Consider the following 144,179-nt stretch of genomic DNA (forward strand, 5'->3'; position numbering starts at 1 on the left):
AGTTCGTTTATTTTGTCAATCCCTTCCAATCCGGTCTTTATGAATTCATTTATTAAAAATCATTTCCCCGATTGTGCAATCGCTGCCCCTAAGAATCAACTAGATTCCAGACCCGACCGAATCTGACAGTGTTTCCTGTGGAATCACACCCTGCAGATGAATTAAGCATAATTCTATTATTCAGTAAAGCTGGAGCGGTTGCGCCACCACATCCTACAATAGGCGCTGATTATTATGACCATGCCTTAAAACCCTTGCTCCAAATAGATTTCACAAAATACCACATTGCAAATCACAGTAGCTGTTGCTATGTCAGACATATTCTAGCAAATGATTTTCACAGCATTATAACAATTGGGTGTTAACTCTGTGTTTAATTATATTAGTTATTGCTCTTTTTGTTATAAACATAATGATAAATGTATAACGTCATTCTATTATTACAATTACAATTTTTTTTTTCTAGCGTCAGTATTTCGAGATTTGTGATTGAGGACATTTTGAATGACATTTTGACTGACTTATTTCTGGTGAGATTGTCAAACCTGATATGTTGCGAATGTCACCGCAGTGAACTTCAGCCCTTTTTGTTCTAAATATAATGATATGTTAGAGTGAAATTGTATCCATTCATGCGTTTATTAAAATCATAACCCTATTCTATTATTACATTTTAAATATGCATATTTCTTTTCTAGCGTCAGTACTTCGCAAGTTGTGATGGCAGACATTTTGACTGACAAAATTGTGCAGAAATTGTCAAAACTGATTGATCCTGCGATTGTCCGCCCAGAAAACTTTAGCGTAGACCTGGGATTTACCAAAGCTGAGGGCAATGCCGCAGCGATAGGGGCCAATCTCACCATGTATCAACATGGCGCATTCGACAAACTCCTCTCCAAGTATGTTATGAAGCATGGACGGAAGAGCGAAAGTGCTCTGCAACTGAGACAGATCTTTCTAGAGAGTGGAGAGATGAAGCCCTGCGCTGATTTCGTCAAAGCAGGTTTGTAGATTATTCTTTTTAGTATGTTAGTTTATAACGGAAACAACCACATAGTGATGATAGCAAATTACTGAGCTAAAAACAAAGCCAATTTTACATTTCATTTAATCAATTGTCATCACACTGGTCAAGATGTGACAGAACTCTTGAAAAAATAACAAATCAACATCCGGCCTCCAACATTATATTAATTAACTGGTAATAAGATCTTCACTCTTTATTTTTTTCCTAAATTATTATTTTCATGCATACTGCTTATTCAGAGGCTATGACATAAAATCACTGTAAAGTATTATGTAAAAGGTATACAGAGGCCAGACCCATTTTGCAGAAATATTTTCCTACACAAAACTCGAAAAAGAGTCTAGGGAGTCATTCTCCTGTATACATTTCCCGACGAGAATCAACAAAGTACATGATTTGAAAATGTGTGCAATTTAGAGATGAAAACTAATTCTCAAGTGAGGACGTCTTGCCCGAAGTCACACATTCCGGATCACAGATATTGCTTGCGAGCGTAACAATGACACTTTTATTATTGCAAAAATTATATTTCTTACACCAGATAAAATGTAAATTTTATATTCAGTCCTATCTTTCCAGGAACCATCCTGATTTATACATTTTGGGAGTAGTAAAGCAAACGGGGGGCGGGGGGGGGGGGGGGGGGAGAAGAAACTTTGACGTGGTATAAACTACATTTAGATTGAGAAGAAATAAACAATGTATAAGTTTATTTTCAGGCACCATACTGCTCGAATCATGACGATTAAATTGCATTTTAAAGTGAAACGGACACATATAGTTTTACTCTGTCTCTATTCCCTTATTTATTTATCTCTTCTGCTGTACGATACATCAAAAACGCAGATCAGATCAATTCAACGCATTTTTCAATTATCATATAATGCACCTCTTACAATAAATTTCAATTAAGACTTATCTATATCCTTAAATTATCGTACTATTTCACGTGTTTCCACTTTTCCATCATATCTTCCCTCCCTCTCATTATTTTTGCTATTAGATTGAGGGACACTTGCCCGCGTCCCCCTTGTAGCTACGCAACTGATTATCATACAGTTTTCTTAAAAGAATTATTATCTTTTTATTTTTTTTATAATTAATATTTTTAAACCTGTATTGTTATCGTAACACAATGTTACAAAAGAATATGTACCCTAAAAGAAAATGGAGGAAAGAGAAAGAGAGAGAGAGAGAGGGAGAGACAGAGAAATAATGAGAGGGGCGAAAGCGGAGAGCGAAAGGAAAGAAATTATATTTCGAGAGAGAGAGACGGGAGAGAAAGAAAATCAGTATTTTGTTCTTAACCCATTACAAATATTTTTGCTTTCTGTCTCCAGAATTAGAGAAGTTTAAAATTCCTGTCCCGTCAGACGCAGAAACACTCGTGGACACATCTGTACCCCTCCCGTCCCCTCCTTGCGGCATACCTGGTAATCATATTCAAAATGTTCTATTTTTCTCACAAGCTTTATGAAACAACCACAACTTTCCACTATCACAAAAAGGGGATCTGTCGCTATCAGCAGCAGTGATTACATAGGCTACGCACAGTCCATTGCACAACGTGGTTGGCAATATGTGCAATGAGGGAACAAAATGCCTTATCAGGGAATGTAATAGCTAATTTATCTTATCATCAATAGTTTAGCAAAACGGAGTTCTTGAGGAAAAATGTTTTGTGTTTGTTAGTACAGATCAAATGGGAAGGGCCCTCACAAGATATGTCACAGAGTTGCCAATTAGGGTTGATCGCAACTTCAAAAGTACATAACTTTCTTATTTTTGATCGGAATTTGCTTTAAAAAATTTGCTTCTAAAAAACAACCTTATTGCCTTTAGTAATACCTTTTAATAATTTTCTAAATATTCTATACATTATTTATGAACTGTAGGTGAGGTAGCAGAGGCCGCTGGTGGGACTAAAACCGGTGCAAAGACGAAGGAAGTATGTAAGGATCCAGCTTACAAGCCTGACGAGGAAATGGAAACATGAACGTCCATACCTTTGTTATTTTTTAATTACTTTTTTTTAACATAGTGCAGATAACTTCATTAGTTTTGCTTTCCAAATCTAATGATTGAAAAAAGAAAAAAGATAACACGATGTCTTGAAATCCAATACCACTTAGCTAATCGCAATGCTTGTTTACTCATTAGTCACACGGTATTACAGGGTGAAAATTGTCTACATAAATTTGAAACTGTTTGAAGCAATAACTATTAATGCTTGTCATCTAGTATTTTTATGTATGAATATGAATGTATTTGTGGTATGAAAACGAAATTAAAATTTGTATTTGTATGGAATTATTTACATTGATGTGTATGTAATTATCTATTTTGAATGAAATCTCTAATGAAATAATATGGTTAACAAAAAATGTGTGCGTATGTGTGTTTGAGAGTGTGTGTGTGTGTGTGTGGGGGGGGGGGGTGGTGTTATATATAACAAATATACGGGTGAAGAAGTTAGCGAACTTTTTGTAAGAGCTAAAATGAGACGAATTAGAAGTGAATATGAATGTGAGCAGGTATTACCTTGCTGTGTATGGTGTGTGTGTGTGTGGGTGGGTGGGGGTGGGGGTTGTTGGGGGTGTGAGAGGGTGTTCTTTGCCTGTGACTTTATGTTATTGTGGTGCGTACACGTATATGTGAGTGTGCATGTGTGAGGATGAGTGAGTTGCAAATGGTAGTGGTTTTGTTTGAGATTAGGTAGTAAGGGAGGGGGTTTGATTCGTTTTTATATTATAACTGATTTCAATCAATTTTTTCGATCGTTTTTTATAAATCGTACATGTATTGAGTTATTTAAGTAATGTTATTATAATAATAATAATAATTAACAACATTTGTATAGCGCTTATCACAAAATATGATGAAAAAGAAAAATTATTTGTATTGTTTATATATTGAATATAATACAAATAAAAAATTACGGGAACAAATATTACCCTTGTTTCTTCTTTGTAGTTAATCTTTAGGATGGGCGTTGTTGAGGTCCATTTAGGGCTAGATACACTCCTGCCTAATAATTGTGTTAAAGGACCATGTGCATATCTACCCCTAGCAGTCTTTAATTACTTAAGATGTAATTCGAATGGTCATTGCTTAAGGGGTGGGATGCAATTCCATTATTATAAATTTCTTCAGGTACCCACCATTTGTCAAGCTTGTCGGCAGATCACAAAAGTAGTTAACTTTAATTTTAAATTGTATTTATTTATTCATTTTAAATACATATACACTGTTGGTCATGAAGGTGGAATAAGTATTTTTACCCCAATTTATAGAATGATTTTGACAATGATTTGTTCCTAATAAATCTAAATAATTATAGTATACATTCTCAGATACACAAATACAAAAAAACAATGAAAATGCAATAAATTATCAATAATTCATTCCTTCCCCCCCCCCCCGGTCCCCAACAGGAAAAACTCCTCTGTAGGGCCAAGCATTATGGTTCAAGGCATGCCCACATAGAGGATGGTTCAATGTTGGGGATCGGGGCAAAATGCAATGAAGTATGCAATGAATTATTGATAATTTATAGGATTTTTTTTTTTTTTGGGGGGGGGGGGGAAGGTGATCAAAAAAGAAATTGAAACTCTGACGATCAGTTTCACCCTTCTCAACAGGACGAAAATCAGACGATATTTGTTAATTTTTTATAATAAATTGGGGCACTTGACATGCCTGATGTCTCTTCTTTGGAATAGGAGGGAAAAAAGGGCAATGTAAGCTTTTTCAAATATTGTGCGTGTGTAAATATTGTGTGTAAGTAAGGATTATCATAATAATACCTATATATGATGAATGTGACCATGGTAACCTCATCGTGACATGAAACAGTTCTCCTATCTACGCCTTCTTCTGTGTGGATTCTAAATAAGCACTGTAACGAGGCGTGCTCCTGTCTACATCATCAGTCTCATGCAGTCTGCAGAATCTAGGCTTTTAGTATTGGTGGCGCAGTGTCTGTGTTTCCGTTCATTCATCGCTTCTGCAATTATATTTGACCTATAATAGCGTCCAATTTTTTTGGATAAAGATCATTGTTTCAATGTGACATTAAAATATGAAATATGTGTGACTGTATCCCCAAAAAATGTATTCCGCGCCATTGCTCGTAAACACATCACAACAAATGACATACCCCCTGCAACGCAGTGGAACATTCTAAGAGATGGAGAATTTACTATCTGCAAAATGCATCTCGTGAATAATATAAGATGTAACTTATCCTATCCTTAGGACTTCAATACATTTCTAGATCATAATTTGTTGCATTCTCATTTAAAAAGAAAACTAGTTTGCGAGTAGAAATAGTACTTTTTTCTCGATAATTCAACAAAATATATTTGCCGCCGCATACAATATGACGTCATTGCCAGCTGATTGGCTAGTTTAGAAGTAACGCCCACTGAGCTACCAATGCGCTGTAGCAGATCTAGCGAGCGAAAATGCGACTACCGGAGCTATATGCACTATACGTTGGCGCCATTTTCTTTACACAGTGAACGATCTGGTAACAAGACTTCAGAACATTTCTCGTATTCTGCTATCATAAGGTGTCTTTCTCGCTTATTTCCGCAGTTTACATCATTCTGCATCTGGGTAAGTCTTAAATTTGCTCAGCGTTCAAGAAATTAAAAACTAAATAATTAAGTAATCGAGGGAAATTAAAATTTTCTAATGGGCGTTTTCCCCATTGCGAACTGTTTTATGCATTTAGCCTTTTATCATAATTCATATTCAAGTAGAAAGCTTGTCATTGTTATAACATACAAAAATCAAAATCGATAATATACAAGTTATCAGTATGCGCCCTGTGTTAAATGTTATTCGCATAAATAGCATGATGTCTGTTGAATGCCAGAAGGGTGATAACTCTTTATAAAAAATATAGGACCTACATCCGCCTGGTTCTAAGCCTATTCTATTAGGTTGCTGTAATACGAGTAATCAATGAATTAAGCACATACTACCATATTTCAATTCGAGAACCAAGAAAGACGCCGGATTTGATATATGGTATGTTAAAAAGCTATTACATTTCTCTTAAAATGTGATTTAATCCACGATAATTTGAGCCATAGACTGTTCTGTGCCATGCAGGACTGTATCAAATCAGCCATTGATTTGTGTAGACCCCCCAAGTTCGATTCACAAGCAACAGTGAGTGTTATATTCAAAATTTCAAATTTGAAAAAAAACTTTGGACCCATTTCGAAAATCCCCCGATACTTTTACAATGACTTTTTGTTTGTATTATCTCTCATATTTCCATAGCAGACGTTCACACCAACATAACAATGAGCGTCACACAATTTTTTAAAAGTAGGGTTCATATAAAAACGCCGCTCAAACTTTAACGGTTGAAAATACGTTATAATTGTTTTGCAACTTCTCTACTTGCCAAGGACGATGTTCTGATCAACAGTAATGCATTCAAATAATGTTTGAAATTGATAATTTCTGCTAATGTGAATAGAGATACAAAATTTAAGGGAGAAAGAGAATGAAAGAAAGAAAGGGGAAATGGGGAGACAAAAGGAAGAGAGAGAGAGATAGGTATAAAGAACGAAAGGCAAAGAGAGGGAAAGAAAAACAAGAGAGAGAGAGAGAGATAGAGAAATTAGAGAAAGAGGGAAAGAAACAGAGGGAAAAGTGGGGTAAGAAAGAGAAAGAGAGAGAGAGAGAAATAACTTGAAAGATGCGTTATCATGGTTTCTATAATTAATGTGACAAAATGATAAAATATCTTGGTTTATCTTCAAAGAAATCAACAAGCCATTCATATCTTAGCCTTAAATATATTGTTCAGACCGATTAAGAAATTGCCAGGGGCCTATATCCCCTGAACATAGGTTTTTCAACACCAAGTAATAATTGCCCATTAGAAGTTCTTTGCCACTGGTAATGTCACGTCGGAAAAAAGGGGCACATGTTGTAAAAATCTACATTGGTTGCCTTCAAATTCCTCATTGAAATTTCACATTGATCTTTCCAAATAATTTGATTTCTATCTTTTTAACTATAATGTACATATACATAGCACAGTTCAAGGTACAGGATTCCATCATAAATGCGTAGATAAATGCTGTCCAGATTTAAAGTCTAAACAGCATTTATCTCCTTACTGTACCCTGAACTCTATTCAGACATGTCTCTGGAAAATGGCAGCTGGGCAGACGGAGAGAAACAAAGTGATTAGAGTAGCGTAAAATGGCGCCAAAAGACCTTGTTATCTACGGCATGGGGAATCCCCGGAATTATTGTGAATTGCAATGCCTATACAATGCCTATATTATAGATCACCTCAAAGCAATCGTTCCAAAGCAGATATTCCTCCTGTGAATATAAAATACCGTGAACAACGACAGCGATGAAATAAGTTCCCGTGCTCATGAAATTTAGCTCAAACTTAACTGTTCTCATGTCGATGGCAATGTTATCATACTGATGGAGGTAATACAGTCTTATGATTCAATGATTATGTGTGAGTAGAGGAAGAATTGCTAAACACTTAGAGCCGTCATCCCCCTTTAAAAAAATGGTCATTGATGTCAAATCAGGGCGATGAAAATTATGAAAATGCGCGGATTGATTATGACTACAGACCGAAGTGCATCACATCGTAATAGTTTATTAATTAAAGCAAATGAATTCGCTGATTATGATAGCCTATTCGAACTAATAGCCTTAAGTTAAGACAGAGCAATTTCGCGTCATCCAGAATGTGGAATTCCCCATGACCCACGCACATCTGCTCCGATGAGCAAACACCACACAAAAGGGCATTGATCAATTGCTTTTTAACAATAAAAAGATTCTACTCCATGCTTTGCTGTGTTCCATTGCACTGTTATCTGGAGTATTTATCAAGAACAAACAATATCCCCATTAGAAATAGAAACTGACGTCATTTTATACATAGTTTTGTTTTTATTGGTCATGTTACATTATCAAGTGGCATGTTATATTGCCTGCATAAATACATATTTTATATCAACTTTGCTGACAATTTTCAACACTTTTTCATAATTTTTATACCATCCTTAATATCATATATTAAATAGCGCTTGATTTTTTTAAAACAGAGGATATTCTTTTCCTTAAATGTAAGTGTACTACGGTTAATGATATCACCGTTGTGTATGACGATGTTATCTTTCCCTTCGTCATTCAACGAACATATCAGATTTGAGTTTTTCCTCAACGATTGCACAGTACAGTGTTGTTCTATAATTTTAAAAACGTATTCAGATGGAAAAATTCTGGCTAGAATGTGTTTTTTTTTATTTCTTTTTTTACCCCATCCACTGAAATAGGAAGCAATGGCGGGTTTCATGGATGAAAACATTCTAAATGACGGGCTATTGATACAGATATCCTCAGAAATTAACGGCATCACCCCAGCACAGCTAAGCGTTTATCTGGGGTTCAATGCTACGCAGGGTAACAACGCTCAAATTGCGAGTTTTCTTCAACTCAATCCTCAGTCGGCGTACGAGAGCTTACTTCATCAATTTGTTAACAAGCATGGCACAGATAGAACGAGCGCGCTGAAACTGCGGCTTATATTCCGGGAGAATGACATGGGTCTTTGTGCTGAAATCATTGAAGAAGGTATATGAAATCCTATCATTTCTAATTAAAAAAAATATTTTAGGTTTTCTACAACCTTACGGTATTCCGTGATTGCTTTACAATTACTCTCCAAAGAATTTATTGATAGATTTATTACATTGTTCAGTGATATAATTAGACTTTTATCTTTCGATTTTAGTTTTTCGATAATACACAGGCCCTAAAAAGCGTGGATGTATGTAAAATATTTGAACTGGAAGGCAAAGCGGGCAATAATCCTGCCATTTAGGACTATACTTTAAAATGATATTGACACTTTAGTAATGTGATTTTAATCCAGGGAAAACAACTTTCCTGAAATGTTAAAGTTGAGATAGTGTGATAAAAGAATGCATGTTGAGAGGATAGTCTCGGGAGAGACTAATTGAATAATTTCTTTTGATTTTTATTTCCTCTAGAGTTAAGGAAGAGGAATATTGATTTCCCTGACCATGTTGATGCAGCCAGTTAACCTTCTGCTCACCGGAATTTCGTAGTTCACGGATTTACGTCTATTGGAATCAGAGAGTGTTGTAGTCACCGGGTTTAAGAACCTTGACATGACATGAAACTAACAAATCACCCTATGATGATTACTGTTCTTCGTACTTCCCTGTTTAGTGTCTCCTTAAAAATATCATTATCATGATAATGTAGCAGTATGTGTCAATTCAAAAGACTTTAATCCTATATGTCCTTAGTTTGTTCTATATGATTAGCAAATATTCATTTCTGCGCAGTTATTTCACATCTTCTGTATTTAAAAGGAAAACTGAGATATCTTGAGGTGATAATTTAAGGTTGCTAGAAAATATCTGGAGAGCATGAAAGTGATTTAGTGCGAACTTATCACATAGTTTATTTTTAATGTTATTAGTAGTTTCAGTTCAGCTTAGTTCAGTTCAATTCATCAATTTCATACAATACAAAGATATAATAATACATAATAACATTTGCCTGGGAAATTTCTTTAAAAAGCCAGTGGCTTACAATAAAACACAGCGATTCCCCTTACAATCATCGTAATGAAAACGGCAAATCCAGAATACAAACAATACACAAATTTACGAAGCACAGAAAGAAAAGATTCATATATATTGTCAAATACGGATTTTTAAAATAAAAAAGTCGAAATGTGAAGCTAGTACATAGTTATCGGGGTTTGTTCAAACTTAGACTCAAAGGCATTTCTGGAGTGTCTGATTATGAAATAAGATATTATTTACATTTTAAATACATTTATAAACTACATATTTACATTATGTTAAATTTTAACGACAGTGTGGCAAGAAAATAGTATGTTTACATTGTGTATAAAATAAATGATTTAACATGCTATTGCAAGATAAGTTTCCTAAATTGCAGGTAGTATTAAATGCGTTGACGTGTTTGACCATAACAGTGTCAATTCTAATTTAACATTATGAACAAATGTTAAGGTATTTAATTCCTTAAATGGCGACGTGGTGTGGCCGGGGCAAGATATTGGGAATTAGTGAAAAGTCAAACAGCCTTCTTTTGTAATAGATATAAACATTTTCAATTATTCAAACTGGTTCCTGCTCAAACAAGACTACAATAATTGAGTTATTGCAAGATATAAGGAGGTTATATCATATAAATACGTTTTGCAAGGTATAAATGAACGTACACTGTAAAAAAATAATAGTCGAAATAACTCAATAAAATTGAGGAAAAGAATTGCCTTATTTTTATTGAGTAAATATTACCTACGGCATCTTAAGTAGAATTTACTTATTTTGCTGAATAAATTTTTACTCAGTTAAATCGAGTTACATTAACGTAAATAATTTAAGTATTGTAATCATTTTAGATAATTAAAAAAAAGCTATGATAGGATTACATATTGCACGATTTGGTACCCATCTTATCTAACAAGTAACATCCACTAATCATTCACTACTTCTATTTAAGATTTAACCGTATATATATATATTATCTACCACCATCACAAACTATTACATACGCTTCAATTCGACACATATTGAAAGGCTCCAAATTTTATATATACTTGATCGTAGCATCTTAAAAGGAAAATTGGTTGACAATTTCCTGAAATATCAAGTTTTGATTTGTTTTGAACTGGGTAACAATTAAAAATTGTCTTGTCTTTGCTTAGCCATGTTAAATGAATTAGTAAATATTTTAAAGTCCTTAAATTTTCATTCAACCACAAAAAAAAATTGTTTTATTTAAAAAAGAGTTTAATTTGGTCTAAATGAATATTCATAAATTATGTAAATATTTCTATTACGCACTGCATCGGTCCTTACTTTAAAAAGATAAGAATAATCAACATAAATTGTTTGAGTAATACGTATAATTTCTGATTTTGAGTTAAAATTACTAAATTAATACAAGCTGAAATTACTTAAAGTTCTTATGTATTTGATTTTACTTAAATATTCCACGTATGTTCTACTAAATTGAAAGTTTGAGTTAGCAAGCCTTAAATTTAGTGCGTAAGTGGCAAAACTAATGTTTACAAGTAAATTCTACATGGAAAAAATACGTAAAAATTACCAATGAACAAATTATTTTTTACAGTGTAGCTTTAAGACATTATGCCGATAAACATACTTATTTGTCCGTTGAATATTGTTAACATGTCCTGTCCAATTTGGACTTTCGTCGATTATGACCCCAAGGAAGTTTATGCTATAAAACTTTTCAATTTCAAATATTGTTCCTTTTGATTGATGTTTTGATAATGTCAAGTGTTTTGGCTGAACGAAATATCATATATTTTGTTTAATTCATATTAAATTTTAACCTATTGGCCTTCAGCCAATCGGAAACATGTAACAAAATACATGTAAAAAAAAAATCATCTCGTTTAAACCTGGGAAATGATTGTTAAATACATTGTGCACGCACATATTTTCGAATTTCAGATTCGTTAATAATACCATTGTTTGTATAATACTAAAATTGGATAATCAAACCCTTTGTAATTCAGTCTGTATTTTTTGGTTTCATCCGTTAGATATTTATACAGGGTAGACAATGTGTATGTGCATTGCGACCCATATATATTTTTCGTGATATTCATAAAGGGTTAAGTTTATATTGAGTCAAATTAACCCATGAACAAATGCATGAATAGTTGATATTGAAGGGAAATTCAATCAATGAATTCTAAGTAGTCGATTCTTTCAAATCATTCACAAATTAATAGTCAAATATAACTGTTTCTAAGACTAACCAGATTGCTTCAATATTGGTCATGTTTTTATGGGCAGTGTAGTTTAGCATTGAGACAACCATTGAGTTGATTCTTGAAAGTCATTCGCAATCGTGTTATACATTGTTGGCAGATTACTATATTATGAGAGGTCACAGAGATCACGTATACAACTTGAAAAAAGGAACAGATAAATCTATTACTAATACTTCATTATGAACTGTATGACATTATCTGTGCTAAAAATGAATCGGAACCATTTTATCCTCACTATCAAGTTGGCGTCATAAAGAACTCGGGGTTTCCCACATGATTGTTCTGTATTCAGCTATTGATGATAGAAAACACATCAAAGCAGTCACTCGTAAATGGTTTACAAAAAGTGTATTATATGCTCTTTTAGAATCATTAACTATTATACTTTATTAGACAAATAAAAATGTTCCTATAGACTCACCAGTTTCCTCTACCAATATTGAAATTTTTGTATCTAAGGCGTTGGCCTTTCTCTGTTATCCTGTAAGAAATTCATAAAATAGAATAGCGCATTTTCATTCCAATAATATAAATGTCTATTTGTAATTTTGTTTGTATTTTCTTACCCGTTCATTGTGTATATAATGTGCTTTCATTGTCATCTGTTGTTTATTGAAATCACGTTTATGTCAGTAATATTTTGCGATTGATCCATGTATACTTAACCACTGTCTCGGAAATTATTCTTTTTTATTTAATTATAAATCACACTTTCTGCGATGGTAGATTATTAACAATGACTGTAAATATTTACGTCTATTCAAGTAAATGTTATGTATTACAGTTTATAAGTGATGCCTATTTGTTACGTCAGGAAAGGTAACATTTTGTTGAGATTAAAAACCAGATGAAATATTAAATCAAACAATTTTGTTTCAAAGCTTTATATTTTCTACAATTTGAAGTTTTTTTTTTATTGAAGAGAACCCTCATCACTCATATTTTGCTTCATTCTTGTTTATCACAAAAAAAAATTGAAAAAAAAAAAGTAGGGCAACTTATATAGCCCTGTCCTTTATCTTTTCATATATGCGAACATTACAATTAGAAATTACGTCTTCCGATCATGGTTTAAGGGGCAGTGCTGTATAGCATTGGGACTCGTTCACTTCAGTTGATTTCTTTAAAGTATTTTGCAATCGTGATATACCTGGTTAGCAAATTAGTGTTTCAACATTTTTTCGACTAAAACTTGAGAGTTCACAGAAATCACATATACAAAACCTAAGAAAAAGAGAAAAGTTCATTCTATTATCAATGCTTCGGTATGAACTGTATGACATGATCTGTGTTAACGGTGAATAGGGACCACTTTATCTTCACTATATATTTGGTGCCATAAAGAACTCGGTGTTTCCCATATGATTGTTCTGTATTGAGCTATCGATGATAGCAAACACTTCAAAGCAACCACTCATGCATGGTTTACAACAAAGTTTATTATATGCTCTTGTAGATTTGTTTGCTATTATACTATATTGAAGAAAAAAAATCCCGTTTTCGCAAATATTTGAATAAACAACATTTATAATGGCACACTGATATCAAGGTTAGTTATTATTGGGTCAAAGTACATTGCATATTAGTATATTAATACAAGTCAATAAGCAATAAATACAGATGTCATGCAGAGTCCAAATAGCAAATCGTCTACATTCTAAACAGCTTTGCTGACATTTTCAGCACTCTTGTTAAACTTATTGTGAGTATTTGATGTGTTGTTTATAGATTATTACTCTGTAATTAAATGTAAGCAGGAGTCATGTAAAATACATGTAGCCAGGATTGTTTAAAATCAATTTACATTGAGATTAGCCTGAACAAAATAAATCGTAGTTAGCGAGCAAGTTAACGTTTCATATGCACGTTTTTATAATGCTCGGGACGTATTGAGAAGTGTGTGTGTTTGCTGGAAGTGTTGCACTGCAAAGCGTATACTATATATTATTGTTTATTTCATCAACAACATATTTGGAAGTATTACGCCAGTTTTGCTCAGATAGTCTTTTCTATGCAACCAGGAGGCTTACAAAACACGAGAACGACAGCTATAAAGATCGGTGGTCCCGCAAAACCATGGCACCATGTATGGTTCTAACGTAATAAACAAAGTAAAATACGTTTCATAGAAATGATAACATGGTAAAGGTTTTTTGTTGTATATGAACTGATGATTTTTGATAACGCCTTATACTGGAACCTGGAAGAAATTTCTGCCCCAGGCATTGAAGGGTGCGATGGAGTGAGCATACGGATTCTAAAGGTGATAGACAAGGCTACTTAATTCACCTAGAGGGTTGATTTCTAGAAATCCTTCGTGATTATCTTACCAGCTAACCATATTTTGAACTATAAATTCTTTGCATAATTGTTTTAATTTTTTTTTCTAAAATGATTACTTACTAAAATTCAACATAAAACAGTTGGTTAGCTTATACATCTATGATGGGGACGTCAATTCGGAAAAATATTGAAAACATACATTTTCAACAAGATATAACACGCTTGCAAATTACTCTTAAGAAATCAACTCAAGGCAAGGCCCAATGCTATACAGCACTGCCCATAAAAACCATGATCAGATACCGGAATGTCCCATAGTAATATTCGGATATATGAAAAGGTGAAGTACACAACTATTGAAGTTGACTTACTTTGATTTTTTTCTTTCAAAAGAAACTGGGGTTTTATTATGATATAGATGAAAGTAAACATATCAAAGCAGCCGCTCGTGAATGGTCTACAACAAAGTATATTATGCTGTTGTAGAACCTTTAGCTATTATACTTTTAGAAAAAAGTTCCCCTATTCACAAATGTTGAAATGAACAAGATCTATAATGGAACACTCATATCACGGTTGTCGGGGCAAAGTACATAAAATATTAGTTTATCAATACATTGTCAAGTCAATATTTACAATAGCTTTAGGTATGAAAATCTGAAGAGGTAAAATCTTTTCCAAAGTCATGTTGATAGCAGGATCGAAATTGAGAAGAAGCAATCATAATGACCACAGACTAGTGCACTGCAGTGGCAAGACTCACACTGATGTGTAGCTAATTGTTTCCCCTCTGACTTGAAGACCACACTTTAAAGCCCCACTGTCCTACTTGTATCTACTTGCTTCCTCTATATAGAAAACTTCCCCAATCGGTGCCTGTTGGTCCCCCATGATCCTCTTTTTCTTATGTTAGTTGAGAGCTGAGTTAATGAGATAGCCACCTGTCAGTGACCTGGCTGAGTGGTCTAATCCCTTCTGGCCCAGTAGTATTGACGGTCTTTAAGGCACGTGATTATTGGAACCTCAATCAAGAAGATTATAAAGGCTTGGATTCAAATAAAAAAATGTGGCGAAATTCTTACAAGATCGGATCGTAGACGGATGGCATAGTTAGCAGTGGGCTGTACTTTCTACACTTACCAAAATTCTCCCCAAAAGCATTATGGCGAAAAAGAGAGAGAGAGAGAGAGAGAGAGAGAGAGAGAGAGAGAGAGAAAGAGGAAAGAGATATAGAGAGATAGAGAGAGAGAGAGAGAGAGAGAGAGAGATATATATATAATGAGGGGAGGGGAAGGGGGTGGGTGAGGTCACATCGCCCTTAAGCTACGCTGGTAGCGATCTGGAGCAAGAGTAAACACTCTAGAAAGGATAGATTTTGTCAATCCCTTCCAATCCGGACTTTATTGATTGCTTGGTCTATATGAATTCGTTTATTTAAAAGCACCCCCCCCCGATTGTGCAACCGCCGCCCCTAAGAATCAACTAGATTCCAGACCCTACCGAATCTGACAGTCCTTCCTGTGATATCACACTATGAAGATGAATTAAGCATATTTCTAGGATTCGGCAAAGCTGAGGGCGGTTGCACAACTTCATCCTACAATAAACGATGATTATTATGACCATGCCTTAAGCGCTAGCATTGCTCCAAATTGATTTCACAAAATACCACATTTCAAATGACAGTAGCTGTTGTTATGTCAGACATATTCTAGCAAATGATTCTCACAGCATTATAACAATTGTCTGTTCGGGACGAGAAGGGTGTTAACTTTGTTAGTTACTGCTTTTTTGTAGTTCTGAACATAAGAATAAAATTATATTAGAGTAAAAATGTATTCATTCATGCGTTTATTTAAATCATAACGTTATTCTATTATTACATTTTAAATATGCATTTTTTTTTTCTAGCGTCAGTACTTCGCAACTTGTGATGGATGACATTAATGACATTTTGACTGACTTATTTCTGGTGAAATTGTCAAAAAAGATTTTGATTGTGAATGTCGCCGCAGTCGACTTCAGCGCATACCTGGGATTCACCGCAGCCGATGGCCAAGCTGCAGCGATGGGGGCCATTAACAATATGAATCCAAGTAGCGCATACAATACTCTCTTGTCCAAGTTTGTTATGAGACATGGACGGAAGAGTGAAAGTGCTCAGAATCTGAGAAAGAGATTTCTACAGAATGGAATGGAGGACCATGCTAATGACATCAAAGCAGGTTTGTAGATTATTCTTTAGTATGTTAATTTATAACGGAAACAACCACATAGTAATGATACAAAATTACTGAGCTAAAAACAAAGCCCATCATACATTTCATTCTTTTACGTGCCCCTTTACAACTTGTATAATTACACCCTATTCAAATCTGACAGGTGCCCCTTTTTATTCAATATATGCCCCTTTTCCGTTATAATAGTGCCAATTTTCCATTGTTATAAGTGTCACATCTGATAATTGCCCTTTTTTAACACTTTGACACGCGTCCCCTTTTCCTTTCTAATAAGTACCCTTTCATCTTTTGATATGTGCCCCTTTTCCTTTTTGATAAGAGCCACTTTCCTTTCTCATAAATGCCCCCTTTTTTAACTCTTATAAGCGTATCTTGGCACATGCACCCTTTTCCTTCTAATGAGTGCCCCTTTCCTTTCCTTTTCTTTTTTTATAACAGGCCCTTCCCCTTTTCAAAAATGCCGCTTTTCACCTTTGATAAATGCCCCTATCAATGTCATATAGGTTCCCCTTTTCCTTCGACAAATGCACATTTTCCATTATGATTAGTGTCTTTGTTAATCTCTGGTGTGTGCCCCAGTCAGGTGTGAAAAGTGCCCAGTTTTTCACCATTGATAACTGTCATTTTTACCTTGACGCATGCTCCTTTTCTTTTTTAATAAATGTCTTTCTAATAAGTGCCTTTCTGATAAGTGCTTCTTATGCCTTTTTCCATAACTTGTGCCCCTAATTTAAAGCGACTAAGAGCAACTCTTTCTTTAATCCCCTCCCTCAAAGCTTTATAAGATGTAATTTTCGCACTCTGACCTCACAAATCTTGAAAATTAATCATTATTATTATTTTGTAATAATTAACATTTTTAAAACTGTATTGTCATCATATTCAAAGAGGGTGAACACAATTTAAAAAAAATACCCTAAGAAAACATGGAGGAAAGAGAAAGAGAGAGAGAGAGGATGAAAGCGGAGTGCGAAAGAAAACAAATTATAGTACGATATATTTTTCTTAAACCATAACAAATATTCTTGTTTTATTTTCTCCAGAATTAGAGAAGTTTATAACTCCTGTCCCGTCAGACGCAGAAACCCTCAAGGACTCACCTGTATCCCTCCCGAACCCTCCTAGCGGCACACCAGGTAATCATAATTATTCATAACTTTCTATTCCTTTCACAAGCTTTATGAGACCACAACTTTCCACTATCACAACAAGGCGATTTGTCGCTTTCAGCCGAGCAATGCAGCAGAGAGTACATAGGCGGGGGCCCAGGCCCTTGTAAAAAAAAGAAAAAGAAGTAAATGTATATTATTGTTTGTTTGCTCCGCTTATTCGGCAGGTCGGCTGAGTGGCCGCTAAATATTTTCTCACGGATTTGGCCCCCTCCCCCGCCGCCGGCTGGATCCGCCCCTTGGGCTATGCACCATCCATTGCACAATGTGGTGGCAATATGGGCAATGAGGAAACATAATACGTTTTCAGGGAATGTAACAGCTTATTTATCTTATCATCAATAATATTTTTTTTGTATAGATCAAACAGGAAGGGATCTCACAAAATATGTCACAGCGTTTCCAATTAGGGTTTGATTGATCGCAACTTTAAAAATACATAATTTTCTTATTTTTACTCGTAATTTGCTCAAACTTTCACTGTCCTGTTCCTGTCATTTTCTGCTTCTATTAAAACCAACTTTATATCATAGTGGACTTTCCCTTTATTTGAACTATCTTCTTAATATTCTATATATTATTATTTTGTGGATGGTAGGTAAGGGAGCAGAGGCCGCTGGTGGGTGCAAAGACGAATAAAGCACGTGTGGATCCAGCTTACCTGAGGGTACTGAAGAGAAAATGATAATATGAACGTCCATCCTGTCGTTATTTTTCATTTACTTTTTGTTGTACATAGTGTTGATAACTTCATTAGTAGGAGGTTTAAGAACACAAACACTTTTTCACTTTTACTTTTCCCAAACTAATGATTTAAAAGAATAAAAAGTAACATGATGTCGTGAAACTTATAGCAAATTGCAATGCTTTTTTAAGACTTAGTTACACGGTATTACAGGGAGAATTTTTCTACGTAATTTGTAATTGTTTGAAGCAAAAACTTTTCATGCTAGTCATCTAGAAAGTAGTAAATTTATTGTTGGCATTTTTTTCTGTGCATATTTCGTTTTTCTCTTCCCAAAACTGTTCACCAAATGTTTTCGGATACTCCACCCCCTCCTCGCGAAGCCTGGTGTATATTAGGCATATGAATGTTTTTTTACTTCAGCACTTTCTTTCTTTAAATTTCCTTACATTTTGTTGTTTTCAATCTGATAATGAAGTAGCCCTGAGCAAAAAACACAACAAAAAAACAATGGGGGAAATTGTTTTCAATTAAGTTTTCATGACTCTAGAACAGCACTGTATATATTTGTAGTGCTGTGGCTTTTTAACCATAATAATGCACTGAAGTGGTTAAAAGATCTGTTGATATTTGTGGATCATTAAAGTGCCAACTCCAAAGTGTCTTATTATGACCTTGGTCCACACTATGGTTTTGTGAGGGCAACCAACATTGATGGCTCCTTTTCTCCATTACATGATTTCATGGATCACATCTGTATTTATTCTGTCAGGATCTGTACGGCTTTATATACCAATATCAATTCATGATCAACTATTAATATTTTCAGGTGATTTGAAATCATCACAGTTATAAACCTGCATATTCATGTCTTTTCAGTATCCATGATTCTATCCCCCACCCCCTTCCCTACATTGGCTCCATATCCTTTTTGGCGTTTTTGTGTTTTTACAAAAACCAATGCGAGTATCGACGATTGGACGGGTAAACCTGCTAGCCCAACATCCGCACTGGATACGCCACTTGGGTGGGGGGGGGGGGGGGGGGGGGCTCGGAGGCGAAGTTCACCAATGAAACGGCCTACTGCGGCAAGCCCCCAGATTCGAAACATTGTTTAACTCGCATGTTTGTTACACGGCATTTCCTGACAATTTTCGACATACTCAGTTTTCAATTAATAAATAATAAAATTATTTACTAACTTGAAGGTATATATTAATGGACAAGCTAATCAAAATGTATTTTTTAAAATGAAATAGATTAAAGTAAAGAAGTGTAACAAGCAAAATAGTACAGGCAAAGATTTTCAAACATCCAACAATTTTTTCAGCAGGCTGTATTAAAAACACGGAATGCTACAAGGGAATGGGGCTAATGCAGACCCTTGTTGTAATGTTGTGTTGTTGTTGCTATGATCGTAGGCTCCAAATTCCGTACATTTTATCGGTTTAAAAGTTTAAAAGTTTGGAGCCGGAGTACATTCTTTTTGTCATTGCTAAACCAGTCTTTACTCATGTCATTCAGACGTAGTTCACTTATTATGTGCTTTACAGTGTACAAAAACACAAAAACTTAGTCATCTGTAGAAATTAAATTTGAGGATTTACATAATTTGCATGGTGTTGTTGCATATTTATTGTTTAACCTTGTTAAATACACATTGAAATTTACATTCTTCATCTTCTCCACCTTCTCCTTCTTTCTCCATCATCATCTTCTTCTTCTTTTTCTATTTCTTCTTCTTCTTCTTCTTCTTCTTCTTCTTCTTCTTCTCCTTCTTCTTCATCTTCTTCTTCTTCTTCTTCTTCTTCTTCTTCTGTGTGTGTGTGCGTGTGTGTGTGTGGGGGGAGTTATTGGGGATATTACAAATGTAAAGATAAACAAATAAGCATAAACTTTTGTCAGAGCAAGGATCTCAACACTTATCAGGAAACACAAAGACTTTCAAAATAATTTCATCTGTCCCAAACTCAGACAACAATAGCATACGAATGCCGTCTGTTTCTTGTCCGGCTAACCCAAACGCAAAAGATCGTTCGTTTAATTTTCAAAGCTCACTGTTTACAACGAGCTGCCTAACAGATTTACTATCTTTCCGGATTCGACAATATTTGTCATCGTCCCTGTTATAAGGGGATCATAGGCCTATATGCAAGTTTTTATTGTGTTGCATTCCAAATTCATTGTGGTCTCTCCATCTCTCTCTTTTTCCCTCTTTCTCTCTCTCATCTTCCTTCCTTTCTCTATATGTTTCCCAAGTTCTCTGCTTCGTCTTCCTCATACATGTATCATGTATAAGTCTGTATGTGTGTGCGTGTTTTTTTTTAGGGGGATGGTAGTGCGTTTTGTTTGGGTTTGGTAGTAAGACAGTGGCGTAATGAGCAAAAACTTTTTTGTTTGTTTTTGTTTTTGTTTTTGTTTGGGGGGAGACAAAAATTCCTCATCACCCCCACTTTTACATGCAGGCCCTGCTGAACGTTTTTCAAAGTGGGGTCTAGGCGGGGATCAAGGGGCGGAGCCCCCGCAGTTTAAGGGGTATGGGCATCAGTGGCGGATCCAGAAATTTCTTCCCGGGGGGGGGGGGGGTGGCACAAAATGGCAGGGGTGAAATATATGTACAACGATGAAGCGACAGAGCGAGGCTTTTAGCGGCGAGGGATCGGAGCGACCAAGCGGGGGGTGGGTCTTTGAGGGGGTTCTGACCGTCTCCCCGAGTAGGAAGCATTTGCAATTTTAGAACCACATTAGACGCATTTTCAGGCACATCCTGGAGTAATAATTATGACGTAAAATTGCTTTCTCCTACCCCCTCCAAGAGAAGGGATCTGTTGCAATTTGAGAACCACATTTGGCGCATTAATGTCCACCGGCACTTTCTGGGGGAAAAGGAGGCCTTCTGATTGGTTAGAAGTTAGAGAAAGTGATCTGTAACATCGTGCTTCGTTACTGCATAATGCACAAAGACGGTGGTCCGGTACTTCACCAATAGTACTTGCAAAAAATATATCGTGTGTATAAACTGTGTTGTTATCAGGGGCGTCGCTAGACCTTTTTCAGTGGGGAAGGGGGGGGGGTGTAGACTGTTGAGGCCACCAATTACCGAAAAATATATTAATGCCAATGTCCCAATGTACATAAATTTAACCCTAAACCCCGGAGCCAGGAACTAAGTTTTGTTTCAGTTTCCCCCCTCCCGCGCGAAGCGCGGAAGCTTTGACACTTCATTAAATTATTAGAGAAAGAAGACGATCCGTTGTTTTCGAATCTTAATTCTTGTTTCGCCCCTCCCGCGCGAAACGCAGAAGCTATGACGTTTCATTCAATTATTACTCTTTATCCTTGTCTTGATTCATTTTCGCCCATCCCGCGCGAAGCGCGGAAGCTTTCACGTTTCATTTAATTATTCATATTGCTCCGGTTGTCTCATTTTCTCCAGCACAAACGTAGCTAGTTCGCCGTCTATAGAACGTATATAGCAGACGGCAATCGGCGGATCAGACGACACTTGATAGTGATTTTGTATGTGAGATTGCTTTGCTAAATATAATATACAAGAACCTTTTCCATATCTTTAAATTATCATTGATATCTGATAATTAAAAAGTTAGTAAAATAAACCTCCCAAACTACATAATACAATGAAATACTTGACTGAAAGTAGGGGAGTTTGATGTGGTGCACAATTGCACCTCTCTGTTAATAATCGAATAGTCATGGTGTGTCATGAATATTCATGTTTTTGCTTACCTTGGCAAAATGTTTGCCTATACTAAATGGAAAAATTACGGTGGGGGGTTGGCTGAAGTGGACATAATGAACCAAGCAGAACTGATCTATGATAATTCATGCTCCTTATCCTTCGTGTGCTTGACCTATAATCTTACAATTGCGTGGTAAATTGCGTCCAAAGTTCGACTTGTTACATATGCGTTATATATGCAATGGCGGGGTTAAAAAAACGCTCAAAATCGGCACGGCGACTGCACGGTCACCGTACGATTTCCGTGCGGAGTCTGCGGAGACTGTACGGCTACTGCACTGAAATTGCACGATTTCCGTACAATCTCCGAGCAGCCTTTGTACGGATTGCCCCAGCCTGCCATACAGAATACATGAAATGTAAACATAATGTACATAATATAATCACAAACATCGTAGCCCGTAGCCTCTTACGATTCCCCCCAAAATCGCACGAAAAATCGTAGACTAATTTAACGTAGGGCACCCGGGTCAAATGTAATCCAGGCATAATGCCTAAGTCACATTTGCTCTAGGGCTAGGATACGGCGGTCGTAGGCCCCCGAAACCGAGAGATACCTGCGGCGACCGCAGAGGATCTTCGTTGGCCTCAGTGTCACTCTAGGGCGTTTCCCTATCTTTACAGGCCGTACGGGTCGTCGTGGGATTATAACCGGGAGTTATAACCTTTTTCAGTTCTAGGTTTACCGTAGCAATTAGATAATAAGACACACCATAGCCATGCCGTAGAGCGGTTCCATGGCGACCATACGTCGGGCGTACGGTGGCATTGCGGCTACCTTTCGTCTGCCTTGGTATTTGTCAAAAACTGTACGGCCGCCGCAGGGACGCTCTAAGGCGACCATGCGTCATCACGTCAAAGGCCATACGGCAGCCGCAGGTTTTCTGTCTCTACAAATTCAAAATACGCCGTGCGTCTACCCTAACATATGCGACTGCAGCATGTGACCGTGGGAATGTTGCGGTTGCCCTATAAATGCTATTGGTCGTAGATATTTTGACCCCACGGCCGCCGCGGCTAGGCATTATAGGGATATCGTTTGGGTTATAATAATGATGCAAACCCATCTTTTATCAACCCATCGTTGGCTCATGGACCTACTACAAATGGACACTGATCCATTCTATAATACATACATGCACCTGACTCTGTCAAAAGTATCATAATGACATTCCAAACATGCTTCAAAGCTTTGATCTCATCACGACCGCCGCCAGTCAGCTATACAAAAAATACGAACTGTACCTTGAAGAATCTACAAAATGCCTGCGCAAAAGAAACTGAATCGCTTAAAATCACGGAAATGCATGTGCAGTTGTGGCGTACATATGAATATTGACGTATATGATTTTTTTAATAGGAAATTAGAAGTAGTTTACAAGAGAAACATGTAAATTTTGCTGTAACAAAATGATTTTAACTTCATATTAAAACTTATTCTATCCATTTCAAAACAAAAACCGAGAATTATCGATGTTTTATCATAACTTAGTCACATTTATAATTAATAAATGACACATATTTGGAAAGCTTACATCCTCCTCTTTCATTTAGTGCACCTTATATGATGCATATTTCTCGCATAAGTGATTAAAATGAATTTGAAGAGAGGAAACCAAAAGTCATTTGGCGGACGGTATCTGTATTTCAAAGAGAAAATCACATTTATAAAAAGGTGAGTTTCTGAAAATATGACACCTCAATCAGAACAAATGAGCAAGGAATAACAAAGTTCTGTTTGTTTAAAGTAGTGCTTGCATTTCCATAATCTTATCAAACGAATTTGTTTTCACTGGCTGCCTGCCGGAAGCAACAAGCAGAATTGACAAACGACTTAACTCCGTTTCGTTGACAATCAGCCATGCATGAAGTCTTTCGTCTACGGCTGATTGTCAACGAATTGGAGTTAAGTCTTTTGTTAATTCCGTTTGTTGCTACGGAATATTTACAAATATGTGTCATTTATTAATTATAAATGTGACTAAGTAATGATAAAACATCGATAATTCTCGGGGTTTTTTTTTCTGGGACGCACTGTATAAGCAAATATAATTATTATTATTATAAAATAAAGGGAATATAGAAAAAATAGCCAACAAAATATGTTCGCATGTTAAAAACGACTAGGGAAAGGACGCACGGATAACGCATTCCATACAGATGAGAACATACTTAATGTGTGCCGAACAAATTTATACCATTCATCGTCCGAATCGTTTAGCAATGACTCACCCCCTCCTCCTCCTCCTCCTCCTCCTACCTCTTCAACTGCTGCTACTGTTATACTACTTATAGTACTACTATCACTACAACCACTACTATCAGTATTACTAATTCTACTACTACTACTACTACTACTACTACTACTACTACTACTACTACTGCTACAACCACTACTACTTCTACTATTACTACTACTAATACTACCACTACTACTACTACTACTTCTACTACTACTGCTGCTGCTGCTGCTGTTGCTGCTGTTCACTGCTGCAGTTACTACAACTACTACTACTACTACTACTACTATACTACTAGTATTACTACTACTACTACTAGTATTACTACTACTACTACTACTACTACTACTACTACTACTACTACTACTATTACTACTACTACTACTACTACTACTACTACTACTAATTCAGATTCTGCTTCCTGTACTTTTTTTCTTTTATAAAAAATATTCTTGAGCCAATAAATTTACAACACGCTTATGACCACCAACAACAAAAATTAAATGATGAAATATCAGCTGAAATTCAGAGCAACTGGGGCATGTCCGAGTGAAGGTTGAAGCCTTTGTGTTTCGCCATGTTCCCTATAATACAGTCAATATTCAACAGGATGCATTGCTGTTTATAAGGCAATGAATAGTATGATATCGGTTTATTGTATTCGTACGCAGCTCGCTGTATAGTTGTCGAGCTCTCCAATATACTTTGTTCTTCTCGTGCAGGGTGTAGAGAAGGTAAATATATCTAGGCAATGTGATTTGAATTTAATTTTGATCTTATCTCTGATATTGTAAATGGATTGTATTGACATCTTAAGCGGTCATATTTACATGGACTTATTTTCCTCTCAATATATAATAATAATGATAATAATAATAATAATCTTTTAGTCCACTCCAAATTGTATTAAACCGAAAATGGAAATTCTTTTTGCCCAATTGATCGTGAGCCGGGCAGCCAAACGCCAAACAAGGTAGCAGCAACTCCCGTCTTTTAACGTCTTTTGGTATGACGCGGCCGGGGTTCGAACCCCTCCCGGTTGTGAGGCGGATGCTCTACTGACTGAACCAATATATATATGTATTTTATGTATGTGTTTGATTGGAAATGTCAATATTTTGTATATAATTTTGTATATGATTCGCATTTGTTAAATATAGTTGAATTGAATTGTTCAACTGCATTCTACAGTAATGTTAATTAATGCATGCATTCCAAGATTGATATGTACGAAGAACCATCGTTGAAACCAGGGGATGCAATTTGGGACAATGCCCCCGGTCATTTTCTTCAGCAGCATCGCCACTGATTATTTTTTCTCTCAAAAGAAACTGCACACAATATAAACAGACACAATATCTGGATACAGAGGTAGAGAGACAGGGAGACAGAGATAGAGTAACAGAGATATTCGAAATGGGTGGTATACTTTGATGCTGCATCAAATAATTGTTTTTGATAGCGATTTTTTTTTTCTTTTCGGGCACGAATGGTGAACCATGGCTTTTCAAAAGGAAACAAAACTTAAACAGTACAACCTGAATAACTAATAAACGGTGGAAGAAATAGACCAACATATGAATTATCCTATCAACCCCTGTAAACAAAAATGTTTTTTAATCACGACCTTATTACTACACCTAGCACAATTAATCTAACAATGACAAAAACTGGCAACCGCCCCCCCCCCGCCAACAATGTTTGTTATGAAAATTTACATTAGTGACTATGATATCTATACACTGACCCGGCAGCGGAAACAATTGAAAATAGACTATGTGCACAACCTGTGGTTGGTTTATATATACATATTCATTTCAATGACGTCAGGTTGAAAAGTAACTGCGAGGCTTAGGAATTATCCTCTACCTACATGCATCATGCCCCAAGCTTTTGTTGGAAAGATTCTCTCATACACTTTAGTGGGGAATCTTGTAGATTTATGGGCAAGAATTGAATAAATCTCTCAGGATCAATAATTTATTAGGGTATGTGTGTCTATAAATTGAGCAGTTTATAATGAAATTGATAATAATGGATTTAAAATAAAAGAAAACACAGATCACAAATATAAAATAGATTCAAAATATTCTAAAAAAGATTGTTGAAAATGTCAGCAAAGCTGTTTAGCATGTAGACGATATGCTTATTGAACTCTGCATGACATCTGAAATTATTGCTCATTGACTTGTATTGATATACTAATATTCAATGTACTTTGCCCCAACAAACGTGATATCAGTGTGTCATTATAGATCTGTTTTATTTCAACATTGTGAATATTGGATTTTCCCCACTAAAGTATAAAAGCTAAAGATTCTACAAGATCATATAATACACTTTGTTGTAAACCATTCATGAGTGGCTGCTTTGATGTGTTTGCCTGAATACAGGACAATCATGTGGGAAACCCAAGTTCTTTTGAGAACAAAAATCAAAGGAAGGCAACTTCAATAGACGTGTCGGTCACCTTTTCAGATCTGCCAATACAGTGTATTACAATTATGGGGAAAATTCCGTTATCCGATCGTGGTTTTTATTGGCGGTGCAGTATGGCATTGGGACTTCCCTTGAGTTATTTTTGTTGGAAAATTTATGTTTCCAATGTTTCTCGAATTGACGTCTCAATGATATATATATAGGCTAAACTACCGTTTTATGTTAGATTCCAGTAATTATCACGTAAAACAAAATATTCAAATTATGTATGCAGAGAACTTAAATTTCAAAGCTTGGTAAGCTGGGAAAATGATCGCAAAGGCTTTTGAGAAATCAACCTTAGAACTTCAGTAGCCTTGCCCATCACATTTGGAACCCGTACGCGCACTACGTCGCATCCCTAACATGCCTGGTGCAGAAATCGCATCCATGTTCCTAGCAGTGGCGTAATGACCAAAACTTGTGGGGGGGGGGGGGGGGGGTCAGAACAAAATCCTTATCACCACCAAGTAGAATAATGCAGGGGCGGCGGAGCATCTTCCAAAATAGGGAGGGGGGCAACAAAAAAGGGCACTTTCTGGAAAAAGGGGCACCTACAAAGGGAAACATCAACAAAACCTACATAATTTTTAGACATTGGTATATACCCTTACATTGTCATGATTGTGATTACACTTCCAGGGATGATATCAATATTTGTTTCTTTCTTTACGTGGTACAAGATACTGTCTAATTAGGGAGCATACTTTGCAGTTAGGTGTAAATATCTAAATATTAATTTTCGAGCGAGTGAAGCGAGCTAGCAAACAAATTAAGAATTGTGAGGTCCCAGTGCAAACAAATTACATCTTATAAAGAACACCAGAAAAAAACCCTGATGAGTATTAAACACGATCTAATGAAGACAGACTGAAAAGTTCTTTTATAAGTAACATAATTATAACATCTATAAATGCGATTAAGCTGTAGGGGAAATTAAAGAAAAAGGGGCTCTAAAGCCGCTTGAATTAGGGGTGTATGTTATGGAGAAAAGAAAAGTAGGCAATTATCGAAAGGGAAAAGGGCAATATTAGAAAAGAAAAGGTGCTCGTGTCAAAGTAAAAAGGGCAATTGTCAGAGCCTTCAGAGGTGAAAATGGCACTCCTTGCACCTGAAAAGGGACTCAACAGAAATGAAAAGAGGCATTTGAGGGAAAGTAAATGGGGAATCTTTTGGAGGATAAAGGCACCTATCCAATTTTAATAGGGGCATTTATGAGATGTTAAAAGAGGCATTTTGAAAAAGGGAAGGGGCTCAAAAAAGGGGAGGGGGGGATGGCACGTGTCGAAGTAAAAAAAAAAGGGGGGGGGGCAAACATATGAAAGGTGAAAAGAGGAATTACTCGCACCTGAAAAGACGTACTTACCAGAGATGAAAAGAGAGGAAAAGGGTACCTGCAAAAAGTAGGTGGCACAGTGCCCCCCCCCCCCACGGTGGCCGAGCGACGTCCAAAGTGGGGGGGGGGGGGGGGCACCAAGATCACTTTCTGGAAAAAAGGGCACCTACAAAGGGAAATCTCAACCGAAAATAGCTTTGGGGGAAATTGCTGTTAGTCGCTTGAAACTAGGGCGCGTTTAATGATGAGAGGAAAAGGGGACACTGATCAGAAAAGAAAAGGAGCATGTGCCAAAGTACAAAGAGTAATTATCAGAGGTGAAAATAGGGCACTTCTTACACCCTCAAAAAGAGGCACTCACCAGGGATGAAAAAAAGTCAGTAAGGAGAATAGGAAATGGGCATTTCATTATCGACGGGAAAAGGGGCCCCCATCAGTTTTTGATAGGGGTATTTATAAGATATTATTATATATTGTTAAAAGGGATATGTTCAGAAGTGAAAAGAGGCATTTATCGCAACTGAAAGGGGGCAATGACCAGATAAGAAAAGGGACACTTATGTGAATGAAAAAGGGGTACTTGTAAAAAAGGAAAATATGCATCAGTTTAAAGAAATGGGCACCGATCAAAATTTATCGGAGGTGAAGGAGGCACTTATAGGAAGTAAAAAGAGTAACTTCTCGTGCCTGAAAAGGGTAATTTACCAGAGAAGGGGTACTTTTGGGAAGTGGAAGTGGCTCTTTTTTTAATGGAGCACTTATCATTAGGAAAAGGAGCACTTATTAGAAAGGAGAAAGAGCACATTTGATAATATAAGGTGCGCTTATCCGAGTTAAAATGGGGGTAGTTATTAAAAGGGGAAGGGGCAATTCTTACAAAGGAAAAGGGGCACTTGTCAAAGTAAAAGAGGCACATACCTCTCAGATAAAATAGGACAATTATCAAAGGTGAAGGGGCACTTATCAAATGTGAAAAGAGGCACTTCTCGTACCTAACTTGTAGCACCTACTATAGATTAAAAGGGCACTTATGAGAAAGGAAAATGGACACTTATTGCAAAGGAAAATGGGAACATGTCTAAGGAAAAGGGGCACGTGTCCATGTAAAAGGGGCACTATTCCTATGTGAAAAGGGGCACTTTTCGGGTGCTTTAAAAATTGGGGGGTACTGTGCCCCCTTGCTTCCTGCGGGAGGGCCGCCTTTCACCCCAGCCCCACTGGGAGTGCCGCCTCTGGCATAATGGACAAAATGAGAGAAAAAAACCCGGAAATTCATTTCATTTTAGCAACATTTGTAAATCACTTGTTTTCGAATTAGAAATAAACCACATTGGAATTTTATTGGGGGGGGGGGCGGGGTCAACTGTCCCCAAGTCCCCCCTCCATCAGTACGCCAGTGGCTCCTAGTATAATGTGTTATCAGTACATCAGTACAAAATATATCAATATTGCAGTTTGCCCCAAACATCAACAGGTTATAAACAAAACGAACCGTTTAGCATTTTATCATTTCTATGAAAGTCTTTATTGATTGCTTGATCTACATGAAATCATTTATTCAAAAGCATTCCCTCGATTGCGCAATCGCCACCCTTGGGTTCCAAACCCTACCTTTTGTTCTAAACATAATGTTATGTTAGAGTGAAAATGTATCCATTCATTCGTTTATTTAAATCATAATGTTATTACATTATGTATATTTCTTGTCTAGCGTTAGAACTTCGCAACTTGTGATGTCAGACGTTTTGACAGACAGAGTTGTGCAGAGATTGTCAAAACTGATTAATCTTGGGAATATCCGTGCAGATGACTTTAGCGTGTACCTGGGATTCACCAAAGCCGAGGGCAATGCCGCAGCGATAGGGGTCAATCTCACCATGAATCAACATGGCGCATTCGACAAACTCCTCTCCAAGTATGTTATGAAACATGGACGGAAGAGCGAAAGTGCTCTGCAACTGAGACAGATCTTTCTAGAGAGTGAAGAATTGAAGCCCTGCGCTGATTTCGTCAAAGCAGGTTTGTAGATTTTTTTTTTTTAGTATGTTAATTTATAACGGAGACAGCCACATAGTGATGATGACAATTTAATGGGCTCACAAACAAAGACAACCATGCATTTCATATAATCAAATGTCATCACACTGGTCAAGATGTGACAGGACTCTTGAAAAATAACGAATCATCACCCAGCCTCCAATATGATATTATGTAACTGGTAAGAAGGTCTTCCCTCTTCAATTTTTCTTCAATTTTTTTATTTAAAAATGTGTGCAATTTAGCGATGAATACTAATTATCAAGTGAGGACGTCTTGCCCGAAGTCATACAACCCGGATCCCAAATACTGCTTGTGAGCGAGTAAACAATGACACCTTGATTATTGCAAAAATTATATTTCTTACACCAGATGAAATGTATATTTTATATTCAGTCGTATCGTTGCCATGAATTATCCTGATTTATACATTTTGAGAGTAGTAAAGCAAACAAGGGGGGGGGGGGGAGAAGACACTTTGACGTGGTATAAACTTCATTTAGATTGAAGGAAAAAAAATGTATAATGTTATATTCAGGCACCATACTGCCCGAATCATGACGATCAAATTACATGTTAAAGTGAAACGAGCACATAGTTTTACTCTGTCTCTATTCCCTTATTTATTTATCTCTCCTGCTGTACGATACATCAAGAACGCAGATCAGATCAACTCAACGCATTTTTCAAAAATCATATAATGCACTTCTTACAATAAATTTCAATTAAGCCTTATCTTGTGGTCTCCTACGATACACGTTTACCAAATACATGCGGTAATATTTGGAAGAGCAAGTTTGAGAATTCTATATCCTTAAATTATCGTACTATTTTACGTGTAACCACTTTTCCATCATATCTTCCCTCGCTCTTATTCTTTTTGCTATTATATTGAGGGAGGCACATGCCTCGTTCCCCCTTGTAGCTACGCCACTAAAAATGAATTATTAATGTGTTTCTTTTTTAATTTTTTAATTTTTTAATTTTTATAATTAACATTTCTAAAACTATATTGTTATTGTACTCAAAGTGGGTAAACACAATTTTACAAAAAAATATGTACCCTAAATGAAAATGGAGGAAAAAGAGAGAGAAAGAGAGAGAGAGAGAGAGAGAGAAATAATGAGAGGGGCGAAAGCGGAGAGCGAAAGTAATGAAATTGTAATTCGAGAGAGAGAGAGAGAGACGGGGAAAAAAGAAAATCAGTATTTTGTTCCTAACCCATTACAAATATTTATGTTTTCTGTCTCCAGAATTAGAGAAGTTTAAAATTCCTGTCCCGTCAGACGCATAAACACTCGTGGACACATCTGTACCCCTCCCGTCCCCTCATTGTGGCACACCGGGTAAACATATTCACAACTTTCTATTCTACCCACAAGCTTTATGAGACAACCACAACTTTCCACTATTACAAAAAAAGGCGATTTGTCGCTATCAGCCGAGCACTGCAACAAGGAGTACCTAGGCTACGCACCATCCATTACACAATGTGGTGGCAATATGGGCAATGAGGAAACAAAATGCTTTTTTTATGGGATGTAACAGCTAATAAGCAAATAATTGCCGTTGGTGAAGGTGATGGGACAAACTATCAATTCTGAGGCGATCTGGATGTAGCTATCTTTCCGAAGCGAAGCTGAGGATAGATAGCGTATACATTCAGATCGCCGAGGAAGTGATAGTTTGCCATCGCCTGAAACCTAAAGGTGAATATTTGCTTTTATATTCCACATCGGAAACATTTCACCTCTTCCGTCATTGTAGAGCTAAGCAACAAGTCATCAATTAACATCTAGCAAACGGTGTACGAAACGTACAGTGTATGCAATATGGTGGTGTGACCCTAGTTCGCGCGTGACCAAAGTTCGCGTACTAACACTAAAAGCGCTTAAAGAGGATAGCAATACGCAGCGTTTACAATTAGAGTGCGTTGCACTGTGTAGATAGTACTACTATCTACACAGTGCAACGAACTTTTCTTCTTCCATCAATGGTGGGCGAATTATCTTTCATCACTTGACTTACTTCTGACCAATCGTAGAGCAAGATTCTTATTATGTGGAATATAATTTATCTTATCATCAATAGTTAGGCGAAACGGACTTCATGAGGAAAATTGTTTCGTGTTTGTTAGTACAGATCAAATGGGATGGGACCTTGCAAGATATGTTACAGAGTTGCCAATTTAGGGTTGATCGCAACTTCAAAAGTACACTCTCTTATTTTGTTCGGAATTTGCTCAAACTTTTTCAGTTTCTACAAAATTCTACAAAACAAAATTATTACCTTTAGTTTACCTTTTAATTTTCTAAATAGTTTATACATTATTTATGAATTGTAGGTGAGGTAGCAGAGGCCGCTGGTGGGACTAAAACTGGTGCAAAAACGAAGAAAGTATGTCAGGATCCAGCTTACAAGCCTGACGAGGAAATGGAAACATGAACGTCCATCCTTTTGTTATTTTTGAATTACTTTTTGTTTACATAGTGTAGATAACTTGTCGTGAAATCAAATACCACTTAATTGCAATGCTTGTTTACTTAGTCACACGGTATTACAGGAGGAAGATTGTCTACATAAATTTGTAATTGTTTGGAGCCATAACTATTCATGCTATTCATCTAGTATTTATATGTATGAATATGAATGTATTTGTCGTATGAAAACGAAATTAAGATTTGTATTTGTATGGAATTATTTACATTGATGTGTTTGTAACTATCTATTTTTAATAAAAATCTGTAATGAAAAAATATGGTTAACAAAAAATTTCTGCGTTTGTGTGTGTAAGAGTGTGTGTGTGTGGGTGGTGGGTGTTATATATTACAATATACGAATAGAAATTAGCGGGCTTTTTGTAAGAGCTAAAATGAGACGAATTAGAAGTGAATATGACTGTGAGCAGGTATTACCTTGCTGTGTATGGTGTGTGTGTGTGTGTGTGTGTGTGTGGGTGGGGGCGGGGGGCTGTTGGGGGTGTGCGAGGGTGTTCTTTGCCTGTGACTTTATGTTATTGTGGTGTGTACACGTATATGTGAGTTCGTTCGTTCGTTCGTGCAAAGAATATCAGGGAGTACATCATCTAGATAGGAAGATCCTTATTAAGCCAACATATTGTCTCATCATCGAGCTCGCGAAGTCCGGAAGCGCCGTGGGGGGATTTGTAGATCGGACAAACATCGATGACATGGTCCATAGTTTGTGCATGTGAGAAGATGTGTGAGTTGCAGATGGTAGTGGTTTGATTTGTTTTTATATTATAACTGATTTCATTCAAATTTTTCGATCGTTTTTTAGGAATTGTACATGTATTGAGTTATTTAATTAATGTTATTATAATTACAAAGAAAATTATTTGTATTGTTTATATATTGAATATAATGCAAACAAAAATTACGGGAACAAATATTACCCTTGTATCTTCTTTGTAGTTAATCTTGGGGATGGGCGTTGTTGAGATTGGAATAACGCCATTCAGGGATAGACACACTCTTGCCTAATAATTGAGTTATGAAACAATGTGACTATTTACCCCTGAGCAGTTCTCAAGTAGCCTAATTATGATTTAATTGGAATGTCTATTGCTTATAAGGGGTGGGATGCAATTCTCTCATAGTAAATTTTCTTCAGGTATACCCTACAATTTTTAAGCTTGTCGGCAGATCGCAGAATGAGTGAACTTTTATTTTATATTTATTTATTTAAACTTTTTGTGGGGGGGGGGGGGAGTAATAAAAAAAAGAAATTGAAACTCTGACGATCAGTTTCACCCTTCTCAGCTGGACGAGAATCAGACGATCTTTGTTAATTCTTTTTTAGAAGGGGGTTGGAGGCTGTGAGGGTGTTGAAATGTTTTAGCTAACCGACAAAAAATTGAGGCACTTGACATGCTTTATGTCTCTTCTGTGGGATGGGGAGAAAAAAAGTCAATGTTATCTTTTTCAAATATTGTGTGTGTAAGTAAGGATAATGATAATAATAATACCTATACATGATGAATGTGATCATGGTAACCTCATTGTGACATGAAACAGTTCTCCTATCTACGCCTTCTTCTGTGTGGATTCTGAATAAAAATTGCAACGAGGCGTGCTACTGCCTACATCATCAGTCTCATGCAGTCTGCAGAATCCAGATTCATTGTATTGGTCGTGCACTGTCTGTGTTCCATTCATTCATGCTTCTGCAAATATATTTGACATACAATAGCGTCCAAAAGAAAACTAGCAAAATATACTTGCTGCCGCATACAATATGACGTCATTGCAAGCTGATTGGCTAGTTTGAAAGTGACGTCGACCGAGCTACTTTTGCGCTGTAGCAGATCCAGCGAGCGAAAATGAGACTACCGGAGCTACATGCACTATTAGTAAACGGTTGCGCCATTTTCTTTACACAGTGAACGATCTGGTTTATACCAAAGACTTCAGAACATTTCTCATAGTCTGCTATCATAAGGTGTCTTTCTTGATTATATCCGCAGTTTACATCGATTCTGCATTTCGGTAAGTCTTAAAATTTGCTCATCGTTCAAGAAATTAGAAACTAGTAATTAAGAAATCGAGGGAAATTATAAATTTGTAATGGGCGTTTCACCCATTAAGAACTAAGAGATTTCCTGTTTTTATTGTTTATGCATTTGGCCTTTTATCATAATGCATATTCAAGTAGAAAGCGTGTCATTGTTATAACATGCAAAAACAAAATCAGTAGTATACAAGTTATCAGTATACGCCCTGTGCTAAATGTTATTCGCATAAATATCATACCGTCTGTTGAATGCCGGAAGGGTGGTAACTCTTTAAAAAAAATAAAAGAACTACATCCCTCTGGTTCTGAGCCTATGCTATTAGGTTGATGTAATACGACTAATCAATGAATTAAGCACATACTACCATATTTCAATTCGAGAACCAAGAAAAACGCCGGATTTGATATATGATATGTTAAAAAGCTATTACATTGCTCTTAAAATGTGATATAATCCACGATAATTCGAGCCATAGCCTGCTCTGTGCCATGCAGAACTGTAGCAAATCGGCCATTGAATTATGTTGACCCCCCCCCCATGTTCGATTCACAAGCAACAGTGAGTGTTATATTCAAAATTTCAAATTTGAGCACTGTTATAAGACTTTGGACCCATTTCGAAAATCCCCCGATACTTTTACAATGACTATTTGTTGGTATTATCTGTCAGATTTCTATAGCAGACGTTTACACCAACATAACAATAAGCGTCACAAATTTATTAAAAGTAGGGTTCATATAAAAACGGCGCTAAAACTTTAACGGTTGAAAATACGTTCTATTTTTTTTTGCAACTTCTTTACTTGCCAAGTACGATGTTCTGATTGCATTAAATGCATTAAAATAATGTTTGAAATTGATAATTTCTGCTAATGTGAATAGAGATAACAAATTAAGGGAGAAAGAGAAAGAAAGAAAGAAAGGGAAAACAGGGAGAAAGAAAGAAAGGGAAAAGAGGGAGAAAGAAAGAAAGAAGAGAGAGAGAGAGAGATAGGGAAAGAAACAGAGGGAAAGAAGGGGAAAGAAAGAGAAAGAGAGAGAGAGAGAGAGAGAGAGAGAGAGAGCGATAGCTTGAGAGATGCGTAATCATGGCTTCTATAATTAATGTGACAAAATGACAAAATATATTCGTCTATCCTCAAAGAAATGAATAAGTGACTCATATCTTGGCCTTACATATATTGTTCAGACCGATTAAGAAATGTTTAACTAGAATGTACATATATATGCAACGTTCAAGGTACAGGGTTCCATCATAAATGCGTGAATAAATGCTGTCCAGACTTTAAAGTCCAAACAGCATTTATCTCCTTACTGTACCCTGAACTCTATTCAGACATGTCTCTGGAAACTGGCAACTAGACAGACGGAGAAAAACAAATTGATTAGCGTAACGTAAAATGGCGCCAAAAGACCTTGTTATCTACGTCATGGGGAATCCCCGGAATTATTGTGATTTGCAATGCCTATACAATGCCTATATTATAGATCACCTCAAAGCAATCGTTCCAAAGCAGATATTCCTCTTGTGAATATAAAATACCGTGAACAACGACAGCGATGAAATAAGTCCCCGTGCTCATGAAATTTAGCTCAAACTTAACTATTCTCATGTCGATGCCAATGTTATTATACTGATGGAGGTAATACAGTCTTATGATTCAATGATTATGTGTGAGTAGAGGACGAATTGTTAAACACTGAGAACCGTCATCCCCCTTTAAAAAATGGCCATTGATGTCAAATCAGGGCGATGAAAATTTTAAAAAATGTGCGGATTGATTTTGACTACAGATTGAAGTGCATCACATAATATTAGTTTATCAATTAAACAAAATGAACCAATACAGTATCTGCAGTAACTTCCCTGATTATGATAGCCTACTGTATTCGAACTAATGGCGTTAACTTAAGACAGAGCATTTTGGCGTCATCTAGAATGCGGAATTGCCCGTGACCACAGCACATCTGATTCGATGAGCGACACTACAAAAAAGGGCATCGATCATTTTTTTTTAAACAATAAAATATTCTACTCCATGCTCTTTTGTGTTTCATTTCAGTGTTATCTGGAGTATCTATCAATAAAAAAGATCTCCATTGAAAACAGAAACTAACGTCATTTAATACATAGTTGTGGTTTCGCGGGTCATGTTACATTATCAAGTGGCACGCTACATTACCTGCATAATTATAAAATACACACATTTCATGAGTAAGTCCTGGATGCGTTTTACGTTCTCATTCGATTCTTGTGTGATTTCATACCGTCTTTGCTGAGTAATCTTTATACCATCCTTTAAATAGCGCTTGATTTTTTAAACGAAGGATTTTTTTCCTTAACTGTAATTGTACTACTGGTATTGATATTCCCTTTGTGTTTTACGATGGTATTTTTCCATTCAATTAACACACTACATCAACTTTGAGTACTTCCTCATAGATTGCACTGTACAGTGTTGTTCTATGATTATACCAGGGCAACCCTGATTATACACATATTCAGATAAAAATATTCTTGCGAGAGATTTTATATATATATATATATATTTTTTTTTACAGCATCCACTTAATAGGAAGCGATGGCGGGTTTCATAGATGAAAACATTCTAAATGACGGGCTATTGATACAGAAATTAACGGCGTCACCCCAGCACAGCTAAGCGTTTATATGGGGTACAATCATAGGCGCCAGAAGTGGGGGGAGGGGGGGGGGGGGGGGGGGGCAAAACGCATTTTTGCCCCCCCCCAAAAAAAAAAAAAAAAAAAAAAAAACAGTAAACGAGTAAACATGGTTTGTATTTTTAATCCAAAAGAACGTAACAATCATAAAAACCTGAATTAAATCACATGTACAATTCCATTCAAAGAAAAAGGAAAGTTCACAGGAATTAAATTTCATAAACATTGCGCATGCCACCTATACGGTATTTTAAATGGGGATATCTATAATAGCGATACGCGCGTATCGTGGACATATTGTGCGAGAATGGGAAAGCGTGTCCGTTTTTTTGTTATAGGGGTGAGAAGACATGAGCCCCTGAACGCTGGCGTACTGATGGGGGGGGGGGGGAGATGTATTTCTTATTCGAAACCAGTGATTTACAAATGTTGATGTTGTGACATGATTTTCCGGCATTTTTCTCCATTTTTTTCGTAAGTCATACCTTTTTATGCGTTTGTTGGAAAAAAGGAAATTCCCAAATTACAGTCAGGCAAAGTACGCTTATTTGGAAGCCTTTATGTCATGGTCTGCAAAGTGGCTGGGCTCGAACCCCCCCCCCCCTCCTTTTTTAAAGAGTATGTTAAAGAGAAAAAGAAAGAAAGACGGAGAAACAAATAAATGACCTGCCAATGTCACAACTTAAGGTAAAAAAAATGCTCATCTGACCGTAATTAAATGCTTAAAACCCCAGAGCTTATGGGGGCTTCGCCCCCGGACCCCACCAAGGGACCTAAGGCAAGCGCGTAGCCAGGATTTCATTTTAAGGGGGGGCGGTAGTGAGCACGCGAAGCGTGCGCATCACTTACAGAGCGCGCTCCCTAGGGCCGCGGGTGCAGGGAGGGGGGGGGGGGGAGCTTTTCATTGCATTATTAGAGAAAGAAGACGATTCGTTGGACCGTTCTCGACTCTTAATCCTTGTTTGCAACAAGTTCCCCTTCCTCCGCGCATAGGTCTGACGTTTCATTAGATTATTAATACAAGAAGACGATTCAATGTACCATTCTCAAACGACTCTTAATCCTTGTCTGAATTCAGTTTCCCCGAATCTCCCGCGCGAAGCGAAGAAGCTTTGACGTTTCATGAAATATCAGAGAAAGAAGACGATTCGTTGTACCTTTCTCGACTCTTAATCCTTATCTGAATTCAATTCCCCCCTCCCGCGCGAAGCGCGGAAGCTTTGACGTTTCATTAAATTATTAGAGAAAGAAGACAATTCGTTATACCGTTCTCGACTCTTAACCCTTTTTCTTCCTACGTCCGCTTCCTTTCTTCTTTTTATTTCTCTCTTCTTTTTTTTTGGCCGGCGTTTTTTTTTGGGGGACGACCGCCCTCACCGCCCCCCTGTCTACCCGCCTGAGTCCTAAGGCGGGCCCCTGGATGCTCATCTGACCGTAATTAAATACCTAAAACCCCTGAGCTTCCGGGGGCTCTGCCCCTGGACTCAACCAAGGGCCCTAAGGCGGGCCCCTGGATGCTCTTCTGACCGTAGTTAAATATTAAAACCTCTGAGCTTCTGGGGGCTTCCCCCTTGAAACACGCCAATTGCCTTACAGAGGGCCCCTGGATGCTCATCTAACAGTAATTAAATACCTAAAACCCCTGAGCTTCCGGGGGCTCAGCCCCTTGACCCCCTGCCGAGGCTCATGCCCTGCACCCCACGCCAATTTACGCTCTACCTGATCGATGTGACGTGTAAGACGTGGTGGTAATGCAGCTTTTTCGTCTGCCCCCCCCCCTTCCGGACTTTTTTTCTCATTACGTCACTGCCCCTTGAATGTGAGCCCCCTGGAATGTTTGCCCCCCCCCCCCAATCCCAAACTGCTTGTTTGCAACAAGTTCCCCTTCCTCCGCGCATAGGTCTGACGTTTCATTAGATTATTAATACAAGAAGACGATTCAATGTACCATTCTCAAACGACTCTTAATCCTTGTCTGAATTCAGTTTCCCCGAATCTCCCGCGCGAAGCGAAGAAGCTTTGACGTTTCATGAAATATCAGAGAAAGAAGACGATTCGTTGTACCTTTCTCGACTCTTAATCCTTATCTGAATTCAATTCCCCCCTCCCGCGCGAAGCGCGGAAGCTTTGACGTTTCATTAAATTATTAGAGAAAGAAGACAATTCGTTATACCGTTCTCGACTCTTAACCCTTTTTCTTCCTACGTCCGCTTCCTTACTTCTTTTTATTTCTCTCTTCTTTTTTTTTGGCCGGCGTTTTTTTTTGGGGGACGACCGCCCTCACCGCCCCCCTGTCTACCCGCCTGAGTCCTAAGGCGGGCCCCTGGATGCTCATCTGACCGTAATTAAATACCTAAAACCCCTGAGCTTCCGGGGGCTCTGCCCCTGGACTCAACCAAGGGCCCTAAGGCGGGCCCCTGGATGCTCTTCTGACCGTAGTTAAATATTAAAACCTCTGAGCTTCTGGGGGCTTCCCCCTTGAAACACGCCAATTGCCTTACAGAGGGCCCCTGGATGCTCATCTAACAGTACTTAAATACCTAAAACCCCTGAGCTTCCGGGGGCTCAGCCCCTTGACCCCCTGCCGAGGCTCATGCCCTGCACCCCACGCCAATTTACGCTCTACCTGATCGATGTGACGTGTAAGACGTGGTGGTAATGCAGCTTTTTCGTCTGCCCCCCCCCCTTCCGGACTTTTTTTCTCATTACGTCACTGCCCCTTGAATGTGAGCCCCCTGGAATGTTTGCCCCCCCCCCCCCCAATCCCAAACTGCTTCCGGCGCGCCTGGGTTCAATGCTACGCAGGGTGACAACGCTCAAATTGTGAGTTTTCTTCAACTCAATCCTCAGTCGGCGTACGAGAGCTTACTTCATCAATTTGTCAGCAAGCATAGCACAGATAGAACGAGCGCGCTGAAATTGCGGCTTTTTTTCCGGGAGAATGACATGGGTCTTTGTGCTGAAATCATTGAAGAAGGTATATGAAGTCCTATCACTTCTACTTTAAATACAATTTTAGGTTTTTAAGAAAAATTACTACGTTATTCCATTCTACGATTGCTTTACCATTCTCTTAACAAAATTAATTGATAGGTTTGTTACATTGTTCAGATCTTCTACAGTCATATTATGAGACTTTTATCTTTCGATCTCAGTTTTTCGATAATACACAGGCCTTTAAAAGCGTGGATGTATGTCAAATATTCCTCTAGACAGTTATAAACTGGAAGGTAAAGCGAGCATTTAGGACTATACGATACTATACTACTATACTATATCTTAGTATTGATGTTAATAAAGGGAAAACAAATTTTCTGAAATGTTGAAGTTGGGACAGTTTGATAAGGGAATGCATGTTGAGAGGAAAATCTTGGGAGAGACAATTAATAATTGTATAATTCATTTTTATATCTAATTTCTCTAGAGTTAACGAGGATGAATATTGACCCCCCTTACCATGCATGTTGATGCAGCTAGTTAACCTCCTGCCCACTGGATTTTCGTGGTTCTTGGATAACGTCTATTGGAATGAGAAAATTTTGTAGTCACCGAGTTACTGAACTTTGACACGACTGAAACTAAAAAATCCCCACATGTCATTCATCTTCTTTATACTTCCTTGTTTCTTGTCTTCTTGAAAATATCATTATTATGATAATGAAGCAGTACGTGTATGTGCCAATTTAAAAGACTTTAAGCCTATGTCATTATTCTTTTTCTATATGATTAGCAAATAAACATTTCTTCTTAGTTATTTCACATTTCCTGTGTTTAGAAGGAAAGTTGAGATCTCTTTAGGCGATACTTTTAGGTTGCGAGAAAATATCTTGAGAGCACGAAATTATCACACAGTTTATTATTTATGTCATTAGTATTTTGAAGTTCATTTTTAGTTCAGTTCAATTTAAATATTTCATAATATACAAAGATATAATGATATATAATAAAATTTGCCTGAGAAATCCCGATAGAAGGCCAGTGGCCTGCAATAAACACAGCGATTCCCCCTTACAATCATAAATGGAAACAGCAAATATAAAATACAAACAAAGCACAATACGAAACGATAAGCATATTACATTTCAAACATTTAACAAGTTAAAATAAAGAAACAGAAGAAATCTTTTAAAAATATATATTGCTAACGATTGTATAGAAAAATAGAAGTGTGAAGCTAATAGATATTTATGATGGTTTGTTTGAACTTATACTCAAAGGCATTTTTGGATTGTATACTTTTAAAATAAGATTCAAGAGCATTCCATAGTTTAATATATTTATAAAGTATAGAGTTACATTGTGTTAGATTTATACGGCAGTATGGCAAGAAAATATTAGGTTTATTTCATTTGTTAAATAAATGTGTTAACATGCTTTGGCATAATATATTGTCTAAAACTGCAGGTAGTACAACTTTGACGTGTTCGAACATTAACAAGTCTAAATTTTAATTTAATATTATCAAAAGGTTTTAAGGTATTTAATTCCTTTAATTTATTATTAAATTTTAAACAGCGACTTGGTGTGGGCAAGATAGTGGGAATTAGTGCAAAGTCGAAAAGGTACAATAACTGAGATATTGCAAGATACAGGGGTTATATAACATTAATACATTTTTGCAAGGTATAACTGAACGTAACCTACAAATTATACCGATATATATAGTTATTTTTCATGAACATTGTAAACATGTTCTGTCCAATTTAGCCTTTCGTCGATTATGACGCCAAGGAAGTTTATGCTATGAAACTTTTCAATTTCAAACATTTTAATTGATGTTTTGATAATGTCAGGTATTTTGGCTGAACGAAATATCATATATTTTGTTACATTCATATTAATTTGTAACCTATTGGCCTTCACATGTCACAAAATACACGTAAACAAAAATCATCTCGTTTAAAACTGGGGGATGATTGTCAAATACATTGTGCATGCATGTATTTTCGATATTAAGAGTCGATTAATTAATTATACCAATGTTTGTATAATACTGAAATTGGATATTAAAAACTGGTGTAATTCAGTCTGCACTTTTTGTTTGATCCGTTAGATATTCATGGAGTTATGGGTTAAGTTAATATTGAGTCAAGTGAACTCATGATTAAATGGATGAATAATTTATGTTAAGGGAAATCAATCAATGAATTCTAAGTAGTCGAATCATTCGAATCGTTCTCAAATTAATAGTCATATGATGATGATGATGATGATGATGAACAGCATTTGTATGGCGCCATATATCTCTTAAAAAGAACATTCAAAGGCGCGAGCTCCTCCAATAAAATTAGCATTTAAATGTCTGAAGGAAGATGTGAGTTTTGAGTGAAGCTTTGAAGTGGTCCAGGTTGTCAACTTCGCGAATAGATGATGGGAGGGAATTCCACAGGCGAAGAGCAATAGAGGAAAATGCCCGGTCTCCATATCCCTTGAGATGAGTAATGGGCATCTGGAGAGTAAGGCCAGGTTAGCGAAGTCCAGGGCGAAGATGACGCCGCTCGATTAAAGATGACACACATATAACTGTTGCTATGATTTATTAGATTGCTTGAATATTGTCGCTCATGTTTTATAATGGACAGTGCAGTAAGGCATTGGGACAACTCTTGAGTTAACTTCTTGAAAGTAATTTGCAATCATGTTATACCTTGTTGGCAAATTGCTTTTTCAATATTTGTCGACTATAACATAACAGGCCACATAAATCACGTATAAAATCTGAAAAATAGAAATGTAGATTCTAATATCGATACTTCATTATGAGGTGCATAACATGATCTGCGCTAACAAACAAATCCACTGTTCACAAATATTTCAATAAACAAGATCTATACAGGCACAGGCTGATATCACGGTTGTTTATTATTGGATCAAAGTACATTGACTATAATTATATCAATACAATTCTATAAGCAATAACTCCAGATGTCATGCAGAGTCCGAATAGCATATCGGCTAATTTCTAAACAGCTTTGGTGACATTTTCAACACTTTAAGAAAATAATTGTGAGTATGTAATGGGTTTGTTAATAGCTTATTACCCTATAATTTAGGCAGGAGCCATGGCAAACACAACACGTTGTTAGCGTCCAAATTAGCGTTTCATATACACTTTTTTTATTGTCTTCGGGACGTTTTAAGAACGTTATGGCCCGAATTCACAAAGGAGGTTTGTCGACAAACCTCCTTTTGTTTCGACAAACCTCCTTTTGTTTTTTACAAACCAAGGTTTGTAAAAACGCGTCGAAACGCGTCGTATGACGTACATAACCTCCTTTGTGAATTCGGGCCTGTGTGTTTGCTGGATTGTTGCACGGCGAAGCGTGACGTGTGTCTGCTCGATGTCATCATATTTATGTTTGGAAGTATTACGTCAGGTTTGACCGAATTTTTCTTTCTATGCAACCGATTTGCTTGTCGGTTGGAATGCTTAATATTGCCATTAAGACTTAAAGCCCCACTGCACTACTTGTAGCTACTTGCGCCTTCTATATAATAAACAATGCATAATCGGTGACCTTTACGTCCCCCATGATCCTCTTTTCTTATGTTAATTGAGAGGTGATTTGATGAGATAACCACCCGTCCAGTGACCTTCACTATGAACATGTCTGACAAAGAAAGCGGACAAAAGGGTGGTATAATCCCTCCTGTACACTAGTACAGATGGGCTTTAAAGGACACGAGGCCGAGAGCTCTAAAGATCGACGGCGCTGTGGAACCATGACATCATGACTGTATGGTTCTAACATCCATGTGAAATACGTTTCATAGAAATAATAAAATGGTAAAGGTTTTGTACTGTTTATGAACTGATGATGTGAGGGGTAAAGTGCAATATTAATATATTTTGTATTCAAAATGTACTGATAACGCATTATACTAGGAACCTGGAAGCAACTTCTGCACCAAGCATCGTATGGGTGCCATGTAGTGCGCGTACGGGTTCCAAATGTAATGGACAAGGCTACTGAATTCGCCTAGGATTTATATCTCGAAAGCCTTTGCGATCATCTTTCCAGCCAGAGGCGGCGGAGTGACTTCCAAAGTGGAGGGGGGGGGGGACACCAACAAAAAGGGCACTTTCTTGAAAAAAGGGTACCTTTAAAGGGAAATCTCAAAGCGAAAATATACAATTTTTTAGACATTGGTATATACCCTTATATTGTGATTACATTATCAGAGACAGTTTAAATATTTGTTTCTCTTTATACATCATAATGAAATATAGCTTAAGCATCATACTTTGCAGTTGGGTGCGATGGTCTGAAAATTCATTTGCGAGCGAGGAAAATTTTAAAGATTTGTGAGGTGGCAGTGCGAAAAATAACATCTTATAAAGAGGGGGAAAAAACAATCCCTATGGGGTTATACGCACATTCTCATAACGGAAGACTGAATAAACCTTTGATAAGTTACATAATTATAACATCTATAAGTACAAGCGAATGTGGCGAGCGAGCTTTGGGGGAAATTGCTTCTAGTCGCTTGAAATTAGGGGCACGTTTTAATGATGAGAGGAAAAGGGGACACTTATTAGAAAAGAAGCACTTACATGTCACAGTACAAAGGCTAATTATGAGAGGTGAAAATGGGGCACTTCTTACACCTTAAAAAAAGAGGCGCGCATCTGGAATGAAAAGGGATTTTATGAGAATAGGAAATGGGCAATTGTCGACGGGAAAAAGGCACCCATCAGATTTTGATAGGAGCATTTATAAGAAGTGAAAAGGGGCATTTATAAATAAGGGATAGGTTCCTTATCAGAAAAGTAAAAGGGGCACATATCATTGTTAAAAGGGTAATTATCAGAGGTGAAATGGGCACTTATTGCATCTGAAAAGGGGCACTGACCACACATGAAAAGAGGCACTTATGAGGATGAAAAAGAGGCACTAATGATAAAGGGCAATGTGTATTTGTTGAAAGAAAAAGGGCACAGATCAGATTTTAATAGAGGCATTTATCGGAGGTGAAAGGGGGCTTTTATGAGAAGGGGGGGGGGGGAAGTGGCCCTTATTAAAAAGAAAAAGAGGCACATGTTAAAATAAACGGGGCACTTTAATAACAAAGATGAAAAGGGTTAATTATGAGAAGGGGGACGGGCACTTATAAAAAGGAAAAATAGCATTTATTAGAAATAAAAGGGTGGACGTGTCAAAATAAAAGGGGCATGTATAAAAGATGAAAAGAGCACTTATCAGAAGGGGAAGTGGCATTATTCAAGGTAAAATGAGTATCTCTCAGAATTGAATAGGGTCATTTACAAAAGATGAAAAGGGGCACTTACAGGAATGAAAAGGGGCATTTATGAGAATGGAAAGGGGCTCTTTTTTAAATGGGGGCACTTATCATAAGAAAAAGGGGCACTTATTAAAAAGGAAAGGGGGCACATGTGAAAATATAAGGTGCGCTTATCCACAATAAACACGGGTAGTTTTAAAAGGGGAAGGGGCACTTTTTGCAAAGGAAAAGGGGACCTTATAAAAGCAAAAGGGGAACCTCTCAGATTTGAGTAGGGCAATTGTCAGAGGTGAAGGGGGCGCTTATCAAAAGTGAAAGGGGCGTTTTTCATACCTGAAAAAGGGAACTTAATAGAGATTTAAGAAGGCACTTATGAGAATGGAAAGGGGAAGGGGCACTTTTAGAAATAAATATGGCACTTGTCATAGTAAAAGGGGCACTATGATGTAAAAGGGGCACTTCTTACAAAGTTAAAGGGGCACTTAGTATGTAGAAAGGGGCACTTTTTGGGTACTTGAAAAAGTGGTGGGGGCACTTTGCCCCTTCCCCCCCCCCCGAGTGCCACCCCTGTAAGAATTCCCAGCTTACCATACTTTGAGATATAAGTTTTATTTTGTCATACATTAATTGATTTTTTTGTTGTTGTTATGTTTATAAGTCAGTCCAAAATTATGCATTTAGACTTTTAGCGGATTAATGCAGAAATTTACAATATCTTTAGGAATGATAATCTGAAAAAATAAGATCTTTTCCAAAAGTTATGTGGATAGCAGGATCGGAATTATGAAGGCACTTTGAAAACCACAGTGCAATCACAGTGACGTCAGACAAGTGCACTGCAGTGGCAAGACTACTTCTGAATTGTAACTGATTTTGTCACCCCCCCCCCCCCACATCTGACTTAAAGATCCCACTTGAATGCATATGATTATTGGAATCTCAATCAAGAATATTATGAAGGCTTGGATTCATATTCAATGATATTGCAAAGTTCTACACAAATCGAATCGTATACGGATCGTATAGTGTACAGTGGGCTTGTACCATTTGTAGTTCCCCCAAAAGCATTATGGCGAGATATATACAAATGTATATATATATATATAGAGAGAGAGAGAGAGAGAGAGAGAATGAGGGGAGGGGAAGGGAAAGGGGAGAGTGAGGGGCTGGGTCACATCGCCCTTAAGCTACGCTGGTGGCGATCTGGAGGAAGAGTAAACACTCTTGAAATGGTGCATCAAGCTTAGATCGTAGATTTTTGTCAATCACTTCCAATCCGGACTTTATTGAGTGCTTGGTCTTTATGAATTCATTAAAAGCATCCCCCCGATTGTGCAACTGCCGCCCCTAAGAATCAACTAGATTCCAGACCCTACCGAATCTGACAGTGTTTCCTGTGACATCACACCATGAAGATGAATTCGGCAAACCTGAGGGCGGTTGCACAACCACATCCTACAATAGACGATGATTATTATCACCATGCCTTAAGCTCTAGCATTGCTCCAAATTGATTTCACAAAATACCACATTTCAAATCACAGCATAAAATATTATGTTGCTATGTCAGACATATTCTAGCAAATGATTCTCACAGCATTTTAACAATTGTCTGTTCGGGACGAGAAGGGTGTTAACTTTTTTTTTAGTTACTGCTTTTTTGTTGTTCTGAACATAAGAATAAAATTATGTTTGAGTAAAAATGTATTCATTCATGCGTTTATTTAAATCATAACGTTATTCTATTATTACATTTTAAATATGTATTTCTTTTCTTCTAGCGTCAGTACTTCGCAACTTGTGATGGATGACAGTTTGGATGACATTTTGACTGACTTATTTCTGGTGAGATTGTCAAAAAAGATTTCGATTGTGAATGTCACCGCAGTCGACTTCAGCACATACCTGGGATTCACCGCAGCCGAGGGCCAAGCTGCAGCGATGGGGGCCATTAACAGTATGAATCCAAGTAGCTCATACAATACTCTCTTGTCCAAGTTTGTTTTGAGACATGGACGGAAGAGTGAAAGTGCCCAGAATCTAAGAAAGAGATTTCTAAAGAATGGATTGGGGGACTATGCTAATGACATCAAAGCAGGTTTGTAGATTATTATTTAGTATGTTAATTTATAACGGAAACGACCACATAGTGATGATAAAAAAATACTGAGCTAAAAACAAAGTCCATCATGCTTTTTATTCTTCTACGTACCCCTTTACAATTTGTATAATTACACCATATTCAAATCTGACAGTTGCCCCTTTTTCTTCAATACATGCCCCTATTCCGTAATAAGAAGTGCCAATTTTCCATTTTTTATTAGTGTCACATCTGATAATTGCCCTTTTGTATTACTTTGACACGCGTCCCCTTTTTCTTTCTAATTTTAATAAGTGCCCTTTTATCTGTTGATATGTGTCCCTTTTCCTTTTCCTTTCTCATAAATGTCCCCTTTTTATGCCTCCGCCACCGAAGGTGGTGCCGGAGGCATCATGTTTTCGGGTTGTCCGTCCGTCCGTACGTCCGTCCCGTTTGACCGTTATCACAATATCTCAAGAACCATTTAAGATTTAAACTTAAGACTCGGGAATAGTATTTATCACCATAGGAAGACGATCTGATTAGATTTTGGAGTACGTAGGTCAAAGGTCACAGGTCACAGAGGTCAACTTATGAAATTCCTTGTATTGAGTTTGTTAGCGCGATATCTCAAGAACCATTTGAGATTTAAACTTCAAACTTAAGGATAGTATGTATCACCATAGGAAGACGATCTGATTAGATTTTGGAGCACGTATGTCAAAGGTCAAGGGTCACAGAGGTCAACTTATGAAATTCCATACATTGAGATTGTTATCATGATATCTCAAGAACCACTGGAGATTTAAACTTCAAACTTAGTGATAGTGTGTATCACTATAGGAAAACAATCTGATTACATTTTGGAGCACGTAGGTCAAAAGTCAAGGGTCATAGAGGTCAACTTATGAAATTCCATACATTGAGATTGTTATCATGATATATCAAGAACCACTGGAGATGTAAAAACTTCAAACTTAAGGATAGTATGTATCACCATAGGAAGACGATCTGATTAGATTTTGGAGCACGTAGGTCAAAGGTCAAGGGTCACAGAGGTCAACTTATGAAATTCCATACATTGAGATTGTTATCATAATATCTCAAGAACCACTGGAGATTTAAACTTCAAACTTAATGATAGTGTGTATCACCATAGGAAGACAATCTGATTAGATTTTGGAGCACGTAGGTCAAAGGTCAAGGGTCACAGAGGTCAACTTATGAAATTCCATACATTGAGATCGTTATCGCGATATCTCAAGAACCACTGGAGAATTTTCACTTCAAACTTAATGATAGTATGTATCACCATATCATAATATCTCAAGAACCACTGGAGATTTAAACTTCAAACTTAATGATAGTGTGTATCACCATAGGAAGACAATCTGATTAGATTTTGGAGCACGTAGGTCAAAGGTCAAGGGTCACAGAGGTCAACTTATGAAATTCCATACATTGAGATTGTTATCATGATATCTCAAGAACCACTGGAGATTTAAACTCCAAACTTGTTTAAATTGCTCTATGGCGGAGGCATCATTTTCGACTGCGCGCAGTCAAAATTCCATCTAGTTTTACCTCTTATAAGCGTCTCTTGAACATGCACCCTTTTTCGTTCTAATGAGGACCCCTTTTCTTTTTTTATAACAGCCCCTTCCCCTTTTCAAAAATGCCACTTTTTACCTTTGATAATTGCCCATATCAAAATCTTATAGGTTCCCTTTTCCTTCGACAAATGCCCATTTTCCATTATCATTAGTGTCATTGTTAATCTCTGGTGTGTGCCCCAGTCAGGTGCGAAAAGAGCCCCATTTTCACCATTGAAAACTATCCTTTTTACCTTGACATATGCTCCTTTTCTTTTATACTGTAATAAGTGTCTTTCTAATAAGTGCTCCTTATTCCTTTTTCCATAACATGTGCCCCTAATTTAAAGCGCCTAAAAGCAACTTTTTCTTTAATCCCCTCCCCCAAAGCTTGCTCGCTACGCTCCCTCACAATAATAGATTGTGGTTAAAACCCCATCAGGATTGGGTTTTTTCCTCTTGTAAAGATGTAATTTTTCGCACTCCGACCTCACAAATCTTGAAAATTGTAATAATTGACATTTTTAAAACTGTATTGGCATCATATGCAAAGAGGGTGAACACAATTATATTAAATATATACCCTTAGAAAAAAGGAAGGAAAGAGAAAAAGACAGAGAGAGAGAGAGAGAGGGAGAGTGAGAGAGGGAGAGAGAGAGAGAGAGAGGATGAAAGCGGAGTGCGAAAGAAAACAAATTATAGTTCGAGAGATATAGACAGGAGAGAAAGAAAATCAGTATTTTTTTCATAAACCGTAACAAATATTCTTGTTTCATTTTCTCCAGAATTAGAGAAGTTTATAACTCTTGTCCCGTCAGACGCAGAAACCCTCAATGACTCACCTATATCCCTCCCGAGCCCTCCTTGTGGCACACCAGGTAATCATAATTATTCACAATTTTCTATTCCTTTCACAAGCTTTATGAGACAACCAGAACTTTCCACTATCACAAAAAGGCGATTTGTCGCTTTCAGCCGAGCAATGCAGCAGAGAGTACATAGGCGGGGGCCCGGGCCCCCTCCCTAGGCCCCAAAAATTGTTGTTTTTTTTTTTTTAAAGATGATAACGTGATTTTTACCTTTAAAAAAGAAGAGACGACCCGCCTTGTAATAAAAGAAAGTAGGAAAATGTATATTATTTTGTGTTGTTCCAATAGGGGGGGGTGTTGATTAAAACAAATAGAGCTCCATTAGCCCCCCCCCCCCCGTTGAGCAATAACTAAATTAAATAAAAGAGACATGAAGGGAAGAGCAAAAAAAAAAAATTGTCCCGAAATTTGAAAATTGGACCGATTGACATTTCGATCCGTAGGAGGGGGGGGGGGGGGGGTGGTGGGGTAAGGTCACCTTTTTTAGGTCATCCATTAGCATAACCTTTTCCCCCTTTTTTTTAATTAAAAAAAAGAAACACTAAAAAAAATGAGGGGGGGTTGACCCCAACCCCTCCTCCTGCGTACGCGCCTGTGGTGGCAATATGGGCAATGAGGAAACATAATGCGTTATCAGGGAATGTAACAGCTTATTTATCTTATCATCAATAATTTTCTTTTTTTGTACAGATCAAACAGGAAGGGACCTCACAAAATATGTCACAGAGTTGCCAATTAGGGTTTGATTGATCGCAACTACATAATAATAAAAATACATAATTTCTTATTTTTAATCGGAATTTGCTCACTGACTTTTCACTGACCTATTCCTGTCATCTTTCTGCTTCTATTAAAACCAACTTTATATCAGAGTGGACTTTCCCTTTATTCGAACTATCTTCTAAATGTTCTATATATTATTATTTTATGTGAATGGTAGGTGAGGGAGCAGAGGCCGCTGGTGGAACTAAGACTGGTGCAAAGACGAAGACACCGTGTAAGGTTCCAGCTAACAAGCCTGATGAGGGTACTGACGAGAAAATGGAAACATGAACGTTCATACTTTTGTAATTTTTCATTCACTTTTTTTTTACATAGTGTAGATAACTTCATTCATAGTAGGAAACTCTCTTTCACTTTCCCTTCCCAAATCTAACAATTAAGAAACAAAAAGATAATATGATGTCGTGAAATCCAATCACCTTAGCTAATAACAATGCTATTTTACGTAGTCACACGGTTACAGGGAGAAATTTTTCTGCGCGACTTTGTATTTGTTTGAGGCAATAACTATTCATGCTTGTCATCTAGATATTAGTAAATAAATTGTTGGTATTTTTTTCTGTGCATATTCCGTTTTTTCTATTTAAAAAAAATCCATCAAATGTTGTCGGATACTCCGTCCTCTCCTCTCGAAGCCTGGGCCGGTATTCAATTCAATACTTAGCATAATTAAATGGCTAAGTTAAGTAATTTACTTATCTAGTATTAATAAATGCGCGCTGATATAATTGTGCGCAGGTTATAATACTGCGTAAGAAAATCAAGGCCTCCAAATAATTGGCTTAAGTCTGGTAAGGAGTTGACTTAAATATAGGGTAAAATACTTAGCCAAAAGTTTGAATTAAATACCAGAATTGGCTAAGTATTTTATCTAAGCCTAATACTAGATAAAAAGCTTAAATTCTGTACTTAAGTATTGAATTGAATACGGGCCCTGGTGTATATATATGGCATTTGAATGTTTTTAGTTCAACGTTTTCCTTTTTAAAATTATGTCACATTTATTGTTTTCAATCTGATAATGAAGTAGGCCTTTTGAAAAATTAAAATAATTATATAAAAAATAATTTCTCCATTGCTGCTTATAAGCAGCAATGGAGAAATTATTTTCAATCAAAAGTTTTCATGACTCTAGAACAGTACTGTAAGCTTTGGATCTGTAGTGCTTTTGCGTTTTAACCACAATAATGCACAGAACGTGTGTAAAACATCTGTGGATATTTGTGGATCATTAAATGCTATCTCCAAAGTGTCTTTTTATGACCGTGGTCCACACTTTTTGTGTGTGATTAGACGTAGAGAGCAACCTACATTGATGGCTTATTGTCTCCATTGCATGATTACATGGATCACATCTGTATTCATTCTGTCAGGATCTGTACGGCTTTATATACTAAAACCAAATCATGATCGAACATTATTAATTTCAAGGTGATTTGAAATCAATGACTCTAATCACCCCCTCCATTTAATCCATACCTTTTTGGCGTTTTTGTGTTTTTACAAAAACCAATACGAGTATCGACGATTGGACGGGTAAACCTGCTAGCCCAACATCCGCACCAATGAAACGGCCTACTGCAGTAAGCCCCCAGATTCGAAACATTGTTTAACTCGCATGTTTGTTACACGGCATTTCCTGACAATTTTCGACATAGTTTGCAATTAATAAATAGTAAGATTATTAACTAACTTGAAGATATATAATAATGGACAAGCTAATCAAAATGTATTTTTAAAAATGAAATAGATTAAAGTAATGAAGTGTAACAAGCAAAATAGTACAGGCAAAGATTTTCAAACATCCAACATATTTTTTTTTCAGCAGTATTAACAAAACGGAATGCTACAAGGGAATGGGGCTAATGCAGATCCTTGTTGTAATGTTGTGTTGTTGCTATGATCATAGGCTCCAAATTCCGTACATTTGATCGGTTTAGGGTATATGTCTGCCCAAATTGAAAAGCTTTGGAGCCGGAGTACATTCTTTTTGTCATTGCTAAACCAGTCTTTACCCATGTCATTCAGACGTAGTTCATTTATTTATGTGCTTTACAGTGTAAAAAACACAAAAACATGTAGTCATCTGTAGAAATTAAATTTGAGAATTTACATAATTTGCATGGTGTCGTTGCATATTTCTTGTTTAACCTTGTTAAGTACACATTGAAATTTACATTCTTCATCTTCTCCACCTTCTCCTTCTTTCTTCATCATCATCTTCTTCTTCTTTGTCTTCTTTTTCTATTTCTTCTTCTTCTTCTTCTTCTTCTTCTTCATCTTCTTCTTCTTCTTCTTCTTCTTCATCTTCTTCTTCTTCTTCTTCTTCTGTGTGTGTGTGTGTGGGGGGGGGGGGGAGTTATTGGGGATATTACAAATGTAAAGATAAAAAAATAAGCATAAACTTTTGTCAGAGCAAGGATCACAACACTTATCAGGAAACACAAAGACTTTCAAAATAATTTTATCCGTCCCAAACTCAGACAACAATAGCATACGAATGTCGTCTGTTCTTTGTCCGGCTAACCCAAACGCAAAAGAATGGAACGTTCGTTTAATTTTCAAAGCTCCCTGTTTACAATGAGCTGCCTAACAGATTTACTATCTTTCCGGATTCCACAATATTTTTCATCGTCTCTGTTATAAGGGGATCATAGGCCTATATGCAAGTTTTTATTGTGTTGCATTCCAAATTTATTGTGGTCTCTCCATCTCTCTCTTTTTCCCTCTTTCTCTCTCCCTCTCTCTCCCCCCCCCCCCCCCCCTCTCCCCTCCCCCCTCTTTCTCTCTCTCTCTTTCTCCTCTCTCCCCTCCCTCTCTCTCAAATTTCTTCCTTTCTCTATATGTTTCCCAAGTTCTCTGCTTCGTCTTCCTTATACATGTATCATGTATAAGTCTGTATGTGTGTGTGCGTGTTTTTTTTTAGGGGGATGGTAGTGCGTTTTGTTTGGGTTTGGTAGTAAGGCAGTGGCGTGATGAGCGTGATGATTGGGGGGGGGGGAGACAAAAACTCCTCATCACCCCCACTCGTACATGCAGGCCCTGCAGAACGTTTTTCAAAGTGGGGTCTAGGGGCAAAGCCACGGCGGGGGTCAAGGGGCGGAGCCCCCGAAGCTCAAGGGGTATGGGCATCAAATTTCTTCCCGGGGGGGGGGGGGTGGCACAAATGGCAGGGGTGAAATATATGTACAACGATGAAGCGACAGAGCGAGGCTTTTAGCGGCGAGGGATCGGAACGACCAAGCGGGGGTGGGTCTTGGAGGGGGTTCTGACCGCCTCCCCGAGTAGGAAGCATTTGCAATTTTAGAACCACATTAGACGCATTTTCAGCCACTCCCTGGAGTAATAATTATGACGTAAAATTGCTTTCTTCTTCCCCCTCCAAGAGAAGGGATCCTTTGCAAATTGAGAACCACATTTGGCGCATTAATGTCCACTGGCACTTTCTGGGGAAAAACGAGGCCTTCTGATTGGTTAGAAGTTAGAGAAAGTGATCTGTAACATCGTGCTTCGTTACTGCATAATGCACAAAGACGGTGGTCCGGTACTTCACCAATAGTACTTGCAAAAAATATATCGTGTGTATAAACTGTGTTGTTATTAGGGGCGTCGCTAGACCTTTTTCAGTGGGGAAGGGGGGGGGGGGTAGACTGTTGAGGCTACCGATTACCGACAAAACTAGCCACCAATTACCGACAAATATATTAATGCCAATGTCCCAATGTACATAAATGTAACCCTAAACTCCGGAGCCAGAAACTAAGTTTTTTTCAGTTCCCCCCTCCCTCCCGCGCGAAGCGCGGAAGCTTTGACACTTCATTAAATTATTAGAGAAAGAAGACGATTCGTTGTACCGTTCAGATGTATGTCCACCAGTGTCCAATTCTTTAATAATCAATCTAATATCACACAAAATGTCATAATTTGGGGTTTACTGCTCCTCTTACTGGTCTTAAATCACGGTACTTTTCCTGAAACTACACTCTGGGCCCTGGCCCAGCGAAACGAATCTGAAAAAATGTAAAAGTTCTTTTGTCTGTGATGATGCGTGATTACATAATGAACATTGTCGCGTCAAATGAATGTCCTCATCAACATACACATTAGGGACTTTTAGATTATACGTGTAACGTCCTTTTAAGGCAGTGCATATAAGGACGTCGACCGTAGCAATCCACATTGTCTTCGTGCGAATCTAAAAGTCCCTGATATCAGGTGGCGGCGGTGCACTAAGGATGTAAAGTCAAGAGCATACACAGCCCTGGTTCGACCGCAGCTAGAGTATGGCGCTGAAGCCTTGAATGAACCCCCACACTTCTGTTGCTGCCGAAGGTCTGGAAATGGTACAGAAAACAGCTGCTCGTTTTGTCTTCCGCGACTACCGAAGATCCACGTCAACTACAGGGCTTGTTTCCCAGCTGGGATGGGATAAACTGCACACACGTCGTCTTCTAGCACAAAGCACCATGCTCTTTAAAATACACCACCAGCTAGTCAACATTTGTCTTCCTCACCTCATAACCAAAGCTACATACATCAGCAGAAGAGACCACACACTCAAGCTCTCTGTTCCTGAGGCAACAATAGACTCCTACAAGTACTCATTTTACCCCCGCACCATTCGCATCTGAATCAACTACCATTCACTGCAGTTACTGCCCCAACAGTTGCTGCTTTCCAGATGACCGCCCTCCCTGTCATCAGAGGGTTGGAACCTGCTGTAGGTTCCAGAATGCTGCAAATCATATAGCAGCATGATTTTTTTTTTTTTACTTGCACGTCACTGTTTTACTGTATAAAGTAATTGTACACCCTTTTGTTTTATGCACCTTCACCTGCTGTCACAACACATCCCATCCCAGTATAGCTTGGAAAAGCTGCTTCAGGGATTACCTCATCAAGTATCAAGTATGATGTGATCAAAGAAAGACTCTCATTATTAGTCCGTCTGTAGCAGAGGCCATGGTTGGCTCACTCGGTAAGTTCTGGGTAAGATAACCGGGAAGATAATCCAAGATAAGATGAGTAGTGGGGTCGAATCCCAGTTATCATTTCTTCCCATTTGTTTGCCTTTAGAAAAGTGAGGCAAAGCAACAACAACAAAAAGTCTAATTGATTGTGACCTCCTTGCAAGCCGCTTTGATTAATTAATATGATGGCTTCTGTAATTTTTATAATCGTACAAGCTGATTTTGAGGTAAGTTGAACAAAAGAGCATTTCCAAAATTAAGACGGGGTGAAATGGGTATTTTTGCAAGCTTTTTCAGTCTTTTTTTAATAATAATAATAATAATAATGGTGGCTTCTTATATAGCGCACATGTCCGTCACGTTGTGACGCTCCTGGCGCTGCCCCGATTATTACCCTGGCTTTAATTAGCAAGGCAGCCACTGCGGCGCTCTAGCATTTCAAGGAATTAATTCCTGCCAGGTACGTCCATTTACATCACCTGGGTTGAGTGTGGCAAATGTAGATCAATGTCTTGCCAAAGTATCATAGAAAAGAAAATGTCCTTTGAAAAGGATGGCTATTCAAATGCCCTCATAATTCGAAATATGACAAGTAATAGGTATACGTTGTTGGATCAGACTCATGCCACGTGTTTGTGTAATCCCATATACACATTTGTATAAACACAGTGTATGACTGTGACTTACAGCCTGAACGAGTCAATTTCTTATAATTTTAATGATTCCAAATCCCATGGTATTTTATGTGCTACATATGTCTAATCTTTTCGAACTGCTTCCACAATTTTTTTTCGCAATGCAAAAGCCTGACCAGGACTCAACTTTACCTTAATTATCATCATTTAAGCACGGCAGATTTGTATTTGGTATTGCTGTATAGGTTTAAAGGTAAAGACCAGTAATGGTCATGCGATTGCATGTGAAAGAAACGTTGTGGAATCGATCAGAAAAGGTTGATCATCTAGCATATAAGTATTGGTGTGTACTGCAAGGTTCTGGAATCATCAAAATGATAAGAAATTTGGCCCATTCTTCGTAAAGTTACAAGCACTATACACAGAAAGATGTATATGGGACTACCCTATATCTCTCACACACCAATAGATATACTAATTTACCAAATATATCAATTAGTAGGCGGTTTCCCGGCAAAATTTGTATCATCATGTATTAATCAAAACATATTCTTTCACATGATTGGTAATAAGAGCTTCCATTTCATTTTTAGAAATTGGGGCGTTTCCAATACTGGTCTTTACCTTTAACAGCTATTTCATACGCAACGGATTAGCCTAATAAGGGAACAATGAGCTGAATCCCCGTTGATATTGGGGTACCGTGGAACGAAAAATATTTCACCAGGATAAAAGATGACGTAAAATGTGACATAGAAATAACATTGAATATGATTGGAATGTAGGGCGTTGAATACATAACCTACTTTTAAAAGTTAATTAGACTGGCTTGCATTGATAATGTTTTTCAACATGCAAGTAGGTAGTTTCCGGCAACTAGAAGAGCGCTTACCCTAGTCAAAATAAAAAAGTGTAGAACTATTTGCGGGAAAAAAAACCCACAGAAAATATATTTTAAAAAAAAACTCTGAATACATATTTTTTCATCTATCTTCTATTCCAGATCATATAGCCTATTAAATGTATATATATGTATTTTAAAACATACTTTCCGTTCTTTAGAAGAAGAAAACAGTCTTGTTTTGTAATAAATTCTATAAAATATAGGGAAATATAGAGAAAATAGCCAACAAAATATATTTACGCACGTTTAAAACGACTAGGGAATGAATGTACGGACAACGCATTCCATACAGATGAGAACATGCTATATGTACCGAACAGATGTATACCGTCCATCGTCCGAATCTTTAATTTAGCAATGGCTCACCCCCTCCTCCTCCTCCTCCTCCTACCACTTCAACTGCTGCTACTGTTACTACTTATAGTACTACTATCACTACTACCACTACTATCAGTGTTACTACTACTACTTCTACTACTACTACTACTACTACTACTACTACTACTACTACTACTGCTACTTCTACTACTACTACTACTACTACTACTGCTACTTCTACTACTACTACTACTACTAATACTACTACTACTACTAATACTGCTACAACAACAACAACAAAAACAACAACTACTGCTACTACTACTACTACTACTACTACTACTAATTCAGATTCTGCTTCCTGTATTTTTTTCTTTTGTATTTGTATTTATTAACATTTATTTCCTTCTCAACAGCACAATATAAAACACAATGTATATATACATGATATATGTAACAATTATTTCAACATAGAGTATACAGTAATTAATTCAGATACGGAAGGAAGCTGGAACTTAGAGCAACTGGGGCATGTCCGAGTGAAGGTTGAAGCCTTTGTGTTTCGCCATGTTCCCTATAATACAGTCAATATTCAACAGTATTCAAACAATATTCAAACTCTGCATGACATCTAGAATTATTGCTCATTGCCTCATTGACTTGTATTGATATACTAATATTCAATGTACTTTGCCCCGACAAACGTGTTATCAGTGTGCCATTATACATCTGTTTTATTTCAACATTGTGAATAGGGGATTTTCCCCACTAAAGTATAATAGCTAAAGATTCTACAAGAGCATATTGTAAGAGCACAATACACTTTGTTGTAAACCATTCATGAGTGGCTGCTTTGATGTGTTTGCTATCATCAATAGCTGAATACAGGGCAATCATGTTGGAAATCCAAGTTCTTTTGAAAAAAATTAAAGGAAGGCAACTTCAATAGCCGTGTCGGTCACCTTTTCAGATCTGCCAATACAGTGTATTACAATTATGGAAAAAATTCCGTCATCCGATCGTGGTTTTTATGGGCGGTGCAGTATGGCATTGAGACTTCCCTTGAGTTATTTTATTGTTGGAAAATGTATGTTTTCAATATTTGTCGAATTGACGTCTCCATGGTATATGGGCTAAACTACTCTTTTATGTTAAATTCCAGTAATTTATCACGTTAAAAAAAAAAAAAAAATGTATGCAAAGAACTTAAATTTCAAGGCTTGGTAAGCTAGGAAAATGATCGCAAAGGCTTTTGGGAAATCAACCCTAGAACTTCAGTAGCCTTGCCCTTCACATTAGGAAACCGTACGCGCACTACATCGCATCCCTACCATGTCCAGGTTCCTAGCAGTGGCGTAATGACCAAAAACTTGTGGGGGGTCAGAACAAAATCCTTATCACCACCAAGTAGAATAATGCAGGGGCGGCGGAGCGCCTTCCAAAATAGGGAGGTGGCAACAAAAAAGGGCACTTTCTGGAAGAAAAAAAGGGCACCTACAAAGGAAAACATCAACAAAACCTACATAATTTTTAAACATTGGTATATACTCTTACATCGTCATGATTGTGATTACACTACCAGGGATGATATCAATATTTGTTTCTTTCTTTACGTGGTACAAGATACTGTTTAAATAAGCAGCATGCTTTGCAGTTAGGTGTAAAAAATTAAAGATTTGTGAGGTCCCAGTGCAAAAAAATTAATCTTATAAAGAAGACCAGAAAAAAAACCCTGATGAGTATTAAACTGAAAAGGGACTCAACATAAATGAAAAGAGGCACTTGTGAGAAAGTAAATGGGGAATCTGTTGGAGGAGAAGGGCACCTATCAAGTTTGATATGGGCATTTATCAGATATTAAAAGGGGCATTTTGAAAAGGGGAAGGGGCTCATACAAAAAAAGGGGGGGGGGGCACGTGTCGAAGTAAAAATGGGCAAACATATCAAAGGTGAATAGGGGAATTTCTCGCACCTGAATAGACGTACTCACCAGAGATGAAAGGAGAGGAAAAGGACAGTTATTAGAAAAGAAAAGGGCATTTGTCCTATGTAAAAAGGGGCTTTTTGTGGGTACCTGAAAAAGTGGGTGGCACAGTGCCCCCCCCCCCACACGGTGGCCGAGCGAAGTTCAAAGTTGGGGACACCAAGAAAAAAGGGCACTTTCTGGAGAAAAAGGGCATCTACAAAGGGAAATCTCAAGCGAAAATATACAATTGTTTAGACATTAGTATACACCCCTTCAATGTGATTACAATTATCAGGGATGATTTCAATATTTGTTTCACTTTATACACCATACAACATATTGCTTAAGCATTATGCTTTGCAGTTCGGCTTGATTGTCTAAAAAATTGTTTGCGAGCGACCGAAGCGAGCTAGGAAAAATGTTAAGATGTGTGAGGTCGCAATGCGAAAAATGACATCTTATAAAGAAGAAAAACCCCAAACCTAATGGGTTTATAAGAACATTCTCATCACGGAAGACTGAAAAGGCCTTTGATAAGTGACATAAGTATATCACCTATGGATGCATGCGAGCGTAGCGAGCGAGCTTTGGGGGAAGTTGCTGTTAGTCGCTTGAAATTAGCTAGGGCGCGTTTAATGATGAGAGGAAAAGGGGACACTGATCAGAAAAGAAAAAGAGCATGTGCCAAAGTACAAAGAGTAATTACCAGAGGTGAAAATGGGGCACATCATACATCCTCAAAAAGAGGCACTCGTCAGGAATGAAAAAAAAAGTCAGTCATGAGAATAGGAAATGGGCATTTGTCGACGGGAAAAGGGGCCCCCATTGGATTTTGATAGGGGCATTTATAAGATATTATTATATATTGTTAAAAGGGATGTTTTCAGAGGTGAAAAGAGGCACTTCTTGCACCTGAAAGGGGGCAATGACCAGATATAAAAAGGGACACTTATGTGAATGAAAAAGCGGTACGTGTAATAGAGGAAAATGTGCATCAGTTAAAAGAAATGGGCACCGATCAGATTTTAAAGGGGCATTTATCGGAGGTGAAGGGGGCACTTATCTGAAGTGAAAAGGAGTAAATTCTCGTACCTGAAAAGGGTAATTTACCAGAGAAGGGGCACTTTTGCGAAGGGGAAGTGGCTCTTTTTTCTAATGGCGCACTTATCATTAGGAAAAGGGGCACTTTATATCAGAAAGAGAAAGGGCACATGTGCAAATATAAGGTGCGCTTATCCGAGTTAAAATGGGGGTAGTTATTAAAAGGGGAAGGGGCACTTCTTACACAGGAAAAGGGGCACTTGTCAAAGTAAAAGAGGCACGTACCTCTCAGATTAAATATGAAAATTATCAGAGGTGAAGGGGGGACTTATCAAAAGTGAAAAGAGGCACTTCTCGTACCTAACTTGGCGCACCTACTATAGATTAAAAAGGGCACTTATGAGAATGGAAAATGGACACTTATTGCAAAGGAAAATGGGAACTTGTCTAAAGAAAAGGGGCACGTGTCCAAATATAAGGGGCCCTTATCAGAGCTGAAAAGGGGAAGGCTTAGTCTTACAAACTAATAGGGGCACTTGTCAAAGTAAAAGGGGCACTATTCCTATGTAAAAAGGGGCATTTCTTAAAAAGTTAAAGGGGTACTTTTCCTATGTAAAAAGCGGCACTTTTCGGTGCTTGAAAAAGTGGGGGGGGCACTGTGCCCCCCCCTTGCCCCCGCTGGAGGGCCGCCTTTACCCCCCCCCCCTCCCAGCCCCACTTGGAGTGCCGCCTCTGGCATAATGGGCACAAATAAGAGAAAAAACCCGGAAATTCATTTCATTTTTGCAACATTTGTAAGTCATTGGTTTCGAATTAGAAATAAACCACGTTTGATTTTTTTTTTTTTTTTTTTTTTTTTTGGGGGGGGGGGGGGATCAACTGCCTAGTATAATGTAAAATTGTGAAATATATCAATATTCAGTTTGCCCCAAACATCATCAGTTCATAAACAACACGAACTATTTAGTATTATATCATTTCTATGAAAGTCTTTATTGATTGCTTGATCTACATGAATTCATTTATTCAAAAGCATTCCCTCGATTGCGCAATCGCCGCCCTTGAGAATCATCTGGATTCCAGGCCCTACCTAATTTGTGTTCTAAACATAATAGTATGTTAGAGTGAAAATGTATCCATTCATTCAAAAGGGGCATTTCTTAAAAAGTTAAAGGGGCACTTTTCCTATGTAAAAAGGGGCACTTTTCGGTGCTTGAAAAAGTGGGGGGGGGGGGGCACTGTGCCCCCCTTGCCCCCGCGGGAGGGCCGCCTTTATCCCCCCCCCCTCCCTGCCCCACTTGGAGTGCCGCCTCTGGCATAATGGGCACAAATAAGAGAAAAAACCCGGAAATTCATTTCATTTTTGCAACATTTGTAAATCATTGGTTTCGAATTAGAAATAAACCACGTTTGATTTTTTTTTTTGGGGGGGGGGGATCAACTGCCTAGTATAATGTAAAATAGTGAAATATATCAACATTCAGTTTGCCCCAAACATCATCAGTTCATTAACAACACGAACTATTTAGTATTATATCATTTCTATGAAAGTCTTTATTGATTGCTTGATCTACATGAATTCATTTATTCAAAAGCATTCCCTCGATTGCGCAATCGCCGCCCTTAAGAATCATCTGGATTCCAGGCCCTACCTAATTTGTGTTCTAAACATAATAGTATGTTAGAGTGAAAATGTATCCATTCATTCAAAAGGGGCATTTCTTAAAAAGTTAAAGGGGCACTTTTCCTATGTAAAAAGGGGCACTTTTCGGTGCTTGAAAAAGTGGGGGGCACTGTGCCCCCCTTGCCCCCGCGGGAGGGCCGCCTTTATCCCCCCCCCCTCCCTGCCCCACTTGGAGTGCCGCCTCTGGCATAATGGGCACAAATAAGAGAAAAAACCCTGAAATTCATTTCATTTTTGCAACATTTGTAAATCATTGGTTTCGAATTAGAAATAAACCACGTTTGATTATTATTATTATTTTTTTTTTTTTGGGGGGGGGGAGGGGTCAACTGCCTAGTATAATGTAAAATAGTAAAATATATCAATATTCAGTTTGCCCCAAACATCATCAGTTCATAAGCAACACGAACTATTTAGTATTATATCATTTCTATGAAAGTCTTTATTGATTGCTTGATCTACATGAATTCATTTATTCAAAAGCATTCCCTCGATTGCGCAATCGCCGCCCTTAAGAATCATCTGGATTCCAGGCCCTACCTAATTTGTGTTCTAAACATAAGAGTATGTTAGAGTGAAAATGTATCCATTTATTCGTTTATTTAAATCGTAATGTTATTATATTATGTATATTTCTTTTAGTAGCGTTAGAGCTTCGCAAATTGTGATGGCAGACATTTTGACAGACAAAGTTGTGCAGAGATTGTCAAAACTGATTAATCCTGGGAATATCCGTGCAGATGACTTTAGCGTGTACCTGGGATTCACCAAAGCCGAGGGCAATGCCGCAGCGATAGGGGCCAATCTCACCATGAATCAACATGGCGCATTCAGCATACTCATCACCAAGTATGTTATGAGACATGGACGGAAGAGTGAAAGTGCTCTGCAACTGAGAAAGATCTTTCTACAGAGTGAAATGCCGGACTGTAATGATGTAATCAAAGCAGGTTCGTAGATTAAAATTTTTAGTATGTTAATTTATAACGGAAACAACAACATAGTGATGATCAAAATGTACTGAGCTCAAAGATAAGGTCAACCATACATTTCATAATTGTCAACACCAGTAAAGATGTGACAGAACTCTTTAAAAAATAATGAATCAACATTCAGACTTCAATATGATATTATTTAACTTGCAATAAGGTATTCCCTCTTTTTTGTTGTTGAATGAATAATGCTTAATCGGAGGCTATGACGTAAAATCACTGTAAAGTATTATGTAAAAGGGGAACAGAGGCCAGACCAATTTGCAGAAATATTTTTCCAAACAAAACTCGAAAAAGAGTAGAGAGAGTCATTATCCTGTATATATTTTCTGACAAGAATAACAAAAAGTGCATGATTTGAAAATGTGTGTAATTTAGAGGTAAATAAATTCTCAACATGGGAGAAAAATATCAAAACACTTGACTGGCAGACATATGTTTAAATACGGTTCTCTTGCAAATGAAACTATGAATAATTATTTGCCGATCAAATATTTGAAGTCGTTGCCAAAGTATGTACAGCTGTTTTTGTTGAAACGTTTGTTGAAACGTTGCAGAAAAGTAAAAAAACTGCAGTAGAATTAAACCGTTAAAGATATTTTTGCTTTTTGTCTCCAGGATTCGAGAGGTTGAACATTCCTTTCCGGTCAGACGAGGAAATACTCATGGAAATGAAAAAACCTGTATCCCTCCCGAACTCTCGTTGCGGCACACCAGGTTATCATATTCACAACTTTCTATTCCTCTCGCGCAAGCTTTATGAGACAACCAAATCTTTCGACTATCACAAAAAAGGCGATTTGTCGCCATCATCCTAACACTGCAGTAAAAAGGAATACATAGGCTACGCACCATCGATTGCACAATGTGGTGGCTATATGGGGAATCAGGGAATGTAACAGCTAATTTATCTTATTGTGAATAGTTTAGCACAACGAACTTCTAGAGGATTTATTTTTTATTTTTTAGTACAGATCATAATGGGAAGGCACCTCCAAGATATGTCACATAGTTGTCAATTCGGGTTTGATTGATCGCAACTCCAAAAGTACATAACTTTCCTATTTTCAATCGGAATTTGCTCAAACTTTCACTAACCTGTTCCTGTCATTTCTCTGCTTCTATTAAAACCAACTTAATGCCATGGTGGACTTCTCCTTCAGTTTACCGCTATTTCTATTTTGGGGGATTGTAGGTGAGGGAGCAGAGGCCGCTGGTGGGACTAAGACTGGTGCAAAGAGGAAGATAGCATGGAAGGATCCAGCTTACACGCCTGATGAGGATACTGGTGCAAAGAGGAAGATAGCATGTACGGATCCAGCTTACAAGCCTGGTGAGGATACTGACGAGGAAATGGAAATATAAACTTCCATACTTTTGTAATTTTTCATTTCCTTTTTTTTACATAGTGTATATAACTTCATTGGTAGGAAACTCTCTTTCACTTTCACTTCCCAAATCTAATGATTAAAAAAAAGAGGATAATATGATGTCGTGAAATCCAATCTTCTTCTTAATTCTTCTTCTTCTTGGTGTGTACATGTGGTAGGTACGTGTGTTTGTATGTGCGTGCTTGAGTGCGCGGAGTGGAGGGTTAATTGGGTATATTCTACAAATATACGGATAAAGAAATGTTATTATACAATTAATGAACAACTAATGGAAATCAGTTTTATTCAGGATAATTTTTGCTAATTTTACCAAAAAGATCCAGAGACACTAAATTGTGTGAAGGTCAAACGATTATGGCAATTTATTAATGATCACTTCGATTTAGTTGAATTAAGGGATACGGAGTGGAAAGATGTAATTTTAGGATTGTCGGGTATCTCGAATAGAATTAATTAAGTGTGTGAATACTATTATAACTGTGTTGAAAAAAAAATCAAAATCAAGGGCAGAAGGTCATTTACCTTCCAGTGTTAAAATACAGAAAAATTATTACGGATTTTACAGAAGACGAAAAGTAACTAGCAATCAAGGTAGGCAGGTTTTCATTGCATTACAAAAAATGTGACTATGTATGTGAGCAACCAGTAAACAACCAAATGCACAGCAAGGTATACCTTGCTGTGCATTTGGTGTTTGTATGTGTATGTTTGTGCGGGGGGGGGGGGGGTTGTTGGGGGTGTTTGAGGGTTCTCTTGTCTGTGACTTTATGTTATTGTGGTGTGTACATGTGAGTGTGCATGTGTGAGGATGAGTGAGTTGCAGACGGTAGTGGTTTTGTTTGGGATTAGGTAGTAAGGGAGGGGGTTTTATTTTTTAATTTTTATATTATACTAGTAACTGATTTCATTCATTTTTTTCGATCGTAACTTATGTATTGTACATGTATTTAACTATTTATAAATTTATGATAACAAATAATTGTATTTTGAAGAATTAATTGTATTGTTTTTATTTTAAATGAAATTATAAACATTACGGAAATGAATATTACCCTTGCTTCTTCTTTTGAGTTACATGTTGTAATCTTGGGGAGGGGCGTTGTATGAGATTTAGTTTACACCATTCGGGGCTAGATATATACTGCCTAATAATTATTTTATGAAACAATATGACTTATTTACCCCTAGCAGTCTTTAACTAATTGTAATATAATTACAATGGCCATTGATTAATGGGTGGGATCCAATTCCCTCTTTATAATTTTCTTCACGTACCTTTCAGTTTTAAAGCTTGTCGGCAGATCGCAAAATTAGTTAAATTTTATTTCCTATCATTTTTATTATACTTTTTTTTTGGGGGGGGGGGGGTGGATGGGGTAATCAAAAAAAGAAATTGAAACGCTGACGATCACTTTTACCTAATCCTTTTTAGGTTTTAGCTAGTCTCTTCTGTGGGATGGGGAGAAAAAAGGTAAATGTAAGCTTTTCTACCTTCCCCAGCTCAGGCAGAACATGGATCGAAAGGCCTATCCTTCATTCATATTTTAGCCCCTCTGCACATGCACTATAGTTTGGCCAGGGGGTTATACCCGTTATACCTCTCTGCAAGGTCACTAACAGGTGGTTATCTCATCAAATCAGCTCTCAATTGACATAAGAAAGGGGGGGTCATGGGGGACCAACAGGCACCGATTATGCATTGTTTGCTATATAGAGGGCGCAAGTAGCTATAAGTAGTACAGTGGGACTAAACAAAATACATCGAGGGTAGGTAGTACACGTCCTCGGCCATAGAGATATATACTTAATAATATATACTTATTAAGTATATATCTCTATGTCCTCGGCTAACAGACTGAAAATACGTAGACTCCTCTCGTTCTCTGCATAAATTTGAAGTGCGCCATCTTTGTCCAATAAAAGCACAGCATTCCTAATTTTGTCGTTCGGCGACGGAATGGCAAGACGCTTTTTTGGTTGCTATGTCGGATGTTTGTGTCATTTAACGAAGAATTTAAGGTATGTTTTGTCCTTCTCAAATATATCATTATTATGCTAATACTAGGGTATAGCTATCAAGCCAGAAATAGAAGCCGATGATCCAGAATCGTGTAACGAATAAAGCTAGACTTACACGATGGTCCGATACGTTAATGTTTGCGTTTGTAATTTTATTTATGACCAAACTTGTCTTCTTCGTTCTTTTTCTTCTTTTAGAACTTTACATAGTGCTATAGACTAATGGCAATTAGTCAACTTTCACTATAATTTTTACCAGTTTCGACGTATCTGAATTTTCCTCTCTTTCTCTTAATTACTTGGTAATTTTTTTTCTTCTTCCAATCTCAATTCTCATTTAGATCTAAAGTTAGGTCTAGCACTAGCCTAGAGTCTAGGCCTAATAGCAGTTTAGAGGGTCTAGACTAGGGTAGCGCGCCCAGTATTCAGCCGTTTCAACAGCTGTAACAATTTAAAAAATAATTTAAGAGCCTCGAAACTTGCACAAATCACAAAACAACTTTTCTTAACTCTCAAAATTAAATCAGATTTAGGGCCCCGGAAAGATCTCCAACTTGGCTCGAGATTGGTCAGTGTCGCACATCTTTCTGCACTTTCGCGTTCTCTTAGCACATGCGCTAACATGCATAGCCATATGTAGAAGTCTATTGCAAAACAACTACGTGTGCTGTCACAATGAATTTAGTATGTGTGTGAAGAGAATCACTTCCGTGTTCACTCCATCGCAGTGAATTTGCAAATGACGCACTTGCCGATGTGCGAGAGGTATTTATATGATACCCTTGTCCCTTGCCATGCGGTATCGCTTGGCCAGTATTCGGTCAACGCATTGACATTCAGTGCTTTATCGCGCAATTGTGTGAAAACAGTGCGCAAATACGCTTCACTCCTTGGCAACGGAGATACCACGCACAAATCGCGTAACCGAATTCTAATCGGCGCGACCGAATTCTGGGCAGAAAAATGCTCCGTCTTCTTTCGGAAGTATTTTGCTTATCATTATTCTATATTTTAAGTGACTATAAAATCCTGTTAGAGGAATAAATTTCTTTTCTTTTGATGGGTAGATTGCCAAATAAAAGAGGTAAGAATTCAAAATATTAGTGATTTCCTCTTAAGTGACCGAATACTGGGCACTCTACCACTCCAGCAAAGCATAGAGAGTCATAGACCAAAAGCTTCAGTCTCTCTAATCGTCGGTTGTTCCACTGAGACTACGTCTGGCTCCACTAGACCTCCGATTATAGAGACTGAAGATTGTCCTATCGGGACTGTACGGAACCAATGGTTCGGTTCGGTAGGACCGCGATGAATGAGATATGCAACGAGATTTTCACTCTTTACATCCTCATACATGCTGCAATATTACAATAATTAGAGTCCAATTAAAAATAATATATATATAGCTTATTTGACTTACGATAGCTTGCTCATTTAGATCCTCAATTAATGATTAATCCAAGAAAGTCTCGTAGTCAACTAACTCCATTGTCAGCCATCTTGGTTTTAGTTGATGAATATTCATTTTTTCTTTTCGAACGTCCAATAGCTACCGTAGCTATGTACGAGTCAGCCCGGCTTGACCATCGAATACCCACGAAACGAGTGCTCTGATTATCCATTGGCTATGTTTTGGTAGGTTGACCAGGAAATATATCGGCCGCAGGGTCGTATAGCTCTATGTTCGAGTGCATGAATGTACTATTTCACAGTTCTGAGATACAAATTGGATAATTCATATAAGTAAGTCCGTAAATTATGCATTTAATATTAAGTTATCAAATTTTGATAACTGTAATTGGGATATAGACATACCCAACCTAATTTACATCTGATTTAGAAATCAGAAAATTAGATCTAAATAAAGAAAATCGGGGAGAAAATGTCGTGAACGAAAAGATGTTCATCGCTGGCCCCTATGGTACGAGATCTCTGTTCCACCATCTGTATATGGGGAATGTCAACAAATGTCAGTTTTATTAAAGAAATGACCCATATCAGACGGTTATTTCTGTCTAAGAGAGTCGATGCCAATGCGTATTGACCTCTAGTACTGCATGCTTGCTGTGAGGCAGGTATTATTATACCCATACACAAATACACACACCACACAAAATCGCATAGACTGTACATAATGATGTGGATGCAGCTGTAAGCAAAGTTTGACACTAGACTTACAATTTGAATTTTTAAATTATTCTTTTTAACATCAGTAAATTAAAAAAAATGTATTTTACTGCTATTTAGGTGTCATCAATTGTCACTAAAGTACCGATTTTTAGTGAAATTAGTTGAGTTTTGTACAGGGGTGTTTGAAATGTTGAGAATCAAAAGCACAGCTTTTACTAGTCTACACAGCCAGGATAGTGATGCTCCTACAGTATGTGTGATTTAGATCTAGGCCTAGAGGGTCTAGATCTAGACTAGATCTAACATTTTTATTGTTAAATTTTAGATAGAACTAGGCCTAGATCTAAATCTAGAATCTAGGTCTAGAATCACACATACATGTACTACATCGAAAAATCTAGGTGCATTACTATCCTGGCTGTGTATTAAAAGCTGTGCTATTGATTCTCAACATTTAAACACCACAGTACAAAACTCAACTGATTGCACTAAAAATCAGTACTTTAGTGACGATCGATGACACCTAAATAACAGTAAAATACAATTTTTTCAACTTTCCGATGTTAATAGGGAGGCCAATACCAAATTCTAATTTTTTAATTACTCATTTATTTATAATAAAACAAACTTTAAAAGAAAGTATTTTCTTTAACTAAGACAACTCACCCATCTGCTGACTCCAGAAGTTCCATAAAATAGGAGATATCCAGCTCTAAAGTTGGGGGTTCCTTCTACGCTAATCCGTCCGTAAGAGCCTTGAAACAATCATATTTCATGTCACGAAATTACGTTCATAATTAGACAGGCCCGAGGGGATGGGCGTGTCATTGCCCGGACAAAGTCCATAATTTAAAACGAAAGTACATTCACTCGTCAGCGGCAATCCTGAAATCGAGCCATGGAGGGACAAAACAGAGAGAGAAAGCAAACGGTGATTGTAAACAATCAATATAAACCCAGAAAGTGATTAAAATTAATAATTACAGTAGATTTGAGTTGTATTCCAATAGTATTTCCTCACGAGTAAAGATTTCAGTCTAATGACACTGCATTATCAACGAGAAGTTAGGAGATCCAATTAACATCCATCTTGCCGCGAACACAATCCGGAATCAACAATAGGACTGCAACATATGCACACGTGTACTGTATTATTTATTTCTCTCTCTCGCTATAAGTAACACTCACTAACCATGTATCATACACTAAACACACGCCTTCGAATCATGGCTTTCCATGGCCATTCCAACTTTTCAATTGGAGGATAGACTGCTCACGTAGACTTTTTTTTTTACTGAAATATCTTTTTTAACACTTCTCATACATTACTGTACGACACTCATGTCTAGTGCTGTGAGAATAAGGTACTACATGTATGTGTGAGACCACTGGCGTACCTATGGGGGGGGGGGGCAGGGGGGGCAGAGTGCCCCACCTGACGGGCTCCAGGGGAAAAAAAGAAAAAGGGGAAAAAAAGAAAAGAAAGGAAAAGAAGAAAAAGAAAAAAAGAAAAGGGAAGAAAAAAAGGAAAGAAAGAGAAAAAAGGAAAAGGAAAGAAAAAAGGAAGAAGAAGAGAAAAGGAAGAAAAATTGAAAAGAAAAGGAAAGGAAAAAATGGGGAAATTAAAAAAAAAAGATCATGGCCGTACGCACCAGGGGGGGGGGCAGTTGACCCCAGATATTTTGAAAACGTACAGTTTTTTTTCCTGAAAATGTAGTGTAGGCCTATACCAAATCCTTCAATTCTACTTTTGAAAATGCAAAAGTACCCTCATGACCAGTTCGGTCGCTCGAACTCCCTTCACTCCTTTTGCTTTTGAGATTCTTCGAAAACTTTTAACGCATCTTTCCCCCTCCCCCACCAGAAAAATATTCCGCATACGGCCCTGAAAAATTAAGACAAATGAAAATAGGAAAATATAAGTGATATAACAAATTCGAAACTCTTCGCTGGCGCGAACTGCTTGCTAGCCTATTTTGTATTAAATGTTTTCACTTGCTCGTCCCCCTGAAAAAAGAAAAGGATTAGCATTGCCTAGAATACAATTGTGCCTGCCCCGACGGGCCCCGGCCTGCAACCATGGCAACAATAACACACAGTGTATGTACCAAAAGTTACTAAAAGAGAGTAATTCATTTTTCTCTCTCGCTACACTTGCTCGCGAATAAAATGAATAGATATTGCTTTAGAAACAATTGTGCCCACCCTTGACCTGCAACAATATCATTAAAAATGGAAGAGTTTTTTCGCCCTCTCGCCAAAAAGGAATTGAATCGCGTTAAACGCGATTGCGTCCATCCTGACCTGCACCAATAAAAACTAGTTTATTTATCAATTTCTATTAAAAGAGAAATTTTTTTTTTGCCTTGCTATGCTCACTGGAATTGACACCGCTAACGTGCCCGCCCCAACCTGCAACAACCAGTTAATAATTATGTATCAAACGTTATTCAAAGAAGTTTTGGTGTGCTCGTGCTCGCCAAAACGGAATTAACATCACCTTAGACATGATTGTGTAAGCCCTGCCCTGCAACAAAAAAATCTGAAATTTATGAACCAGTTATCATTACAAAAATTTTGCTCGCTCGCTACGCTCGCTCACCAAAAAAGAAATAACACCGCTTTTAATAATCACGTCCCTGACATGGAACAATGAACCCAAGTTTATGTACCATATTTTCCCTATAAATGAGAAGTGATTTAATAGAAATAACACCGTTTTTAATAATCACGTCCCTGACATGGAACAATGAACCCAAGTTTTATGTACCATATTTTCCCTATAAAAGAGAAGTGATTTTTTTCGCTCGCTCACTACGCTCGCTAGCTCGTGGAATTATGTGCCCACCACTAACCTGCTAAAATATCATTGCAAAGAGAAATGTAGGGGGTTGCCTGCCCGCCAAAATGGGATTGACATTGCCTTAAACACGATTGTGCCCGCCCCCGACCTGTAACAATGGAACAAATTTTATATAGCAATTCATTGAGAGAAAGATATATTTTGGCTCGCTAGCTAAAATGGGTATAAAATCACCCTAAACACGATATTGTTCCCGCGCCCTGCATAGGACAATTGGACCAAGTTTAAGTGGCAATTATTAAAAAAGAAGTGATTTTTTTCTTGCTCGCTACGCTCGTTTGCAAAAAAAAGAAATTAACGTCGCTAACAAGTGAATGTTCCCACCCCCAACTTGCAACAATACCAGTTTATACACCAAACGTTACTTAAAGATTTTTTTTTGCTCGCTCGCCAGAAGTGAAAATTAGCATCGCCTTTTTTGTTTGTTTCGGTCGCTTGCCCCCCCTGACGGAGTACCCCAGGTACGCCACTGTGTGAGACTACGCTACATTTGTTTGGCGCGTGATCTGACCGGAGCTCGTACATATTCATATACCGGTAATGTGTCACAATAACCTCTATTCTTGGCTCGAACAATGACGTCACTGTTCACAGTTTTCCTTCTCATTTTGAGATGGATGTAGCTATGGGGCTCAAATCAACGCAAGATTGACATAAACATTGTACTCTATGTACCTTTGAATGTGCAGTTTGTAAAAATCTCTGTTACGAGGTATCCGGATCGAGGCATAATGTTTTCGGGTTTTCCGTCCGTACGTCCTGTGATCGTGATCGTGTTATCTCAAGAACCGATTGATGGATTCCTGCCAAACTTAGGTCATGTATGTATCTTGTAAAGCTAATGAATTGAATAGATTTTGGGGTCAAGAGGTCAAAGGTCAAAGGTCACAGTGCTCATTATGTATGCAAAAATAGCTTGTGATCGCGTTATCTCAAGAAATGATTGATGGATTCCTGCCAAACTTAAATGAATAAATACTGAGATTCAAACCCATAACTACAACGTTTTATTACACTGTTCTTACCGATTGAGCTAACAATTATTATTATTATTATTATTATCATTATTATTCTTACCGATTGAGCTAACAATGTTTATATGGTAATTTGCATGATTATTATAACCCTATCACTAACGGTTACAATACTAAGGTAGACTCTTAGCGAGCTGTAAAAATTGTGACCTTTACTGTGAATTGACTTCCGCTCACGTCAAAGTCACCTGTATATTGTATTGTAGGGTGTCCAAAGTTTGCAGACAAATCAAATTTAGGAATGTGATATTTGATCCAGGATTTCTCATATTCTACACAAATGTATTTATATCAATAAGTACCAAATTTTAAACTATTAGTAATGGGTGCGACTAGAAAACAAAAATCAAAAGAATTCTGTCGATATCGCCATGTCAAAATTGGATGTTAGATTGGTTTGTGCTGCAACTGAAGAAAAGGTAACTACATGTAGCCAATTTTCAAGAGAATCCGGCCAAAATTTGCCTTTGTTTTTTCTGATGGTTGGAGAGAAAATAAATTTAATTTTCACATAAATGCTATAAAGAAAAACATAAAAATTTGTTGTCAAACATCATATGTATTGGTGAATCTTAAAATGTAAAATGATATACATGTATGAATATGAATTTATATCAGTCTTTTTCTTTATCACCCCCTCTAGATGACGTCTTACACCAAAGTTCTCGAAGTTACAAACACTACATGGAGACTAAGAAGAGGCTTTGACACTGCTGTTAATGATATCTAATCGCAGAGCATTTTAGCTACCATGGGGCACGGGGCTAGTACCACCGGTGTGAAGAAGGTTGCCCTTATCAAGGAGCAGGGGGAGCAGGATCCTAATGAATCCAGACCTGTGTAAGTGATAAGCTTTGTTTGTTCTTCCATACTCAAAGTTTGCAAAGTTGCGCTGAAAGTAAAGGCACCCAAGGAGGAGGCGAGTTGGCTCAGTCGGTAAAGCGTCTGCCTGTCGAACCAAAGATCCCGGGTTTGATCCCAACCAGGCGGATGACTGAAGCCAGCGTTGTGTGTTAACATGCCCCTCCCCTTGTTCATAGACGCAGGCTATGTTAAGTGGAAAACACTCCATCCCTCGGATAGGACGTTAAAAAACCACTGCACTATTCATATAAGAGTAGGGAGAAACCCCGGTGTAGTGGTCCACCTGCACACACCCCATAGTATAGTACGATAATATTCTGTAAAGAGGTACTGTATGTACTCAAAATGGAAGAAGAAGAACCACCCCTACAGAAAAGATTATTCCATATCATTTGGAAAACGTAAAGTCTTTTATTTAAAAAGATCAGCCTTTTTGAATCTGACTTTAATTGTTTTTTATTTTCATCCTTACAATTTTTTTTCACCTTCTGTTTATGTATCTTGTACGGTAGGTGTGAACATGTAGTTTTAACTTAGCAAAATTGTGTCCTCTTTTTCTTTTGAAATATCAGACTGTACCATAGGCAAATTGAAGGAGTGTGGTTTTGGTTGCCACAGCATTTCAAGTAATCCTTTAAAAACTGACATGACATTTTATTTATTACAAGCTCCAAAGATATTTGGGATAAAAAAGAATAATGTATCAAGTTGGTTAACAGAATTTATTTTTTTCTTTTTCTTTCTCAGATGGACAAGATCAAACTCAGATGGCTGCATTGTGGAGAATCTCAACTCCAGTAAAACCAAGGTATATTCTACACATTGATTTCTGATGGTTGTGGTAGGACAAATCTTTGTCGTTAGTTTGAACTATGAATTTTGTAGAGATCGGTGGAAATGAAGAATAGCTTGCCTTACATGTAGGTACACCTTAACTATCGGACAAAGTCAGTGTTTTTTAAACTGTGTTTGTACCAGAGTAATCTAATTCTTTCAGTACCATAGCCGATGGTTCTGAAAGAATGAAATAACCTATGATAGGTGGCACCGTGGCGGCTTCGATTCAAGCTTAAATCTGAAAGTATAGGTTTGTTTAGTCTTGGGGCTCATTCAGATATGATGCGGCAAATCCGCAGCATCTTTATTTTTTGTGATTACCTCAAATTTAATACGGTTCACATTTCGGTATCTTATGACACAGAGCCCATTGAATATGCAGAAGTCCGTTGTTGCGCGCAGTTGCCATTCATTTACAATTTTAAAAACATGGCAGCTTTTTTGTGATATTTGAACAAACCTGTCGAAATGCTTTTCTCTTCCATTCAAACAAATGAAAAAATGGTAAAGTGAACCATGTTTCAGAATCATGCCTTGTGATGTGTTCTTTTGTGACATACACTTCTATTGATGGCATAGATAGCAGTGGTGTGTAAAATCTACACACAACTCCTGACTGCATTGCATGTACATTTACATTTCTGTTTGTATTACAGGTGGATCTACTGGGTCAGCAGGTCTCAGAATATAAAGAATTATTGAATGCATCAGAGATCAAAATAGAGGAAGCAGTGGACAGAGCCAACATTCTAGAAAAACAGGTTGGTTTGATCTTTATACGCCTTTATTATTTGTCATTTTAAGTCTTTGGTCCGTGTTGTACTAATTCAGTTAAATCCGACCTTTGGTCTAAAAACATGATTAACAAAAGGGAACCTTTGACCTCGGACAAACGTCCTCTATTAAACCTGATTTTGAACAAAATATTAAACCAGGTGTCAGGTTTAAATTGTAGTAGATGTTCATATAGACTACCATGCTTTGTGCTACTATGAGCCATTAACCCCTACCAGTACTAGTGGTATATCCAGACCTTAGCCTCAGGAGGGACAAACATTTCCTCCTACACTGAATCTGTGTAAACACTTTTGTGGGCCTTGGTTCTTAGTAAGGGGTGTGGGTATTGTTATTTTAAGGGGGTAAATAAGGTAGAATGGATGCATTTTCCCCAGTTTAAATGAGGAAGATATTGCAAGGTAGATAATCATCACTTTGCTATGAAAACCTCATAAAGTATGGACATTTTCAAGAAAACAATGTCTGCTTTGCTACAATGTTTTTGTGAAGACAGCAGTCATTACTAAATTCTTGTAAGTTTGTGGTTCTATGGTTTATAGAGGGCCTATAAATTTAAATAATAATTATTATTCATTTTTATATTAATCTTTCGTTGTCGCAGCTTGCTGAAGTGGAGGGAGTCAACTTTGAGCTGACGGACACCGTGAGTGACCTTCAGCAGCAGGTAGAGTCCCTTCAAGCAAACTCAGGGCCAGAGGTCAACAGACAGCTAGAGGAGGAGTTAACCACTAGTGACCAGGTATGTGATGGACAATAACAAGAGAATTGATTTCATTAAAGATATATGTGTATGTGCAAGTAGAAAGGGGACAAATTAACCACTGTCTCTTTGGTGTCATCAAGTTTATGTACATATCATCATAGATACATATACAATTTATTGAGACCTTTTTCCTTTTCCCCTTTTGTTTAATCTCGATGCATGCAGGTGTCCTAAGATGATATAGTTTACACTTTGTGAATCGACTTTGAATTTCAAGAAGAAACTCAAATTTCTTTGTCCTAGATATTTTGATACATTTTTTGTTTAATGTGGGTGAGACCTTGGCACTCTGTTTTCATAATCTGAAATTTGCTCAGGCCCTTGTTTTATCAAAGATAGAGGTTAAAGTCTGGGTTATGATTATGCCTTATGTCAGGTCTAGGGTTAGGTTTTATTTTGTATATTTGACTAGTGTTATGCAGAGTACATGTTCCTGGAGCACATATTTATAGATTGAATGACAGGGGATGTTGCATCCTGATATCATCCAGAGGCGTGCCAAGGAGTGATGGCAAAATGCAACGTCCCCAAGAGCCTATAAAACAACTATTCCTTGAATATTAAAGCAGTCATTATGTCTTTTATATACATGTGCGACTTATCAATCATGGTAATCAAGTTTGTCTATCGAGGTCTGTGTTAATAACTTGCAGGTAGAGACCTAGTCTTAGGCGCACTCAATTTTGTGTGCCAAAATCCTTCCCATTGAGATTGCACGCATATATCCCCATGCAGTCTACGTGCATTGCGCGGTCATGCAAGATTGGTTAAACAAATTATTTCCAAATCGAGATTCAAACCTTTAGTGCTTGTGATCCTGAAGGTGATACTAAAAAAATGAGGTGTCATATGAAAGAGCAGGTTTATCTCCATATTTGCAAAGGGGCGTCATCTCGTCATTAAATGTAGATCTTGGCCTACAATTGAGATCGGCGGTCGTCTGCGTTGTGTGCAAATGTAGCAACCAAATTAATTGCACAAAAACTGTATCTGTATAATCTGAATTTTCATTTCTGTATTTTTGACCATTGCAATTTAGCAAGTTGAGAAGTTGGAGATGCATATCAAGTTGTTAGAGGAGCAGATGGCAAGCATGGTAAGTGACCTTTTAACTTCTACAAGAATTTTGATGAAAGGTTATTCAGAGGATTATTTTAATCATTGTAACCACATCTTTTAATTTTCATATACAAGATGAAAGTGTAGCAAAGTAATATGATAAATGATCTCCACTTTAAATTCACTTGGGTGAGATTACAGAAACATGGGTGAATTGTAAAATGGACACAACATGTTCTTTTTTTTACAGTTCAACCTAAACAAATTTTCCTGCGACAACAGTGCTTCTTGCTTTGTGGCAGGTCAGGAAGTAATGCAAAGGATTGTTTAGGGGGATAAAGGCAAAATTTTGCTTTATATAAACTTTTGTGCCATCACAAAAAAACAAAATGACTTGAAATGTGATATTGACTACATTGACTTTCTTTTAAGTGTTGATCTCTTGGAACAAATATATTGCAGTTATTTTTCATGTGAAATTTGTATATCATTAATCTAGAAACAGATTGCCTTTCACTATGATTCTTTTTTCACATTTCACTGTTATTTGCATCCCCAGCGTTCCAAGTTTCGTAAGAAGTTGAGGGCAGCAAACACTCAGGTGACTGAGGCTAAACAGGAGAGTTCTCTCAAACTGTACAGCCTCAAAGACCAGATTAAACAGATGGAGGAAGAGAACCTTAAACTTACAGGTCAGACAATTAACCCATTCTTATTCATATCTCTTTGATGTGTATGTATGTATGTATGTATGTATGTCTATCTATCTTTATAACTATCTATTCAATTATCTACACATCGATCTATCTATTAATTCATCTATCTGTCTGTCTATCTATTCATGTATCTATCTATTTATCTAAACATATATATCCATCTTTCTATCCGTGTATCTATCTGTCTGTTTATCTATCTTTCTATCTATCTTTCTATCTATCTATCTTTCTATCTTTATATTTATCTATATATCTGTATGTCTGTCTATCTATCTATCTATATATGTAGCTATGTCCCATAGCTTGGTGGCCGTTTGGGCAACAATGAAGTGGACCTTGAGACACAGGTTTTACCTAACTTTTTGTTTTCAGCTGTTCTAGTTAACTGCTCAAAGTCAGCTTCATATCATTCCATGTCCTAGTTGGTCTGCCCCTCTTTCTTCTCCCATCACTTCCTCCATACATAAAGGAGTTTGCCAAGCTATGCTTCCATCTAGCTACATGCCTAAACCACTGTAATCACAATTGTGACGAAGAGATCATGTTCCCCTATACCATGTGAGTCAAAAAAAAGTTTACACCTAGAAACTTGCTAATTATTTTAAAAATCATCTATGAACAGTAAATTATTATACATTTTATGAAAGAAGGTTTTATCCCAAATCATTTGGTATCATTTTTGTTTGGTATGTGTTCACGCTTGGATGAACATGAGGCGTTGTTTGCGAGAGTGCAAAAATCGACTTGCGCCAAAGTGATGCCTACAGCATGTATTATGTTGGGATTAGCAGAGTGAGTGTATGCTTTATGCAGAAGCAAAGTTATAAAAAAAAAAAAACACACGCTCACAAATGTTCGTTAATAATTGATATTCAATATTTGATATGTGGCATGATCAATTTTGTTTGGGATGTTATTTGGATTTGCAAAGACCGAAGTGATACCCAAATCCCAATTTTTTTATTCAAACATCACACAAGCAAATTTGGAGCAAATCAAATTTTGCACTCTCGCAAACAATGGTTCCTATTCATCCAAGCGTGAACACATACCACACAAAAATGATACCAAATGATTTGGGATAAAACACTCTTTCATAAGATGTATAATAATTTACTATTCATAGATGATTTTTAAAATAATTAGCAATTTTTTAGGTGTAAACTTTTTTGGACCCACACTGTATACCGGTACATGTAACTCTCCATTATCTCTCTCACTTTCTTTTGGACATTTGCAAAGTATAATAATAATAATAATAGCTAGTTCTTATATAGCGCTTTTCAGGACCGAAGGCCCTCTCAAAGCGCTTTACAGATAGTTATATTATTACCCCGGTCATAGGATTCAGGCTTACCCGCACACAATGTATGCACATTCTCCACTCCCTGGGGAGCATTCCAGCCAGGCGGAAATGCATTTCAAAATTAATCAATGAAAAAATTTATTGATTAAATACTTCTGATGTGAGTTAGAATTATCATACATTTGATGATAGATGTACATCTGTATATGAATATCTATTTATTTCATAACAACTTATGAATGTAAATGTAGAACTAATTTTTGTTCTTAATACGCTTTATCTATTCTACTATTGTATTTAAGATTGTATTAATCTGAGAATATTATGTTTCTATGTCTTCCTTCATACTTGTTTCAAACAGAACGTCTTGATCGAGCCAACAGTAGATCTAGCGAGACGGAGCCATCATCAAACCAGATTGGTGGTGAGGGTTCCAGGATGATGGTCATTCTTGAGCTGTCTAACCAGGTCTCTGCCCAGGAGGATCAGATCATCCAACTACAAGAGCAGCTGCAGGGGAAGGACAGGACCATCAAGGAACTCGCCAATCAGCTTGAGCAGGAGAGGCCGACCAGTCGAGCTCCGAGTGAAGTGGGTAGCAGGCCACCCAGCGGGGCTACCAACAGGCCCTTGAGCGGGAGGAGTCATCAGCGTTCCGCAAGGGATGGGCGGATAGAGTCTAGCCATCAGAGGGAAGGTAGTGGAAGAAGCGTGAGGTCACTGTCAGGAGAGTCCTTTGAAAGAGTACAAGATGATGAACGAGACACCATTGGGGATCATCAAGAAGTTATAGGGAAACAAGTCTCTGATAGTACTGTAGGAGGATATGATCATGATGAGATTCCTAGGGATACAGAAAGGATTTCATCAGGTAAATCTAGCAAAAGGAGACAAAGCTCATCTCGAGAAAGAAGAAAAAGTGGCAATGAAAATGAAAGGCCAAGTGTTGATGATAGGAGATCTTCAGAAAGATCTAGTAGCGCAGAAACTAAGGAAGGTAGTAGTCATAGGAGGAAAAGAAGTACTTCTAGGAGTAAAAAGAAAGATGCTTCTGCTGTTGAACTCCAAAGGAATTTGAATAGCCAAAAGGAAGACCTGAACAATACTGAAACCTTGACAAGGGATCAGATCAGAATAAGCTCAGCAGGAAACCATGATCCAGCGTTCCATGAAAACTCAGAGGAAGGGACGAAGAGCGCCCCCTCTAGTGCTGGAACCAGTCGACACCGCCGGAGATTGAAGGTGGCACAGCAGCGGGCCTCTTCACTTGAAACTGTGGACCATAGCGGCTTGACTTCTTCTCCCAAGCCACCTCTCAGACCTGACACAAACCTTTATGAGCTGGACTCGGGGGTTGGTCGTGATTTGGGGGTTGGTTGTGATTTGGGGGTTGGTCGTTATTCGGGGATTAGTCGTGACTCGGGGGTTGGTCGTGATACAAGTCCTGTGTCTGGTAGATCTACAAAGGCATCTGATCTGGAGTTGGATGATCTGTTGCAAGAACTCATGAGCGATGAAAGTCCTGTGGACTCGGAATGGAAGAAGAATGCAAAGTCCAATAATGGGTTTGGGATTTCAGAGGAGAAAATACGGAACCTTTTATCTGATAGAACGACCTAATGAAATCTACATTATTGTTGGTTAATAGAATGTGCTGTTCAACATTTGTTTAAGAGTCTGCTCATGTATCTAATTGCATCTAATCTGAAATGTTGGAAAATGCAAGCCACAGGCAGAATGGTTGTCAGTAAGCATATTTACAGACAAATACATGTATGTCTTCTCTTGTGTTAGTCTTTGTTTCTTACTGCACTTAAGTAAGTGCAAGTAGAATCAATTTTAGCAGTAGTGTGTCTTAAATGACATCCTCTTTCACATTGCACTTAAGTAAGTGCAAGTAGAATCAATTTTAGCAGTAGTGTGTCTTAAATGACATCCGCTTTCACATTGTAATACAATTTAAGTGAAAGTTTGCCATCAAATTTTTGGCAAATTTAGGGCTCCCAACAATTTAGAGGGCCTTAATTTTATTTTATTGTCAAATGTGATAAGATAATTTGCATTAAAGGTATAGACCAGTTCTGGTCATGTGATTGCATTGTGAAAGAAACATTGTGGAATCGATCAGAAAAGGTTGATCATCTAGCATATAAGTATAGGTGTGTACTGCAAGGTTCTGGAATCATCAAAATGATAAGAAATTTGGCCCAGTCTTGGTAAATTTACAAGCACTGTACACAGAAAGATGTGACTACCCTATATTTATCCAGTCCAGATAGATATGATAATTTACCAAATATATCAATTAGTAGGCGGTTTTCCTGCAAAATTTGTGTCATCATGTAATAGTCAAAACATATTCTTTCACATGATTGGTAATAAGAGCTTCCATTTCATTTTTTGAGAGAGGGGCGTTTCCAAAACTGGTCTTTCCCTTTAAGAGGCAGAAAAAAAAGAGAAACAGAATGTTAAAAGTTTGAAATAGAATGGACCAACAATTATGAATGTTGGAAATATGAGATTACTAAAGTCTGTCCAAATCTCACATTTGGCAGTTTGGTCAGGGGATTCTGACATAGTCGCGGATAACTCTCCAGTTTGTTGTGTACAAAAAACAAAATCCCAAATTTCTGTTTTTCTCCTACATGCCTTCTTCCTTGGGGCAATACTCAAAATATATTATGTATAGCATAATATTACACATCCTCTAGAGAAAAGACCCTCCTGAGTCTTAGATTTTGGGGAAAATTGCAATTTTTGTTATTTTTTTTGTGTTGGAACAAATGAGAAAGTTGTCCGTCACTACATCACAAAGGCTACCGATTCAGCCAATTTCAAAAGCCCATACCTATAGTAACTAAAAAATTTCAAAAGTTCATAACTCTTTCATTTTTTGTCAGATTTCTTTCAAACTTTCACCAGTCTACTTTTCTGCTTTTTCTGCTTTTTCTGCTTTTTCTGCTTTCCTCTAGAGTATATTGCTATCAAAGATGATTTCCCTGCAATATATGGTGATGTGCACAATCATTTTCTCTAAGAAAAGAAACAACCTCATCATGATAACATTGTATGAGTTGAGAAGTAACATCATTTCAAGAAATTAATTAAACTTGAGATACAAGGGGAAAAAACTTGCAGTTCAAATATCTGAGTTTCTGATATTTCTATATAGTTAGGCAGTTTTGGAATAATTATATTGCATTTTACTAGAGTTAGTCATTATCTGCCTTGTGTTTCACAATTTGGTTACATATAGTTAGGCAAATGATTCAGCCACATTAAATTCAATCTGAGTGTCTTTCATTAGGCAAAACGCTGACCTTGTAATCCTGAATAATGTTTTTGTATACAAGTGATATTTATTACTATGTTAAAATTCAGTCATTTTAAACTTTTCATTTCTTTATTAACTTGTAAACAGATGCAGCTACCCAGTACAGCAATTTGTTGTAGGGGTAATATTTGAAGCTCATATTTGTGTACCGTATGGTGACAGGGAACCCCTTATGTCATGATCAGTCATGTTTTGGTGATTGGTGCAAATCAATTAAAACATAAATAAATCTGGAAAGTGGAAACCTTTTATAGGAAAACTTATTAAGCCATGAAAGAGTAATTTCAGTCAAGTTTGCTTGCCTCTAAAGTGTACCAATGACTGTGCTCTGTATGTTTTGAGCCCTGTTTAGCTATACTCTTATTCCAAACATGAGCTTCAAATAATTGTTCTGTTAAGAAATATTGCAAGTTTACACTAATCTAAATTAACATAATAGCAATTTGTGAGTAGACTAGTCGACGCAATCGTATGTGCTCACAGAGAATAAGGCCCGCACAGAACCCAAGTCTGAGTTGGGTTCCATGTGTAGGGTTTTACGTTAGATTTCTTTATTTCCTTCAGACCTTCATACTCTCTCATTGTAAGCCTATAGAATGCCGGGTGAAGTTTTTTCCTCAAAACATGTGCATGTGGTGCAATTGTATAGAAACTAAGGCCAAAACCACAATTTGTTTGAACATTCTGTCCATCAAACAAGCTTTTTCATTTAACACAGATTGTTGTACTAAATGCTACCCTGAAGTATTCTGATCATTCTCACTTTTATGTTCCTTTGTCATAACTACAAAAAACATTTATATTTTCAAAGTTTTATAGCTATTTTGCTATTTTTTAATTTATAAGAAGTTTTTGAGAAATGTGAAGCTAAGTGAGGATAGCTTTTTCTGTTTTTTTGTTAAACTGCACAAATTTATTCATCAAGCTTTGATATATAATTTTAACTCTTTATATTCATTTTACCTTTGATATAATTCACTGTGAGAAGGCCACACACCATATTCCGTCCATTTAAAAAAAACATTTGTATGTACATTTAAACTGTATTCCTTTGACAATTCAAAAGCCTTGTGCCGATTTGGATTGCTTCTGATCATTAGCACAAATTAATTGAAATGTAAATAAAAATTCAAGTTATGTAGTAATAAATAGAAACCTTGATATTTTGTAAAATTCAACAAGCCATTTGTATTGTAATTTGTGATCATCGTAAAAAGAATAACAGAAATATAAAAAATAATTTCTTTATTTTAATTTAAAACCTTTATTTCTCTAACTTCTTGCATTTTGCTCTCTGTAATTCTTTTTTTTTTAAATTGTGTTTGCTTAAAAGCATGTGTAATAATGATCATAATGGCCATTGTGCGGTGAAAATTGAAAATAAGAATTGTGCATTGCATTTAGATAATAATAAAAATGTCGTGATGATGATAGAACAGGTTTTACATAACGCATTATACCCTTGTAAAAGATCTTAATACACTTCAGAAAGTGCGAGAAAACAAGTAGGGTAGCTGCAGGAAGATGTCATTCAGTAGTAGGCAAACAGATACAGTTTTTAGTACAGTTTAGATTTTTCCACCATGAGATAATGAAAAGTGAAAAAACATACAAAAACATTGGTTATACATGTACAGATTTTTGATTAATGGTTTTATGGCTAAAGATAACTTTGACAAGAATTGCTTGATATTAAGTATACTTGATATGTGGGCCTATATGGTTCATTAGAAGGACAACAAATATTCAAATTCATCTGTAGGAATCGTGATCAAGTTTTCATAAAGCGATGCTTACTATACTCTTGAATTCCAATCTTGTCGACATATTTTGACCGCCCTTCTTATCATTGGCACATTGCATAACTTTACTCGGTCCCCGCTTCAATTTTAAACACATCTCACGACCAAAAAGTGCGGGTAACCTTACTTCCATATTTCTATCGCTGGTCGAACTCGCTCGATGAAATATATATACATGTATTTTAAATATCATACGGACCTCTAATTGGAATAGCGTTGCTAAACCTTCACCCTGTTCTCATAATAGACGTCATCTTGTCGACCGTGTATAGTCAAGGCTGTTTTGACACTAAGGAGAAATGTAAAAACAAAATAAGTAAAGAAAGATCACCACTCGTAATGTAACACACGAACCTCTATAACTCAAATCTCGATCGGCCGCTCACACGTTAAAAACAAAGCTGGTTGCGGTAATTGACAAAATGCATGAAAGTCACCCGATTGATTTTTAAAATTGGATTACAACGGAATCCCTTTTTTCCGCTCTCCGTCTTTTTCCCCACTTTTTCTTGCCCGACTTAATTATGATGCGCGAAATGATTTTCATTATTACATCTGGTGGATTTGTAACGATTAAAACAAAACAAAATGTGTGTGTGATACAGCGACGGTCGAGCACTAAACGCATGTTGTTAACATTCAAAACCTCTATCGTAGGCAATCTAATATTGTACATCTAAATGTACAATGTCTCCATTTAAACCAAGTCGCGAATTGTTTTATTTGTTTTTGCCCGACATAATAAATGATGCGCGAAATGATTTTCATCATTACATCAGTTGGATTTGTAACGATCAAAAAAATATATTTTGTATTTTACAGCGCCGTTCAAACATTAAATACATTTTGTAAACATTGAAGATATCTCTATTTAGGCCAAGTCGCGATTTCTTTTTTTTTCATTATTATTATTATTATTTTTTTTTTTATTATTATTATTATTTTTTTTTTTTTTTTTTTTAATTTATTTATTTATTTATTTATTTATTTATTTATTTATTTATTTATTTTTTTTTTTTTTGGGGGGGGGCTCTATTTATGACTTATACAAAGCTGCTGATGAGCAGATCATTTTAGATAACATAATTAACATTTCATTTTGTTGATAAGCAATATTTTATCTCTCCGAAAGTAATGCTCAATAATAGTTTTGATGAAGTCCAACCCTTCAAAACAAAATAAAGAAATCAAAACAAAGTATTTCCAGATTTAAAGGAAACCTCACCTCAAAGAATAAATGCAGGTATTCTGAAGAGTGAGATGTATTCCGGCCCTTTCATATAAAATATTACTTACGGAAATGGACAAGAGATATATACATGAAGATATTCTTTGCAAGATGTGATGCCTTTTAGCATGACATGGGCGTAGCCATTTTCTTGAAAATGTGTCGTACTTGGTGAAGTTGTAAATGTATCATGCACAGTGGCGTACGCAGGTTTTTTTCAAGGGGGCCAAAAAATTCGCAACGACTCAGCCAGCCGCTAAATAAGCGGGGGGGGGGGGGGTTCTAGAAAAACATATACATTTAAAAAACTCAAGGGGGATTACCCCCCCCCCCCCCCCTGCGTACGCGCCTGATCATGCACCACGCTTTAGTCGGAAATAATTTTTAAATCAATAACAAGACATTTACTTGTCAATGGAGAAAATCATAGCTGAGAAGGTAAAAAATACCCTTTTTTGAAAAATATATAACAGGGTAACAATTGTAACTAATTTAGTTTAAAAATCTAAAATATAGCAGTTGACCAATCTATTTCATTAAATGAGGAACATTCACCCGAGAAGAGCTCAAACGTATTTAAGCAATTTGTGTTCTGGCAATTGTAGTACAAATGATAGCAGCAGGTGAATGAAATGCTTCATCACCACACACACCTGGGAAGGAAGCATCCATACATTTGAATACATTAACTTAAACAACCTCACATAGTGCGTCACCTTATCAAGAAAAAATTTCAAACCATATTCCTTCAACATTGGGGATTGTAATTGGCATTTTGACCGGCGTTTACGTCTTCATCATCATCATCATAATCAACATCATCATCATCAACATTGTCATCATCATCATCATCATCGTCATCGTCATCATCATAATCAACATCATCATCATCAACATCGTCATCATCATCATCATCGTCGTCATTGTCATCATCATAATCAACATCATCATCAACATCGTCATCATCATCATCATCGTCGTCATCGTCATCATCATCATCATCGTCATCATCATCATCATCATCATCACCATCATCATTATCATCATCACCATCCTCGTCACCATCATCATCACCATCACCATCATCATCATCACCATCATCACTATCACCATCACTATCCTCGTCATCATCATCATCATCGTCATCACCATCATCATCATCACCATCATCATCATCAACATCGTCATCATCATCATCATCCTCATCGTCATCATCATCATCAACACCACCACTGTCATTAAAAACTGTAATCAAAAACTGTTTGAATACGACCTTTTACGTCATTGCGCGGGCTCGCTTAGCTTTCCATTGTCAGTGGCCAAGGGTTCCGGGGAAAGTTACAGTCTCTCGGGCGACGTTCAACGAGTCACCGAGAGGGGCGTGGCTAGGATAATTTTGAATGGTGGTGTCGGCCAAAACTTTCCGAGACATGAGATGGCAAAACATTCCATCATGACAAAAAGAAAATAAGAAAAAAAAACAAGAAATTAATAAATGAAAGCCATGAATTTGTAGAGTTTGTTTACAATATCAATATCAATATCCCGTCTTTGCCGACAGAAAATTGAAGAAGGGTGTATGTGTTTCAGGCGTGGAACTTGTGATGCAGCCCCCGAGGATTTTAAAGCTCCGATATTCGGGCAACCCATACCTCATGTTCAGGCAGAAAGATAGCTGGATATCTTCATATTCGGCCAGCGAAGTGCCCGAAAATGTATTCTTTCCACAATAATGTGTCTTTCTTTTTTGTTGCTACAGCACTTGCTCTAAAAAAAAAAGAGAGAGAAAAGGAAAATTTTTATTCGGGCAAGAGGCGTCAGGCCCCTCACAAATATGTGTCCGTAGGCCTGCGGTGAAAGGGTGTCTCCTCAATCGACGTCTAAATCAAAACTTGGATCTGCTTTGGTTGCCGAACGCGGCAAAGATTGCCATGGTACTTCCGTTGCAACATCATGTATGTTGGAGAAAATGTGTGCCCTAAGCTAAGGGAAAACAAATTGTGCTAATAATCCATCTATTTGAGAAAAAAAAAGTTTATCCATTCATTCAGTACATGATTCCAGTTTCATTCCACGGAAAAAAAAAGGCTTGCTACAAAGAGCACCATTCAGGCAAAATACAATATGAAACGTACACATAAAAACAAGACATGTCAGAAAAGTAGTAAATGACTTTAAAACTGATTCACTGTTTGAAATATTTAGTTGAAAAATAAACTAATGTATAAACGAATGGATGAATTGAAAAGAAAGCAGCAAATAGAATAAACACTTTAGAAAATGAGCAATAGTTGAAAATAGTTGAAAAGAGGCTTAAAGTAAAATCTGCAAAATAAAGTTTATAAAGTTTTAATTTATTGTCCATTTAAGAATGGAAATTCGTGATATTTACATGGTATATGGATACACAAATTGACATATACATCGTAGAAAAAGACAAATTCAATAAAGTAATCTTGAGTCGACAGGAAACAAAGCAAAACAATGAAACATAAACAAAGATATTATAGTCATGCATCGTAAAGGATATAAAATAATGTTTGGGAATAAGCTAACAGAACATGCGTGCATTAAAACAAGATCCCAATATGAATGACTGTATTTAAAAGGATAGGCAATTAAACAACTTAAAAAGTAAAATGAATTCATTATGTTAAAACAAATTTACTGAAAACGCAAGCAAAAGGGTTATGGATGTAGTCAAATTAAACTTAAGATATTTAAAAAAAAAAAAGGTTTCATTTAATACCAAATGTTACTCATCTTTCCCTTGAGCGATTTTTATCAAAACTTTCCTTAGAAAGAAGGTCATAGGATTCGCAAAGACAGACTCTACCACTTTTTCGTAGATCACGATCTTAGTCTCACCTGTACGTAAACTCTCACGACCGACCATGATTAATCCAGTGGGTTTTTAAATCTTTCTTTTCATAGTATAACCGGGAATTGACCCTGCCTTTTAGACTAAATGCATAAAGTCCTGCTATCATTTTGTGCTACATGAAGCGAAGGAGAACAAAAAACAAAAAACTGTCCTACAAATAAAATCCATCTACAAAAATTAAAACCATTAGTCGAAGGACGTCCCTGGTATATATACGTGAAGGATAAAGGAAAGTGTGGGCTTGGATGTAAAGAGCTTTATGGACGCATGCATTACACGTGGCGGCGTATGCCATTAATGACTCAAAACCGATCATGTATACAAAAAGTGCAAAGCGTATTTGAAGCGATCTGTAATTAACCATTGTGTCGTTGTTGTATCGTTCAAGTAATTAGGCAAACCGTAACAGGATAATACTTTTTTTCCAGCTCCCTTTTTATTTCTAGCTTGAACCTCGTTTTTTCCTTGATTTGACCGTAGGATGGCATTTCGTGTTGTATTATTGAAAGGTTGTCTGAAAGATGATATTTTTCGGTTAAAGAGTGATTTGAGTTCAATGAACACTATGAGTAAGTAAAAATGGTTCATGAAAAGGTTTTACAGATAATTTTATCTCACGATTGATCTGATGCTTAACTGACTTGATTTGAAATATTATAATAGGGCACAATTTGAAAAAAAAAATATGACTGTAACTTTGTGTGCAATTAAAATAGTTATAATATTTTGTATTACATTATACTTTATTATATTATATTGTATTATATTACATTATTTAATATATTATATCACATAATATTATATTGTATCATATTATTGTTATCTAGAAGATAAACATGCGAATACCAGGGCGGATTCATGATTGTCAAATATTATTTGGGGCATCCCGCCAGCCTTTTCAGACTCACTCACATGGGGAAGAAGAGGGGAGGGGGAGGATGAAGTTGCAACTCCCGACATTACTTTCCCTTCTTTCTTCTTTTGTGTATTGCTCTCTTTTCCAAGTGGGGGGGGGGGGGGCAGCCGTCTCTATCCTCTAAATACGCCCGTGGAAGGTATCCACAAAAACTTAGTGAACTACATTTCGAACATGTAAACATTGTTGCTCAATTTTAGCATGGGAATCTTCAAAAATGTGTAGCGTTCAGCCAAACTCTGCATCCAAATCCTGAAACCTGACCAAACACGGCATCCAAGCAAAATATGCCAACTACATTGAAAGGTAAGCATGATCAACAATAGTATTCAGAATGGCAGAATTTAAAGAGGGATGTACCACTGGTAATGAAAATGTCAGATTTAACTCCGGCCGAACTAATCTCACATGTACCCACACACTGATCGAAGTTGCCCATTTTGCGCGGACTGTCACTGTTCATTTTCCGTGCCTTTAGAAACGGGGCATATCTTGCGTACGATTTCGGGTTCGCCCTGGCAAAGTCCGTTTGGTTGGCGGTCGGATGGCCGACCAGGATACGGCTGGTCGGTCGAAGTTGATAATGATGATGTGAGCGAATTCAATGAGGATGATAAGTTTGACGTGCCTCGCTGGCTGATCAGTTTCGATTTGCATCACTTTGCTCCGGCTTTCCGGTAAAATGGGGGTCAACGAATTGTGTAGCTGATATCTAACGAAAATACATAAATCAAAGCGATCATCAAAATACAGATGAAATGAAACAACAGAAGCGCAGAGGAAGACAATACAAGGTTTTGGGCAAAATTATTGTATTTTTCCTAGGTAACCGCTCATTTTTATAAGCCCGTTTTTAGTGACAAAATTGTGTTTACAAATGTAAAAATGTTTCAGAAAGCATATTCTTTTGTAAAGTTGGTCTGTTGATGGAAAAGCAAATAAATCAATTCTTCAAACTATTTTTTGAAAAAGATTTGCTCATTGGAGATAGGCCTATAATTTTTTTAAATAATGAATGTAATCAGAAAAAAAGTGTATACAAAGTAGAAACGGAGGGCTTAATTCATATCGAGTACTAGCATGCAACTACGATACAGATGCTCAATAATCTCCATATCTGATTGTGCATGTAAAATATAAGTAATATCGAGTAACTCAGCCCACACCGCGCCACAATGTATGGTTTATAATCTACAAACTCTCCACTCATCAACCAACCAACTAACCACCAAACCGACCAAACAGCCAACCAGCCAACTAGCGAACAAACGAACTAACCGACCAACAAACAAACAAACAAACCATTCAACCAACCAACAAACCAAACAACCAGTAATTGAATGAACTAACCAACGAACCATCCATTATATCCAACCAATCCACCAACCCAAACCCACCATCCCACCATCCAGCCAACCATCTAATAAACCAACCAACTAAACGACCAGCAACCCAACCAACGCACTGACCCACCAACCAAGCAACCAACCATCCAACCAAGCAACCAATCAATATTGACCATTAACCCACCATCCCATCAAATGACCAACCCACCATGCACCCAACCAACCAACCAATACCCCAAAGAACAAGTGAGAGGTAGACCCGAAAGTGAAAACAAAGTCCCATCCTTTTTAGAAAGCGCTGCTCAAGACAGATTTTATTAAATTTGGTTTATTACACAAACTTAAAGTTGGCATGTGCACATTCTTAATCATAACGAGAACTTGAGTTTCACATTATGCATTCATAACCGAAGTTTTACATTTGCTTTTTTTAAAATAATTTCTCTCTATAATAACAGCTTCTCGAGATAAAAAGTTATCGTCAAAATAATCTCTATTTGAGAGATTGTGTCATTATACTTATCATGTTACTGGATTTGAGAAGTTAACATCGAAAATGAAAGATGTTATAGTTCACAAATCCCTGAATCTGCCAAACGTTTGTCGGACCTAAACAAGCTATGCATCAAGTCATATTAAAGTTACGTTGCAATATTTTTGTATGTATGGGATATGAAGAAGAATAACACAAATGTAAGAAAGGTAAAGAGAGAGAGAGCGAGAGAGAGAGAGAGAGATGGAGAGAGAGAGAGGGGAGAGAGAGAGAGAGAGAGAGAGAGAGAGAGAGAGAGAGAGAGAGAAGGGCGAAGAGGTTGGTATGAATGTGAATAGATATGAATATCAAATGTGTCATTTGTAATTAGAATTCCATTCATTTGAGTTCAGGTTTATTAACATTAATTTCAATTAAATCTGAATTAGATAAAAACTATATAGAGAATAAGAATTGTCCTTTCAAGATTCATAGCAAAATTGTAATTGCTATTCATATAAATTATTGTACCTAATATCAACTTTATTCAAATTGGCAATAATAACCATCACAATTTGGAAACTTATTCGAAGGCATACGTTGCTTTTTCTAAATAAATTTTCAAATGGAGCAAATTTCAGAGGGTACTTTAAAAAAAAAAATCGGTCTTGTTTCTATACTTGTTTCAGAGTTCATATGAATGCAAATTCCACATTTCAAGGGGTGCCAAAGTTCTAGCTACTTTTGGCATTTCACAGTTTTAATCTCAATAGAAGCTTTATACTTACTGGATCGTAGTAGGTATGTATTGATATTTTTTGCGCCAGAAAAAAGGGAGGTAGGATCATGTAGGAAGGTAATGTTCGGACAAAGATATATGAAAATTACCGATGGAGGAAAAGTGGGCTCTGAAATTTGCCGCTTAGCTGGTAAAATACCCTAGCTAAACGGCAGTCTGTCGCTTTAGGGATGAAGCGAGTCCCGGCCTTAAGCTTCGCGCCGCGAATATAACGCCGGTTCGGGGTTAATATCAACTGTATCATTTCAGAAGAGAGAGGTAGAAAAGGTCCCTTTTATAGAACCAGAGAAAGATAGGAGAGATTTAGACAGCTACTTTATTTTGATGAAATTACGGAGGGTAATATTGCTTATATTCGCGTACTATGAGTTTAACATCAAAAGTCGACATTGCACGGTCTCAAATTTGCGAGGATTTCGGTGTCCCGGGTTTTATTTAAATTCAGCCCACGTAAAGTACATGATGAAATACCATCTATGTCCTCGTGAATACAATGTCATATAAAACAAACAGCACAATGCACTATTCATGGCCTTATTTTACTTGCTTACTCTTCTTCGACTTTATTCTTTCTTTATTTTTCTTACCGTATATAATTCTGAGAGCCAACTTTAAGAGCTGAATTAATGATTTATGAAGTGACATTGTCACATTACTAAACACAAATTACTTTAGATAACAAATATTAAACTCTCATAATATTATTTACATTTGTAGCAGAAAAATTCGACCGCAATCAATATCAGCCTGTTATCTATTCATGACTGGGGACCTTTTTATATTGCCATAGTCATGATAGTAGGCCCTCATTTCTTCTCTACGAATTGTTTGAATTACCAAGAGTATATTGTAAAAATAATAGATCAGGAAATTAAACTCACAACGTAAATGGTGCCCTATTGAATATTTAATATGGTCACCGAGGCACGCGTCCCGGTCATCGTAGATGGAGCGTAATACACTGTATTTACCTGTATAAGAAATCATACCCACACATTTGAAGACAACGTTGTTTTAATTTTCAATGCATTTTTATGATATACGATTTCAAAACACAACTCCATAAACTTTATTCTGCTATGAAATAATGGTATAGGGTATATTATATGCACGTTTCAGAAACTCGCAAAGAATAAAATAGGAAGTTGTACTATTCGATTAAGCTTTAAGACATCTAATCGTAACTGCACCAAGAAGGTACAATAGTCAACATTTAGAAACATGTTTAAATCTTGTATTTTCGAAAATATAAACTAAAAACAATAAAAACCGCATCTGATAGTCATGAAAGAAATTATAATAATTCTATTTGAATTTAGATCGATATTAGAAGAAGTTCAATTTCGATGAAGTGAAATAAATGAACACGCATGAATATATTTTAAAAATGCCCATTATCATGACTATAATAAGTTTGTTAAATTAAATTTTGTCGTTTGGTTTTGGCGATGATTCGGATGAAGTTCATCAGAGATGTGGAGAGAGAGAGATAGAAAAGGAGGGATAACGAAAAGAAGGAAAAGGGTACAAATAGAGAGGGAGAGAGGGAATGTGAGAATATAGATTTTTGTTTGCATCGCTGATCATGCCATCCATGAGTAACTTCAAACAAAATAGTACACAAGACCCTTAATTAAAAACGACGCTGGTGTATTTTGATTCTCCCTCCCCTCCCCGCTTTCCCCTTTTTGTACCACTCTATCTCCCTATCTCTCCGACCTTATTAATGGTGATTTAAAGTGTAGCAAATCTTTTGTTGTGCGTTTGGCAGAGCAAATATGCACGCGTGCCGATTTTGACAGGAAAGTTGGCATAGTCGTGCGCCGATGCGTGTCGCGGGTCTTTTCTCCGCTCTGCCGGACAGTTCTGAGTATAATCGCGGAGGTTTAGCTATACTCCGTGGTGGCTTAAACGGAGACGCCGTGAAAATTCGCAGTTAACAGCCAATTTCATTGTTTTCCTTCCCCCTCCTCCCCTCATCCTTCTATGGTTATCGACCGTAGAAGAGATACATGGTCACGCTCGTCTACTTTCATCGCTCGCGTGCCTAAGCCGTAAAAACAGAATCAGGAGATACGGCTGTAAGCTTAACTTTCCAGAGCCACGTGCGGCTATTGTTAGGAAAAGGTGGAATTATCGTTGCCCACAGGGACACGCGCAACAAAGAAAACCCCTGTTTCTTTCATGATCATGATAGTTATCTTTCCTTTATCATCTCCTGGCATCTCTCCTCCCCTCCCCTCCGTAACCCTACAAATGACCGCATCTATTCTCTCCCTCATCGCAGCCCCGTGCGATAAGGTATAGATCGGTGTTGTAATCGTATTGACTTCTCCCTTCTAATTTTCATTCTATGGTATCGGAAGTTGGAAGGAGGGGGCTGCCTCTGAACATGAATACCATTGTGTAGGCTCCATCCTCAGATCCCATCCTCCGCCGGATAAGGACCATTTCCCCCGAGGCGATGAAGTAATTGAGGACAAAAACTGCAAAATATGATTCTGAAGGAAAGAAAAGAGGAGAAAACGGCAAGAAAGTTCAGTGCTGATTTCTTTGGTTAATCTATTTCTCAATTCGAAAGATTTGTCCAATCCTTGATGGAAAGATCTTTTCAATTATCCTAACAAAACGAGGTAGAGAGAGAGAAAGATGCACGCTCTAAGATTTAAATTGGCATTGGTCCGGAAAGTCGTAAAAATAAGAATGGGTTTATTTCTGTCTTTTCTTTCTTAACTTTTCTCATATTCTAGTTTCTCTATTCCCATTATGCAAATGGTAATTTCAAATGTTTCTTCGTTCCAGAGGAAATTGAACCCTCTCGATACTGATGAAACAAAGACAATTATATCTTTATGAGATAAGCAGATAAAATACTTTTGACACAACCGACTATCAAACGTTAAAAATGGATATATATATTTTTTTCTCTTCTATTTTTCGTAACTCATAGACTGAAGTCTCATTAAAATGTTATATTCTAGATACTTGAGAGGCAGTGATGAGAATCAGTTTATTGACATAAAAAGGATGATGAAGGATGGAAATTGATCTTTAGCTTCTTATGAAGATTTGCTTTGTATAATCAAGCAAACAGGTTTTGATTTTAAAAAATTGTTCTATTTTGTTCTACTCTACAAATAAGAAGCACTTTGAGATTTTTAAACTTACCATCGATTTGTCAAGGAAATGATTAACTTATGAGTTCGCAGAGTGTAAGGGTATGTCTGTGAGAAAAATTGTCACTGAAGATTATATTATTTGTGTCTTATTCCTGAGATTTTGAATAAGAACAAAATCTTGTACTTTGAATAGATAAACATTATGTTGAAATACTTGAAAATATACATTTTTTTCCGTCACAAAATTATATGAAAATGGAACATGAACAGTATTTCATATATTATAATGGTTGAGACAAAAATGACAGCAATACTGTTTAACATGCAGTTTTTTTAATTTCTGCGAAAAATTTGTTTTTGTTTTGTGTTGTGTACTGCTTTACATTTTAGCTGCTACAATGTTTGGGAAGTGATACAGACGAAATAATTTAGATGATTTATATATTTATATAGAATATGTGTGTCAATCCAGAGACACCAACACACCAATCTATAAATATTAAATTCTGGAATTTAGATGTCATTTGTCGTTGTCTTTTAAAAAGAAAACATACCGCATATTCTTTGCAGAGTATCATTAATTAGGTTTTCTGACAAAGTTGAATTGCAAGTTCTAACTTATTTCCGAAACGGGACAACGACGGCCATGTTAAATATATTCTTATACGGAACCACGTTCCATTTGATAACTGTTTCAACACGTTCTCTACACTTTTTGCGGAATGGTGCTAATAGAAGCCATGCTCTATTGATTTTAGAATTGATCTACGCTATAATGACCAGATACACGTGCATTTCAAAAGGGTATAAATGCAAAAATGTTTCTAGTAATTAATGACTCGCGTAGTTGTTCTTGCGTGAAAGGCAATGAAAAAGATCCTTTTTATATATTTTCTGTAACTTTTCTTTGTTACGCATCAATGCCATCAGATACAAGCCTAATGTACTTTTGGGTTTGAAACCACAAATGACTCATCAAGTTTCAATTAGGGGAGTAAGCACAATTCGGATTTTTCATCCAGAAAAGGGCACGGATTGTATTTGTAGAAACGAGAGTAAAATGCGGTGGTAATGTGCGTGGATGCAACTCAAAATATTACAAAAGCATTTGCTTTTAAATGGTATAGCGCTTCGCTGTAATACTTGCAAGATAAGGCAGAGATTCCTTTTTCTTTTTTTTTGCCTTTGTTTAAACAATTTTCTTTCCAATCAATTAGTTGTGGATATCTTTTTATATTCAGCTCAGCTATTCAAGACTCTTTATTACAGAAAGTTTAATGTTTATGGATTTCCAACTTTGATGGTCTTACTGCAAAACATTCAGGAACATCAAAACAAGTTAAATATGGTTTGTTTTGTTTTTACTTACGGGAGCAATCATGCAGCAGTTTGATTAAAATCGCCTTTTAGGGTCTAAATCTTGTGTAGAAATCGAATTCCTTTGGATGACATGCTAGCAGTGTGATCAGCCCGATAGTTTCGGGTGGGTTGAGTGTCTGATTCACGCTGAGAACCCATCGTCGTTCTAGTATGCGTGATAGATTCTTTCTCGTGTGTAGTATCACCATGGTCAAGAGGAAGAAACATAAATTAATCAAAATAAAATCCATCCATCAATGTTTCAATTAATATTGGACCAAAGAGTACTATCGTTATGAATGTATTCATTCATCATCAACACCATCAAATCCAACATCACCACCACCACAACCATCATCATCATCATCATCATCATCATCATCATCACTACCTTAATCAAACGACATTTTCATTTATCTCAGTCTTATCACTGACATTATGAGTTAACATTAAAACAAACAAAAACATATCAACCATTTTGGGTGTCATCAATTCAGGTTTACTTTATCGTGGAACCTGACTAACCATTAGATAAAAAGAAATCATATTTATACATGTAACAAAAGTGACAATGAAACTAATAATAAAGGGCATAATTCGAAATAAGCATTATTTAATATTTTGTTAATGTTTGCTAAAGATGGTATTGTGGGAATCATTGTGATAAAAGATGATATTTGAGATAATCTTCTGATCATGATTATGACAATTAAAAAGTGAAATTGAATTGAACAAGGAATATTCGTAGATCAAAATTTTGTTTATTTGTAACATAGATAAACAAATAGATAAAAATCAATGTAAATACAAGGCAACCTCTTGGAGTTCTATCTTACACAACTCATATAGCTCGTACATCACTGTAAGTAGTAAATCATGGTACTTGCATTCATCTTAACAATGATATCAGTATCTATAAAATTGTTCTCTTTGAAAAAATAATTGACAATATTTGAAGAAAAAAAAGGATTGTAAATATCAGTTTGAAAGACACAAGTAATTGTTATAGATCTTGTATATTAGGAGGGAGAGATTGAGAGGGTGTGGGAGAGAGAGAGAGAGAAAGAGAGAGAGAGAGAAAGAGAAAGAGAGAGAGAGAGAGAGAAAGAGAGAGAGAGAGAGAGAGAGAGAGAGAGAGCGGAGAGAGAATGGGAGAGGGGTGGATGAAGGGGGAGAAGAAGGGAGGGTGGAACGGAGAGAAAGAGAATCACACAAACCTGGAGTGTTTATTGCGTAACAACCGTCGGCCGAACGTAGGCCGCGTCGATACCGAGGTGAGAGAGCTCTACGAGCCAGGCTTGCCGAAGCGATTTTCTCGCTTCCAATAATATTGCTAATGATGCATTCAATAAACACTTCATAAAGGACGACCATGTTTCATCGGGAAGCGGTCCTTGAGATGGCATTAAAAAATACATTATTTTAAATCAGCTTTACATATATAAACGATCTGGTTTGATGCGGATTTTAATGAAAAATGCAACTTGATATTTTTAATCGGGAATGATAATAACAGTGAGTAACGAAAACTGGAAACATTGAAGGTAATAACATTGTTATGATTACATGACGGACTGACTGACTGACCTCAATCACCACTCCTCTCTCCCCCTCTCTCCTCTCTCTCTCTCTGTCTCTCAGATACACACACACACACACACACACACACCCACCCTCACACCCACATACATACGCACGCGCGCACTCCCTTCTTCTCTCTCTATCAAGTTTACCTGTCTCTGTCTTTGTCTCTACCTATCTCTCTCTTTCTCTTTCTTCATCTCTCTGAAACGTTCACTCTCATCATGCTCACTCATGTCAATCCTTGAAGAGAGTGATCAATAAATAATGATGGATATGATCATAAAAGGATTCTTGTAATGATAACATTGATCACGAAAGTAATGTATTGATCTCTATGCATACAGTTGACAAATATTATGAATAATAATGACTTACGAATAACCAAGAGAAAAATATTTTAAAGACGCCATACAACTATGAAAAGTAAAAAAAAACCTCAACAAAACCGACAGCTTTGGCGTATCAATATTACGTCGAAATTACAGAGCAAAACAATTTGCTTCAAGACTACACTGCAACATTACTATGCTTAACCACATCCAGAAAAGACTATGGAAATAAAGTACCTTAGTTTGTTATAATAAGAATAAGTAATTAAATATCATGATAAAAACTGACTATATTTGTTCAGGAACATATAGACAAATTAAAGATAGACAACATTAGCAAAATTATAAAGTCCACCATATAGGCTGAAGTTAAATGTATACATGAATGGCTGTCTATATTCAGAGTTAATCCGATTAAGTTGATGTATTTTGATCAACGTCTAATAATCGGCCCGTGAGAATACAACTACTTTCTTCATCTTCATAAACCTAACGAGCAAACATGCTGGGAACACGGGGAGGTGTTCGGCCGGCGCTTGCGACAATTGGGCGTTCTTTCTCTCACTTAGTCGTCTAATTTAAGTCATAAGGGCAGACACCTCGGCCGTCTTTAAGGGGGAAATTAAAGCCAATTGGACGGACAAATAATCTAATCTGATGTTGGAATGAGACAAAATGAGCATTAATGAATCGAGGCTATGCTCTCACAACATTCCCTGGTACAACAAGACCCCGTTTATTATGGTAGAGTCATTCATCTACAGGCATAAAGTATCAGACTGACTTGTGCCTCGACATGTGTCACTTTAGATACAATTATGAAGAATGACATTGTGGACAATCAGGTTTAAAATGGTAATTATTGGTATTCAGATGACGATAACAATACACAGGTGTTTAATAATGACTTTATAAGCGAAATCGGGGTTCTAAACAATTGTAAAACATCACTTTTCAATTTTTTTTTTGTCAATGCTATTGCTCGAAAACTCTTTTCCAAGTCAAGCGGATTCATTTCATGTAACATAAATCAAACTTCATATCAGTAGTGTCGTATTTTAGCCAATCCACCACTTTTTTAAATTTGCTAACAAACTTCAAGAAAAAAATACAGAAAGAGAAGAACTATAAAGAAGAAAGAAAGACAGGAAGAAAGACAGATAAAAGAAGAGTAAGGAGGGAGAAACGGTAATGAAATGCTATGAACAGAGAGTCTAAAGGAGGGGGCCCTAACTTTGAAATCTATTCACGGAGAAGTTGTATACTTTTCTTGATGACAAGCTCGCCCCGACCCAGCCAGCGGTGAGCTCATGATGAGTCGTCGGCAAACCCCCGGCGAAGCTTTCATCTCCGCGTCGTCCCTCTTTGCCCTGTGGCTATATCTCATTAAGCGCCAATACACGGCCAATGATACGGCTAAATAAGAAGACATCTTCAGCCTCAAAAGTGGGCCAGTGGAAGAAGAGAGGGATTTTTTAAGGGATCGCTTTGTCCTCGTATCTCTCAGAAAGCCAAGAGTTATACAAAAACCAATTAGTCGTCTTGAAAATAATAGGCGCGTTCATCCCATCTCTCAAAATTCTCCCCTTCATTCCCTAACTCCCTCTCTCCATCTCTCTCCTACTTTTCCTGTTCCCTATTTCCTCTATATCCCTCAGTCTCTTTGACCAATGCCATTCACTATTTTCTGAATTTATTGGATAGTGATTTTCTATTAAACCTGAAATAAATCAAGATAGTCCGTTCTTAATAGAATTGGGCCCATTCATGGATTTAACCGGTCAGACTTCAGTCGGATGCTCTCAAGACGTCATTGTTTGGTTATGACGAAAAGTTGAGAATACAAATACATCACCCAAAATAAATATAGGCCTACTCGGGACTTGAGTGAAAAAAGTAGATGTCGTTGTTTTTTCAAACATGTTTTCCAAACATTATTTGAGCTGTTTGGGTACGATTTAGCTTTAAAAATCTACATGTAAATCATAAGTATTTGTGTGTGTGTCGAATTTCAGTTCCTGATGAATGGAAGCGTGATTCCCAGTTATTAGTATGGTAATGAAAATCTATGTCATCATGCTTGTGTAAAAGTGTATGTATTTGTTTATTTTCCTGAGATAGTGGCTACAGACTGTCAGTAGTAATCATTGAATATGATCCCAATAATGATACTTGTTTTGCAATGGCTAGTTGAATTGATGTCTGAATACTTCTAGACAGCTGCATCCATAGCGCCAGAAGCGGGGAGGGGTGGGGGGGGGGGCAGACAAAATAGTTGCATATACTTACTTTGCATTACAACGATGTATAATAAGCTTTCTAGTGCTCTAAACTGCAAACTTTCAGCATTCTAAAATAAATTTATTCGTGCAAATACCAATAAGCGTATTGTTTCTTATTAGTTATTATTGTAACAAAATGTCTACAATAGGCACCAATACAATAATTTGATCCCTCGTCAATATATATTTTGCAGTAACAATAAGTGCTCTAAAATGCAAAGTTTGACCATTCCAAAACCAGAATTTTCTCTCTTATTTGTTGCTACGCTCGGTTACATAATACAGAAAGCAGTGTATGCTTATTTGTTATACTGCTGAACCCCTGTCTCAAGGGCAGAATTTTCCCTTTTAGGGGGGATGGGGGGGGGGGGGGAATCGTTTCTGCCCCCTGCCCCTCAAAAGTAATGTTTGTTTCTCTTTAAAGGACTCAGTATTGTAATAAATCGATTGGCCATTCATATTACTCACTGTTGCAATTTATCGATTAGCTATTCATATTTATGTCAAGATGCAAAAGTGTTACACGAAAATATCTGACTTATCGTATTTGCATTTATCCATTTTCACCCTCTCAATGGGGCCCCTAGGAGGGGAAAGAAAACTTCAGTAAAGAAACAAGAATATTTCGAGAAATTGCTTCCAAACATAATAAGCTTTCTCTGGCAACAAAATACAAACTTAATAAAAATAAACTTAATTTCAATATTAATTGCAAACTCAAACATTTTTCGCTACGCTCCCTCGCAATTCATTAGATGAAACATTTCTTGTACTTTCAATAACCCTCTACCACAAGGCCATCGAAAGCTTAGGAAGGGACGGGAAGGGATTGAGGAAGGTGCTATACACGTAAAGAGGGGGCTTTGCCCCGTCCCCCGCATGACAAAAAGGAAGATAATTAATTAAATGACATTAATCAATTTGCAGTACAACCCTGGAAAAGATTTCTGGTGCTTTAAGATACAGAGTTTTAACATTCCAAAATCATTTTCCCCCTTACACCCTGTCGCTTATATGCATTTAAACAGAAGCAGTGTTTCTTAAAACTTTCCTGTTGAAACATTCTTCGACAAGGACCCCGGATTGTGCGGGTAGGGATTCCCTGTACAAGGGGGAGGCAAATTCGTTTCATCCCGCCAGACATCGAAATCACAAATGCATTTAAATATCTTGCAATATACATGTAGATAAGCTTTTAAGTTAAAACTTTCAAAAACGTTAATTATCCTCTCGGTCGCTCCTCTCCCTCGCATTATACTATATTGACCGTTTCTTATCATTGTAGAAAATGGCCTGTTCACCATGGGCGCCCAAAGCCGGGGAGGGCGAGAGGATTCATCATTCTAATAAAAGGGTTGGGGGGGGGGAGAACAAAAACTTTCTCCTTCTCTTGCACAGTCCTACTTGTTTACATGTATGCAAATCATTATTTGGAAGTAGACTGATTTTTGTGTGTGTGTGTTTCATACTGTACTTATTACACTTTTCAATCTGACAATTTTTTTTCTCGCTCGGTCGCTACTGTCTCTCGCGTAAAAAGAAACTTACTCCCGAGTTATATGATCCTGAGATTTATAGAAGCTCTATTTTGTTAAGTATGTGTGTTATGAGAATAATGATATAGATATGCTTAAAGTTGCTTTTGTGCATTAAACGTGCTAAGGAACCAAATAAAGCCGAATTCAAATACTACACAAAGAGGAAGGCCAAAATCGTATTTGAAAGATTCAAAACATTATTCTTTGGAAATATTATGTAAGAAAGGAGAAATTGTGTATGTTTGGGCGAAGGGGTTATAAGAAGGTAAAAAAACGTAGCTACTTTTCAGAGCTAAATTTGTTGGGAAAAAAAGCTGGAATAGTTCCGGCGCGACTAGCTGCATCACTTACACGCTCTTGATATAGACAATAATTTGGCTCCATTTTGTTAACAGTTTCTACTTCTTTTAAGATACGTTTCATTTACTCTACGTTCTGCTCTCGCTCGATGCACAACTCATCCAGAAAGTATCACAAGCAAAAGTTCATGCGGCGAATGTTAGCGGCTATCGCTATAGCAGCCCTCTGATAAAACTGCGCGAATGACTTGAAAGAAGGTTAGAATGACGTCGGTTAATTTTGTCCAGGGACTACTATGATAAAACAAGAAAGATGAAGAAAGGTGATCAAGATCCGACTCATTTCAACCTTAATTAAGGCAAATTTTTTGTTCTATGTAATACAAATTTATCATTCGAAATTCATTCAAAAGGACTTCATTCCCAAACCTCTTCAATATGGTAATTAGGGATAATGCTAATAAAAGTTATTAGTGGTGAATAATGTGCACCAGTATCCCAAAGTTTCAGAAAACAGATGTCTAACCGGCATTCTAAAGTACTTATCTGTGGCGAGGGTTGGTCATAGCGTGTATATGGCATTAAACACGCATCCAAAGTCACATCCACCGTAGAGAAGCAAGTTTGATGTGTACCATAAACTTGAATAGTCTTTGAATATCTAGTTTAACAAAATAAACTTGGTAAACAAAATTACAAACACTTGCTGAATATCTGCAGCCGCTAAATCTGTGACTCTAAACTAAATGCATTTCCTATTATCTTGACCACATTTGTTTGTAAGATATCATTAATATTATTTGTATTAAAAAAAATATACAGCATACATTAATTGGATTCCATTATTTAGTGAGTGACCAATACAAGAATTTAAGAGGGCCTTTAAGAAGTGACTGGTTAGAGACGTGGAATGACGGTAGAATGGAGAGTTTTATATTGTGGCCTGATACATCTCTCGACGTCATACTAAATCGATCTAATCTCAACCTCGATTTCATTAAATGTTAATTAAGATTCACTGCGCGAATTTTCTGCAGGGTTTAATTAACTCCACATTGTTTCACATCTATAGACAACGCGTGTCACTTTGATTTTGATCTTTTTATTTAATGGGGACGAACTGGACTCCATCTCTACTACTTCTATCTCTCTCTCTCTCTCTCTCTCTTATTATATCTCTCTTTCTTATTATCTCTCTCTCTCACACACACACAAACACACACACATAGACACTTTTTTTTAGGCACGCGCGCGCGGACACACAAACAAACACACACACAAACGCACTCACACGCACATACACACACACTCTCTCTTTTTATCTATCTATATTTTCTCCTTATTTGTCTCTGTGTGTTTTTTCTGTCTGTCTGCACTCTTGTCCTCTTTTCGGTTACTTTTGTATTCAATCACAGATTATGAAAGTATACACACCCACACACGCACACATACGCGCACACACACTGACTTTTAGTAAAGGAATACGTATGATATGGGTTAAAATCAGTACATTAATAGATAAAAGGTAAAACGCTTATTATATCTTTAACACCATTTATCATGGTTGATTTGCTTTCACATGAACATCTCATTGATACAATATTTAAGAATGTTAAATTCACATATAAGTTTATACACATTTTGTTTTATAACAAAAATTACAAGAGAGAGAGATAGAGAGAGAAAGAGATTTTCCAAAGGAGAAGTGTACAAATGAAAAAGCGTCATATATATCCGACCGGACAGCCATTCCCTGTATGTAGCCCTATCAACCTTTCAGGCTCAATTAAGATGACTGACGGTTGATAAGGTATATCATCTCGCCCAAACTATCTATAAAATTTAAACCAATATGTGTATGGTGTGTAATTGGGTTTTTTTTACAGACGTATATCAATCAGATACGATTATTTACGTCTGGGGACCGAATTTTAACGTCACTATCCGAAAGACGTGATGCAGTTTCGAACCTGTGTCCTTGGCTGAATCAATAATTAAACACAAGAGTTTAAATAATAATAGATTATACAAAACCAAGACGATGGGTATGTCTACTTGCATTAATGGGACTCATGAGGGCATTGAGCACACACACACCCACACATACGCACACGCACACTACAATTTAACAATTTAACACCAATCTGGCACTCCCCTGACGTTCTTCCACTCAGTGAGGTAAAAACTATTATCTAATTTCATACGTCTTGGGATGGAGATGAAGGAGCAAGCAAGGAGGAGGGAAAGCCCCATCTGAGGTGTGAGAGGCTTGGAGGAGGGCGACTAACTATACATGGCAGCTTTCATTTGCACCTAACAAATTACTGATTAGATGCCGAAGTGAGGGAGACTGGCTCTAACTCGGTTAAATATGATACCTACTTAGGCCGGTTAGCCCCGTATTAAGGCCCTTTATACAAAGATTATTAGTGTGAGTGTCTCAATGAGCAGGATACACATCTCCAGGCCATTATCCAATCTTGAGCAGTCATTAATATTTTCTAAATAGATTTCTGCTTTTGTGACACGTCCGACCTTTGTGTTGCTTCCTTGATTTACGATAGCCGGGTAAAAAGGGAAAGGACAAGACAACAGAGGGGAAAACCTATAAGATAGGATGACGAAACACCTTCTTTCTACATCGTGTGATAGACTTTTAATGAAGAAAAGAAAACAGATTTACAAAACACAGATGCACGGCAATTGCGAATGAATAATTAAAAGTTAGTGATCTTGAATTTGTTTTGCAATGGATTAGTGTAATAGCTAACGCCTAATTTCAAAAAGTATTTCATCGAATGAAATACATTGTTTTGTGTCAAGTCACCGTAATGATATCATTCACATACTTTCAAATATCGAGTTTTATATTCTGACTAAAAAAACTTCTCATTATTTCTTGGACCCGTACCAATGATTACAGAGAGTACGATCAATTTAGAATTACATGAATGGCCCAGTTTTTCTTCGAATGGAGTAGTCCATGAAAAGTGCATTGAAAGATGACGCAACGCGACCCTTTCTATAATTTTGTTTAAAATCTCTTTCTTTCGTTCGTTCCCTCCTTTCTTCTGTCTTTCTTTTTCTTTTTCTTTCTTCTTTTTTTCGTAACTTTCGATCATTATGGCTCTAAAATGTGATAGTGATGAGCAATCAACAAAAAAAACTTCCATCTAATCTACAAACTCACATTATCTGTCTTTCTTATTCTTCTCCTGAATCCTCCTTATCCATCCGTGTATTCTCTCCTGAGTTTTCTTTCGTCCCTCTTCTATCTGAGATAGAAAAGAACAAAAGTCCGAGGATATTTTGTTGAGCGCGAATATTGCAGATTGATATCAAATAGAATCTTTAAACACCCATGTAAATTCAGAAAGCAATTAAGGAAAAATAATTAAAATACACAAACATGTCAAAACGATTCAGTCTCTTATTTAGAATTGAAACATACATTGGAATCATTCTGCTCTGTATTTACTGGAAACTTTTGATTTAAAGCCTAAATTATTTTTTATTCTTTCTTCCACCCTGCCTACTACCCCCCATTTGGTTTATAATCCCTTAGCTTGTTTATAAGTAAGCTAAAACAATGAAGGGGAAAATAATTATCGAAAGCCCTTGACCTGCCTTTCTTCTCTGTCTTTCTTTATTTCTTTTCCAGCTTAACCTGGTTAGTTTTCAGTTCTTCTTTACAATCACAATCCCCCTGCTGATCTTTTCCCCCTCCTCGTCTTTCTTGCCTGTCATCCAAAGTCGAGATCAATTGAGAATGCATCCGAGGACGGAGCTAAATGGATAAATAATGGCCGGGCATGAGTGTCGGCGGCTTTTCCATAATGCTACAAAGGAGCTTGATTTCGCTTCAATTTCAAATGCCATAGGTTGAAGTCAGCTTCAACCCCGTGGCATTAGTCAAAGTCCAAATTTTGTTATTTTCCCTTCGATTCATTGGCAGTTTGTCAGACCTAATACCCAAGAAGAGCTAACTTTAGTATCTTCTCTCCCCCTTTTTTACCATTCTCCCACCAAGTTACTTTTTCCTCCCATTTCTACTATATATTTGTAAGACTCTGTGGGCTTTGTAATTTTTCGTCTTGTGCGTCATGACAAATGTTTTTTCACAGGTAGGCAAGATAGATTGAGGAGCTGGGTTCATATTCACGGCAATATCATTTTTCTTCCAGACCTTCGATAATTCTCGGACATTCTTGCCAGCTGTAATGGTGCGTTTTGATGTTATTTGTTTTGACATCAGACAGCAATGAAAGAAATGTTATCTCCATCCGTAAAGATGTGTGCCCGTATCCCAATGATTTATCGATACGGGATAAGAAACGAATGCAATTTCATTACTTAAATATGGCAGTTATTTTTCAATTCTATTTGATATTCAATGCGGGATAACAATCATGTTTTATTATTACTGCGCTTGTAAGTTTATTCTTATTCATCTCACAAGTTATTTTTAAAGAATTATCTCGACACAAAGTCATTACCATTTTTAACGCCAGAAACTCATTCCTTTCTTCCTTTTACATTCTACAATTTCTTTTGTTCCCTTTTTGTATTTTTCTCACATTCTCCTAAATTTCAGTGACTTTTACAATGTAAATTAATTTTTAAATTAGATTTCTAATATTTCGCCACCATCACACAGAACCAAAAATGTGATGTTCTTCGAGTAGCGTGTTTAATATTTGTTTGCTTGTTTCATAGATAATACCTATTCAAAATACCTCAGAACGCAATTTTTATGACATATTTCGTAACCTCTGTTTTTTTTATTCGTTGATTGTTGGGGATAGAAAGGGGGAGAGGTCAACAATCTACACAAAATGCCTTTGGGCGATTTTCTTAATGAAAAATAACGTTCACATATATCATTTAAGCGACGTATAAATTAAAATTGAAGACAAAAAGACCCTTCTAAGTTTCGTTGTTCATGTACACCGCTGGAAGATTTGGCCGTGTATTGTAAATAAAAATCCACACATTCTTCCCGCTCTATCAGCAAAACAACATTGTTCTGTGAATGTGTAATTCTACAAATCCATAGCGATACAGCATACTATCTTTCCCATGCTATAATTCAACCATTCTCCCGATCGATCTCATGTTTGGCTTTATGCTGGCTAGACGTGGACATGAATGATGTATGAGAGGGAGAAGCAGAGCTTATACCAAGTTTTACGAAAGAATTATCGCTAGGTATTTGTGCAAAAATGAATTCTAAACAATAACTGATTGCTGGCCGGTCCGACGATTACTCACAACAGTCAGAAAAGTAATTCATTTTGCTTGAAAATTTGATTGCTATTGACTGTAGTTTATCCGTGGAACTCCGTCGCGGAGTGAAGATAGAATTGATAGATTGGCGACTAGACAGCACAACATGTTATGGAGCTAAAACATAAACACACACTCAAACACACTTCATTTGAAATATGCTGAATGCTCCTGCATCACTTAACAACAGTCCGGTTCTGAATATTCTCAAAATATGTACTCAGAGAACTAAATTCTTTTCTGTTTGCCTTTAAGAATTTTGTTTATTTCCTTCTTAGTCTGATTTTTGGTGAGAGTTTAGCGTTTCATTTGATAATAAATTGTTTCTATATAATCATTTTTTGTTAATAATGAAATATATTCGAAACAATCAAAGAAGCGATGAGCGCTACAGTATGATTGACACAGTTTCCCCACGTAAGAATTGAAGTAGTATTTTCATGCAGGCATGCATCTCAACGGATATTTGTGAAACAGAAAGAAAAGGAAATCATTATAGCTATGACATTTACAAAATATCAATCTTTCAGTAAATACAAGGACAAACATTTTCCGCAAGGACTGACCCAGTGGCGGGATCGAGACATGCTTTAATGGGGCATTCGTTCCCCCAAATCAAAGTTATAGCATCAAGTTTTTTTGGCTCCTATACAACTGTTATTTACAGCGGTGTAGTTTTTGTATTATGCCCCGACCTGAAAATGTTCATCGCCCTCAGCTTGCTCCCTCACTACTATGTTTTTTAGTTGGATTGGCGCAACCGATCATCACAGACACCCTGGCCAAGGTGACATTTAAAGACAATTTAGGGGCATGAAAAATCAGTGAGACCCAAATTTGTAAGTCCCAAATTAAGTTTTGTGATTGTTCCATTCCAGAAAGTCACAAATATGTCATGAAAAATAAGATTTGTTTTCCTATTTTGTCGAAAACTCTGTATTTTTCATGCACCAAAAATAACAATTAAAACAAAGTTATATTGGGTATCACAGATTTATCAGATGAACACCTTCTTGAAACAAACAAACAAAAATAAACAATGATAAGCCCAATGATTTTGAGAATGCTCCATTGCTTTTTTGTTCGTTTTTTTGTTAGAAATTAAGACCAAATTTATAAAAAAGGAAATAGTTAAACATTTAAAATTGCTCATGTATATTCAAAGTTTGCTTAAATCGATCAAGTTCAAATAACGTTCTATGTTGAACTTTGTAATTTGTACTATATGTAATTGGGTATTTACAAAATGTGCATCAATCATATATGAATATTTACATCTTGGGTCTTTCACGTCATCAACCGGAAGTTTTGACTCAGTTTCGAACCAGGGTCCCTCCAATTCAGTTTGTAGGTGAAGATAGAGACCTGACCAAGTACATGTACCGCTAGACTAACTCAAATATCCCCACTAAATAAATATATTTCGAAATCATATCCATGTGCTTGATGTGAAGCTTTTTGAATAGATTTATATATATTTTTTGTTTGGCATTATATCTGTCTCGATCTACCAGGTCTCCTGAAAATAAAATCATACCGATGTCAATTACATGATTTGGTGGGGAACAAACAGTTCATATATTTATATCCAATTAAACTAAATCTCCAAAAGGGAGATAGGGATATTTAAAAAAAAACTTTGTACATTTAATAGAGAGAGAGACACAGGGGTGCAGATTACTTATCAAACATTCAGAAATATTTAAGTAGTACATTTCTTTTGTTTTTAGACACAAAACCGCGGATTTTCATTTTAGATTTATGACTGCATAACTTCCAAACTAATAGATTATGTAGGTATCTAAAGCCACTCTTCTTGCCTTTTCATACCCCATACAGGCCTCTAGCTTGGCGCCGAGTTGGTAGGGAAGGCGAATCCCGCCTCACACTCGTCAACTCTTTACGCAAAGCAAAGATCTAGCGAGATAAATTACCAAGCAAGTCATCGTTTAACCCGTGCACTTCCCAAGTTAGACCATGGAAGCGTCTCCTTCGCCGGAGTTTCGGCGTCTATACCCAGCTGAGAGGCGTGACTCAAAAAGATGTCTGTTTTAGAAAGCAACGCAACGCTTGTCATTAATGTCACAAGAACGAGATTCGGCATGATAGGCTATTTTGTTATCTGATGGTTGAAAATCATATCGTCAAAGGTTTAAAGTTTTTCCTTTTCATACATTTTATCTTTAACCAAATTAAAATGGTGAGCAATCTAGTCACGATTATGTTTCCCATGACGAGCAAGAGAGCTCAAGTACATGACCTCTGATATAATTATCCTTCACTGTGTACAGTATTCTGCAAAGTGTATTAAATAAATCAGTAAACTTTAATTTAGTATTACAGTATGCCACAATTAGCAATTTATGTTGTTCGTTTAATTACAAACAAAAAAATTACTTGCGTTAAACAATCATGGAATAATGCACGAAAAATGATTTGAAGAAATGTTATTTGCATCCCATGATACACTTATACACAGGTAAATCCAGTTCTATTCATTTTTAAACGTGATAAAACCTTTACGTTTGGCACTTCAGTTCTATGGTCCATAGCATGGTATCTGTGAATATTAAGTTGAAACTAGCTCTTCCCTACATACATTGTAGAAGTTGAATATTTGGGTCTGTTTTAGATTGTAGGAAAATCATCACTGAAATGTTTAAAGAAGATTCACGTTGGGAAATTTTCAATAAAAAGCACTCATAGACTCAACAGTTCGAACATTTTATAGATGAAAAAATAAATAATACAATTGAGGATTAATTAAGGAATTCCGTTCCATAGGACTATATATAAGATCTTGGTTCCAAATCTTTTGAACATATTTGAGACGTAAACTTTCAAGACTGACATATTAGCGTTGACTCCCGCAGATGATAAAGGAGACGATACGTTAACATCTACGTGAGATCTTAGGGGGTTAATCCGGCAAGTAAAATTGACGTTATATAATCGCTCATCCCAGCGCATATTTTTGTGAAGGTATAAACTCAATGAATGATAAAGAGGTTAGAATAATTGCGTAGTTGCCAAATTGTGTTCCGCACCACTTTCTAAATTCTTAAACTATGCCCCTAAAGATGCAATAGTTTTGGGTGATATGCCTTGAACAGAAAAAGGCTAGATTTGCTTTTAATCAATAAATGTATAATCAATGCCATAATTGCATACACTCATAATGTTTGGATCTGTCAGATTTTTTTTAATTGTATCATGAACTTATGATGATGTAATAGAAATGTCCTAGGCCTATGTGCAGACCTGCTGTGATGCACATATTCTGTTAGTCTACACGCGGACAGAGTGTGTAACGATGCTAAACAGTGTAAACAAAGTGTGTCATGACTATCAACACCATGAATATATACCAAATTCTATATGTGGTCCCACAGATAATAGTATGTGGAAAAAATAATATAGTAAAGAATATTTGAAATACCTAAGACTTAAACAAAATTATTATTTATATCATTGTATTAACTTTTTTTTTGAAGCCATTCTTTATTGGTGAGCAATTAATTTTCAATGCTTGAATGTATATTGGACAAAAAAATGAATGGATAAATTAATGTATGCATGGTGCGTATTATGCAGACACAGTGTGTCACTATGCCAAACTAAATAAAGTAAATTATGTAAATAATGTAAGTTCACATTGTCTACAAAAATAGAAGCGCACCAAAATCCCATTTCTATTGTCAATTAGTTATGCACTATCATTGTAGCCTGTTTGTGGATCCAGTGTGTCTCCATGCTAAACCGTGTATAACAAAGAGTCCTAAATCCTATGTGTTTCCCCACTGTGGTGCATGTAGTCCACATGCGGACACAGTGTGTCACCATACCGAACAAGTGTGAAAAAAGTGTTTTCCCACTGTCTACACTATGAACATGTTTTAAATTACTGGCAACATTGCGGTTTTGCTCTCATTCGTCACACTTATGTGGTGCTATTACAAATCGCAAGTCAACCCTAATGTGACACACGGTTTCTTAATTCTAAACGGTGTGCACGAATCAAGACTATAGTAATGAACACTGTGAAAGTATATCCCTTTATGAGACGTCAGATAATGCAGTGTGTACACATTATCAACACTGTGGATATGGTGAAAGTGATTCAAATTAATATCTTGGGTCACATACTTGATTGTTCTTCGTTTGGACACAGTTGCGTCACTATATGAAAAAGTGGAAACATAATGTATTCACATTGTCAATATCATTAAAGTAATGGCGCACACACTCTTTATATATACATCTGTCTCCATAGACTGTGGTATTTAGAAAAAGGCAGTTATTGAATAAAGTCTTTTCACACACACATAAACACATTAACATACACCACAAATACCAACAACAAACAAATTAACAAGAATAAAAAAATAAAAAAACATTACGAAACAAAAAATAAAAATACAATGAGAAATATCGAGTGTTAAAAGGGAATGCCACATTCATTTTGTTTAGTCCTGGTTGTAGAAAAGTGTTTTTTTTTAGAGCGTCAACGGGATATCGACTCCTTGTACTGAATTGTTTTACTCTATATTTTGTTTTAATTCCATTATACAACAATTAATAATCAAACATTAAAGACTAGGTAATGTTATTATTCCTATTTTCGTCTAAAAACAAATCTTTCTTTATACTCATCTGTAAATTTACTGTTTATTTACCTTTGGTCAGTGTCAACACTAGATAAGGACTTTTCCCTCTTCTTCTAAATACTAGTTATACTTATGTAGACACCACGCATGCGCTCGATGATTGTTGATCTCCTTTGACCAAACGAGATATCAGGCGGTGATATCCATGAGATAGAAAATAAAAAGTAGGGCCGAAAGTGAAGCTTCTCCATCAAGATGGTTGATTTCCAATTTGTTAGAGGATTTGCACTTGTTTAGAATCTCATCACTAGCCCCAGGGCTCAAAACGATTTTCTTCTACTCTCGTCCCTCTTTGCTCTATTTCAGCGCGCATTGCAACTTTTTTTTTCTTTTTCTCTCACTGCTCTCTTCCCCCCTCTCTACCCCTTTCTTTCAATTTACTCTCATGCAAACTCAGGCGACACGAAGCCGCCCTCGAGCTTGCCTTGCGGAAATGAAACGCGGGTCTCACGGAAGCCCACCCCCATTTAAAGTACGTCTGATTTTCCAATGTTTTTCAAGGAACCGCTCTTGCACGCTACCATAGTTCCCCCATCTACCTTTCGAAAACGTGCTTTGGATGCGGTATTGGGCCAGGGTTGCAGAGCCCCGAAGCCCCGCTTTTTCTACACTCCCGCGCGCGGTAACAGGAAGCTATGTATCATCCTGTACGCTATTAAAACTCATGCGAGAGTACCTTCTCCTCGTTATAGTGATCATACATAGTCTTGGTGCAACAGACCTTTCACTTTCCCTTGTCTATCCTCCAATGACATATTTGTCAAAATATCATAACAAAATATTACAAACGACTGTACGTAAGGCTTCGAAGTTATGATAAATTCCAGTCATAGTGCCCCTTTTGTACTTCATACTTTTATTCTGGCAATGTATTTCACTCAAACCCTCTATGGCACGATACACTATGTGCTGTACCTTGCCGAATGTCATGGTTTATCCACAACCACCAGAGTCATCAGCATAAAAAAGAGCATAGTATTTAAAACAAAAATGCGTCTTTTTTTTCCTTCTAAACATGAGCGCAGTGGCTCTCTCCATCTCTGAGCCCGCCACGGTAATACACACAGAGAGCGCACCGCTACGGCGCTGATGCATTAAATTTCGTGCTTTAATGCGACCTAGTGGGGACGAAATTGATTTCAGAATTAGCAGAACACGTTCAGGGGGAATAAAATCTCTTTTAGATGGGTTAGGCGGTAATGGTAAGATGGATGCGGGCTGGAATGAAAAGTGACGCGCGGTGCCTCGACGTCTGATCTAACGGGGGAACCAAGGCGAGCCGAGACGATCGCCTTCTCATATCCGCCTCAGCCACCGAGTCATTTACTCATACTAACTTACCATCAGAATGGAGTGAGAGAACGTCTTCAAAAAAAGAAAAACAGGAATTCTCTCCTGTAGAGTAGGATGAAGTGAAAGATGAAGAGTGAATTAAATGGAAAGTTTGAAGAAAAGAAGAGTAGAAAAGAATAGAACAGGTTTCTTGACAAAATAATGACAGCAAATTTTAAGCTGATAATGAAGGTATTAAAAGTATAAAAAGAACGACATATATTCTAAAAGTTTAGTCTTTTCCCAAATTTATCGTAATTGTCCTAAATGAGGAGGTGAAAAGAAATTATAATTGCCATTTAGCTTCTACTAGTTACTAGGACTGCAAGATCATGAGGCTGAAGAAAAATATTCAGACAAATCTGTATTTTTTAAAGTGTACATGCCTGTTTACTTTACAAAAAATGCTGGAAAAGCCTGATACCAGCACAAAGGGTCCATTGATATCTTCTCACGTTGTTCTGATAATTAAGGCCGTGTTCAAAACGCCTACTTGTCATATTCCATGAGCTACATAGTTAACAAAATAAGTAAACCGAAAAGGCATCAACTACACGAATAAAACTTTGGCCTCAAGCCTCAGTCCTCTAGGTCATGTGGTATGATTTAATTGTTCTAGATTTCTTTTTACTTTTGTAAGTATTACAATTTCATGGTAGTGCTCATAAGCACTCAACTTGATGCTGCCCTGGAATCGAATACAAAGTTTATTCGAAATAATTTAGCTAATGTTAATTTGGTATTGTTCTACATGATGAAAACGAATGTAAATTTCATAGTAAGTTCAGCTTGCCTCTGCTAAATACATGTTTTATCTTTACTCTGAACGCCAATTGCACATAGATGATGTTGTACTTTAAATAGTGACACGATACACACTACATTATAGTGTTAATAATCTATTCTTTACGATTCAATGTAATGGAACATTGCCAAGTTGATTGTCTTGATTGGTTTAGTCATCGGTTGATATACAGAAAAACAGAACATTGCGTCTTGATCATTGTTTGGCAATTGAATTGAATTCAATTGAATTTATTTTGTTTCAATGTATTTATTGTCTAATGTACGTTCAACATAGATATTTGTTTCAATCACATGTTAAAACAAGGCTCAAAGAACCAAATAAAGAATATGATACAAAACATCGATCTATTTTCATGATGGCAAAATAATAATCATACATAATATTAATTTCCGTTTAGTTATTGGTTGCTTCGTTTCCTTATATTACATAATTTAGCTGGCTGTATGTAATTTTAAGCGTTTAAGCTTAATTGAAGTATATCGGAATAAATGTGATAACGAGAAAATAAAAATACTAAATTATATAGGTAAATGATGAACGTGTTTATGATTATGACAGACTACCAAATCATTTCCTTAAATTGTTCATTTAACTTGTTTCCATAATTTTAAGAATGTATAAACGAGGTATAGATACTGATTTAATTATAATACAAACGTTGATTTCGAACAAGTCGATTATCGTGAACAAAAAGAACTACCCTAGAAGGTCATTTCAATGAAACATGACATGCATACATCATTATTTAGGTCATGGTGTAGATTAATTTATTGCCACACCTTTATAACTACTTCCACTAAATGGTCATTTTACTCTTCCATTTAAAGGAAATTTTACAACGAAATTTGATATCAAAGAAAAGGCAGAAAGCTGCATAATGAAACGCGTTATATTTGGTTACATATGCCCCGATTGAATAATGAAGGAATGTATTTGTAAACCTCTGTGTCCTACATCTCAGTTACTTCTATCTTGTACATGATCTGAGAAACTCCTAGAAAGAAAATAAATGATGATTGCAATTTGTCATGATTTCTCTGGTTTTTTGGACGAACCTCTTGTTTACATTCTTCCCCAAGATCCTGCTTTATGCCAGTGATTCTTCCTGCATTTGGAATATTTATTGTCCAGTTTTACTTGATCCCCTATTCTACAACCTGCAAACCAAACATTAGAAGCAAATAAGATAACAATGTGAACTATCGAAACAGGGATCGAAACATAAAACAAACTTAAAATCGTTCTATACACATGGAAGGATCTATTTTTTTGTAGGAAATACATTCTTTGCTGCGCTTTTCCCGTTGTAACCTTACATTGTTCTGTCTACGATAATTTGCCATCTATGACTGTACCTGGGTAGGTATATTGTTCCACAAGGTTAATATCTACACGATTTATTTGAATTGGTTCAATACCAGATGCCCTTGCCTTTCTAAAATCAATGTCATCTCTTTCGTTTTGGGGGCATTTGACTGTAGGAAGTTCTCAGTACACCATGTTGACAAAATGTGTCAACTCATTTCAATAATTCTCTTCTACTCGGTTTATTAGCCCAATCAATACTGTGTATTCTGCCTATTATACGGCTACATCATCATTGACTGATTTCCAATCATGTGTATATAATAAAAAAAGGAATGTTGACAAAACACAACCTTTAGGAGAACCGGTATTCAGAATAATTTGATGGGAGAATTCATTTTGTCGTTTTACTTTTTGAGTTTTATTGGAAAGAAAGTCTCTGATCCATACATGTATAATCAATAACGACTTTGCATATAAGCTCTCTTTATTCATTACGCAAACTGTAATTTGTCGATAAGGGTCTTTACAGAAGGAAAAAGGTGTTGCATGAATAATCACTATAAAAATCCGGTGACCCGGGTTCGAAACCAAGTCGATGCGCTATTGCCCTTTGGTAAGCCATTAATCCTCATTACCAGCTCTCTCGGAGAGGACCTAAAGCCGTCGGTCCTTTGGTTGCTTACTAACACGCATTTATGCTTTCTAAGCAGTCAGGTAAAATAACCAACACTACATAATTTAAATGAGATGTTTTCAGAATTTTGGCTACTGGAGTTACGATCGCTGACTTCCAGCAGTTTGGAACCACTTTCTAATCTAAAGAATATTGGAATAGAAATCTAACGGGGACCGCCAGTTGCCAGGCACATATTTTAAGGCGATGCGTGCGCGCGTGTGGATGTGTGTTTAGGAGGATGTGTGATAAGAGTAAGATAATACAAAGGATGAGGATGATGATAATAATAATAATGATGATATTAATCATTTCTACTGAGCATTTATCTGAAAGATGCCGTTTAAGGTGTGATCTGAACAAAACTACAAACAGAGGTCTTTATACATAATATGATTGATTTACGTTTGCTGAGCAGTATAAAAAGAGATTTAAAAAAAAAAGATTATCTTACAAATTGCTGAAAATAAAAATTAATAACCTTTAATCAATTATCAACAGGGGAAGATTGGGTATTCATTACAAGGACAATTTTTACCAAAGGGTATATATTTTGATATTTAAAAAAAAAAAAAAAAATATCATTTTTACTTCATTTTTCTTTTAGCTGAATAGATACCATAGTTATTTTCCTCCTTGCTCGATGACGGCAATACGTGTCCAATTCAACCATAATTGATAATAATAATAATAATAATATTCAGCTTTTATATAGCGCTTAATACATCTCGCACGTCTCTAAGCGCTTTACATATAAACTATTACCCCGGCCATTGGATTCAGTGCCTGCCCGCATACACTGTGTGCACAATCTCCACTCCCTGGGGAGCATTCCAGCCAGGCGTTACTTGACGCTCAAAAACTGTTTGACCAACAATGACGGTCGCATCCTACCGGGTACCCATTTTAACACCTGGGTGGAGAGTAGCAAGTCTAAGTTGATATCTTACCAAAGGATATTAGTGCCGTGTCGGGATGCGAACCCTCGACCTTCGCATATCCAGCCAAATGGGTCATTATTGCATATTTTACTATTTATTATGTTAAAGAGAATAAAAACAGACCTCATCAATACGTACACATATATGAATGATTATTTTATAACTCCAGCACAAAAATAATTTACCGGCCCAAACAAGGAATTAAGAGGGCATTCCAAAAGAAGTATATCAAAGACATTCCAGAACACAACTGGATGACCACTTTTATTCCAATAGAGTGGTCCAACCATGGTATAATCTACCAGACAGAGTTGTGTCTCACCTACAGTGGTGACTTTAAAGAGCCATTTGAGAGCCTATCCCTTTGAAATAGAGGGCTTATCCACCAAGAATACCCAGCAAGTAAGTATTCACGATAGCAAATACTTTCAAAAAGTCGACCTAGAGCAATTGTAATAACCTTGTCAGGCACATATTGAAATGTGCAAACATGACAATGACATTTTACGAAATCCGGACATGATTTTTTTTTATGGGAAATACAATAGGGAATCGCTCTTGAGTTGATTTTTCGAAAATAGTTGTGTTTGACATTTTAGCTGTTGTATATTGTTCTTTAACTATCTTCTTACTATTAGCTATGCAACTGTATTTCTTTGCAGGTTCCTGGTTTGGAGTCAGGGGCATGCGTTGCATTATGATATTCGGCATTGCCAGAAACAAAAGAAGGTTGGTGTGGAAGGAAATGATACCCTTTTGGCAAGTCCACAGGTCTCCACGGACAACACAACGTGGACCATTACAACCAAATCCGGAAAGTATTACGCATACCTACTTAAACATTCAAAAATCTTATACTTCTAATACCTTCTGTAGGAAGAACTTTCTTTATTTATTATACCCTCTACAAAAAGTTATATTTCATTCAAACCTACAATCATGATAGAACTTAAATATCTTTAGTAAGGGATTTGCCGCCAACAGCAAGTAAGGGATTTATACGGAATAAAATGGTTTGACTCTTCTTGTTTTCTTTTGCGTTTTGTTGAAGAAATGAATATTGAAGGAACGCTTTAAGTCTCGTTCATTTACGTAGCAGGTGTATAAAAAATGTACACCGAACTTTGGTAAACTCAAGAATAGGCTCATTAACAAGCCAAATTTATGATAATCTCTTTGTTACGATGACTTGAATTCGCTCACACCCTTTGTGTGCAGGCCTCGTCATCGAGTCAGTCAAAATGGACAAAGTTTACTTGCGATACTATATTCTTTTATGAAAGTCTACTGTCAATACCTTTGATATAGTTATCGAGAAGTTTTTTCCTCTTCTTGCATTTAATAAATGTTTGAGGTATTAAGCAAACGTCTGAGTTTTCAAGTGATTTTTTTTAGACAAATGCCTAACACGCCTCACGCACATTTTGCATGTGAAATGGTGCAATGGACATGTGAGCAGAGAGATTTTAGATATCATAAGACAATAATAATAATAATAATAATAATAATAATAATAATAATAATAATAATAATAATAATAATAATAATAATAATAATAACATAATAGCGCAAAGTTTCTAAGCGCTTAACAAAAATAAAATAAAAGTAATGTTAACCTACAAAATACAACAATATAATACATGACACATAATTATAATAACAAATTCCTAATAACAATCATACAATAATAATATTTAATATTTACATAACGCTTTATAGTTTAACAAACAAAATATGATTACATACATTACATGTTGAACAGATAAGTCTTAAGTTTGACCTTGAATGTTTCTAACGTTGGGGACTCGCGTATTTCATGGGGAAGACAAGAAGTTGGTAGGCTATTTAGATAATTAAGGCTATCATATGGATTGACATATGGATTGAAGCACGAAGCAGAATTTAAGATTTGAAAGAATTTAAGACCAAAGTAGCACGGCCTGACCCACATTCGGTTCAGTAGTCCAAACTTGGTACACGGATAGTTTGATACTTTACAAAAAACCTAGTGCTCAGTCATCCGACACAGAAAGATTGTGAATAGGGTATCATTAGACAGAACAAGTTAATCTTTTATACCATGAAAGACATTTCAAGTCAGATCGATTATTTTTTAATCTTTAGATAACAGAGTTGGGTATACTTTTATTTGTATACTCACTGTATAATGACCTAGGAATAATGCACTACACAATTCAGTGTCTTATAACTCACGGTCTGCGCGGATGCTTTATTTCGTCGGCACCCGCCATTCATTGAAAGTAAACAAAGAAAACATTTTAGTAACAAATGAATATAAGCTATGGTAATCCTAGAATTCATTCTCTATGAATTTTCTAACTTAACCTTTCGTAGTTATAAAAACAATGTGTTTTTAAGTTTCTCTTTATAATTACACCAACAAAAAAGAACTTTTAACCGAAAATTAAACTCGTTTGGCTTTAGAAATCTTACAGTTTAAAACGGAAAAAGAGTATTGTACGGGTTTTCTACTCATTTAGTACTGAAACATGAAGCTCCCTTTACACATGGCAAGTCATCCTATCCAACAAATAACGCCAAAGTAAAATAAAAACTGTTTAACATGTAAACGAATGGCGGGAGGGGCAGAAACATAAGTAACGGCACGCTACTTCATATATGTTCAGAGGAGACCTTTATTAGTAGTGTATGTGTCAGATTTACGGTTGCAATTTATGTAAGATTCAGGCCTTATTTTTCATAAAAGAGTAAAAGGTACAGTAACCACGGAGGTCATGAAATAATAAGTTATATTGCTTCAATATGTTTTTGTGCAGGGACTTTTTAAAAGACTTGCCCCTAATTGACTTTAAAATTTCTCATATTTATGAGAAACGTTCCGAAACATTGAAAAATATAATCATTATTATTATACTTATTATAACTATCATTGCTTTTATTAGTGAGACTGCAAACATGAAAATAATAACAATAATAACCTAGGTTTCTATAGCGCATTTCACCTTCGAAGAAAATACCAATGCGCTTTACAATATTAATACAACAAAATTACATATAACTACTAATTCATGAACTAAAGAAATATCAAAATAAGGACAAGATTAATAATAATCAATCATTATAAACATCAATTACAGAGAAAATGCAATAAAGGCAAATTATGTAAAAGTACAGTAATGTGATTAAATTGATGAATACAATAATACAGTTTAAATGACATTAGAAAGCGTTTTTAGACAAGTAGGTTTTCAGTTGAGATTGAAAGAAAGTTAAGTCTGTGATGGTTCGGAAGGTAGTGGGGAGAGAGTTCCAGAGATGCGAAGCTGCAGATGAGAATCTTCTGGATCCGTATGACTTGGTCCTGTCTTTCGTGGATTCAATGAGGTGTTGAGATGCAGATGCACTTCCCTGCCATTGTTGTAAATTATGATGAGTATCCCAACTAAAGTCGTCTTGGACAGCATGAACTAGCACCTCCCGGACAACTACCCCATAAAAAATCCCGCTAGGACAATTCCCTCACAACTACTACTACGACAATCCCGACAGTGAACTCCTGGAAAATACACCTCAGGTTATTAGACTTGTTTACTAATGTTTTAAATCAAAGCATTTTTCTCCCAAAACCCCTGTTCAATAAATTATTCACCTACTATACATAATGGCATCTCTGTAGTATATAGTTGGAATCCACTTTGCATATATTAACTATTGCTATGTCCAGCAAGGCTCTGTCAAGCTTTTGACTTTATATAAGGAGAATCTTTTCTTCAAAAAGTATGCCTAATTTACTTAACAGGTGTATCAACACCTACTTAGCTTTCCGAGATTAAATGTGGTTACGGGGACAGACAATTCATTTAGAAGTTATTGCGTTGGGGGAGGGGGGAGGGGGTTGAGGAAGAGGGGGTTTGTCCTTGTGGTAGTTGTCCGGTAGATAATTGTCAGCGTAATTGTCACTGCAAAAAATTAAAAAACATTGACAATCAAAGGATTTTTATACAACAAACTGAATTCACAACAGTGGAAACGAAGATAGACAAACGCAAGGAAAGAGGACCTGTGTTGGCAGGGAGATAGTGACATACAGGAGAGAGAGAGAGAGAGAGAGAGAGAGAGAGAGAGAGAGAGAGAGAGAGAGAGAGAGAGAGAACAAAACAAACAAAAACAAATAATATCCCTATTATATTGAATTCTAGCCGTACTAACCTAATTCAAGAGAAAGACCTCTGAACTAATGAAATTGTATGTAATGAATATACTTTTTGCAGAACCAATATCATTGTGGTTTGTATCCGTTAATTTTAAAAGCAAAACACAATACACAAACACACTTTTAAAATATTTTTCACTACCTTATGATTGAAATCAACCGCAAAACAAGGCATGATTCGCTACCTCTCTCTCCTCTCTATTGTTCTCCTCTCCCTCTTTATTCTCTCTATCTGTTGAGTCTTTCTTTCCATCGTTCGCTCCACTTGTGTCTTCAAGCGCGAGCATCCACAATTCGAGGCGCGCTATTGGGCGATCAGACAATGACGTAGTCCGGCTCTCCGAACGCTGTCCTGCACTCATTCAACCAATCAGCGCTGGCGATAATTCGCGCGGCGCCACGCGAACCACCTGTATAACAGGACGCCACCACGCCGGGATCTCGTTAGTCGACCGAACAAAACTCCACCGGGGTTTCGCAAGTCCTCCTCTCTCCCCCATCTTCTCCGTCAATTCCAAACCAACGTCTGATTCATTCCGACATCCAGAAACTAGTCAGGTTGTTCATATGACAGAGAAATATTGACAGACGACGGCCAGACGGCTACGGTTTTCGGGTACGACACATTTTTCTTCATCGTGTTATGGTCGAGTTGTTTCACTCGTATGAATATTTGTTGTACGGCCGTAAAGGGAAAGATAATTGTTAACGGTGGCGTTTGTGGCGAGGTACCATCACGCTCCATCGGGCCACTATCCCCAGGAGTTGTCTCCAGGTATATTTGACAGGATGGAGCGAACTCTAGCCCATGTTCCTTCCATGGAGCTATCCACAGAAGCTCTGCTTGTCACCGGTGGATTGGATAATACGAACAAGATGATCACATCATCAGCAGTCAGGAGTGAGTATTGGATAGGGAAAATAGACTTTCATTAATCAAGTAATGCTCGTATTGAGAGCCTCTAAAGGTAATCATCTATTCACATAGAAATCATACATTTGAGAGCTTGAAAACAGAGTTAATTTTCTATATCTGTGAATTATTTCTGAGACTCGTCAAATCTGCATGGTATGAAAGTCTATTGTTGCATCATTACGGTTTCAAAATAGGCCTAAAGCAAGCATGTTGAAGTGATTTTTACTATACAAATGTGAACTGGTATTCAAATAACTATTGGTATTCAAGATGTATTCATGATTTCATACCCAATGAAATTAAATGTTAATGATAGACATGACCTTGACACATTTTTGCTATCTTGGTCTCTGCAACGTTTCAATGTTGTTATAAATATGCATTTACATTGCTCATTATTCTCCTTTTCTGTGTGAGTTGACGAGGGTCACGAAGTGATTAAAACAACAGATTTACTGTAATCGATCGTCTGATGTTGTGCTGATAGTTAATAATGCATCATGGTGTATTTTGTAGGGAAGTAAACTGACTTAAATAGTACGATCATTTAACCGCCCTACATAACAGTGGTACTTTTTTCGACATGATTTCAAAGAAGCAATCCTATATGCACATTACAATTTGCCATTATATATTTTTGAATAGCACCGAGTTCTTAGCTTGTTAAGACAGCAGTGTAAAGCTATCTTCTGAATGCTATCCTTTTTTAACAATTATGAAAATGTGCCATTTTCGCAGTGTTATGCATACGTCTTTGTGAAGTGCCTCGGTTCGAATTCTTGAATTCAACCTCTTACGAATAGCTGTATATCAATAGTCAGAATGCGAATTACATTCATTATTTGATGCTAGGTAGGGCAAATAAGTTACGTACACTTGTATTGATTATTGACTGAAATAGCATTTTATTGAAAAGTTGTATGCCCCCTTCTTGAGTCTCGAAAGTAATGCTCCCTCTGCATTAAATATTATCATTTCTTGTGTGATGAAACAGAAAATAAACTTCTAGACATGTCCTAAAGATTTAGCACCTCAGACTGCTTTTTATCTACCCCATAACCTTAACACAATAGTATTAGTTGTCATATGTTTAACAATTCTGATATCACACCGAAGTCATAGTTTGTTTTAATCATGTTAATTAGATCAAAAGGGCATAAGGGCATCTCAAGTGAATAAAGCATAAAAAGAATTGAGTTTGAAATATCCAGCCAAACTTTAGAAGGACGGAATATTGTGAGAAAGAAAGAGCATTGTGTAACAAAGAGTCATTATAGGCCGTCTTGAAGTCTTGAAACCTTCTTTGAATATAAAGAAGGCTTAATAAAGACTTCCCAGGCTGATTTGTACTTAGCATAATTATTAGTGCTAATCCATGGTTATTTGCGTTGGCAATTATCTATAATAATTTATGTTTATCTTAAGATTAAATGACGGAGTTAAATAGCAAATAACATTGGGGCATCCAATTACTTTTACCCTTAAAATTGTTACTGTTCTATTGTTACTTTTAGAGAATTATTGACGAAAATTGGTTGGTAGTATTTGTTATAACTTTTTTTTTTAATTGACAATAGTTGTAAATGAAGTATTGAGCCGTTATGAGATCAGCATGTTATCAACCCTGTCCTTTTTACAAATAGGTTTCTTCAGGAAAGTTCTTATCGATTCTATAAAATCACACATGCATAAACCCGTTATGGTTTTATGTAAATACATACATAAAAGGTATATGTCTCTAATATATAGATAGCCCTCTCTAGGCCGAATTATGTTTAATCGTATACACGACACCTAAACAAATTGGCTATCAATTACTGCCCCTTTCAAGCAGGTAAAATACCTTAATGACAGAGCCTCGATTGTTTTCTTTCGGAATATCAATGCATTCGTTGCTTTCGTATTATTACAAAGCAAACACTTAACAATGATTGCGTCCTTTACATGTTACGTGAACGTCCACTAATGGTCGATTAGAAGATTTACCTTAATTGCACTCGTAATTAATTAATAATGCCGCCACATAACTTTATTATTGTATTGTCTACATTACGTGATTTAAGATATTGATGTCAAGAGGATATTTCTTGCATATCAAACTATCTCCTTCTTTCCTGATTTGTTTTTGTTCTGGACCGCTTCTCATCATGCTCATCTCTCAAACGGTCTCACCAGGTCAATTAAACAAAATTATTGTCTTGTCTCAAAGAACCTCGCTTTTAAGAAAAGACTTTAGAATACACCCAGCTTTTTATGACGTAATAAAGGGCAAAAATTGTCCTTTGTCAAATGAAATCCCATTGGACCGGCTATGGTATATCCGAACGTTCACTCTACATGCATACCAGTTGTGACCGAAAAGAAAGAAAGATGGCTAATGTGATTTGGATCCGACATGAATAATTTATTCGGATTGATCGGATTTACGGTCTGTTGATTTAAACTTGATATGAAATGATTGGTGTATCCTTCGCTACTACACGTGCATATTTAGGGAGGGGGGGGGGGGGGGGCTTTGTAAATGCCTCGTACCATGTGACTTATCGTGGTCCAGAATATTTTTTGTAAAGCTATCGATGCAATGGAAACCAAGACAGACTAGAAGAATAAGAAAGTAAAAATAAGTTGTATTCTTATTTTAAGGTGCGTGCCTGTGTATCATATTAAAAGTATTGTGACGGTCGATATACAGTGTAGTTTAGAAGTTTCTACTTGAGTTTCATCTTTAAATAATCGTCTATATATTCGAATATCACAGCTTCCTCCTTTTCCCTCTATATCATTGCTATAAAAAAATAATAAAATATTCAGTTATAGGATAAGGGCACTTCCCTTTGTCATGTTTCCCTTCTCCTGTTTTATCCTTTGATCCCTTCTCTGTTTTCCACCCTCTCTCTCTTTTCTGTCTCTCTTGTTCTCTTTGTAGCTGTACTTTCTAATTTCCCTTCTCAAGCACCAATATCTCCCGTTACTATTCACTCTTTTTACAATTAATCGTCTTTTTAGTTTAACAGAAAGAATTATATAAACTTTCATCTTTCCCTTTTCTTTAAATCTTTATTTTCTTTATTTCATTACAGCTATGTGTCTATTGTTGTCCTTCTCTCTTTCTCTCTCTCTCTCTCTCTCTAACTCTTTATCAATGTATCACGCTGTCCCCTTTTTTCTATATCTACGTCTCTCTCTCTGTCTTGGTGTCTCTATCTCCCTGTACTGTATGTCTCTCTCTTTCTCTCTATCTTTGTCTCTTCTGTCTGTCTGTCTCTGTCTTCTCCTTTCTTTGTCTACAAACTACAGTGTTTAAACTTAGCTTTATCTCTTCTATTCTATTTCCCCTTTTATTACCCCGAATATAATTTCGTCTAGAATCAAATATCCAGGATACTGACTGATTTGAGTTAGCCACCAAATCCAACGGTTTGCATGGAGACGGCGATTTCTAATATCCGACCTGTCAAATAATGATTGAGGACCAACCGATTCACTAAACTTCATATACGAGAAAAGTATATCAAAACAAATATTGGGGTACAGGGGGGGGGGGGCACATGTTCTGAAGCATACCAATCTTCGACCATCTCACATGCTTATCCAAAGTTTTGTGTTCATTGGTATTATTTTTTTATTCATAATTATGTGTGTAACTTAATCTCTACAAATACGATTAACGATTTAATAATTTGTATCATTGTAATCCTTTGCTACCCTGCTGTGAAATCACTTGAAGTGAAGCTATTCATTTGGCGTTTCTGGTGTCATAGGAGCGGTGTATTCTTTTTTAGATTTCTCTTGGTGCATAATTCATAACTTAAATTTATATTATAGAAGACTATTTTGACTAATGGAGATTTTAGTGTCAACTCGGCCAAACGATCGTGGATTCAATGCTGTTAAATTTATGTAATTTTGTCATGATTTTTATAATTTCCGATTTAAACAATGACTGCTTTAGTATACCTATTCCATACGAGCAGAGAAGGGCTGCTTTGTGACAATAACACAATGGCGTAGTTTCCATTGTATCACTATGTAGTCTGTGAAGTGTAACATGATAACCAATCACAATACGATATGCTTTTATCAATAGTTTTGTTTTCCCATAATATATCATTCTCCTACGTTTTTCTTTGCAGATGATGACGGTACAATGATCAGTCAACACAGTGAGAAGGTTTCCTACGGAACCAGCGGGGCACCGGATGGTTCCACGCCGCCAGTGTCGGCAGGCGGCGACGGCAGAGAAGGCAACGGCATCGGAATCGGCGGCGGTGGTGGTGGCGGTGGAGGTGGCATGGTCGGAGACGGGACCGGCCATTCCGTTGGGTCTTCGGGCAGCGGAAACGATGACGATAAACCGGCCAAGCAGAAACGCCATCGTACTCGATTCACACCGGCCCAACTGAACGAACTGGAGAGAAACTTTGCCAAGACACACTATCCTGATATCTTCATGCGGGAGGAGATTGCGATGCGGGTCGGACTTACTGAATCTCGAGTTCAGGTAAATAGTATTCAGGTAAATAGTATTCCTGAAATTAAATTACGCCGACTATAATACCATTATGTCATCTTTTTACTTCTCTTGTTCCTTTATGGTCGTTTGTGCCAGGTTTTAATGTATCAATGCTCAAACTGTCTCTTGCTCTTCCTCTTTACTCCTCTATTTGAAATATAACTGGTCATTTATTTTTTAGTATCTTCATGAAGCAATTTCTCCTTTTCTTATTTTTATTTTAGTTTGAACGTTTCTTCAAATCTCCTCTATGTTATTTTTAGCGCCAAGTTAAAAACATACCTCCGTTGAGTAGTTGAGGGTTGACGATTTGTGAACAAAGACTCATTCACAATTAACCAAAATAATGATTTTTAAATTCAAATTACATCTCGGTTAATAGGTTTATTAAATCTACTCCAAGTTAGGGAGATTATTTAATCTGTATAAAACGCTTTCCCCGAATTCATAGATTTATAAGGAATTAGTCTTGTTAAGCAGTTACGGTCAAGATAAACACACACAATTTAAAAAAAAAAAATAGGAGAAAAGATACGTGAAAAGCAACATGTGAAAAACAAGGGTCGTAAATCTGGATGATTACATTCGTGTGATATCTATATTAATAACCTGTCTAGTGAAGCTATCATATAGCTCCTACGGCAGCTGCGTAAGCAACAGAGCAAGAAATAGAGCTCAACTATACGCTCAATTTCCTCCCGCCTCAGCAGCAGGCCGCACGAGGTGCGCCAGTCATCATCAGCAACCACTGCCCCCAATCCCCCCGAGAGCAATGGAGGGGATCCGCTTGCAATGGTCTGTTGAACAGGCTTACAGCTATTATAGTGTTTAGTTTCCCCCTCCTCCTCCCTAAGATGGGAAATCAAGATTGTCAAAAATCGTGTGGAATGAATACATCATTAGCTTCTTGAGATGCGATCTCGAGATTAGAATGATAGCCGAAACATATTTGTACTCTAAATTTGATCTGTTTGTTTTCCCTCGACAATATTTTTTTTTCATCGCGGGGACTGAAAATGATGCAGGCTTCGTCTGTAGCGGGTACATAATAAGAGTATTGTATGCTAATCTGCGATATGTGCCGTAGACGGGATTATATATTTCATTACATTTCATTAACTCACTAATGTTTTTTTCGTGCTAAAATTTCAAAACTATTTATTACAAAAAAATGATAAAAAAAGATCGAGTATCAACATCTTTGCTCGAAACGTCTTCAAAGGTTTTTATAGTGGAGAAAATCACTCCCATATTATTTAATTAACACTTTACTTTAGTATCATGACTAAAATGAAATTATTCCTAGATATAATCCATCAAAAAGACTTGATATCAATGAAATATATCATAATATAACACAAAAGAGTAGATATAAGATACGGGTATTATATACACATTACACATTTTTAAGGAATAGTATCAAAGTAAAATTGTTTGGTTGGAACATCTTTATAGATAGTAACTAGATTCTTATCATATTTGAAATTACGATTTTATGTCATCTAGTGATCATTTTTCTTTAACAAATGATGTGTTTGAACCTTGGTATACGGTCTTGCAATAGCTATTTCTATACCTCTCATGTTTTACTTCTATTAGAACTCTTAGTGATCTCCATTTCAATTTTGCAAATGTCTGAGACATTATTGATGGAGAAAGGACCATAGAAATATATATGAATGGATACAAACAAATCATCATATTCCAACAATAGAATTTTTAACGAAATTGTTCGACCTCTATTTTTTTTCCAGGTCGGAATCTATATTTGGTCAAAATCTGATTTTGTAAGACGCCAGAATAATTTTTCATGGATATTTTATTTGTGAAATGAAATCTTGCTCACGGCTCTTCCAAAGTAAAGAATGAAGGAAGAGGAAGAAAATGGTGAAATTGATTGGACGGTCTTTGATGGGATGGTCTTTCGCCAGGGCATTCCCCTTTAATAAAAAAAAAAAAAGAACAATTTCCAGTCGAAGGCAGCTGGTCTTTTTATGAATGAATTCCGATATGGGGAAGATCATATTCAAAATTAGTACGGCCGAGCGACTTTATTCCGCCAAGGAACTATTGAATTATAACTAACGAGTAAATTACTGAGTAAATCTGCGTAATGAATTGATTAAATTTGTAGTAGTAAATCCAGAATGGAAATGCTCGTACAATAGTTTTAAATGACATTGATGAGTCATCTTAGAAAGCCAGCGGGGGTGATTATCTGTTCTCTATCTATTGTGGGCTATATTGTTCCAAGACATTTACTATGTGTAGGCCATATATCATTGCATGCAGGCTTGGACGGAATGGGAAAAACGCAACGTTGAAAAGTTCATAATTATAAATATAAACATGTCTTTCATAACCATGATCTAACAATGTAAAGCAAACTAGACTGCATCTTAAACATCATATTCTAAATATGTATCAACTAAAATAAAGATTAATTTCCTTCTAAGATATTTTTTTAAAGGTTATAGCTGTCCGCGGAAACGATACTTCTTTTAACATATATATATATATCAGTATAATAATTATATATAATAAAGTAGGCCTATACCATATCACTTTTGTATATGGGAGTATGTAAAAAACCTATGTATTATGAAAGACATTACCACATGCATGATGTAGAGGAATCTGATTTATGAGCAGGAAGGTAGCCTACGGGTTTTCATCAATCGTTATGGTCGAGTTTACGTAAAAACTGAAGAAATTTAACAAATTTTAAAGTATTCATACACAGAAAGCTCGGACATCTTTACCGCATACTTAATTTCTTTATAGCCACGAATGTTAGTATTTTAAGACTACCACGCATCAACAGCACCAAATTTAAGAGAGAGAGAGAGAGTGAGAGCGAGAGGGGGGGGGGGGGAGGGAGGGGTGCGCCTTTAACCTATGAGCTAACAAAGAATCTGCTATTACGGTATATTGTTCATCTTCCTTTTGTTTTCAGCCTTACCGTGTCTGATTAGACGGTACCCTGGTGTCCCGGGATAGAAAAAAAAAACAAGAGAGAGAGAGAGAGAGAGAGAGAGAGAGAGAGAGAGAGAGATTCACTCTTCATGCTCTTTATCTCCTCGCTCCCCCAAAAGACCGGAAATTAATTTGCGTTTAATTAAAAGCGAATCGTGGTATTGAAACACGTACTTTAAATTAAACCTACCTGACTTCAGTGGTTGCCATTTTGTTTCTCTGCTTGCCTTGTCCCGTGATTTATAATTAGACGCTTTTATTTTCTATAAGCGTGCATCGAGAGACTTAAGTCGGCTTTCAAGGGTGATCTCGGTTATACGCCATTGAGACTAAATACGTCACGCAAAGATTAGAGTGGGATTTTCTTAACCCATTGTGGGTAAAATCGTGTGTTTTAGGGCGATGAATTATGCGGAACTCCATTAAAATGTCAAAGCAGCTTGAATATACTATTCACGCGAGCTGGCCCCGTGAATATACAGTTCTGAAAAACAATAAAACTATCGTAACGTAAGAATTGACATTGGCAGCTAAATGATGGTAGTTAAAGTATATTGGCTAAAGATTGTTGAAGCTGAAAATTTGTCTCCTCCAAATTTGTCCCCAATGTTGAGATTGTAAGACCGTGGAAAACGAATCCGTTCTCTTTGTCAATGTCTTAAATTAAACTTGAAGTCCTATTAACAACAGACCCACATACGACTATTCTAGTATATCTTATATCATGTATAATATTAATGCTGCAGATAAAAATATGAGAACGGCAGCTAAAAGGAGACCCATTTTTATATTTTAGTACTACCACATAGTATGTACACAAAACTCAATGGATCACTTTCTAGTAAAGATTTTAAATTATTTAGTTTGACCAAAACTTAATAACTTGTTTGGTCAGTAAAGGTAGCTCGCTACGTTCTCCCTGATCGGAATACTCGCAAGCGTTTTTGTTTTAAATAATCTCTACGTAATCGCTCGATACTCTCGCTTGCATCTCTGTAGACTTCTTCGTAATGACTTTATCTGGTCCCGCCTCCTGAGGAAAACAATTGGTTTATTCAAATGTGATTATAACTAATTTCAAAAGTTATTAGAGAGCTTTATATTCCTCTATCAGAAGTGAATGTATGTGTCTTTTATCAAAAAGATAACCAAGTTGCAATCTGTTTCAAGGTGATTGAGTGAAAGAGTTGAATTAAAGAAACACAGATTGGATGTTGGGTTTGTCTGAATAATTCAACTTAAAAACAACTCTAGCATCCTCAGAAAATAATCTGGAAAAAAAGAAAAAATTACTTAATTTATTTAGAAAGTGTGTAGCAGCTACATATCATTATAGGCCTACTCCCCATTCTCATTTTCTAGACTCCTTACAATGTTCTTTCCCCTTTTCATACTTTATCTTTCATCTTGAAATATGTAAATGGTTATAGGGGCTAATGTTTATTTCATCCAATGTTGTAGTTGTAATAATAAATGGGGGAAATATTTCTTTCAATTAGAATATCTGAATGATTTAGGGGTATTGACTCTTAGACATAAAGAAGGAAAAAATATTTCAAGATCCTATATCCGAATGATGTTGACAGAAAGTGTTGGCGCAAACTTCAGGAGAAGATATTTCAAGATTAATGTAACAACACTTTCAGGTATCGAGAAAAAAGGTCTTCAAGTAAAACAGAAAATAAGAAAGCAAACTAGATGCACGCGAAATATAAAGATTGTATAAATTATCTTGCAGAGTGTTTTCACCTTCTTTGTAAATTAGTAAATAACATGTTAAGGTTTGTTTAAGGTTCTTGACATAATTTTGACCATGACATTAGTCTATTAAAATCAAAAGAGAATCGTTGACAAAGTATAGGCATGCAATATGTTTCCCCAAACTTCATCATTTTACGTCATATGTCTATGTCCATAACCTCATAATATCATGTTTAATCATTCCAATATTTATTTCATTAATATGTCATAAACATATTAAAGAAAAACACCCCGAGGGGGCTTATAGATTATTGAAAAATTGTAACAACGAATACCAAATTTGAAAATGGATAGTTTCGTTTTAACTTTATGCTTGTCGGCGTTTGTTTGATACAATTTGCGTTTTCTATTATTCCCGGAGGTAAAGGTTTTAAAGCTTAGATAATAAAAGCTTGGAATCCAGTTCAAAATAACGAGCATCAGACGCTAAGGCAGAAAAATACTATAATAGTTTCAACCTCGATTAAAAGACAGCGGCCTGCAGGCGCTGCTTTATACGATGCGGTATAGAAGAAGAAAAAAAAGTACCGAGAACCGACTCGGCCGGGAAAGTGGCGGCGGAGAGGAGGAAAATAAAAAGAGGAAGAGGAGACTGAAAGAGAGATACAAACGTAGGATGGCCGGAGAAGGTTGATAGATGACATAAAGCACTGTGCTACACGGAGTCCATTTTGATTACTGAATTTAATGTGATTTTAATGAAATTTCGGATGCACAATTAGGCGCTCTTTTATCATGCTAAAATTGACGGTGATATTTGGTTTTCGCGTGTGTATGTGCGTGTCTGCCGAGATGTGTGTGTACTATGACGAAGTCATGCGCGTAGTTCATCACGAGAGGGGTTCTAACTGAAAGGATTGAAAAAAGAGAGAGAGGGGAGGGAAAAAAAGAAGATAATTCGATGGTGGCATGTCACAAATTAAAGCCAGGTTTGGGCAATCAGTATGATACGGATGGACACCGAAGCACGCATTGGAGCATTATCTCTCCCCGCCTCCTCCTCTCCTTCTACTACGGTAGGAACTCCCTCTCGTCTTGCTCTCCTCCACCACCTCCACTCTTACTTTTCTCTCTCGTTTTCATGGTCCATTGTCATGACGAATGAAATAAGATGGATGGCCAGAAATATTGACATTATCTGCCACGCGAGTCTGCGCTTCTTCGGAACTTGAATTAAAAGATCCTTCCGCTGTATGGTCATAAGCGAGCTCCTTTACCACAGACTACTTTCCCCGTCCAAACATTGTATCGAAAGAGCGCTCAGACAGAAGTCATATTTACATTTGTGTAATAGCATATCATGAGAGTGCTATTTAAATCCAATATTACACGTGCATAGAGTAAACGTGACTCTCTATAATTGTTTTGTATTTTGTATATAATAAGTGTATTTATATTATTAATTAAATATTGACAACTTGCGAATTTCGATTTCTTTTTGGGGGAGTCATATTTTGTATGTAAGAAAATCCACCGTTTTAGATTGTATAAACTGTTTATATTTTCATTTAAAAAAGACAAAGTTATACAATTTTGTACTTGAATATACTTACTTATATAGAGAAAATAAAAGAAATCTATACAACTTTTAAATTTTCAAGCAATATTATTATATTTTCTATGTTTTAGCAATGAAATGAGTTGTTTTCAATTAAAAGTTCTAGTTTTAAAGTTATCTGTTAATATAATGTTTTTGTTATCTTATATAATTTCACCCCATGCAGCGAAATGGATTGCTAGTTTGGGAAATGCCAACTGTTATGTGTGTCACACAACCAACAACAGCAACAACACGGGTTGTTAAAACCATATTGATAATATTATAATGGGACCCCGACACGTTTGTCCACGCATTAAAATGCAGTATATATAGGTGTATTTCCTTTCTATGCCCGGGCATGCAGCACATGAATAGTGATATTATTCCAGGGCATGCTTTGGAGAAGGTAGAGTCTTTCCCCCTCTTTTTTCTATCTGACATAGACTCCGGTGAAACACGCACGCATTCTATGAGTACGGCCATCTCTTACCTTGTCGGATTTGATCAAGTTGGATGGATCGGGGGATGGTTAAGAGTTTACGTTTTTGAATGAATTCGTAGAAGCCGTCTAAAAACAAGCATTATTCATGCCAGGCTCCCTAACGCAAGGGCGGAATGGTAATAAGGTTGATGCGAGCTCTTCGAGTTGCATGACTTTAAATACGTTGCTAATCAGACAGAAGAATCAGATCATGCTATATAAATATAAATTCCTAATCCTATATATCCATAGATTCTTATCATGATTATAATACAAAGCAGGAATCCCTACTTTCTCTAGTGTCACTCTTATCAAGAGAATTTAATACTACATTTAATTATTTTTCCGTTACTGCTCCCTTGACCACACTTATGACTTTTGGATCCTTACAGCAACTGGCAGACAGGACTTTGTCCAGGTGCCAATTAAAAGCAACAACAACATGAGTATCGGCTCATAGATATAAAGAGAATGTCCTGGATCGGAATGCGACGTCCAAAATAATGGTCAACCTACCCATTCATTATACAGTTCGAAGTGAATACAATGTAGTAATTACATATACTTATCTGTTAACAGCAGACTTCTAGTCTTTGGTGCATCATTCTTATAGGTAAAATATAGGGTTTGTTTTTATGTTTGTTTGATGTTTGTTTTGACGCAATGTATTATACAAATCATTTGCATTTAAAATGTTTTTTTGTTTTCCTTTGGGATGATTTATGTTTATTTGCCTGGAATAATTTTTAGATTTATAGCTTTTTTAAAGTTCAGCTTCCAACTATCTACTATAAGATCTAACTATCTACTATGAAGGTAAATCACTACAGTAGCAATGATATTTAATTCATATTGTAGTAATCCGTTCACCGGAGTTAAATGCTATTCCGCATACCGTGCAAACTCCCCTCTAACAGGAGATATTTTCAACAGAGGAACCCGAATAAGTACTAAATAATTATCACTTAAGAATATGATAGACGACAAAACGAACCTTTCCTTACAGCTACTGTTTTTAATTTCCCGTCTTGTTTCTTCTTTTGATACTGTCCTAAATTATACAGATATTCAGACGAATTCAACTAAATCATTTACATGATCAGGCTGTCACTCTTTGTAGGTACACCAAATATTAGAAATAACGAAATGGGAAAAGTAGAGACTTTTAGTAATACTGAGTGCTGCCTAGAGATGCATTCATAAAGAGATAGAACACAAATCATATTTTATTTGAAAATCCTCCATTTCTGATTCCCCGGCTGAAAAAAAAATACCGTCGCGGCGATGAAAAACAACGAGCAAAATGAATAATGATAAAGAAGAAAACCAAGTTGATTCCGTCGTAGACAGGATAAGTCCTGAAATCAAATTAACTTGTCATGTGTGTTTCCATCACTCTAGAATCCTAGAGACTAATAATTCTTCTCTTCTATACCATACACCACACACATACAGAGAGAATACAGAGCGTTTGTGACACGCATTTCATAAATCAACGTTGCAGAGCAAATACGTAGGGACGATATAGCAGAAGATAGATCTCCTTCTCGAGTTCTATATCGATATTGATGGGATAAGGGATGGGTGGTTTAGAACAAGAAAAATGTAAGAGGGAGGGAACACATGTTTCCATAGAGTCACGCTTGCAATATGGACATAAAGGCATTCAAAATAGATGCCTGAAATAATTGTATAGTAAATTTTACGTATCCATGCAGTATAGAGTAATTCTTTATTTTCGATTTTTGTATCCTTCAAATAATTATTGTCCTCTGTAAATTCACGGATTATTTTGAAATATTTCATTGATATTTTATTTGAAAATTAAATTAAAAAGTAAAGTAGATATCAGTGAATTAAGTTAGGAGTTGCATTTTGTTTGAATGAATAAGGTGTGAGGAAAGAGGGTGCACTGTTGAACTTCATCAGGTTCATGTTGAGATGTGAACATGCCATCTCGTTGAGATTTCGTTCACCTATAACATATTGATACGACTCCTGCTTTTATAAATGATAATCATCATTCATCAAATGTAAACATAAAAGAAATAAGCGTTGTCTGTTTTAAGAAAACGTTTGATATTAGAACCTTATATCCCTCATCAGTTAGTTTCTACAAAACGTTGTCAAATCAATTTTGTCATTTCCATTAAGGTTAACATTGATAAGAGTGTTATTTCAATTCCATGAATAGAGTAAAAGCAGAAATGAAAAATATTTATTGCATTGTTATTCGCAGCAGGAATGACCGTTACTTTCTCGATTTCAGAAGGTTGTAAATATATCAATGAACACCGGTAGACATCAAAACCCTACAAACACACAAATCATGATCCCTGAAAAGAGATATCTAAGAAATAATATTATAGCGGATCTCTGAATTGCTGTCGAAAAATGTTTCCGATAAATCAAAATGACCATGAGGCACGTCGATGAAGAGGAAACAATGTCCCTGTCGGCCCAGAAGGCAATAATATGATATCTCTCTCCATGGCCTTGCCATTAAATCTCGTTAGCACTTTATTCTTGACCTTTCTCCGTCCTGCTTCGGATATTTGTTAAATATAACTCTGTCTAACCAATCGTTTTGGTCTGGCTGAAATCCGTTCTATCATGTTCATATCACAAACTAAACTTGACAGTCCTCAAATAAAAGAGTTGGTGGACGTGGATCCATAGATCTGAATAACTGAATTAACTCAAGAGCATTTTTATCAAACGATTATCATAGAGTTTGTTCATTCCTAGACACTCCTTGTTTGAGGAGAATGAGTTTGCTTAATTCGTATGCGTGTTGCGTTGTTCAACTCTTTACAGGTGCTGTGTTCTTAATAGGCTCGACTAAAAACAACGTCCATATAGTTTTAGTTTTTTTTCAAATGAAATTCCTTCTTAGGGTTTCAGAATTATTTAGCCCTTCATCTTAATACTAACGTCTTTACAAAAAAGTTCGATAATTCAATAAATATATACGCTTTAGCTGTCCCCCTTAAAATCATCCAAAAGCCTGATCTTTACCTTTATTTGAGATACCTTTTTGATGTAATACATGTAGTTGTTTGCACTTAATCCATCTAGCCTTCTATTTGCTTTGTACTAGTGCTCCCTATCTTTAAACATCTTGGTCTTCCAATTTGCTTTCCTCGTCATTTTCTTTTCCCTCTTCTTTTCAACCTGTTTATAAGAGCAATGGCACCCCTCGAAGAATTCCAACGTCGAGCAAAAGTTGCGAGCGACTCTATACTTGCGAAAATCAATATCGTCAGCATTGTGTGTCTCGCAAAACAAAACAAAACCTATTTCTCAGGTGTTTATTTTCACACATGACATATATGAACGAGAGAAAGGATAAAGACGCCATGTGAGTCTTGGTAGAAAGCGTTCTTTTTTAATAGGAAGTAGTGTGTTTGCATTGGCGTTGTATCGACGTCCTTGTCAATAGCGGCATTGAGGTCGCTAGATCCGGAACAAAAAGCTGGGGGATAATTTCGGCTTCTTTATTACAAGCTACTTTCTCACAATAAGAGAGATTATTTTCGTCTGAATTTAAAACTCAGTCATCCCTTATCCCCCTTAGAAATAATATTAGAAATACCAAACACCTCAGTCATGCTTAGCACACTAGGCGGAAAACAGAAAGGCCTATTATACACATGGAGTAATAAAAAAAAATGCGAAGACTTTTGTCGTCGATAACAAATGAGTCTCGGTTCAAGAAAGAGTGATACAGATTAAAGTGTGAAAATAAACATTTAATTCAATGTGTAATGTTGCCTCCGGCTACTGTCGGTGATTTTAAAAACAGAAATCCTGTGGAAGAACAGTTGACATACAGCTGAAATGAGCTACACGCTTTGAATCATACATGTATCATGCTTATTTTTAATTTTTTTTTATTATCGTTTGATATAATACCAAACAAATATCATTTAGAGTACAACCCCCCCCCCAGAAAACTGATTCGTAAATGCATTACTTATGCACAATACGAATAATGTAGATTTGTTATTGAGTTCATAAGAACATTCTGAAGCACATCCATTTAAATGGTGATAACTCGATGCCGCGATATTTTGTTACATATTGTAAAGGACAACCTTTTTGAAAAGGTGAGTCCATTTTTTTATATAATAAGAGGCCTTAAAAATACCACCGTTCTGTGACACTGTTATTGCGGAGCTCTGAAAGGAACAGAAAACTGTGTCAGAAAATTGAGTATGGATAATAGACGTATTCAAGTGTGAACACGTGGTCTTAAATTAGATTTTAATGAGCGTGTAATCAGCACAAACAGGTCTGTATTGTTATCATAAAACCTCCCTTTGTCAGATCAATATCCTGATCAAAAGATAAACGGATGCCTTATGGAAGGCGAGGGATGATGTATTCACTAGCTTCCAGAAATCAATTCCGCTATGATTGGAAATATGGGAGCCATTCTCGGGCGGGAGTGTGCCGCAGCGATCGGAGGCTATAGGGAAGGGAAACGGGAAGAGCGCGCTGCAATAAAAGGACACAGAGCCGTAAATAAATACCAGAATAAAAGCAATACGAATCAGTTGTGGCCACATTAATATATCTCAAGAGTCGTGGAATGGTTGGCAATATAAGTGGAGATAGATGTTTTGCCTAACTATAAACACAATATGCTAAAGCGCGCAGTGATGAAAAGAAATGATTTGTATTTCTCCATCTTTTTGGTCAGCAAAAGCACTTCATATAAGAGAACAATGAAACATCCAAATGTAACAGTCCTTAAAATGCTTGACGTATCCGATTTATTATTATTCGCGCATCCATCACTCTACCACCTTACTTTGAATACTCATTTTCTTTTCTTTACCTTTGATATTTACGCGTTGATCGGATTACATGAGTGAGCATGGTCCTATTTACTCATAAAATGTGTGGGGCATGAATACAGCCTCGATATTCATAATATTTGTCCCCCTCCATCCCTATACCATTTAAATTTTCGTTTTGTTTATCTTTATCATTATATAGTCACCCAGAAAACATCATACACTTAATGCACAATTAATATAAGTGAACAGAACGTTTCACTCAACATGAAACGGACAGTACTTCACAATCTACCTTATATATTAATAATATAGTGAGCAAGATAATAACCGTTTTGAGATGAATGTGTTTAAATGAGTATATACCTAGACATTCATATTAGTGTACTGATTGAAATATCCTCTGGTATCCTACCGATGTGAAAGGGCGATATGGACATAAATATCGTTATGATTATATATATATATATGACTTTATTAGATACGGTTGACTTTTGCTTCCTTGTTAATTACAATATCGCATGGATGGGCAAAATTTCAAAAATGTCAATGATTTCCAAATAATTGTATAATACTTCTCCATCTACTGAAGATCGAGTATCTTCTGATTATATATTTGGTTGGGGCGGGGATACATAATGAAGAGGACTATTAATGCCAATTAAAGCGGAGAGAAAAAAGAAACAATTTCAATACTATAAAATAACTGCAACGTCAAATTAACTCCTTACCGGTTCTTATTCTCGAAGTACATCTCAATCTACTGTAGATAACATATCTTTCAAAGGTCTCTTGTATGTACCAAAAAACTTATATAGAAGTGATAACGCCAACCCCATCAACAAAATAATAGTCTTTTAGAGATTACATATTTGAAATCGAAGTTCCTGTACATCTCTGTTTAGCTTTCCCGAGTTTTTTTTAATATAATGCTTCACAATCTACCGTAGATTGCCTATCTAGGATTGAGTTTGTTCTATATTGATATAGCAATTATATTATTTTTTTTATCGAATTACACTTCACTCTTCATGTACAGTTAGTTTTGAATACTATTTTTACTTCACAAATAATTCAGAAAAAAAAGTAAAATGAGAATTTCGAAATTGATTTAAAAATCGGCCATGGCAGTTCCTTATTTTTGTTTACACCATCTTTAAGAAAAATAATCATCCGTGTTTTCATTGCGCTCTATGACTCTCTTTCTCACAACATTTACCCCTTGGTGTTCAAGCACTTAAGTATGGCAATATTTTCCGTGATATTTCGAGGACGTATTTCCCCTGTCACTTGGGTATCAAGTGCAGGCCCAAATGTCAAGCTCTTAAGAACGAAGTGAGACCCAACACAAACAGTTTACATGCTTTCTAGCTTACGGTCTTCCGTTTGATGTAACCCAACCCCTTATCCCAGCAAGTTGTTCCCTCAGTAATTCCCATCCTGAAATCCTCATCTTAAATCATTATCCTGTTTGAGAAATTATCACCCGAATCCCCTGTGGGACATTCACTTTCTCAAGTTCTTCTCTCTCGGCAGTGGAGTCGTTTTGGGAACGTTTAAACGGCGTGAGGTACCCCTTAGGCCCCGCTTCCTAACGGCTACACCTGATACGGTATTTCGTCAATATACGTAAGGAAAATGTGGCACGCTTTTCCGTCGCGAGTCGCCCGAGACATGCAATGTTTTTCCGATGCTGATAGTTACTCCATTAACACTCACTTAGCACGCGCCAGCCGAGAATTCTACGTCCAAAGCAGACGAGATTTATAACCCTTCTTAACGACCGTTCACACTGCCTCATTTTCATCTTGCATTTCTTCATGCGCTCTGTGTCTGCTTAACAATAACCAAAATCGAATTGCAATATGACGGACGAATTGTGCATGCGAATAAAGGGGGGCCCGTGCTATGAGAGAGAAATGGTAAGCAATGGAAATGACACCTTTCTCTAGAGAGGTAGGCATCAGAAACAAAAACACGAGATTAATAGTGTTTAGCCCGGGTCGGAGTGCTTTCTCACTCTCCCTTCGGTCTACCAGAGGGTCTAAGATGTCTCGTCTATTTCCCCATGGGGGAAATAAGATTGACACAAGACTCGAGAAAAAAATATGGGCGTTTATCTTACATGATAGAGACGGGAGAGGGATAAATACTGGAGGAGATTATGGGAGAGGAAGAGAGAGCGAATTTACGAGGAATATTTATGACGAGAAAAGCAGAAAGCGCTGTTGGGAAAGAAGAGCTCTGTTTTTATAATTTTATAAGAGTATTGTTTTGCGAAGAGAAAAACTGATAATGTAAAAGAGTAGAGTCTTTCCAAGAGGGATTTGAGCATCCAGATTTACAATGATGGGTTAAAAAGTTTGGACCACATTAATGACTGGAATTAATAATTAAGATAATAACAAAATTTGAAGAAAAAGAAAGCAGAACATATCAAATACTAAGATATGCGAAAATTAACATAAGAAATTAAATTTACACATTATTTTATGAAAAGAGCAGGTCTTTCATTCATGGGTCCAGCAAAAGATGAGAATACTTTTGTTTTTACTTATACGTGTAACTTACAAAGGTGAATGAAGACGAATAATGATGAGAGAGAAAAAAAAGAGTAAAACTCTGCAACGTCTTACAACCGAGATCGAAATATTATAAACCTGATTAAAATGCATTTGATGTGTGGGATAAGCTATTGAAATATTATCCCTTTTGTTTAAAGGGTAATGCAAAATGTATCAGGAAAAATGTGTAAGAGAGAGAGAGAGAGAGAGAGAGAGAGGTGGGAGAAGAGAGAGAAAGACAGAGAGACAGAGATACATAGACACATAGAGAGAGAGAGAGAGAAAGAGAGAGAGTGAAGGAGGAGGAGAAGGGACATCTTGAATTATACAAATGTGTTGGACAGAGATTTTCTTTTTATCATGCTTTGCAAGGAAGTCTCGTTTTCTATGACGGAAATAGGTTGCGGATGAATGGCATTCAAGAAATAATAGCTCCTCGACAACCCCCAAAGAGCGTCTTATTTTATCATAAAAAATGTTTTAAAAGAGAAAACAAGGATAAGTCCATCTCCGCTAGCCGAAAACTCCCGAGTGGGGGAGAAGGAGCTAGCGAGTTTAACCCAGAGTGACGGGCCGGGACGCTCCGGGGCACTCTCACACGGCTAATGTTACCACTTTTTCCTCCAACTCTTCTCTTCTTCCCCCTATTATTTTCCTCCGGACATGGTGACACGTGAGGCAAGTCGCGTCAGGGGCTTGCCGCCTTCTCGCTCGTGCCGCTTCGCCGTGATGGACGGCATCCATTAGTGGTCGAGATGGGTAGGGCTATAAAAGCCAGACATAGTCATCATAGCTTCACTGTTTAATGCGTGTTTATTTCTCTAAGCGATATTTGGAAGCAGGAAGGAAAGAGAGGGGAAAAAAAGGTTTTGATATAAAATTAGATCTAACAGGGAAATGTTACTGTAGAGTTTTATTACCGATAGAATTATTGCCTCTCATAGATTCGTGTGAATGTGAACACGCACACCATCACTAGATTTTTACGAGTCTAATATTTTATCTGATATCCTATTTCTTGTTGTCGTTGTTCTTTATTGATTATTCCTTGTTTTTTAAATCTAAATACCATTGCAACGGGATAACTGGTGATTTAAAATCAAATTGTCGAAAATATTTATTTTTCACCGATCACTTCATTTCCAAAATAACATTGTTTATATTTTATGACTAAAAGGTAACTCTATATTTTCTTTTTCAAATTTTACAATCACCATGATAACCAAAGTAATACGAATCGCAATGACGAGGATCTTCAAGACGATGCAATAATCAAATTAGAAAGAAGAGTCAGTCTATTTCAAATCATGTATGATATATGCCCAGGGTAATGGCATTTTAATTTGCTCACAAACCGGATACTTCCTAAATTTAATTTCATTCCATTCTTTTGAGGACATGCAGCATTGCTTTACCACTTTCGCTTTTTTCATTAAATCCGTTTTAAAAGCCACTTTTAATATTTTGATTTCGTGATGATCAACCCTAATTTTGTACGGGCAACATTTTTCCGGGCCTTGTTCCGTCGAAGATAAAGCATCAGGATTGAAGTCGCTACTTTATGTTTAGGTTAGTTTTAGGGTTAGAGTCATAGGTAGGCCTATAGTTCTGGCTTACCGAGGTCAAAGAAGTGCAACTATATTTTAGGAAATTGGCCAGCGCGAAGTGAATGTTGCTAGAGCATGAATCAGGCAAGTGATGAAACGAAAAAGAGGGGACGCACGTCAACTGATAGATGAGCAAAGAATGTAAAGAGATTTGGTGTAAGATTGGACGTCATCGTCGCTCTATATCTAATATAAAATCATAACTCCCATGTTCAGGTCAGGAAATGAATATCTCCCCATTATATCAATTCTGACCGGAACAGTATGGCAAGCACACGACCGCCCGAAATGGATACCCCTATAGCACACGCGATAGTTTATATCGCACACGTCTTGGAGACACAAATACAAGTAGCATTAAGATGTAAACAATGCATTAGCGCGCTTCTCCCCTGGCCCAATTTATTTCGTAAATGTGCTTGTCAGCTTCTTATTTGCATCCGCCAAAGTGCGATCATTTAACCGTGCAGGGAAGTGTTGAGAGAACGAGGGTCTATAAATTTCAGCTTAAGCCTTCCAGGTAGGAGTGGGGGAAAAGAGCGATTATGCACGATTTCTTACATTTAGAGCGAATGTAGAAGTTCAAACTGAACATAAGTAAGGACAACATTTGCACCTTATGCCGTGGAGAAGGGCATTGTTTTTCTTATATTGCCATCTGACTATAGAAGTAGAGTTCATCATGTTAGTATGTGACCAAGGTCGGAAACCACACTCATTAAAGGCATCGTTTAACAATGTTAAATCTGAGATGCATGGCCCTGTGACTTGTGATCAGTGTCTGTGATATGGTGTAATAATTGCGCTTCAAAATGATCATCAAGTGCCTCCCAAAAGTAAAAAAATCTTTGAGTGACCAGTTTTACCATACTCATTTTCCCCAATAGACTGTAGTGTTATAAACACCGTTAGGAAAACGAAAAATGAAATTTCGATTTTCAATCATAAATATCTTGATAATGAGACAGGCGATCGGCTTGTAAAAGTCATGGGATTCATGTCTTACCCATGACTGACCTAAAGGTTTATAACTATGATTGCAGCATGAGCTGAATCCAAGATTTTGTTATAGAATCTGAGGCAATGTTACCGAGTCAATTTAAAATGAAAATCTTCCCATACATTTTACATTCTGCTATGTACTGGCCTATACGCGCAAAGTACATAGCAGAAGCTGTCAGGGTTATTGTGAAGTTTGTCCAGTGCTTTATTGAGTATTACCCCGATTCTTACCCAAATGTTCTTATTAACAAGTTTATTTAACCTGTGTATTACAATCTTATTCTTTTAGAGCACTTGCTCATATACAAC

General features: G+C 36.8%; 6 protein-coding genes across 8 annotated transcripts in view; all 6 read left to right on the top strand.

Annotated features, from left to right (window-relative positions):
• Nucleotides 1-3,347, top strand: part of LOC105442000 — a 5,232-nt gene extending 1,885 nt beyond the window's left edge. Inside the window, exons 2-4 of the mRNA XM_011673710.1 lie at nucleotides 699-1,006; nucleotides 2,371-2,463; nucleotides 2,926-3,347. Of these exons, the coding sequence (XP_011672012.1) occupies nucleotides 721-1,006; nucleotides 2,371-2,463; nucleotides 2,926-3,026 (480 nt within the window). The 5' untranslated portion in view covers nucleotides 699-720 and the 3' untranslated portion in view covers nucleotides 3,027-3,347. The remainder of the gene's footprint in view (nucleotides 1-698; nucleotides 1,007-2,370; nucleotides 2,464-2,925) is intronic.
• A 2,190-nt stretch (nucleotides 3,348-5,537) lies between these two features.
• On the top strand, nucleotides 5,538-19,300 carry LOC105441998. Of its 2 annotated transcripts, none has more exons than XM_011673709.2 (4): nucleotides 5,538-5,650; nucleotides 16,101-16,414; nucleotides 17,473-17,565; nucleotides 18,197-19,300. In XM_011673709.2, the coding sequence occupies exons 2-4, from the start codon at nucleotides 16,123-16,125 to the stop codon at nucleotides 18,235-18,237; spliced, it is 426 nt and encodes a 141-aa protein (XP_011672011.1). In that variant the 5' UTR covers nucleotides 5,538-5,650; nucleotides 16,101-16,122; the 3' UTR covers nucleotides 18,238-19,300. The 2 variants fall into 2 exon arrangements, with proteins under 2 accessions (XP_011672011.1, XP_030832155.1); XM_030976295.1 differs by lacking the exon at nucleotides 5,538-5,650 and adding an exon at nucleotides 13,540-13,608.
• Nucleotides 19,301-29,825: 10,525 nt separating this feature from the next.
• On the top strand, nucleotides 29,826-31,428 carry LOC115920533. The gene is made up of 2 exons (XM_030976406.1): nucleotides 29,826-30,116; nucleotides 31,388-31,428. Exons 1-2 carry the CDS (start codon nucleotides 29,831-29,833, stop codon nucleotides 31,426-31,428), a joined length of 327 nt encoding a protein of 108 aa, XP_030832266.1. The 5' UTR covers nucleotides 29,826-29,830.
• A 3,054-nt stretch (nucleotides 31,429-34,482) lies between these two features.
• On the top strand, nucleotides 34,483-53,034 carry LOC115920746. The gene is made up of 4 exons (XM_030977313.1): nucleotides 34,483-34,642; nucleotides 47,375-47,691; nucleotides 50,051-50,143; nucleotides 51,075-53,034. The coding sequence occupies exons 2-4, from the start codon at nucleotides 47,397-47,399 to the stop codon at nucleotides 51,185-51,187; spliced, it is 501 nt and encodes a 166-aa protein (XP_030833173.1). The 5' UTR covers nucleotides 34,483-34,642; nucleotides 47,375-47,396; the 3' UTR covers nucleotides 51,188-53,034.
• Nucleotides 53,035-66,728: 13,694 nt separating this feature from the next.
• On the top strand, nucleotides 66,729-80,995 carry LOC579454 (dynactin subunit 1). Its single transcript, XM_779569.5, has 8 exons — nucleotides 66,729-66,837; nucleotides 73,508-73,704; nucleotides 74,476-74,536; nucleotides 75,222-75,326; nucleotides 75,965-76,102; nucleotides 77,166-77,222; nucleotides 77,745-77,877; nucleotides 79,569-80,995. Exons 2-8 carry the CDS (start codon nucleotides 73,616-73,618, stop codon nucleotides 80,825-80,827), a joined length of 1,842 nt encoding a protein of 613 aa, XP_784662.2. The 5' UTR covers nucleotides 66,729-66,837; nucleotides 73,508-73,615; the 3' UTR covers nucleotides 80,828-80,995.
• Nucleotides 80,996-122,136: 41,141 nt separating this feature from the next.
• Nucleotides 122,137-144,179, top strand: part of LOC115920693 (homeobox protein orthopedia) — a 23,596-nt gene continuing 1,553 nt past the window's right edge. The window contains exons 1-2 of one of the 2 annotated variants that reach the window (XM_030977130.1): nucleotides 122,137-122,609; nucleotides 126,758-127,140. In XM_030977130.1, coding sequence (XP_030832990.1) covers nucleotides 122,498-122,609; nucleotides 126,758-127,140 — 495 coding nt within the window. In that variant the 5' untranslated portion in view covers nucleotides 122,137-122,497. The remainder of the gene's footprint in view (nucleotides 122,610-126,757; nucleotides 127,141-144,179) is intronic. The other variant, XM_030977131.1, reaches the window with a different exon arrangement.

The sequence above is a fragment of the Strongylocentrotus purpuratus genome, unplaced genomic scaffold (genome assembly GCF_000002235.5).
Source record: "Strongylocentrotus purpuratus isolate Spur 01 unplaced genomic scaffold, Spur_5.0 spur5_scaffold_9, whole genome shotgun sequence".
Lineage (NCBI taxonomy): Eukaryota > Metazoa > Echinodermata > Echinoidea > Camarodonta > Strongylocentrotidae > Strongylocentrotus > Strongylocentrotus purpuratus.

What these genes read in the sequence shown, in the direction of transcription:
- LOC105441998 (XM_011673709.2), top strand. Translation starts at nt 16,123, where the DNA reads ATGGATGACATTAATGACATTTTGACTGACTTATTTCTGGTGAAATTG. An exon ending in TGCTAATGACATCAAAGCAG is followed by an intron (nt 16,415 to 17,472) that starts GTTTGTAGATTA and finishes TATTTTCTCCAG; the next exon opens with AATTAGAGAAGTTTATAACT. An exon ending in CCCTCCTAGCGGCACACCAG is followed by an intron (nt 17,566 to 18,196) that starts GTAATCATAATT and finishes TGTGGATGGTAG; the next exon opens with GTAAGGGAGCAGAGGCCGCT.
- LOC115920533 (XM_030976406.1), top strand. Translation starts at nt 29,831, where the DNA reads ATGTCAGACGTTTTGACAGACAGAGTTGTGCAGAGATTGTCAAAACTG. An exon ending in CGCTGATTTCGTCAAAGCAG is followed by an intron (nt 30,117 to 31,387) that starts GTTTGTAGATTT and finishes TTCTGTCTCCAG; the next exon opens with AATTAGAGAAGTTTAAAATT.
- LOC115920746 (XM_030977313.1), top strand. Translation starts at nt 47,397, where the DNA reads ATGGATGACAGTTTGGATGACATTTTGACTGACTTATTTCTGGTGAGA. An exon ending in TGCTAATGACATCAAAGCAG is followed by an intron (nt 47,692 to 50,050) that starts GTTTGTAGATTA and finishes CATTTTCTCCAG; the next exon opens with AATTAGAGAAGTTTATAACT. An exon ending in CCCTCCTTGTGGCACACCAG is followed by an intron (nt 50,144 to 51,074) that starts GTAATCATAATT and finishes TGTGAATGGTAG; the next exon opens with GTGAGGGAGCAGAGGCCGCT.
- LOC579454 (XM_779569.5), top strand. Translation starts at nt 73,616, where the DNA reads ATGGGGCACGGGGCTAGTACCACCGGTGTGAAGAAGGTTGCCCTTATC. An exon ending in AGTTAACCACTAGTGACCAG is followed by an intron (nt 76,103 to 77,165) that starts GTATGTGATGGA and finishes ATTGCAATTTAG; the next exon opens with CAAGTTGAGAAGTTGGAGAT. An exon ending in AGAGAACCTTAAACTTACAG is followed by an intron (nt 77,878 to 79,568) that starts GTCAGACAATTA and finishes TGTTTCAAACAG; the next exon opens with AACGTCTTGATCGAGCCAAC.